The sequence below is a fragment of the Notolabrus celidotus genome, chromosome 1 (genome assembly GCF_009762535.1).
Source record: "Notolabrus celidotus isolate fNotCel1 chromosome 1, fNotCel1.pri, whole genome shotgun sequence".
Taxonomy (NCBI): Eukaryota; Metazoa; Chordata; class Actinopteri; order Labriformes; family Labridae; genus Notolabrus; species Notolabrus celidotus.
In genome coordinates this window covers 24,258,642-24,402,820 of record NC_048272.1, presented here as the reverse complement: position 1 = coordinate 24,402,820, position 144,179 = coordinate 24,258,642, and the positions used below count along the sequence as shown (strand labels likewise).

Genomic DNA, 144,179 nt, shown 5'->3' with positions numbered 1-144,179 from the left:
AAAAGAGAGAGAGAAATGTTGAACAGAAGGAGGGAGCTGTGGTAGTGAAAAATGATAGCCCTGATCCAGGTGATAATGTATAATAAATGCAGGCGAAGTTCCTGCGATAGACTGATTCATTCTTCATCACAAGGGAGGCTGAATACACAGGGGAGCAATCTGAGCCAGTGCATGCTCATTTACTTTTGCTTAACGAAGCAGGGAGAGTACACCACACAACAGCCCAGAGAGGGAGTAAGGGAAAAATTTGCATTATTGTATAAATATAAGAAACTTTAAAGTCTACTTACAAATATTTTAATGAAATAGCTGTCTCAGTTAAACTCTCACCACCTCACAGTCCCTGTTCTATATTTCACTATAACACTCAGGAGTTCCTGTTATTTTTAGATCCTAATATCATAACATGACAAATAAGATACTTTGAAGTAGTTATCACATACAGGGTTAAAAAGAGCAACTTTTTTTAATAATGATATAATTATGTTTAGGCACAGCACAGTGCCCCTTTCCAGACATTCATGATAACACATAATGAGGGTCACCTTATTAGGACCCACCTTTCACTCTGATACTTCACGATGTAGTGTGCTTCTGCATGTTTCTCTGAATATTCCCCCCATCCCCCCTTCATAGGGCATGTATCTAGAAGATCACTTCTTCATGTATTATTAGAAATATTCATCTATATGTAAAGATTTGTGAACTATGTTCAAGTCTGCGTGGTCTTATGAAGGTGGGCATAAGATGCTGTTGTGAGGAAACCCCTTAGCTCTCATATATTGTCGAAAGAGGCAAAGAAACTACAAGTTCTAGTTTTTATTAAGAGTCCTTGATATATTCACCATCATTAAATGAAGAATCTTCCCGACTGTCAATCAGGCTGTCGAACTTCTCCACACTTTCATGATATAATTATTTTTGAATAAGTTACCATAAACATCAACCACAACTATGGTTTGGTTGTTTGTTCTTTAATATGAATCTACAGTTTCACATGTGGTGGTCTTGTGATGAATGTACAGTTTGTGTTGATTTGGCGACCCCTGTCGACAAAGTGATATGTCTTAGGTATGTCTCTTTGCTGATCTTGTCTTGTACATAAAGAAGTATTCATTTCTATCTCATCCTGATTTCCTTGCCAAATGTGATTGAATGAATGATCAATGTGATTAATTCAACGTTAAACTTTGCTGGGGAAAATGTAAATACCAGCTGTTTTAGCAGGGTATAGTTTTGTGTTTTCAAGTGGGGAAGTGGTCACCATTGTAAGTGGATGGATACAATGGATGTCTGTTCTGCCCCTTTAATAAGAAACTGCCAGGAGAACCTGCACACAAGCAATGGCTGCAGAAAGGGCTAAGTCTACCATGTGAGTTACCTTATTTTGATAAATCCCAACCCAAGCACTCATCTTGGTGTAATTGTACGTTCTACTGAGGAATTTTTCAGCACTTCACTTTGCCATCAGAAAGCCTATTTGTTTTTTTTCAGATGTAACACAGATCTGCCTGCAATGCACTAATCAGCAGTTTGAGTCCGCGGGCTTCAAAGAGACAAACACAACCAAACTAAATAATGAGCGATTCTGACAGCGTGGATGACATGCTGTTTACTGTGGTCACCCATGGACACCTTTATGAACCGGAGTTTATAGAGGAAGAATGAGACTCACTGGACCAAAGGAAAAAGAGGAAAAACGTCTATGCTAAATGGAGAGCAGAAAGATACCTGGTGGTGCAGGTGTGTAAACAGTGAGCTCATGCCTATGAACCAACAAAACTACTCGCAGTCACAAGTTGGACTTGGTTACAACAATACCTCTGGACCTTTGGGAATCAGAATATAGCCTTATAGCCTACCAGTGCATCGGAAAACAAGCAAAACTAAATGGAAAAACATCTACAAAGTGTTTGTTTTGTATTTCATAATGACATAACCCATGGTTCACATAATATATTTACCTTATCAAAACACACTGTGTAAGCTGTTGAAGGGGAAGAATGAGCTGAATAACAAACTGTACAGCCATTACTGTGTCCGCTGGGCAATCTTAGGTATCTAGTACTAAAGATGATGCTTAACTGAGTCTAAAAAATGTCAAAACTCAAAATATATCAGTGATTCATGATCGGAACATGTATGTGGCGTGTCCAAGAATAGCATAAAAATGAATGGGCTTCCAAATGGCAAAGTAAAGTGCTGAAAAATGTCCAAATAGAGAATACAATTACACAGAGAAAAGTGCTTTTGTTGAAGTTTCATTAAAATAAGCTAAATTACATGGTAAACCTGGCCCCATGTGCAGTGGTTCTTAGCCTAGCCTCCTTTCCGGTTCTCTGGACGGTTTCTCATTGAAGGGACCAAGCTGGCACGCATGTGGCTAATAAACTTACTATTCACAAGTATCCTATATACCCCCACTTCAAAAAACCCAAAATAACCCTTTAAATCTGGGGTTGGTAGTCTGGGAAAACTAGCATGAATTTGAATGTAGCATGTCTTCAGGACTCTGTCTTTTTTAGGATGTATTGATTGCCATCGGGACATAAAGATCATTTTAACCAGTATGACAAAATGTGTGTCTAAATCTGACAACAACCCCAGCTTTAACTGCCTCATGTGTCACCTGTCTGGCAGCAGCGCTTTGGGGAAAAATTAAGTTACATGGAAATAATCAGTCATCTTGCCGATAGTCTTTTTTTATTTTGTAGGTCATATTGATGCAACTGCATCAGTTTCAGTCTGTTTCATAACCAGTTAAAGGTGACATATCATGCAAAATCGACTTTTTAGTGGTTCTGTACCTGAAATATGTTTCCCTGGCATGTGTAAAAAAAAAACAGAAAATGAAAAAAATCCATTCTGCCCCTGTTCTGATTTCTACACCTTTCTGTAAATGTGTGTGAAACGAGCCGTTTCAGACTTCCGCGTTTTTGTTACGTCACAACAATATCCGGTCTGTCACAGAGGTCAGAGCTCAGAGCTTGTTCAGCCCATAGACTGTATAAAATAATACTGAACCCTTCCTCCGTTTTTCATTCCCTGCACACGTGTGCTTACAAGGAGCTTAGGAGGGAGGCATGCTAGTTGTAGGCTGTCTTAATAAACACAAAGGTCGGTTTTACTCCCCACGTCTGCAGATTTGAAGATCTAGTGGATGATTTTTATTTTTCATGGAAAAGTGCTAGCACTAGTTAGCATAGCCACATAGCTACATGTTAGTAGCTGTGTACCAAGACACACGTCACAGTTAAATTGCAGACGTATGTACTATTTTCACACATCAACGCTATTTTAATTCAAACTATTTACAGACCTGCTCCCACTTTTTGTCTCGCACTCTGCCAAACACACACTAAAGCAAACATATTCAGTACAGGGCTGCAGTGCACAACACTCGTCATCAATCCAACCAGATCTACCAGCTGCTAATTGACAGCCTTAAGTGAATAGCCAGAGGAGGGGTGAATATTTTTAATTACACACCACATCTCCATGGCTACGCAGGCAAGAGGACAGAAGACAAGCCAACAGGTTGAGATAGAGATGAAGAGGAGGAGGAGGAAGGGAGGGGGGAAATCATTGGATGACATTCTCATCAACTTCTTTCCGCTGAAATGATGTTTACCCTTCAGTAAACAATCATCTTCACGCTGCACACACAGACGCATGACAATCACATCGAGCATACGATCATATTGTTCAGGCTGTGTAGTAGCTGCTCTAGATGCATATGGGCCCTGCACCCTTTTCATATGCTACATTACATGCTTTGCTGGCAATAACTACAGCTCTGGTGGTCTATTTACTGCAGGCAGAGGGTTGGGGAGATACAAGAGCATGGTGCATGACTGCTTAATCACAGAAAGTTATGTTTCGGATCATAGAGCATTGTGATGGGATCCGAGGCACACACAGCTGTCTGGCTCTATTTTTTTGTACGACTCTGCTCTCCTTGTAATAATGCCTCAAGATTAGAAGTCAAAAGTTGGCTTTGGATACAAGAGCACCAATCAAGCCAGTTAGTAAGTTCACCCACAGATTCTGATTCATTATTGCCACAACTGAACGTTCAAATTATGTTGAAGTAAAAGTGCAGATTTTTGCAAAGTAAAGGATCAGTCCTGCTGTTTCTTTATCCTCTTTCCTTAGGTAGAGAGGACTATTAAATACTTATTCGAATCTGAAGAAAAGGTGCAGAAAGTGCATAAGGCAGGTTTGCAGTGAACTTCACCCCATATGTGATGAATTTTCAGATTCCTCTTAGCCATAAAATTGAATCTATCAAGTCTCCAGCGCACCCAATGCCCCCTACATTTCTCACTCCGAAACCTCTCCTCCCTTGAGTTTTATCAATTTGCACAATCTGAGTGCTCCTGTTCAGCTGTGAGTTGTGACAGTCGGATTATCTATTGGGGAGATTTAGATAAAGAAAAAAATGAGTCTTGCTTTACCTAAAATGACCCAAGATATTACTAGTTTACTTTCCATTTCTACAAATTCAAAACAAGAGAGGACTACTGAATGCTAAGAAGTGGAGAAAAAGCTCTGCATGAGACTAAAGCTATATGCCCTGCCTTGACAGATGTAGCTCATATCTAGGCAGGCTCCATACACACTAATCCTTCTCTAAGAGTAAAAGGTCCGTACGAAGCAGCCTGCCTTTCACTCACAGCAGGGCCAAGCACATTTTGCCAGGGTTAGCTCTAATTGCAAGGTCCACAGCACTATACTTTTGCAAAACACTTTTCAAAGATGTTTCCTTGCAAGGAAGCTATTGAAAGGTGCATGTTTGAATAGTATGTGCTCTCCACTCTCAGCACTGAAGTAAAACCATTTTGACTTCACACACCTGACATCATCTCTGCTGCCCGAGAGCCGTGAACTCTGGGCTCCGAATGAGCAGGCGAGGAAAGTGCTTTCCAGCTCCGTGTAGAGCTCTGTAGATGACTGTAGGAGCTGGAGCTCACCCCACTGACCTCTAAACAAAGATTTCTGGGTTTTGTGAGAAGCGCAGCAGGAATCTGGGGGGTTTTGCACATTTTTTGTGAAATCATTAATGTTCTCTGTTGAATTAATGATTTGAACATTAGCAAACACAACAGCAGGAAATCCAAATCTTTTATAAAACTTAAAAGGCATATAGAAGATAAGACAGAGTTGTGTTTAACAGTGAGACCCTGTTGTGTTATCATGTCTGTTATTTAAAATCAAATTTGCCTAATTAAATTTCATCTTTTCTGCGTTAGATGATAGTGTATAAACAAATGAGATGCTTCAGTTTAACAAAACATTCTCAGTTTTTGGTGGAAAGTGTTCAAATGTAGATAATAATTGAATTTATCTTCAATGTCAGCATGCACACAAAATTCACTCGTAAATAAACACTATTGACTCAGTGTGATGCACATAGACAGAATCTTTGAAAAAAGGAAAGAATAAGTTAACTTCTTCTTCTCCTTGAAAACAAGTCAAATGCTCTTACATTTTAACAGCTTAATGAGTGATTTGTGATGGATGTTGCATTGGAACTGAAGGATAAAGAGTTGACTAAAAAGAGGGAGGATATACTGTATGTTAGTGAGAGATAATGTATAGTGAATGGGTGGTATTAACACAACAATCCCGACAGAAAAGAAACTGACACAAAATGTTGATTTAAAAATGATTTTATTGATATAGAAAATAGTTTAACTACACAACAAAACAAAAAACAGTCCCCATGATTTCATGGTCAGTAATGCTTCCATGGCAACAGATTTGTATGCAACATTGTCAACAGGCAGAGGTGAAATGTGCTGGATATGAAATGTGTGATCAGGTTGTCCCTGGCTTCACTTTTTATGGTTCACATCACTCAACTTCTGAGGACTGCCCCATGTACATCAAGGCTCCTCAAAAGACTGGACAAACTCATCACTTGAGCAAGGATGAAATTCAAGCCATGCAAGTCCAGGAGTCTTTCCTTACAGAAAGGGGTGCGGAGTGACAAGACTATCTTCACCATCAGAGGGGAAAACATCCCCCTCCTTGCAGACCAGCCCATTCGCAGTCTAGGAAAACAGTACACAGCTAGTCTCTCAGACAAGGGTGTAGGGAAAGCCATCCTCCAGCAGCTGTCAGAAGACCTGGCCAAGATCGATTCCAGCCCTCTACCTGGAAAATTCAAGGTGTGCTGCTACAACTTCACCTTGTATCCAAGGTTAATGTGGCATCTGAAGCTGAGTGAAGTCACCTCATCGGCTGTAAGCAGGATGGATGCAAAAGCCAAATGGCTAGGGCGCCCGTTTTGCTTTTTCTGCAGCAGGCCTGTACAGATGGAACTCTCTCCACCTACCCCTAAAATCCATCACCCTCGGGTATAGGCAGGAGAAGGCTAGGCTTCTAATGGAGCTAAGGGAGTCCGATGTGGCAGTGAGGGAGGCGCATGTCCGAGTGGCTACTGGAAGGAAATGGAAGGCGGAGGAGGAGGTGCAGAAGGCGATGAGCATGCTGCAGCACCGAGAAATGGTGGGCGGTATCCAGACAGGAAGGGGAGGCCTTGGATGGGGCGACCCACCCATCATGTGGTCCAGGGTAGGCAAGAAGGAGAGGAAGGATCTGGCTGTGGCACAGGGTCAGCAGGGGCGCTGGACGACATGGGAAGGTGTTTCGAATCAAATCGTAAAATCAGCTGGGCTGATGTGTGGAAACTGCCACAGACCCGCCTCAGTTTCCTCATCAGAGCAACATATGACACCCTTCCCTCCCCTCGGAACCTCCACCATTGGCTTGGGACAGAACAAACCTATGATCTCTGTGGAACCATCAATGCCTCTCTCAAGCACATTCTGTCAGGCTGCAAAACTGCACTGGTACAAGGTTGTTTCATATGGAGACACGACCAGGTGCTCATGAAGCTGGCTGAAGTGGTGGAGGGAAGAAGAGTTGAGGCTAACAGAGAGAACTCTACTAGGGGCCACCAGAGAGAACTCTACTAGGGGCCACCAGAGAATGACTTTCCTCAACTGCTACCAACAGGACACCGATACCCAAGCTTCTAGCACCAGGGTTGGAGTGGAGGATTGAGGTGGCCCTTGGCAGACTGCTCCACTTTCCAGGAGAAATCTGCAGCATCACCCTTCGACCAGACCTAGTCCTATGGTCCGTGGTAGGAAGATCTGCCCTCCTTGTGGAGCTCACAGTGCCATGGGAGGAGGAGTTGGAGGCTGCCCACGAGAAAAAAAGGGCAAAATATGCAGATTTGGTGGCAGAGTGCAGGGAAGAAGGATGGAGCGTAAGGCTCTACCCAGTGGAGGTGGGGACTAGAGGCTTTGTTGAAGCTTTAACAACACGGCTACTCAAAGACTTGGGGTGTAGGGGAGCTAGGCTGCACAAGGCAACCAGGGAGCTCTCAGAGGAGGCCGAAAAGGCAAGCTTCTAGCTATGGCTGAGAAGAAGGAACAAAATATGGGGGGCAAGCAGCTCCTGAAGAAGGTTAACTGCAGGGAGTGGCAGGTAGACGTCCGTTCACTGCCTGCCACCAGATGTTCTGGGCTAAGGGCGAAACATCTATGAGCGGTGGTCCCCTGCTGATGACCCTGCAGCTAACCAAAACAGGCACTGATGGAGGTGCGGCAGTCAATCAAAGGTATTACACTGTTAACACCTCCTAGCCAAATGCTAACAATAGAATTACCAAAATGAGTATACTAACCTAAACAAAGACTAACAAATTTGACCTTTGTTTTTTAACACAATGGTTTACGCTGTCGATTGTGTTTTACCAAGCGGCAACCTCCGGTCTCCGCTTGAGGCTGGCTGCAGAAACACCATAAAACCACATAGACGTGAATTGGAAAAAGACGATATTTGCAGCATTAATAAACATGTTTACAGCCTGGTTCAAAAAACAACTCGGCTCTACATAGCTAATTTCTCTATTGGCACACACTGTACGGGAGGTGAATTTTTTTCGGTTCAGAGGATATTAAGATTACAAGTTTTTGCCCAAATAAGGACATGACTTGACTCCCTGACGGGCTGTTGGGTTGGGAGGCTCAAACTCCGATTCTTTGCGTCACACTATGCCTGGTTGAGTTCCACATTTCCAATATGGCTGCCGCTGTCGATTGGCTTCAAAACAGCGCTCAGGAACAGATGGGTGACGTCACAGATACTATGTCCGTATTTTATACTCTCTATGGGCCTGATCTACTAAGATCTCAAATAACGAGCGCTATTTTGTGTGTGCAAACTAAAACATTGCATGTACTATTTCTAGGCGTGTTGTGGGTGATCTACTATGATTGCGTGCGCAAATGATAACAAGTGCAAAAGTGGAACGGACCGCCCTTAAATGAGGATTTTGCATGTGCTAAATCGGCTGTCCCCATGGATAGTTTTGGAGAGCAGAGTGGCCATAAACGAAAAATAAGTTTGAAGTTGGAGGTTTTAGCGGAGGACGCACATAAACACATCAGTGAACTCCAGCAGAGACATCTCAGCGTTTTTGGGAGGCCTGTGAAAAGGTGAATGCTGTAAGAAATAAACAGAAGATCTGACCATGAAATAAAAAGAAGATATCTGAAGAAGAAAAAAGAAAAAACTTTCCCTAAATAAAATCTCTAATGTTGGACACATTTAATTAGTTCAAAAGTCTGCCAGTCTTGCTCTAGCAACTTAATTGGGAAGTCAATCGCAGTTTTGAAACAATCAGGGCCAGAAAAGTACGGCGTCATTTTGATGAGGACAGTCGCCTCACTGACGCTTTCGGGTGAACATTTTTAATGCCTGATATCATCATCCAGCAACTGTCCCAAAGATTGACCAGCCTAAATAGAACTGTGAACATGTTTGAGGCAATTCACCCCAACACACTGCTGCAAGCATGAGATGAGGAATTACACCAAGCTTAGTGAGCACTACAGTCGGGACATCGCCCCCAGCTTCCCTGGCCAACTGCTTTCTTTTAGAACCTCTTTGAAGGACCAGATACCAAAGCAAAAGTCTCTGCCAGGGATCTGGCAAAAATGCTCATTGTCAACCACCCAGCAGTGAGGTTTGCGCCCTCCTGTCATACAGCACATCGTGGACAAGTCTGCGGAGCTTAAGGCTCCTTCAAACAGTGGTGAGTAGGCCGAGTACTTCATATTGATTTTTTGTTTATATGTGAAGATGTGGGCCGCTGTGCCAATTTTAGTAAACTTTATAGCTGTTGATACAGTGACCTACTGTGCTCTCATTAGTTGAAAAAGTTAAAGTGGGTGTCAGAATGATGCAGTCGCTATCCGTGGTGCTGAACTGCTTTGAATTTGTGTTGTTTTATTATTTTTTATTACAAGAAAATGCAGTGTTGCAAGGAGTTTCTCCATAGGTGATATGGCATGGCTCCTTTTTGTGACTGCCATTTGTGCGTAACGCTGTGCCAGTTTGCACCTGCCTTTCAAACGTGCTAAATATAGACGCAAAAACACTGCGCGCGCTATCTGCTTCAGGTTTGATAATTCACATTGCGTGTGCTACATGATTATATTTGCATCTCCTCCACCCAGTACTTTGTGCGTTCTGATGATCTACATGTATTCTGCATATTCATGTAGGCAAACACGCTAAATGGATAGCGAGTGCTATTTTGCTCATTTGACAGACGCAATCCTCGGTGCTCCCGGTTAGTACGTCAGCTTTGCGTGCACTATCAAGTTTGCACGTGTTTTTGTACACGCAAACCTTTTAGTAGATCGGGCCCTATGTGTTTTACACATGAAAAAAGTAACAAGTTCAATAGCACCATTATTGGTGTTGGTGAATATATGTTTCTCTTTAAATAGAATCAAGTCATTTCCCCATTTTGAGTCTTGAAACAGGATCTAAACTAGCTAGATTAAAGTCTGATGGCTCTAGCATCATGTTTAATTGGTAGACATGAAACTAGTGAAACAAAGGCCCTCACTATTGCTACTATTACTTGAAGCTGTAATTTGGGAAATGATTAAGATGGATGGCTGGATTTAGTAATAAGATAGAGGAGTTTTTAAATGCTGGGAATAAATGGTAATTTATGCACATTTAAAAAATGCCTCTGACATTTGCATGACCAGAGAGGTTTGAGTACAAAAAGTCAAACAAAAGTCATTTGTTATTATGTACTCGTATCTCATTGCAGTGTTTGCAGGAATAATTGCTCTCCTTTTGTGCATTGGGTGCTGTGTTCCATGTACTCTTAATTTTTTCCCTAACTACACTGACCTTGGAACGTGACTCTCTATCCCAAAATGCTAATAAACCACAGTACTATACACTGCAGTTTGCTTTTAAACTCTAATAAGCAGTCCATAAGTAGTACAACTGTGTTATTTTTTGTCTTCAACTCCTGCACATTGGAGCAGAAGTGAATGTTTAGAGGAGAGTTCAGTTTTGGTTTAAGTGTTGACTCTCTGCTTTATTTCAGTGATGTTTACATTCATATCAAATGAATCACACAGACATAGACGCTCTTTTAGAGATATTCCCTGAAGGGCAAAAAAGACCTATGAGTCCTACACTTTTCATCCAATATTGATGTAAACAACCTCAAACACCTTTAAAGCTGAAAGTCAGTAATGTCACCTTAAAGTCTTTGTTTCTTTTTAATCCAAAATCTTGGACTAAGTCCAAAACAATAAAAACATGTCAGAGTGCTCACACCTACCCTATACCTGCCTTATACTTCCATTATAGAGATCCAGGGCTAGCTGCATACCATCTACTGTTGGAGGTGTATCACAGCAACACAGATCACATTAATTAAGTGCCTTGTTTTGTTAGGGAGCAATGAAAAGGTCCCACATACCAGCAATACACCACAACATCTTTGTTCTTCTCTGCTTGATCTCTCCTCATCTACCTGCATGTTCTTTGTTATTTTTGTTAATCTTTTACTCGCGTCCATGGTAATCAGGAGAAACCCAAAAACTAAAAAAGACATTTTAATGACATCTTTCACCACAGAAACTGACGGTAATGCTAAAAACAAGTCCAAAGAAAGCAGCAAATAAATCTCATTAGAGGGGAGAAATGCTTGTGCGCCTGTAGGCTGAGGATTAGCCAGATGCTGTTATGCAATCCATACTTGTCAGAAAGTACAATCTGACTCGTGTTGCCTGGGATATTGAGATGTGCATTAGCATGGAGGAGATTATCATCATGAAGGATGGCAAGCTGTTTCTCTCCCCCAATTTCTCATTTAGTCACATGGATCTTCTTGATAAATCACAGACGCTGCATAAACAAGAAGTGTGTTGATTTGCTCGACAAAAACTTCTGAATGAAGCTTTTCTCTTCACCTGATAATTGACACTTAAACCAAGAGTGGTGCCAGGGATTTTGGGCCTAGTGAAAAAATGAAAATGATTCAATACTGAATAAAATCAACTGATGTTACAATATTTTGTAACAGTCATAATATTTTGTAAGTCATTAGAATAAATCCTACTGTTTCCCCTCAACACTGTGCCCTGACTTAAACTAACACTCCTTGGGGTCCATGTGCACCCATGTTTGCTATGCTGTTAAACTGCCTGTGAGGAGTTTTTAGCTCAGACAGACAGTATGTCTATATGGTTATTTATGTTGTCTGAAAGCTCTGGCAGAGGGTAGGTGTCAGTTAAAGTGATTAAGTGCACGCTGCCAAAACAGCCTTTACATTTTCATAGCAGAGAGTTTTGATGAACATGAATGTTAAAGTAACGAAATAGGAGCCAGAATCAAGGAATCAGCCTGTAATTAGGATTTGCTAGTTATGCAGACTTCTAAATAAATGCTAATATTGCTATTAAGCTACTATACAAGAAAACAGTCATGCAGGATTGAACATATTTTGGCAAAAAACTGAAGATATTTTTGTTGTGATCATAGCTTTTTTTTTCATTTGTTACAGGTGTTCGATAAGTTTTTACTGGTTTTAGTAAACCTTAACTTTGGAAAGTATCAGGTCTTCTGTACTTTAAATCAACCAAGCATAATACAACTAACTCTGAGAGACTACTGTTTCAGGTAGTAAATACAAATATTATTTTCTACATGGTGCTTTGAACTTTCTCAAATTTCTGCAACCAGAACACAGATAAGTCTATCTTTGGAAACAAGACCATTTTACAGGCGAAGGGCTCATATCTTTGTATTCTGAATTGTTAATCCTAACAAGGTTTACTCTCCTGCCAGGGATCATTTGGTATGAATGTGTTTTAGTGTGTGTGTGTGTGTGTGTGTGTGTGTGTGTGTGTGTGTGTGTGTGTGTGTGTGTGTGTGTGTGTGTGTGTGTTTATTCATACACACTGATAGTGAATATTGGATGTTGGAATGAAATAGTCTGATTGAAAATGCATCTCAAAAGGATTCAACAAAATTTTGTTTTTTGAATATTCCTCAGCCTTACCGAATTATAACCAAAACTATTTCTTCTTTTTGGTGCAATGCTCAACAAAGAGAGGGAATGAAATGGCAACTCAGTTAATACTCCCACAGCATTTTATTCAGGATAAAATATTGGAAGCTAAAATAGCACCCCAGAGATGCAGAAACAAATAGCCTGTAAGGGAAAGTTTTGACTTTTCCCTCTTTCTCTCTTTTCCTCTTTGGTCTCTCTTCCGCTATTTCTTTTCCAACTCTCTAAGTCTCATGAGTCTTCCAGTACCTTCCCTCCGTCATGACTGTACGGCTCACCCTGCATCCATAAACTCTCGCAGCTCTCCTCTCTGTCTTTGGGCATTGTTAGGCGTCGCTTGGTAAACAGTCTGAAAGTGGAAACTTTGGGCTGAACATTTTCTTGGCAGTTGAGCACATAAAGCAACAGCAAAATATCCCTCCTTTTCCCACAGTGGCAGTCTGCGCTGTCTCTTAGCTGACATGTTCAAATCAATAATTCACATCCGATGAGTGCTAGTGTTTCTGTGTGTGTGTATCTCTGTGTGTGTGTATCTCTGTATGTGTGGTTGAGAGTGTGTGTGTGTGTGTGTGTGTGTGTGTGTGTGTGTGTGTGTGTGTGTGTGTGTGTGTGTGTGTGTGTGTGTGTGTGTGTGTCTACATGCTTGGGATGGTTTCAGAGAGCAGTATTGGCAGTCAGAGAGGCCCGGGTGCACTGCGTGTCTGACAGATCGACATGTAGGTTTATCAGGCAGATCCTTGGTCTGATATCATTTTCACAGGCAATTAAAGTCAGCAGCAAGTGCTGGATTTCAGCTAATACAGACTTACATAGTCTATACAAGGTTAATTGACAGAAATAGAAAAAAAACACAAAACTGTTAGCTTATCACAGGAGAATGTCTGTGTTTTTCTGCAGGAGGATGATGGTTTGTATGTTTTTATGTGTGTGCGTTTGTCTTAAGTGTGCGACAAGGCCACAGACATTAATATTCTCATGCACAAGCAGGTTTGCCACTGGCACTTTTATCTCAGCAGAAAAACAAAATGAACACTACAATCCGTTTCCAAAATGGCCTCGGCACGGTGCAGCGGATAATCATATAATTTGCAGATTTAATTGGAAATATAAATCCCAATGCACACACCATTACAGGCAGCTTTGATATACACCTAGCCGATTGATGCATGATGACACCTCGCAAATGTGGAGGGTCACCCGTGTCACTTTTAAATATCACGGCACCCTGGGAACACTGATTGGAGCGCCAACAACACATTTAAACCGCCGTCCTCGCATATTGCAGAGCGAAATTACCTCTTCAACTGTCTCTTTCTGCCACAGATTAGATTGGCTATATTTTTTCCTGTGGTCATTTACTCCATTTGGCAGAGCATGTTGTTGTTTTTTGCATTAAATTTCACTAATACAGCTTGTGTGCTGTATTCCAACATTTCAGGTTTGTATTTGTTTATTTATATATTTACTATTATTTTATGGGCTGTGTGATAGCACTGTTATATCATTATGATATTTCATCTGGCACTGGGGGAGCCTGTACGGTGGTCCACCTGATGAAAAGGCTGCAGGCTGCCCTGTACATCTCCATACAGTATTGCAGCAGAGTGTAATGCTTTATCAATAAACCACTGGAGCATTCACTGTTTTCATAATGGAGTCGTGAAAGCGCGCTCTGGCTCCTAATTACTGAGGCAAACAGAGCTTGGCAGCAATTCAGAGGAAAAAGTGGAGGAGAAAAGGGGGTGGGAGGAAGAGAAGGGGAAGGACACAAGAAGAAAAGGCTTTAAAAGAACACAGTTTGCCGGTTCATCCCTAACCCAGAGCTAATTATATCTGCTGAAGCAGGAGGAAGGTCTTGTTATGCCCAGTAGACCCACCTCAGAGCTGGTACAAAGATCCCTATCATTGCCGTATGTCTGCAGGTCTGATTAGACAAGTTCAGCTCACATCTGCCCTCTAAACTTTCACTTCTTAACTTTGGTAACTTATATATGAACTTAAAGAACCTGAGTTTAGAAATGGTGTAGTCATTTATGTTTCTGTAACCATCCTAGAGTGACCCTTTTTCATCTACAGAGGCTGTGGCTCCTGTTTTATTGTTCCCACTATTTTTGCATCACCATTTTTTTGTATTTTCATCCATGATTGAAATTTTGTGAGGCTATATGTTGCACCTATGAACCGATAAGGCCTCCATCATTTGTTGGGTAACTTTTGCTGTATTTCATTGTTTTTCTAGAAAGCATCATGTATTGTTATAGACTTGATGATAGTATTAGATGCAAAGTTAAGTAGCCAAAGTTAATAAAATCCATACTAAGGGGAGCATCACCATCAGTACGAAACCATTTGGTATTTATATATTTAAGTTACAAGATTAATGTAAATGAAATAATGGCACCAGAGGAAAAGTCAGGATAACCAAAGTCATTCGGATTCACCCTCTGGAGAACATGAATGGCTGGGACTCATGTGATCCATCAAGTAGTTTTAGGCTGGACCAAAGTGGTGGACCAACCAAACAACCAAAAGAAACCATGAGACAGCTATTTCAACGATGTGCTCCCAACATGACCCAAAAATATGATTTCTTATTTGTATTTTTATAATTTTTCACAGTCTTTATGTATTTCTTTCCCACATTGTGTTCCTCAACAATACCCTGACACCCAAAGCTTTTAGCTACATTTCCTGTGCCAGCAGACAGCATCACTGTCACATCGGAGGAAAGAAACAACAGGGCTTTGTATGCATTATTGTTAGCCTGTTTGACATTCAGCTTGGTCAAAGGAAGTTTTTTTTTTTTTTTTTTTTACTAGAAGCTGTGGCAATTTTGAGCTGCAGAAAAAATGATGTGGATGCCTGCGTCTGTTCTGTATTGAGCCTGACAGCAGAGTGGGACAGGTCTTAACCCAGGGCCAGTGGCCAGCTTTAATGACTATTGACAACAACCTGAGCCTCTTTGACTTTCAACCTAATTCACTCCTGGAAAGAGGGAACCACTGCCTTAAGACTGCCAGCAATAAATGTAGTGAAGAAAAACAAAGCTTTGATAAAACAGTCAGGCTTCAACTTGCACAAAAATCAGTTTGAAAATAGCTATCAGTCTGCAGTATGCCTGCTTAATGCATGCAGTGTCTCCCCATGCCAAGCTTCTTTCCTCTTAAATTTTCCTTTAATTATTCATGCATATGAAATTGCCTGGTTAGAGGTCACTCTCTCGCTATCACTTTGACCAAGCCAGTTTTATGGAGGATTTGATGGTAGTTTCAAAAAGAGTTGCAGTTGATCGCAAGTGACTTTTTTGGGAACGTTTTGACTTCAGGAACACATCTGTTAAAGTCCCCTGCACTCAGGTGAATATGGACATTGTGTTAAAAGCATATATTGATCTGAGAGGTGCTAATGACAGCACTTTACAGAATAACAACAATAAAAACTTCTGCCACTTTAAACTAAGCTGTTTCACCACCTGACTGCACAATAACCTCTGATAGAAAATAAAAGTTGTTTTCGTCATTAACAAAAACAACTATTTGCATAGGCCCTTTCAAAGTTAAGTTTTGGAAGCTTGAGTCACAGTAAACCAAACTAACCATAAGGCACATTAATGAAACAATTACCATATTGCCCTGAATGAGACATTTTTGTGACTTTGAACTACATGTGAAAAAGTGGGATTGTCTCATATTCAGGGTTGAATAATTGAATGCCAATATTTGTTACAACAGTGGACAGTGCCGCTTGAAGCCGGTGTTCTCTGAATGACTGAAGCCAGCCGCCACTCACAACTACACTGCCAGAGGGATGGAAGATGGAGAGACATGGCGGACCAGAGAAAAGAAGCACAGAAGTAAGACAAACTCACTGACGACTGAGGTGGGGTTGGGCTGCCTTTTTATAAAGACAAGTATTGTATAATGTGTTATGTTTGAAGATGGAGAGCAACAACAGATAAGTAATCGTGAGTATGTTATGAAAAAATTTAACAAAATGTCTATTTCCAGACCTGTCATCTATTCAATAGACTGCAGGTTCTTTACATTTCAATATTGATACCATGTGCTTCATTTACACATGGGATCACCCCATTTCATTTTCCGACCTCCTCAAACGCCACTTCCCATCTCGCCACCTCAGATCATCAGATGCCAACCTCCTGTCCCCTATCACCAAGTCCAAGCACCGCACCTTGGGGGACAGAGCCTTTGCCATCGCTGCCTCCACTCTCTGGAACTCTCTCCCTCCAAACATCCTCAACTCTGACTCACTTAAATCCAAAAAACCACCTCAAGACCTACTTGTTCCAAAAAGCATACAACACTTGACCTCTCCCCCTGCCCCACCTCTGTCCCTGTTTTGTTTCATGTATATGTTTTTTTTTTATTAAATTTTTTTAGTTTTACCTTATGTTAAGCGACTTTGAGTACTTAGAAAAGCGCTATATAAATTCTATAAATTATTATTATTATTATTATTATTATAGTGTTCTTAAAAGAAAAGGTGAGGCATCACAGTAGTAAAACATGGCCACTGGCCCAACTTTTTAAAAATGTGTTGCTGGCATCAAATTGAAAATTGAAATCATAAAACGATTAAATTAAAGTTTCAAATTTTCTATCATATACCGGATATAAATGCTTCGTAACCCATCAAAGTATGTTTCTTTTTCTATGTTACAAAGCATCCCAGCTTTTGGGGAATTTGGTTTGTACATAAAATGATACAGAAAATAAGAGGATGGATAAAGATAACGACTTATCCTAACACCTAGTGGTGTTGAGGGGTCGTCACAGGCTAAACAGTAGACACCCACCTCTGTCACAGAAGAACAGTACAAAAGGGGAAAGGGCAAAAAGTATAAAGAAATAACGACAGAAGAAGAAATTCATGGGAAGAAGAGGCTATAAATCACAACACCAACACATAATGGAGATCTGAGGTTCTCCTAATTACGCATAGACAACTGCCAGGTGCATTTTGTGTAATAATAACAAAAGGAACTGAGAAAGATACAGGTGCATATTTGACCCTGTTAGTTATGCAAAATGAAAGTGTAAACCAAGTTTTGTCTTCTTTCTTCCTGTTTACCAGCTTCTGTCTCAAAATCTACATCCTTCTAACAACAGCTTCTCCACAGTTTTCAAAGCCCAGTTGATTTGCAAGTTCTGCACAGGAAAAAAGCATGGAGCGAGAGAGATGAGTAGATGTAGAAATCGGAGGGGAATGCACAGCATAGAGGCTGGCACAATGGATAATTAGACAGCAAGGGGAGACTGACAGAATAAGAGACAGACAGAGACCAGCTGATTCACAGAAAGCAGCAGCAGCACCCAGCAGCCATCCCATGATAAACATCTGAGGACCCTTTTTTCCAGACAGATGAGATCAGAGTTTTGACTCCTCCGTTGAAAAGGGGAGAGGGGGGGGCTTTACGAGGGGCATAATTAAAGTCGCCTCAGACCGAGCACAAAGTTTTCCTTAGTCTTTCAGAGAGAGCGACAATTCTCTGAAGTTCATCCCTTTAGGCCAAACACTCAGAACACGGCCATGTTAAAGTCACCTCCTTTTATCGTAATGATCATAACCCATAGCTAATGGAGCACCAAACGTCGGCCAAAATGATTCAAAAAGAGGCCTGAATATATTCAATTATAATGATAGAGTTAGCAACAGCGTCGCTGAGGCAGTGGTGACTTTCGGAGCCCTAATTATGCTGCGGTCATCAAGATCATTATTTTTCACAGGCGTCTCTGGAGATGGAAAGCACGACATAATGAGGATCAAATGCACACATACAGCATGCATAGTTTCATGATCCATTTACATACAGTAGCCTACTAAAGGCACTTTTGAAGGCAAATAGTAGACTTGACATGCAGGCTGCAGAGGCAAAAGAGTGTGTTTGAACTAAATTGGGTTTTTTTAAAATGGTGTATCTCGTTTCTTAGCTTTCACTATAACCATCTTTCCCAAGAAGCAAAGGAGAGGGGAGAAAATGTTAAAATTAGTTCCATTTTCATATTTTAGTCGAAATTACAACAATATGGATTTGGGGAAAGCAGGAAATGAAAGGCCTTTTCATGCCAAGAAAAAAAACATGGGCATGAAGAAACCAGCACAGAAAGGAAATAAATGCATAATGAATTCTCTATTTCTACCTACAGCACAAGGCTGATGAAATTGTAACAGGCATGATTATTACAATTATTCAGGAGTCTAGACTCCTGTAGCAATATCTGATAATTTTGCGTATCATCTTTTGTAGAGATACAAACTTGTGCTGGAAATAAAAAGCAGTGAGAGAAAAGTTGATGGTATTATAGGTTTCAATCAGGAACTGTATGTTTAATCTAATATCTGTTTGATCAGGGAGTCTCTATTCTCAGCTCATGTGTTTATTAGAAATCACAGGGTGTCTGCGTATTTTCTTCAAGGGCCAACACATCTGCGGCCTGATGGAGGATGACACTTCTCCATTTTTTAATTGCCATAGATCCTGTTGCCTGGGGGGCAGTGTGGAGACGCAAATATTCTCTAATGAGTATTAATCTAATCACCATCTGATACAAACAAGGCCTCCATAATGATGTCAGACCCACCGCCGTCAACGCTGACATTTAGGACGAGGGCATTTGCATTTCCCAAAATAAAAATCCTTACAAATTGGGGGACATTTCTTGAGGCAAGTAGGGAGGTGATGATAGCTTTGAAAATTACCTCACTGTTTCTTTGTGTAAGAAAGTTTCAGACCTCAAGTGTCCAAGCAGCTTGTCGTCTTCTTGATTATGTCATTGTGTTTCCTTGGGAACTGAATGTTCCTGGAGCTGCTGGTCATATATTTAGACTCATGACTACAGTGTAGCAACTGAAGAAAGTACATTCCCTCCAGAACACCTGTGTAAATGTTGATGAAAGTTTGTGATAAGGAGAAATTGTGAGTGTTTGAAAAGATATTGGCATGGAGGTGGAAGATTATACGATTACTTATCTGTTTTTGTCGTACACAGTAACAATGACACTCTAATGCCATGGGAAATATAGCTGCTTGTGTGCTCACCTTAACAAAGAAAACAGAGAAAAGTGCACCCTTGTCTGTCTTGTTTACCTCGCTAGATTGAGAGGGTTACCTCCAAGGGCAAGGGGGACATGAATAATGTCTGCCACCTGCACCTGTTTCCTCTGGATGCTGCGGCTTTAATTACCTCAATTAGCATTTGGGAGATTGTTTGTAAGGATCTGTATCTACAGTGATGGAGCATACGCTCGGAGGGGATGCTAACTCATTGGAAAACACAGACAAATTGTCTTCCACCATAACCTTCTGCAGTAGTTGTGACTCTGAGCATACTTAGAATGAGTTTTCGTGCCTCAGTGTAAGATGGAGAGACGGTGATAATGAGTTGACACGTGATCAAATAAGACGCCCTGCTGCTTTACACCTTAGTCTGTCAGATGGACGATGCCGGCGCGATGACAAAGTAAGGACAGAGCGGTAATCTCTGATCTGCAGAACAACAAAACAGCATAATTTGTAGATAGAAGATGACACAAATGTGAACTAATGGAATTCTCCCTCTGTCCTCCTCCCTGTGAGAGTTTATTAGAAGTCTACAGAGGAAGCAGTGCAGGTTTCAGCTTTCTTTTGTTGAACCTCCCCCATCCAAAGTATACCGCACCATGGTTTTGTTCCTGCTTTACCCAGTGATCTGTATCGTGTGATTTGTCCCCTTTCATTTCCATAATGGCTTTCTGAGCTCCCTCATGGAAACATATGGAGACCCCTTCTCACTGTATAGGATTTGTCCTGCACTAATGGAGCCGGGATTGGATTCTGGCACTTATGTGTGCCTAGATGATTCCTCCTTTTTAGTGCTGTTCTCCTCCACCTCATACATTATACATAGGGTTAAAGCAGTATTGCTTTGCAGGAGATCTCATTTATTAACATGGAAGTCTCACGGGGATCAGAAATCTCAGCATCAAAGTTCTCCTCGGAGCTGCTCTCATCATCTTCTGGAAGCACTTGGGATTTCTACCAACAGGTGTGACTGGAATTTTTTATCGCCATTTGATCACTGTTGTTTTAAATTAATTGTAAAGCTGTCTTTCCCTAAAAGAATACAGCATTTGGTCAAATGTTTCAGTGTCTAAAATGAAATTTGTACAACTTTTGCTTAGATGGAACTTTTGAAATTAACTCTACTGTGTCAAGATTATTGAAAGAGGTATGGCAGAATGACATTATTGGCTGGATGGGACAAAGCCATGACCACAAATTCCATGTTACCAACGCTAATTACTCTTAGGTACCTAATTTCAAACAAAATTAAAATTAATAATATACTACGGTGGTGGAATTGTCAATTGATACAATAAAAAAGTCCAAAAACAAAAATGATTTGATGCTGTGTATAATCTCTAGAGTCCAAAAATGAAGAATACAATTAAAAAAATGTTGGAATAAAACAGTTAGCCACACCAATGCACTGGTTGACATGTTGTTTCAGTATGATGAAAACTGTAGTTTACTTTGACTCTATCTCACAGCTGATAGTAACCCTCTACAAATGCACTGCTCACCTCTGTTTCGGTAACTTTGGCTTTATTCAGTTTCAAGTAAGGGCTGGCAAATATGTACACCCACATGTGCGTTTGCATGATGTCTTGCTAAGCAACAGGTCCTGCCAGGGTGCCCAAAGCGGTGCTACTGATCACGTTTTTTGCTTTCAAAGAGTTCACATTAAAAAGTAAACAAGAGTAGAGCAACCTAATCAATATTTTAAAAAACCTTTAGGGAGAAGACAAGGACAAAGTCAAAGTTCAAGCGGCATCTGTCCAGGATCACCCAGAAAAGTAAGGGGAATTATAAAGTTAGCCTTGGACTGTCGACTTAAGTTGCTAACATTACTGTTAGCTTGCTGTCATCAATATTCTGATGAATAAGGGGTTGAATGCAACAGAGCCGGGAATCCCTGAATCTGTCAATCATTAACTATCTGTGTTACATTTTTTAATAAAATTTCTTAAGACCTCAAAGTGTGGTGACTTGAAAACAACAGCAGTGTAATGCAGACATAAGGTTAAAAACAGAGAATGCTAAGATAACTAGCAACAAAAAAGCCAAGAGAAAATGTTTGGCACAGTGTCAATTTTTGTACGTCTTTCACAGTCAGTGTTTTGATTCTGCTTTTATTTTGTGCTGTTTAAGAACTAAGGGGTAAATGGACTGTATTATCTATATATATCACTTTCTCTAATCTTCTGACCACTCAAAGCACTTTCATATTAGATGTCACATTCGCCCATTCACACCACAGTCATACACTGATGACAGAGGCTGCTTTGTAAAGTGCCCATCTGTATTAATTAATCCCATTCACACACCATTTGCATAGTTTTGGGGTTCAGTATCCTGCCCAAAGACACTTTGGCATGTGGCCAGCTGGACCTGGCATCAAACCTTAACCTTCTTATCTAAAGACGACTGACTCTACTGCTGGTCCACAGTGGTTATTTTAGCTACATTAGTGGGAAACCTTAGTGCAGCACTGTTGCCCTGGTAAAGAATTACTAAAAGTTGCTTAGTCAATTTTCCCAGCTTTGAAAAAAGTTTGAGCAGGCCTGTTAAAGCCTTCCACCGCATAAGATTTAACTTGTAATTAGAGGAAGACTCTGCCTCAAATTGAATATTTAACTGAAGCAGAAAATCCCTGACTTCACCCCAGCGTCCTGCGAGAAATGGCCTCCATCTTGTCTATATTTTCACTAACTTGTGTCCAACAGGAGGAGGTCTTATAAAACATCTCCTGCCCTCGGTCCGACCTGAACTCAAGGTAGTATGAGCCCAGAGCAATTATCTCTCCCCCTCTCTCTCTCTCTCTCTCTCTCTCTCTCTCTCTCTCTCTCTCTCTGTATCTATACCTCCCTCACTCACTCGCTCTATCCCCAAGAGGGAGGCACATCTCCATAAGTTATTTCATTATCTCACTCTCTCTGCTTCCTTCCTCTATGCTTTGTTTTTCTATCTCCCTGTGTGTATTGCTTCCTTTGGGAGGTCAAACAGAAGGGTATGGGGATTATCTACTAAATAGAGGGCATTTCAGAAATGATTTTGCATATTTGTTTGATATTTTAATCTTCACTGCCACACGTCTATGACATTTATAGACTATTTACTAAATGAGTTTGTTTTTAGTCATTGCTCTTTAATCTATGCTGCTGAATACTGTACCCTTGATTTTCTTCTTTGTTGCTTTTATTTATGCCTCAATTTAGACTATCATCACGAGCCAGAGGATGAAACTTTCTGGTTCAGAGTTGAATTCAAGGTTGAAGAAGAGGTTAATGTCTGCTAAAACAATAAGTGAGCATCAGCAGTCATCAGTCAAACAGCTACAAGTATGAAATGGCCAGTAACTTGTATATTAAATCTTCATAAGGCTGCAGATATTTTGCATTTTTGTTTTTTACAGCAAAGTAATCTTTTTAATGGGAGATGGTTTGATGATTTAAGTGTCATTAGGATACTAAGAGTATAAATTGAGTGGAACTGTTGAGTGTTTGGAGCTAGAAAATCTTGCTTTGATTGTCTTATAATGTAGCGTGGGTTGTGTTGTAATTAGCAGCACTTTGCATTTTCAGGTAGACAAAACTCGTCTCTTGCTACAGCCATAAATTGAGCATTGTTTACCTTGGTAAACATAAGTTTCAGAGGTATCCTCCTAATTTTTTTTCATGCATTTAGATCTCATTGTGAGGCAGCAAGTAAGCATCAATCTAGAGACCGATGACCACATGAGGCGGCACGCCACCCTCCGTTGGTGTTTTTAAGCATGTGTCAGAGTGTGTGTGCATACGGTATGACTGCGAGGGTCTGAAAGTGTGTGTTCCCGCATGTCTCCGTTCTCTCCCAGTCTGACTCTGTAGTGCTTTGATTTGAGCGCGGTGATCCAGCTAAGACTCGGAGCAAATACACGGATTAGGCCGCAGCGGTGCAGATAACACTCTGATCAAAGTGGCCCTGCTGCTCTGACAGGCACAGGGAGGAAAATATGTTAAAGGAAGAGGCACTACACACACACACACACACACACACACACACACACACACACACACACACATAAATACACAGGCTGAGTCACACACTTTTTATCTCTTCTAACAGACAGACAGATAGACAGAGGGAGATTGTCCCGCTTTATTTTCCTATTTTCCAACGGCTGTGCTGTCGATGGCTTGGCGGAAAATTTACTCCAATCAGTCCCAGCAGGGTCCCTCCCCAGGGTGCCTGGGCCCAATAAGAAACACTCTTCCTTCTTAATGGAGCAAACTCACTCATTCTGCTTCCTTTTCTTTCCTATTGTCTTTATTTAACACCCATGTCTTGCTACGCTGCTATTCTAACAAACAGAAATAACAACAGACAGTGAAGAATCTCAGCTAATACTTATCAGTTTGTACGCCATAGTTATGGTCAAAAGGGGTCGCACATTAAACAAAGTGTCACTTTCCTTCTATGTGACATAGTCCGCCCACACAGGTGTTTTTTCTTCTGTTGCCTTGCTGAACCTCTTCCCATGAGTGTGTGGGCGAGGACAAATTGTTCTTGACAAAAAGTGGGGACATCTTGCACGATTATGGACCTTTTCCACAGCAGACATTTTGACCTTTGGTTGTAGGAAAAGCACAGGTGTTATAACAGTAACAATGTCTCTGTGATATTCAGTTGCAGTATAGCAAGCTATAGAGTGTGAAAGTGTGATAGTCCAAAACATAAGACTGGAATTCAGTCATCATTAACTTTAGTTTTTTCTACTTTGATGGGAAAAATTATCAAAAAAAAGGCTTGGTGTTCTTGTTAGCGTAAACTTTGATGATGTCATATCCAGACCAGCATACAGAGGCCCTAATCAGGGGGGGATTGAAAACACCTGTGAGGGGAGTGCATGACCACAACCACACATTGTTTATTGACCTCAAATTATCGATTATTTACCTTAAAGACATTAATGGGGCGTTCACACCAAATGCAAATAAAATCATTCGAGCAAATGAATTACATATAAGTCAATGTAAAGACTCGAATAGACACAAGTTCTGGTCTGGCGGTGGTCGGGTCGTGTGATATTTGCAATTATTTGCGTGAATGACACAATTTCATTCGCAGAATGAAGCAAATCATACAGGCGAATAATTCACAAGAGTTATGTTTAATGCCAGGTGTTGGCAATACTGCTCTTGTTATAAAAGAAAACGTGAAAAATGAAATGTTCAAAAAAAAAAATAATAAATCACAAGAGTTCAAAAATCTAAACTCCAGCGAATCTATTGGTCCGCGATAGCCAATCAGCATGCAGATCCTCCAGGACGTAACATGTGACATATGGACCAGCTGAGGCTCATTCATCTGTAATAGATCTGACACTTTGATTATGTCTCTGTGAGGCTTCTCCGAACTTTGTGAAACTATACCTACTTTTTATGGGATGAGGAATAAACAGGAGTTCACTTTGAGGAAAGTGAGTGTGGAGGTCGGATCTTCTGGTAAGTTGTGAAAAACATTGTGTGTCACTTGATTCCAGCTATCGGTTTGGTTGAACTAGGAAGTTAGTTCTCCCCCCTTTAGCATAACCAGGTTGCCCAGTCTATGTACTGGAGCTCAACCTTGTTTGATAACAACAGACAGGTGTAGCGTGGAAACCCTGCCCTTATTCTCAGTTTTACTGTCATAGTGAAACAGTACCAGTCACCGTAGTTACTCCAGGAAGAGTCTTGCAGCAGTCCAGGAGATGAGGTGAGGAGTCAAAGGGTTGAAGTGTTCTTTCTCGGTCTGCAGCAGCTCATTACTTATCCATGAAAGACTGTTAACCACACTGAAATGGAATCAGATCTATTCACAACAATGGTTTTAATTAGATCTGAGTGTGTGTTTGTGTGTTTGTGTGTGTGGGTGTACATTACAGTGTGTGTTTGCGTGTGTACAGAGCTTGTCAGCAGACAACAACAACCTTGAAACCCGGGAATCCCATGTGAAACGTGATGGTGCACTCCTTGTGTTTATCACCTAAGACTAATTGATTAATGTGTTTCACCGCTGATGTCATCTAGAAAACAAATGGCCTTCCTTACACACACATCCACGCAAACACACACACCAGCACTCACACACATGGCTGAACTTTATGTAATTAACGTCTGGATGGACCATGTTTTTCAGATGCGCCAGTGCTGATGTGGAAAATAAGCAGGGATTAATGCAGGCCTGTGTTAATTCCACAGGCTGCTCCAACAGAAGAGGCTGACCCGATACAGACAGTGAATCCTATGTAGTTAATAGGGTAATTAATACTTAATTCTTCTTAACACTGTACCATTTTCTACGGCAGCGTGACGTTACACCTTGTGCCCAGCAAGGTGTCCAGGGATTTTGGTACAAATCTCCTCTTAACATCCAATTAAAAAACTCATCAACACTCCTTAATACTGTATTCATGCTGTTGCTGTGTTGTTTGTTTGAGTGCTAAAGCAATTAATTTATTATTTGTAAGATTAAAAAACCTACTACACCTCTTTGTCATTCATTTCAAGCAGGGAAAGTGTCTGAAAACGTAGTTTGAGATGAATTAATGCCTGGAAGTGTTTCACATTAATACCATCACATATCATATTTCATTGCGAGATGTCCAGTCAGTCTGATCTTTGATCAACGCTGAGTGTGACATGTCAAGGGCCCGCATGAGGAAAAAGGAGCTAAAAGTGTCCCTGTTGACCAAGTATGGATCAGAGGGATGAATGACAAAGGAAAGGAAGAGTGTGAGGGAGGGAAGGTGTAAGAGAGAGAGAGGAAGCGTGGTGTGATTTCCTGTGCGACAGAGCCACATAGCAGACATGTGAGGAATAGCAGGTGAAGCAGGCTGTTCAGGGAGCTTTAAAGAAGCTGATGTTTTTGTTCCTGGCACATCACTTGATCCAGAGTGTTCCCCTTGAAAAGACATTTTCGTGAAAACTGTTTCGTCTTCACCTCCTTGCTTAAGGTAATATATCTAGAGATCAGCAGGCCTACAGAGCACCAGATAAATGTTTTTTATAACAGTCAGGGAGTTTAATGATTACACGCAAGACTGACACAGCATGCTGGGAGTCCTTTGAGACTCTGCTAGGACCAGTACGGTATACTTCAGACTGTAGCTGGTGCTGATACTAAATGCTAAATTATGAATCAGCACTAAAAATGAACAAACTTCTCATCAATGGACTAAAAGCCACTGGGAAGAGAAATACATAATTTCACAATTGTTCCTAAAAGAGGCAGTGGGGCTTCTGGGTAACAAATCAAGCCTTCAGTAATTCTTCAAATCCCGTTTGATTTAAACAGCTAGGAGCTCTCTTGATGACTGTCCTTTTGGCTGTCTTTTCAGTTCCCTAAATGTAGTGCAAACTGAATGTTCTCGCTCATATTAACACTCATACACAGTTCTAAGAGCATCTATTTAAAAGTATTCATGAATATTTTATGGTGTATTGTTCTTTTGTTTCTAATCCCCACAGGTGAATGATTAAATATTCATCTCTGCATAGTAATGGCATCATGTAAACCTCAAAGACATGTTTTGGGATGACGTAAATATGCAACTGTACCTTTTATACATTTTAGATCCAGAATTATTTATTTGACAGTCCGAAGGCAATTTAAAACAGTTGATGTAGGATGTTATTAAACTGAATCATTCAGTAAGTTCCACTTTCTTCTTCTGTTTATTTGTATTTGGAAGCCAGGGGGAATTTATGAGTTGTAATCAATCAAAAGAGAAAGAAACCACAATGAATTAGAAAAGTAACCATATTTTTCACAAACACTGATTGAAAAGTTCTTATCAGATAACTTAAATTCATCCCTCAAACTTATGGGCAAGCTACAACTTGATGTTACAGTTAAGTCTGTATACAAAAAGTTCTTTTCTTCGGGCTTCCATGCCTTTATTTAGAGTAAAGTGGACAGTGGATAGAGCAGTACACAAGGAAAGAGAATAGGGAGTGACATGCAGGGAAGGGACCGTACAGAGGTACAGAAGTACAGAGGTACATAGGACTTAGCCACTAAGTTAAACCAACGTCCCATGCACAAACATATCTGTTGATGATCACTCAGAATGGAACACTGGAAAACTGTGGCCAGTAGAACATATTTGAACGTGCAAAGCATATGACTGAAAAGTAGACTAAGGTTTTTGTGCATCTTATTTTTCAATAGCCTTTAAGGATGTCAGGCAACTCATTCCCTCAATAGAAGTTTACATTCCGACTAACCAAAGGTTGAGAAGGTAAGAAAACACTCAGAAGACAGTCCAAATTAAGCACAATTAATTTCACTCAAGTAAACATTGGATCTTAGAGTTTGCAGGTATCAATGTCAGATTGGTTTGCCAAGTGTGGCTAATGCTAGCAGTGCTTGCAACACCAGCCCTCAGTCCTCTTTGCAGGTTCACGTCTACCTACTGTGCTGGTTATGCATTTATCTGTTACATGCCAGTTTAACCAGACACAGCCTTAATACGACTTCATCTTCATTTTGTTGACCGGCATTCCAGGCCCCCAATGAGAAAGAAAATAAATCATTAATTTTGCATCAGTAGCTAACCGCAAACATCCCTAATAGCCTTGCAGCTTGTAGTAGTACTGGTATTGGGACAGAAGGTAACTCATGTAGAGTTTAAGGACCTCTGAATATCTATTACTCTCCAGATTTTGTTACACAATTGTAGCTTTAAACGGAAATATTCTTGTGGTTCTTGAATGCCCAAGTAGGCAGTATCCAGATAATCATCCACATATTCCTCGATATGCGTGTGTGGAGAAATGGAAGAGGAAATAGTAAAGTTCCAGTGTAAACGGGGCGGCTGTGGCTCAGTGATAGGGTTGATCGACTCTCAACAGGAAGGTTGGCGGTTTAATCTCAGCTACCGCATTCACATGCCAAAGTGTCCTTGGGCAAGACACTGAACCCTAAATTGCTCCTGGTGGTCAGCGGTGTGTGAATGTGTATGAATGAGATTAGTTGATAATGATGGTCCTTTACTATAGTGTCATCTGCCATCAATGTGTGAATGCGTGAATGTGGCAAGTAGTGTAAAGGGGTTTTGAAAGACTAGAAAAGTGCTATAAAAGTACACGTCCATCTACCATTTACCAAACAATGGTTGCAGCTGGCACTATACATGCTAGTGGTTTAGCTTACCATTAGTAGGATAGCTTGGAACCCCCAGCCTTGCTGATCATCAGTTTGACAAATTGTGCCTCGAAATATCAATCAATCAATCAATCTTTATTTGTATAGCGCCAAATCACAACAAACGTTATCTCAAGATGATTTTACAAACATAGGAGGTCTAGACCACTCTATGTCAAATTATGAACAGAGACCCAACTTCAAGACATGGTAAGACTCAGTCCAACCCACACCTTAATCCATCATGAGCATTGCACATCGCAGTATTTAGCTAGTTACAGTGGCGAGGAAAAACTTCTTTTTAACAGGCAGAAACCTCAGGCAGAACCAGACTCATGTTAGACAGCCATCACGCCTCAACTGAGTTGGGTCTTGTATATGCAACATCTTTCAAACCAGTTTTAAATTAACAGTGGACAAAACAATTATATACATTGTGTTGATCATGGCTGCCACAGCTCAGAGACACATCAATCCAAGGGCCCGAGCTACTAAAGGTTTGCGTGTATAAAAACACGTGCAAACTTGATAGCGCACGCAAAGCAGATGTACTAACCGGCTGCACCGAGGATTGCGCCTTTCAAATGAGCAAAATAGCACTCGCTATCCATTTAGCGTGTTTGCCTTCATGAACATGCCGAATACATGCAGATCATCAGGGGGCGCAAAATACTGGGAGGAGGAGATGCAAATGTAATCATTTAGCACACGCAATGTGATTTATCAAACCTGAAGCAGATAGCGAGCGCTGTATTTGCGTCTATATTTAGCACGTTTGAAAGGCAGGTGCAAAATGGCACAGCGTTACGCACACATGGCTGCGGTCACTGTAAAGCTCATCATAACATCGCTTTACAACATGCCCGCAACAGCGGGGCTTACAAGCATTACTACATTTATTTGTCAATCAAACCAAGAGAACAAACAATTAATAATAATAATAATAAAACAACACAAATTCAAAGCAGTTCAGCACCAGGGATAGCGACCGCATCATTCCTCTTTAACTGTTTCAACTAATGAGAGCACAGAGGCCACTGTATCAACAGATATAAAGTTTAGTAAAATTGGCACAGCAGCCCACATGCTCACATACAAACAAAATATCAACATGAAGTACTCGGCCTACTCACCTCTGTTTGAAGGAGCCTTAAGCTCCGTGGACTTGTCCACAATGCGCAGTATGCCCATTTTCTTTGATCTGTCATTCTCAATAGATAACATGACATGTCCACTCAGTCTTTCCTGTCCCATCGTGCTCATCAAGGGGTTTTTAATTATTTTTAACTTGGAGAATGAGCGGTCACTAAACCGCCAGGCAGCTTGGTGTAACTCCTCGTCTCGTGCTTGCAGCAGTGTGTTGGGGTGAATTGCCTCAAACATGTTCACAGTTACATTTAAGCTGGTGAATCTTTGGGACAGTTGCTGGATGATGATATCAGGCATTGAAAACGTTCACCCGAAAGTTGCTCTCTGGGACAGTGAGGCGACTGTCTTCATCCAAGTGACACCTAATTTTTCTGGCCCTGGTTGTTTCAAACTGCGATTGACTTCCCAGTTAATAGAGCAAGAGTGGCAGACTTAGCCTCATAAAATTGCTCTCTAAACTCCATCAAAACACTGATTGCGTTTTGGAGTAGAGTAGATGCGTTTATTTCATCGGCAGATCTTCTGTTTTTTCTCACAGCATTCACCTTTTCACAGATGGCCTCACAAATCGCGTTTCTAACGCTGAGATGTCTCTGATGGAATTCACCGATGTGTTTATTTCCCTCCTCCATAAAGACCTCCAACTCCATGGCTTCAAACTGCATTTATCGCTTAAGGCCACTCTGTTCTCTCAAACTCTCCATGGAGACAGACGGTAGCACACGCAAAATACTCATTAAAGGGCGGTCCGCACCACTTTTGCACTTGTTATCATTTGCGCACGCAGTCATGGTAGATCACCCGCAAAACACCCAGAAATAGTACGTGCAAAATTATTATTTGCACACGCAAATTAGCGCTCGTTATTTGGGACTTTAGTAGATCAGGCCCCAAGTGTTCTAAATAGAGCTGGTTTAACTTTGTATGGCGTTGTTGTGACTTTCAGCTGTAAATGAGAGCCATACGCCAAACATGTCTAATCTCCTTCAAGAGAATATTGCCAGAATGATCCTTTTTGGATTAAAACTTGCAAGCTGATGAAACCCAGATTGATCAAAACAGGAATGTAGAGCACATTTATTATCTGACTCTTCAAAATCAAAATGGGCTAACGCTTTGAAGAAACATCCAAGTTGCTAAAGCTCATTCTAAAAGTCCACTGAGACATCTCCAGCCTACGCTGACATGCATCTGATATTTAATTGAAAAGTGCTGATAGGTCAGTGTGGTCAACAGAGTGGCCGTACTACTTGCCGACAGCTCGGCACACTGGGTATCTTTCTAACAAGAGCATTTTCTACCATTAAATTTGACATGTCCAGGGAAAAGCCTATGAGACAAGTGTGACCACTCTCAATTGTGTGCCTCCTCTAAATGTGATGACTACACACAACGATGCGGCACAATAGTAAGTGGCATAGCTGGGTCCGAATAATCAGCTGAATGAATGCATTTTTCAGAATCCATTATTCGGATGTGGCGATGCGCGCACAACAAACGTACCCCACAACAAACGGAGGCATCTGGAGGAGAGGAAAAAAAAGTTCCTTTCACTGAGCTGGCATGATAAGAGCGTCTGTATTTCCACTCCCTTTATCACTTCCCGTCCCAGACAATGGATTGAATTTCAAAAGCCAATAAACAAGGGAGATGTCCATTCTGCATGGCAGTTATCACAAGCCAGCGTCCCACTCTCATTTGCTCACCCCCCTCCCTCTTTTCCTTCCCCTTTTCTCTGAAATGAGTAGGAAAAGAGAGATGAAAATTAAAAGTGGGGAGGGAGAGTTGGGAGAGAAGAAAGGGAGCAGAGGAGATGAGACGCCTTCATGCTCCGGCTCTCCTTTCATGGGGCTGATAAAGGAAAGCATCAAGGCCAGGAGTGGATGTGGGTTTTTTTTTCTGTTAACTGAATGAGGCTTTTGAGGGTGATAGTGAGGAGCCGCTCCCCTGAGAGATGTTTGGAGGAACGGGGAGTGGTGAGCCAACATAATAAATATTCTTATCTGTTATTGTCATTGTAATGGGACAGGGCAGAGGGAGGGAGGATGCGACAGCGGATAGCTCTGTTGGTGCCAGGGGACCTGACTGTGTTGACATGCAGAGGAGAGAAAATCAAAGGAGAGACCGAAAGTGGGAGCGGGAGGATACAGTGAGAAAGATTTTAAGCCAGAGGGAGTTTGTGTGTAATTATTGATGGCTCGTCCTGGTGGGAAAAGAGGACATAAACAAAAAAAGGTGACAATGAGGCTTTTCTCCTGCAGCCGATTGCTTTACTGTATCACTCACTGCCAGGTGTTCTCAACAGGGGAACGCAAAGTGTAGAGAAGTTCTGAGGCATATCATAAATGGGCAATTATGTCAGCTTTGTTATAACATCACTTTGATTTAGGAAACTTAAGCTGTATGACTGTGAACGCCTAAGAGCACTGTCACACCTGCACCATTAAAGCAAACTCAGTTCATTGCTACAAACAGCAGAATCATTTCAGAAGGGCATTTTTTAAGTTGAAGCGAACTTGGTGAACTCTGACACACAAGTTCTTCCCTATTACTTATTTGAAACTACCTATATAGCGCTAACCCTTGCGGAAAAGGAGTCCTACAGTAAAAGTGGAGGAAATTGAATAAGCTGTAGCAGAATCTGGAGGATTAGATCTCGCTAAACTGGATTAAATATTCTACAAAAGTGATACACTGTGGTTTGCATTCAGTCATGAGACAGAGATGATCAGTACAAGTGCTATTCCTTGGATAATGAACAGGTAGGCAACCAAACATCCTCATCACCTGTAATCCAAGATCCTTGAAATTACATCATTATAAATAGTACTTCATTGTTCTCCCACTTTAACATAAAAAAAAAACAATAGAGTGGGGGTAAGAGGCTGGGGTTGGGGTTTATAGGATTATAACGCCTCCAGTCTATCAAATGAATGCAATGAAATTTACTTTATGATCTTGACTTTTAGATTTGGTATTCAGATAAATGCTGCACTGCTACACCAGTGTTTTCTGAAACCATTGGAGGTAGGCGATAGCTTCGGAGTGCTAGTCTATGTTATATTGTATTTCTTTATGGACAAGACTGCGACAGGAAGGCATATGACTGGTCACAACATGCCAGCCCGACGATGCCTCTTAAACCTCATTCTTTCACTCTGTTGACTGACCTGCAGTCAGTTGCTACCTTTTTAGCAAGCATCATTAACTTATTCAAATTATTTCCAGTCACAGGTCTGTGACGATATGCGCACTCCAAATTGTGCTCTCCTGACTCTTGTGATGTGGTTGCCTAATGACATCAGTCTGATTAGCTGTACCTGTATGCTTAGCTCATAGGTGGAAGCTCATACTTAAAGTGCTTTGGTGATATTTTGATTTAGTTTGGCACAAAGTGAACATTACTTTATATTTTTCAACTGAACCATCTGAGGGTCTTTAAAGTGAAGTGTGCCATTCGAAATACAGTGGTGTCATTATTTTCCATCATGGCGGTAGAAGGAAGTCGGAAGGTGCTGTGGCAACTTAACTACGGTGTGCCTAGAGACAACAAAGAACATAATTTTAAGTAAATATATATGGGTCAAAATTGACCAGTAACACCATAGATGTAACTACAGTAAATAATATTAAAATGAAAAATAAATAAAACTAATTTATTTCAGAGATGTGTTCTAATTCCCCTCATTAATAGTCAGGTAACACAACAACCTTTTATTTATTTATATGATTCTCTTGAGGTTCAGTTTACCATTTTTTTTAATTTGAAATCGAGGGGTATACTGAAAAACAAAAGGCCCAGAGGCCCACACCAAAAATATTAAAACCAATATTTTCATGGATAAGGAAGCCTAACAAGGTAACCAAGAGATGAGAAACAAATTGGATGATAGTAAATTGTTTTTCGTGTATTTTACAGCTGATTTAAGACACGGCTCGTTAACACAAGATATGGTAACAGAAAGCTAACACAAGAAGAAGGTTAAAAAACGTACAGGTTAACTTCATTCACTGACAGCCCTGTTAAAAATGTTTGAACAGATACATCTAAGAAAGTGATTTTTGCCCAAAGTTGGCTATTGAGAATGATAGTACTAAAATGTAAACAGGGAATTTTAAGCTAGCATACAGAGCAAGTTAGCTAATCTTTATATTTAGACTGGAGAGAGAGACAAACCACTATCAAAAGTATCCTAGCTAGCACAAGAAAACAATTGACGTTAGCTGTTTACACCTGTATCTAGCCTTTTGGAAAGAATTACATGTATTAAACCAAATTTAATTTTTAAGCTCAATATCTCCTTGGTCTTGGACATACATAGCCAATTTTTCAGATCCTTTTTCAGAATGATGGGCCCTAAATAATGAGATAATTCACTTTCAGTGAGTCAATATTTGAAATAAATGGTCTACATTTTTTAACTTCAAAATTAACTTCACCAATCATCCGAGAAGTTTTACTCTAAAGAGCGGTAAGTAAGTAGAAGGTGAGTCTGGAGTCTTACCTGTAGAGCACTCATCCACATACAGACCTTGACAAATGCAGCCCAATTTCTCGTCCCTGTCAAAGACCCCGCTGATGGACCCCTAATGGAGAGTCGTTTTCTACACATCTCCTCCCATTCATATATTATCAGCCAATATATTGATTCATCACACGTACACAGCATGCTCTCTGTCCTGCTGTTAAATGGTCTGCTGTGGACACTTAATGTGAGTTATCATGCTGAGGGTCCACCTATAGGCTCCACAGACTATGATCTCCAATACCCAGTGGACAATTACAGTGTTCAGTGCGCAACAATGTATTTTCAGCTAAATTGACTTGCTATAACATATCACTTTGGCCAAGGGACTTATACATACATTATCTTAACAAGTTCTTGATGTATGTGATGTATATTCCATTTCAAGCATGCCCTAACTCTCCTCTTTATAGACAAAACGTCACAGGAAGGTTTTAAAACATGAAAAAGCCTGTGTTCTGCAGGCCTCACAGCCCAATACACTGACACGTCAAAGCTCCTCTCTGGGACTGCCTCTGCTTCTTTCATTTTCCGTAAAGAGGAGGAGAGCAAGAAGAAAAAATCATTATATAGAGAGTGTGAGTTTGTGTGTGTATGTGTGTGTGTTATGAGGTAGAGAACAGGAGTGTAGTCGCTTCTCTTTGTATGTTTGGATCTTCTTTCATGCCTACATGCTGCTTTAAAAATTGTATTACAAAAATCCTCCCACGTTATTGATTTTGTGGTAAGGCCTCACAAAGAATAAACACAAAGCTGTGCACAAACACACAAGCAAACATGGACATATTGTGTTCCCTATCTTATTGTGATTTCCGTGTATATTAGGCAAGCTGGCTGCCAGGCTGCATGCTCAGTCTGATCAATTATTTAAGCTACCTTGAGCTCTCTGGGTTTTCTCGGGATTTATTAGGTCCAGCTGCTCGAAGTTTGGCACTATGAAAAACATGATGCATGGCAAGAGAGACAAATACCACAGAGACTCATCGGCCATGTGCCACTGGATGCGAAGCAGGAATGCGAGTATCAAATCTTAGAAGCTGCGGATGTCTTCGCCTCTGTGCTGGGGTACAGTTTGGCAATATGAGCACCTACTTCTGGTTTGTTTGACAGAAAAAAATGATGTGATAACAAACTGCACTCTGATGCTTTTAAACAGAAATAATGGTATGGGAAAATTACAGTGTGTGCATGTGTATAACCACTGTAGTATTTAGCATCTGTGTGTGTGTGTGCGTGTCTACTCCATGCACAGCCTGCAGCAGTAATAAATGGGGCCTGGGGATAGCAGAGAGGATGGGAGGTGGCAGATCATAAATAATCATTTATCCCACCGTTTCCCCTGCCTCGCTGCCTGACAGACCACTGGGTGAAGGCGGGGAGCAGCAAGCAGTGCGAGCCGAGACACAGCTGCATCGGCCCGAACGCACATGTGGCCTCAATGCTCAGGGGCAGATTTTCTTCACAGCGGGTCTATCTCACTGATACCCCAGTGAAATAAGCAAAGAATAGAAACTATAAGATGATACGAGATGAGTTGTGATCTGGGAGTAGAGAAAGAAACAGAGAGGCAAAGGCAGTGCAGAGAAACCTTCTGATGAGAAAACTAGGAAGAGAGAGCGGTATGAAGTAATGAAAAGGTAAATGAAAATCAAAACCTGGCTTCTATTGTTATGTGTGTTATTTATCTTAAAATCAATAGCCACCTTAGCCATTAACTTTTAATGTGTACTTCCAATCTGAGCCTGAAATTAAACAGTGCTGGAGGAAATCAGCAGCACCTAATGGCAGAGCCCTGGGGGGAAATTCACTCATAAACACAGGTTTGCCACTCCTGCAGAGGGGGAGTATTGGCTGGTGAGTGGCAAAAATTGGTTTTGAACACAAGGGTGATAAACTGAAGATCTATGATGCACTTAAGACCATTGTCAAAAAGCTTAGTGCTATTAGTCAAGCAACATGAAGCGTTCACAATCATTCACAGTGGTGTAGCCTATTCAAGTGCAATGGCTTGTGTATCACAGCAGCATGGTGCTGATGAAAGGAGATGGAGAAAGAGAGACATTGTGCTCTGAGTATCCACAAGTCCCAGTGCACCGAACTTTGTCATTTACATTTGATGTGAATGAAAGTGAATTGTTGAGGAATGTTTTTAAGCTTGTACATAACTAGTTTAACACCAAGGGTTTTTTAATGCAGTTTAAAGCAGGAGGATCAAGGATAGATTATCCTGTCTTTGTTTCCTTTTTAAAGGGATGTTTCTGTTTTTTGAAGTGGGGTTGTATGAGGTAGGTTAAAAAGGAGAGTTTATGCATATTTTAGATGGCAGTCAGCACACCTCCTGTTTGCAGAGGCCAACCAGAATATTAACTTGAATAAAGTTAAGGTATGCATGGCTGTGGACGGGTATCGGATAGTACTCCAGCTCCACCTAAAAAACCTAAAAACTCCCAGTGGTAACCTCCAGCTGGGAAAATGATGGTCAACCAGTCTTACTTTACAGACTTACACCTGCTCCTTTCTAGGTGTAAAAGTTACACCCAGAGGGCTGAAGTCTAAATGGTGCACAGGACTTCACCTTAGATCGGTCATAACTTTCAGCGCTAAGTCCGATGCAGCTCTACCTATTTGCGAATTTCTGATTTGGCCAAATGTTAGCTGGTTTCAGAATTTCCCAAAAAGTGACCACCATCTTTGAACTTCCTAATACTTCATCAGAAACCAATGGTTGACGTCACTAAAATTTTGTCCATGTTTAATACAGTCTGTGGTTTTTCCACCGGCTTCTCCAATCAAGGGTCGCACAGACAACCATCTGCTGCAGGAAAGAAACTCAAAATTGATAAGTACCTTTACAAGCCCACTTCAAAAAACCATTACTCAGCTTCAGTCCGTCTTTGTCTTTGTCTATAAGTCTGTCTTCCCTAACGAATACAAACTACCATGACTGTGCTCAACACTCAAAGAGAAACATTAATCAGCGCTCCAATACCTTGGCCTTCTCCAGCCGAGCAAAGTAAATCAGGAAGAAGTTGGACAGAGAGAAAAGAGGAAACGGCTTTGATTTAATTTATGGACTCCGCTTTCATGTCGCCACACGCCTGACTAAGTGTCAAAGTGGCATTTATGATGTATGAAATTAAATTACGGAGGAACACCACCACACACAAAGCACAACACACCTGCAATGTTTTCTCACCTCAGCGGCTTTACTGAAAAAGCCCTTCATTTCTCTGAGTGTAATAAGTCTTTCTCCATTTATCTCTTTTTGCCCATTTCCTCACTGTCTGAGGAACAGAAGGAGAAAGCAAATTAAACCTTTATTAGTCTCGTAATCAAACAGCAGCCCTTCATTTGATATAGATCAACATTAGCTTCTGATTTTTTCTGAGAGTGGTATAAATTTGTCTGGCATCAAAACTTGAGAGACATCAAATTGATGTGCTGAAATGATGCAAAAGTTCTCCTTATGCTCCACAGCTGTCTAATAAAAAGTCTGAAGGTAATCCACAGCCCCAGCACTTCTATACTTTATCCGCATTTTATATCATTATTCAACTTAACCTTCAAAACAATGTAAAATCTACCCATCACTACCTTATGTGTTGTAATTTCAGACTTAAGGAAAAATATGTTTATTTGGATTTACTCTACAATAATGGTTAGAAAGGGAGTAGACTAGAATCTCTACAAAAAATAATGATGAGACGCTGAATGGATCCCAGCTGAGAAATTCTCTTTATGCTCTCTCCTTCCAGGTGGTTCAGAGCAGAGGGTCAGCTACAGTTCAGTGACACTAAAGCTGCTTAATACCCAGCAGGTTGTTCATTTGTTTTGTTACCCTGTAAATATACAGAAAGCTCAGTCTGAAAAGCAGAGGTAGAAAGTTTAGTCTGTCTCCTAACTGTTACCTTTAAACTGATGCTCATTTGTGAACTGTTAGCTAGCAGGTAGCAACAAAACAAAATTGTCCTAACAGTGATCGGATGGGTTGCCATGAAATTTTAGTCAGACATTCATGGTTCTCAGGGGAATGAACTATGCTGTTTCAAGTAGTTATACTCTTTTTATTTGTTTTTTACTGTATTCAGGTCAATCTTTCCGCTTGTCCAATACTCTGGTTTGTGGACAATTACTTGGAACATCCACATTCCTCTCTGCACAATCTACAAAACAATCCACTACAACAATATGTTTTCTAGGAGTGACACCCGACTTCTCAAGATGGAGCCAGAAGTTTGGATTACAGACCTTTTAACAGTTAACATTGTTGACTGTACCTTTAAGAACTACTGTGTTGATAGGTTAAAAGAGGAGCAACGTGACTAGATGGCGCTGTTGTTTCTGTCCTTTAAAGGTCAGATAATATGCAAAATCGACTTTTTAATGGTTCTCTACCTGAAATATGTGTCCCCGGCATGTCTACAAACCCCGTGAAAATGAAAAAAATTCATTCTGCCCCTGTTCTGATTTCTCCATCTTTCTGTAAATGTGTGCTGAAACGAGCCGTTTCAGTTTTCCGTGTTTTTTTTATGTCACACCGTGTTCTGGTCTGTAACGGAAGTCAGAGCTCGGAGCTTGTTCAGCCCTCAACTCCGCCTCCGTTTTTCATTCCATGCACACGGGTGTGCTACCAAGCAGCTTAGGAGGGAGGCATGCTAGTTGTAGGCTGTCTTAATAAACACAAAGGTCGGTTTAACTCCCCATGTCTGCAGATGTGAAGCTCTAGTGAATGATTTTTATTTTTCATGGAAAAGTGCTAGCGCTAGTTAGCATAGCCACATAGCCGCATGTTCGTAGCTGTGTACCAAGACACACGTCAACCTACTGACAAATAAAACAACAAGAAACACAAAATCTGTGACCAATCGTTCAGAAAGGTCCTGCTGCAGGCGCCTCTCCTTCAGGATTAGATTCTGGATCAAGTTCAGAGGGTTGAAGTAACGCGGGTCTGTGAGCAGCCGTGTATATTCAGCCAATATGTAAACATTAGACCAACGTGCTGGAGAGCCGTAGGCACATCCACTTCCTGAGGGGGCGTGGTCAGAGAGCTCATTCTCATTTAAAGGCACAGACACAGAAAACAGCCTGTTCTGAGCAGGGCTGAAAAAGAGGGGTTTACAGGCATGCCAAAATCTGATTTCAAAGTGTGTTTTTTTAGCAATAAACTTTAAAGACATGTTTTGGGGACCTCTTAGACCAATATATTTTGATGAAAAAGAGCATAATATGTCACCTTTAAGTCAGTTTGAGTGGCGCTCTCCATGTCGATTTCTACTTGCATCCAAGCTCCTATTTCTTTTGCCTCCCAACTCAACATAGACGTTAAGTTTTGTGTGACTCCTGTTTGTTCATGTATGATAACATAGTAGCCATACAAACGTGATTTGTAAGGTTGATGTGTAGTTGATAATAAACAAGCATTATGAGCATTATGGTAACCCCATACATGTGTGATGGTCCAGTTTTAGCTAACTTTACTGTCTATATCGCTCTCAAAAACAACATCTACCAAGAAATACAGACCCAAAATGTTACAACTTTTAGGTCAAGCTTTCCTTTTCCGTATGTTAATATTGTTTACAGTCCAACTATAGCAACTGAGAAGCAAAAATTGGGTTGTTGGTTAGAAACACAGTTAAGAAAAGTTTGTTTAGTTAGCACTTGCATTCAGTATTCAGACATACTGTTCCAATTGGTTAATTATCAATCCATGGATAACCATGCAGCAGGGCTTTTTAAAGCATAGACAGATGGGAGAAAGCACCAATATTACACCCAGTACAAAGAACACACCTTGGCACACAGGCCAAGTATCCATTTTCCAACCCACTCAGTCGTCATTTTCATCCCAGTGCCCACATTGTGTAAATAGCAAATGAGCTTTCACCTACAATAGCACCTATGGGTGTCTTGGTCTTAAATTAAAGTGTGGTCAGGCACACAGGTTACAGTAAAGAAAACAGCCATGGATTCCAGCAGCAAACTAAAAGTAAACAAATGTTTGCAGCCTACTTTCATTTGGTATTAACTTTCCTTTTCCAACGTGTCTGGGGATTTGGATTAATTAAGTCAAGAATGTGCGTAACCGACACACTTTGATTAAACAACATATTCAGTTGTCTGTGAGTGTTGTGCATTTTTGAGCCATGTTTTAGGAGGAAAAATAACATGAGCTGAAGCCATGTCTATGGGGAAACAACAGAAATACGTGGTATCAGTAGAAGTGCCCCTTCCTGCAGGTGCACTGGGCTTTTAAAGGGAGCGAGCTGCCATTCTGGATGGTCTTATTCCAGTCTGATATGCCCATGATACACATGTGTATAATCAAGAGACTTAATCCAACTTCTTCTTCTTCTTCTTTGCACAAGCGCCTCACTGATAAAAATCCATTCTGCCCCTGTTCTGATTTCTACACATTTCTGTAAATGTGTGCTGAAACGAGCCGTTTCAGATTTCTGTGTTTTTGTTACGTCACAACAATATCCGGTCTGTCACAGAGGTCAGAGCTCAGAGCTTGTTCAGCCCATAGACTGTATAAAATACAACTCAACCCCTCCTCCGCTTTTCATTCCCTGCACACATGTGTGCTAATAAGGAGCTTAGGAGGGAGGCATGCTAGTTGTAGGCTGTCTTAATAAACACAAAGGTCGGTTTTACTCCCCACGTCTGCAGATTTGAAGATCTAGTGGATGATTTTTATTTTTCATGGAAAAGTGCTAGCGCTAGTTAGCATAGCCACATAGCTACATGTTGTAGCTCTAGCTGTGTACCAAGACACACGTCGACATACTGACAAATAAAACAACAAGAAACACAAAATCTGTGACCAATCGTTCAGAAAGATCCTGCTGCAGGCGCCTCTCCGTCAGGATCAGATTCTGGATCAGATTCAGAGGGTTGAAGTAACGCGGGTCTGTGAGCAGCCGTGTCTATGAAGCCAATATGTAAACATTAGATCAATGTGCTGGAGAGCCGAGGGCACGTCCACTTCCTGAGGTGGCGTGGTCAGAGGGAAAAAAGACTGTTCTGAGGAGGGCTGAAGAAGAGGGCTTTTCAGGCATGTGCTTTTTTGAGCATAAACTTTAAAGACATGTTTTGGGGACCTCTTAGACCAATATATTTTGATGAAAAAGAGTGATATGTCACCTTTAACACAAAATCTGAGACAGAGATTACTCTCAGATCTATTTCTCTGCTATAGCTTTAGTGGAGCAGCTTTGTATTGACCATTAATCTAATTTCAATTCACAGCATGTAAGAAGTTTATCTTCACTTTACAACATTCTATATGTGTTCACAGCATGTGGGGAATAAATTTATAAGGGTTATGCTCATGATCACATCAGTACTAGCATCACTTAATTACATCAATGAAATTTTTCATGCTACCTGGGTTGCAGAGTTGGCGATCATTAAACCACATGCTGTTACACTGGACTCTCTTAGTTGCAGTTATTTCCACCCTCCTGCTCACCTCTAATTTGCTCCTACTTCTGCATATATCCTACCTAATACTTTTCTATTACTTTATCAGACTCAAGCAGCAAGAAAAATGGTTGCAGTATGCATCTTCCACAACAACAAAATATCTGGCCCATCTTCCTTGTTTATGTTGGCCTTAAACACTTTGATGCTCAGCCAGTCGTAATTATATCTCCCAAAGTCACAAGTTTACGAGGGGCCCATGAACGCACGACCTGCCTTTCATATGCTGAGCTGACAGTGACAGACTACTTCTGCTCGACATAAATTTGGATGAAAGAGTCACCCACAAATGAACACATGCTGCCTCCACTCACCTGTGGGAAATAACAGAATTACAAGTTATTGGGTAAATATGGGGACAATCTGGATTTATACCAGCTTGGAAAAAGATTTATTATGAACATTATACATTTGTTGACATCTATCTGAGTTGGCTGCAGTGAACAAGATTCCCAAGGCTATTTTTTACTTGCTCCAAAGCTGCCTGCTTTGGTGTAAGTATTAAATGTGTTACCTCTTTTATTAGATATAAGATTGTAGGAAGTATCCTGGAACTCTGTTGTTTGAAGATCTTCATTTCAAGATCATGATCTCGGCCAAAGCCTTACCAAACCAATCTGCAACAGCCTAAATTATTTTTATTAGGAAAAACTTGGGTCAAATCCATAGATGCAACTACATAAGCACATTCAAAAATCCGATACAAATGCAACGGCTGAAACACACTGGTATGCAAAATCATGCTGCAAAAAGCAAAAACAACAACATAAACATCAAATGTGATGCAAATCCAAAATCATGCTCAAAAGTTAAGTGCTGCAAATGGAGACATAACAACGGCGCTACAGACCTCATGGTGCACTCAGTGGAACAGTTTATGTGAACAGTTTCACAGTGATGTGAACTGTTCTTTTATCCAGGCATAGTGTAGAACAGGGAGAAACGTAAGACTTACAGTTGCTGCAGGGCTAATTGAACTCCATAGCTAACATACACTCTGTATTCAGAGCCTGATTCCAGATAAAGTCAGCTAACAGTACTGCTAGTAGCAGAGCTAACTGAGAGTTTTAGCTAATTTAGGCTAAACTTATAAGAGGTAACTTGAGCAGACCTAGCTTATACATCATAAACAATATCTCGATAACAGTTGTGTGGTTTTCTATTTATGTTCTGTTTCTGCACATTAGTCAGTTAGACTCAGCCCTTCATGACGTGTCTTGACTTATGTAGTCTAATCGCTCCTTTCTGTCAATAATGAAATGTTCAACTTTTTCAAGGCACTCCTACAGGCCTAGAGTACTTCCATTGTCATGTCTCAATTTGCAGCAGTTTTCTTTTGCATGTGTTCTCTGCGTTTGTGGGTTCCTGGATTTGCCTCATTTATGTGTTTGCATTACATTCATTTCCATTCACACCATGTTTCTACCATTGCATTACTTTCAGACTTTGCATGTGTTTCTCACTTTACAGCAAGTTTCTCTTAAAGCTGCTGTTGGTAGGAATGGTGTAAAAACTTAACTTTTTTTCTGCTGGGTTTGGTGAAAAGGTCATAATACCCATCGGTACTCATCGGTAAGTGAAGTAATTTGAGACTATAGCGAATCTCTCTCTGACTTTGTATCAAGGAATGTTCTTATTCCCTTGGTTCCCGTTATGACGGACCAATCATAGCTAATCTCCAATTCTCCGTCCTGATTGGTTGAGGGGCAGCTCCTCCTACGTCCTCCGATTGGTTATGAGTCCAGCACTATCATGACTGTGCACGCCGATCTGTGTGGGGGGGCTAAGAGGAAATCTGGTTGAGAGGGATAGTGTTGACATTCGAAGTCACTCTCTCTGAACAGAGGTTTACTCCGTGACTACCAACAGCAGCTTTAACATAGATCCTTTGGATTGTTGTAGATTGGTTAGCCTTTTCAGCCAACGTCTTGATCAAATTTTAAATTCACAATAGTCTCAGAGAACTGGATTTTGACATCAGAATTGTTTGTGTTTGCACAGTGTTGTCCAGACTGTATGACTACAGAAACCATCTGAAGTCATATAAGAAGATTTAGCTTTAATTAATGTCTCAGACATCTTCATGCATTTGCAGCTAACAATCCATAGTAGCACCAGAAGTCATTTATAGCCAACTGCTGGCTAATCCTGAGTCGCTGAAAAGTTGGCCATCACTACTAAAGGTATATATCATTGTCAGAGGAAGGCTGATGGATTCTTTAATTATGGCGTGACATTTATATCATAAAGGGTAAGCATGATAAAACATGCTCACGAGCAGATTGTATCACAGCACACTTGCAGATCTTAAGTTCTCGTGTCTAAATTCAACAAAGGAGAAGCATACAACCATTAGGTATACAGGCAGCGGAGAGCAAAAATGAAACAGGGCATAGAGGTGGGGAATGGCACTGCATGTATTCAACTAGAAAACAAGAGCACAATGCTGCCCCTGCGCAGAGAGTTTCTTCCTGTGAGAGATCAACAAGGCATATGAGTTCAGAATTTGCTCTGCTCTCAAAGTTCAGTTCCTCTTTTGTAAATCAACCCACTTTTGAGAATTTGGAGATGGAAACCAAGTGAAGCACTAATAATAATAATAATACATTTTATTTTGGGCGCCTTTCAAATCACCCGAGGTCACCTTACAGATAATAAAAACAGTCATTATTAAAACATCATAAAAACAAACAAACAAACAAACAAATGGAAAGAGTCATAATTTAAAACTAAAAACTAGGGAAGTGCAGAGAGTCCAGTTAGAGGGAGTAAGCCAGTTTGAAAAGGTGAGTTTTGAGTTGGGATTTGAATGATGTTGTGGAGTCCGACTGTCTTATATGTGGGGGGAGGGAGTTCCAGAGTCTGGGTGCTGAGCAGCTGAAGGCTCGGGCACCCATGGTACTGAGGCGTGACGGTGGGATGGTTAATAGTCCAGCAGAGGTTGAGCAGAGCGAGCAGGAGGGAGTGTATTCATGAAGGAGGTCGCGGAGGTAAGTGGGGGCCAGGTTGTGAAGAGCATTGTAGGTGAGAAGAAGGTTTTTGTAGTGGATGTGGTGTTGGACAGGGAGCCAGTGAAGTTGGATGAGAACAGGAGTGATGTGGTCAGATGATTTGGTGCGGGTGATGATCCGGGCGTCCGAGTTCTGAATGATTTGCAGTCTGTTGATGAGTTTGGTGGGGAGTCCGGTGAGGAGGGCGTTGCAATAATCAATACGGGAAGAGACGAATGAGTGAACCAGGATTTCCGTGCTGGATTGGGACAGTGATGGGCGGAGTCTGGAGATGTTGCGGAGGTGGAAGAATGCAGTTCGGGTGAGGTGCAAATGAGAGGGTGCTGTCCAGAATGATGCCGAGGCTATTGACTTGGGGTGAGAAGGGTACAGGGAATCCGTCGATGATGATGGGTGGGGCTGGGATGTGTTGGGCTTTGGTGAGGGTGGATTTGGAGCCGATGAGCAGGGCCTCGGTTTTATTCCCATTGAGTTTTAGGAAGTTCCTGCTCATCCAGCTCCAGATGTCTGCAAGGCAGGTGATGAGGGAGTTGGGAGGAATGGCAGCAGTGGGTTTGGAGGAGATGTAGACCTGAGTGTCATCAGCGTAGCAGTGAAAATGGACCCCATGGTGACGGAGGAGTGTGCCCAGGGGGAGGAGGTAAATGAAGAAAAGGAGTGGACCCAAAACTGACCCTTGGGGGACACCCAGTGAAACACCCGAACACCCAGACTTGTGGTTCCTTAACTGCACGAATTGTTGGCGGTCAGTGAAGTATGATGTGAACCAGGAATGTGCAGCACCAGTGATCCCAATGCCAGCCAGGCGGTCCAGGAGCAGTGGGTGGGAGATGGTATCGAATGCTGCGCTGAGGTCGAGGAGGATGAGAATGGTGAGTAGTCCGGAGTCAGCTGCACGGAGGAGGTCGTTGGTGATTTTTACCAGGGCTGTTTCGGTGCTGTGTTGTGGACGGAAACCAGATTGGAAGGGTTCAAGGAGGTTGTTTGTGTCGAGGTGGGACTGTAGTTGAGCGGCAACCACCCTTTCAAGTGTTTTGGAGATGAAGGGGAGGTTGGAGATGGGCCGGTAGAGGTTCAGGTCAGCTGGGTCAGCACCGGGTTTTTTCAGGATGGGTGTGATAGCAGCCAGTTTGAGAGTGGGGGGTACAGTACCAGTGGTGAGGGAGGAGTTAATTATGTTGGTGATCATGGGAAAGATAGACGGTAGACAGGCTTTGACGAGGGAGGTGGGAAGAGGATCAAGCTGACAGGTGGTGGTTTTGGCTTTATGGATGAGTTCAGAGATGGTGTGTTCTGATGCTGGGGTGAAGTCGGAGAGGGAGCTGATGAGAGGTTGGTCAGTGGTGGTCATCCAGGGTGGATCGTTTGAGGAGGTGGAAGATGAGGCCAGTTGCTGGTGAATGGTGTTGATTTTAGAGCTGAAGAAGTCCAGGAAGGCAGTGCACTGATCGGTGGAAATGTCTGGAGGGAGGGTTTTAGGAGGCTGAAGTAGGTGGCTGACTGTTGAGAAGAGGACTATGTTGTTACCTGTACCAGTGTTGATGAGGTTGGAGTAGTATGAGGATTTGGCAGTGGTGAGGGCGTTCTTGTAGAGATATAGATGATCCATGTACATTTGGCTGTGTACAGTGAGTCCGGTCTTTTTGTACAGTCGCTCCAGTCGACGGCCAGTGGCTTTGAGCTGGCGGAGGTCAGGGGTGAACCAGGGGGCAGTGTGAGTGAATGAGACTGAGCGGGTTTTCAGAGGAGCCAGGGAGGTGAGGGAAGATGAGAGACAGAGAGACAAGCCGGGGGAGGGCTGGGGTAGGAGCTGATCAGGGTGGAGAGGTCTGTGGTGTTGCTATGTTTGATGCTTCTGAAGGAGATGGACCGTTGTTCTTTGGCTTTGTGTAGTTGGGTGTGAATGTCAAAAAGTACAGTTTTGTGGTCAGAAATGGGGAAATCAGTGAAATTAAGGTTAGTGGGACTGATGTCAGTGCAGCAGATTAAGTCCAGTACGTGACCTTTGTTATGGGTTGGTAGGTTGACGTTTTGTGTGATACCGAGACAGCCCAGGAGTGATGTGAAGTCGTTAGCAAAGATACTGGATGGGTTGTCAATGTGGATGTTGTAGTCGCCGAGGAGGATAACAGTGGGGGACATTGCACATACAGGTGTTAGGAGTGATGAGAATTCATTGAGGAAGACAGCAGAGGGTTTTGGTGGTCTGTAGATGGTAACAATGACCCTCTCATGATTGGTCATCTCATCTTCAACTACTTGACCAAACCCAAATGACCTGTGAACCTTGATACACAGCTGTGGTTACAATAAGCGCAGGGTTGGGAGTACCAGTAACAATGGTGGCAACCTCCACTGTGAGGCTAAATCACAAAATGCCATCAAGTAGACACTGCATTTTCACTTTTAATTTATATTTGACTGATTCCCGACATTTTTACATACAAATTTTTAACACATATACACAAATATGTATTATAACATATGAAGCATTTTAATCATTCAACTGTTATGCTGTCAAACAGTCACTCATTTTACAATTAATACTGATTTGTTCTGTAAAAATGGGAGATGAACTAGAGAGTGACATAAAGTTGACAGCTCAATGTATCAGCTCTGGAGAACAGACAAAAGCAGGTAGTATTAAGTAGGACACAAAAAAATATTGTAAACCCGAAGACCTTTTCAATAAATAAGGCCAATAAATATTATAATTTGAAAAAATGTGGCACAAATGAAGGGCATGTCAAATTATAACCACAATTTCTCTTCAAAGAATAACCCTTATGTAATGACATAAGTAGCTCCTTTTAATGCTCATTTTAAAATACTTTACATATCCTTTAAAAAACAGCTCAGGTCTGTATTAAAACTGAGCTCTGTGTGTCATCAAAGAGAATTATTAACGGAAAAATGCAAACACTAGTACCTGTTGTACTACTGTTGTACCTGTGTACCTGTTGCACACAGGTACAACATTCCAAAGTGACCAAAGTCAGCCAATGTTCCAAGACATTTTCTAAAGGTATTTCAGAAACTCTGTCATTATTTGTGATCCACCCACATTGACAATCTGCAAAATGCTCACTGCTATCTATAATCTCTTCATAGAACTTCATAAAATACTAACTCAAAAGTTAATTTCTTCTTATGTTTGTCAAAGCTCATTTCTTCAACCCAAAGCTTTCAAAACCTCACCAACTCCACTTTATCTGAAGATGCATGGTTTGCTTGGACCCATCCTGCTGTCTGTTCTGTAAAATCCTGTGCTCTATCAAAAAGAGAGAGAACGCAGTTATGTGAGTAGAGAATGTGACAAAATGACACTTTGCTTTTTGCCTGAATACCCCATAGAAATCTCAGTGTTTGTTTTTACCTTTTTTAACATTGCCTTCCTCTGCAACCTTTTAAAAACGTAGGTTTTTTTGACCACAGAGTGCTAATTTATTATTGAAGCATCATCTTGCCTATTCTAAATTAAAGGTGAGACTTAGAATCATAAAGGGCTATCATATCTAGAGGGATGGTACATTCTTTTCTGTCACTGCTATAAACTCCCATAATATTGGTCACTTGTTGCCATTTTTAGCATTTTTTTAGATTCAAGGACCATCTTTTAATAAGCTTAAGAAAAAAAATGAAAACTATCAATGGAGAACTTGTGCCCCAAACATTGCAAGAGTAAACCTAATCTTAAAGACATAATGGTGGAAGAAATGGGGAAATGAAACAAAGGAGGAAACAACAAAGAGAGACAAGTTCAACTTATTTTTTTAAAAATGCCATTAAAAAACTGCCCACAGTAATGTCATCCAACTTCTGCTTCTTTAGTCTGAACACTAGTGGCACCTCATGGCACAAGAGAGCTTTCACAGTCCTCATCTAGTGTGCAAACAATTTGCTATTGCCCAAATAAGAAGGGTAAAAAAAATAAACATACTTCAAGTACAACAGAGACAATGATGTGTTACGATTTCCTAATCAAACAAATGTCAACATTTTTATAGTCTTATCATCCAAGCTCAATATTTACCATTATCATGACACACCACCACCTTGCAAATTTGGCATATTTGTCTAAAAAAAATAGCACAATAAGATGGAATGTGAGCCATTGAACATGGTGAATCATTGGGGGTATCTAGTGCAGTGTAAGGGGTACACTGTAAATAAACAAAATTAATACAAAATACAGATAAACAAAAATATAATTGAATGTTGATATCTTTAAAGCACACAGATAAATAAATAAGACCAGTAATCTAGCCTCAAATCAACCTGACAGTGACATGACATGAAGCAAGTCCACACATAAAAATAGACATGCACATACAGAGATATGTATCTGCTATCTCTACACACACATACATTACCTTTGAATGTAATGGCATTTTTGATGTGGACTTCCAGGTGCAGCTGATGCCTGGATGGGATAGCAGGTTTGAATTAAGGCTGAAGGGGAAGTGATACAGCCTGCAGCTTGTTGTGCAGCATTTGACTGCAGGCTTTGAATCATACTAAAAGATCGAATGATGCATCTACCAAACAGTATAACTGTTACAAAAACTGTGGTCATTAAACTTCGGATCAAACAAGATACATCCATAAAGCACAAGTCTCTGCATGCTGTTTAAGTATGAAAACAGCTCAGTGAACATTTTCACCTTCTGAACAGTCTGAACAATAGATGGATTCAATTTATGTTTTAAACATTCAATCTACTCTTGGAGGACAAATCACAAACCTGACCATCAAAGTCAACATCTTAAAGAACTTACTGGCATATGTTCTTCCAAAAACTCTCCAGAAAGACATCTAATAAGACCAACTATACCTACATGTACAAAAAGAAGCACATCATGAAACTTTAGCGGCTCCTTAGCGTTATACCAAACAACTCCTTCACCTGTAACACACACATAACATTCAGTCCTTTGTTCATTCAAAATAGAGAATTAAAAGCAGTAAATGGTAACCCAATGCACATTACATACATTCAGACTTTATTTGCTGCTTTGGTTGAAGAAAAATAGTCCTCACTGTTGGTGTTAGCTTCAGTACTTCAAACTCCAGGCTAACGATAGCTGTCAATAAAGGTTTGGAGGTCATATGGGTGTGGAAAGATGACCAAAATCTGCCACTAAGTTGTCACAAGTAGGTTGATTCATACAAGCAAAACTCAGCTTCAAGAGCAGAGCAATGCCAGTGTGAGCACATATGCCTTGTTGAGCTATCACAGGCAAACGCTCTCTCTGCACAGGGGCTGCTTTGTGCTCTTGCTTCCTAGTTGAATACACCCAGTTTCATTTCTGCTCTCAGCTGCTTGTTTATATATCGGTTGTTGAATTTTGGACTTATTATCTGCACGTGTGAAGTTATTAAATCTGCTCCTGAGCATGTTTTTTCACACTTGTCCTTCATGGCAGAAAGCTAATGCCATAGAAATCCCCAGATGTATGGTTTCTGCTCATATATTAGTTATGAGCAGAAACCTCTTTTGAAATGTGTTGCTTTAGAACAAAATTCAGTCTATAAGAGGATTTATTGTTTCTATTGTTTCAGATTTTTACAGTGCATTTGTTAAACACTATTATTAAATCTTAAAGAAAATAGTTCTTCAAACCAAAGTCATCGTATTATATGACACAGTGACTTCATTATTTTTTTTTCCAGGACCGTAACTTTTTCTATCTGAACTGTTAGAAGTTACTGAACTTTTACCTACAGTTTGACCTAGCGTGTGAGATTTTATGCGGTACTTAGCTGTGACCAGAGGCGTTAATCTTTGGCTAAAATTCAGCCTGAACCTTCCAGCCTGAATAATGAGGCTTCGTCTAATCCCCCCACCTGCTAATGCTTCCCCTCGTTTCCTCTGCGCCCGGACTCTTCCCACTGCAGCTCACTGTCTTTAATCTTGTGTCTGCTCCTTCTCACAGGCAGTGGCCACCTTTTTTTTTACAGGGCTGGAAATCTGCTGAGTAACTTCAGCCCCCCACCCCCCCCATCTCACCTCCCTCCTCCACTTCCTCCTCACCACCCCCCACATACACACACCCCCACTGGGCACCTGCGGAAAGTGATGGGAGGAAGAAGGGAGGAGAAGGTGAAGGGGGGTTGCTGCTGCTGACGTTACGCGGCTCACAGGACTTGCCCGTAAATGAACTCATTTTTCATCCTGCCGCTCGCCCTCCTCTCCCTCCCGTTAATGACTGGCACTTTCCTCATACGGAGCGCTGGCCCTCTGAAGAGCCTGGCTGGTGACAGAGCACCATTCATCTCCTCATGACGGTGGACGGTGGAGGGGGGTGGGGGGGGAGGGGGTGGAGGTAGGGTTGGCAGACGGACACGTGGACAGATGCTGGGGAAAGAAAGAGACAGAGACAGGTTGCAAGCAAAGCTGGATTAAGGAACACTTCTAACAGTGGGAGCAGGTAAGAGATAAAAGAATATGGCGAAAGAGGAACCAGAACAGATGGGACAAGCACATGTTTCTCCTTGTTCTGATGTGCCAAACTGCTCAAAAGCCACATGAACCAACAAGGAAACCACCAATCAGCAAGTTTTAATATTGATTTTTTTCCTACTTTCTTTCCATCGAAATGCTACTCATTCAGCCTTAAGCCAAAAATGAAAGCTTTGATATCGCAGCTCTAAAGCACATTAAGAATGTTCTTAGAAAAATCACCTGAAGTACCAAGGTGAGTGTTTATAGAGAAACCAGCTAGCTTGTTCGAAATGAATATGCATCTGGAACCAGGTTCTAAACTTTTCTTAGTAATGTCAGCTATTAAGAGCTGAGAAGGTCATTGATTAGTTCAGAGTGGCTGCCATTTATTTATAACTAAAACAAAATAATGAAACACTAGGTCAACAAAATGTGGAGCTTTTTAAGGGTTCTTAACCAAAGAAACTCAAACACACAATCTCTTAGAAGAGGGCAAACGTGCCTGAAATAAAAGTGATCATCTTCAGCTTTCACAGATCATTTTAAACACCCAAAATGATCACATTTAAATTACATGACTTGAGAAGGTTGTGGGTGTATAAAAAAATTCAGTATACTGAATATAGGTCAAATTCATTGGCAGCTCAATAAAACCTCAGCCTACTTTTTTTTTACTTAGTAGCTGAATGTTTTTTTCTTCAACTGGATTAAACAGATGTAACAGTCACTCGGGGATTATCATTTTTCTTCACCACTATCTTGTGGATCATTACAGTCTAAAGTCCTGTCAGATTTATTTTCTGTTTTCGTGACTTACCTTGTTATGTGTGATCGCTCATCTCGATTAAACAATGCACCGCAAATGTACTGTACTGAGGGCCCGATCTACTAAAGGTTTGCGTGTATAAAAACAGGTGCAAACTTGATAGCGCACGCAAAGCTGACGTACTAACCGGGAGCACCGAGGATTGCGTCTTTCAAATGAGCAAAATAGCACTCGCAAATCATTTAGCGTGTTTGCCTTCATGAATATGCAGAATACATGTAGATCATCAGAACGCGCAAAATACTGGGAGGAGGAGATGCAAATGTAATCATTTAGCACACGCAATGTGATCTATCAAACCTGAAGCAGATTGTGCGCGGTATTTTTGCGTCTATATTTAGCACGTTTGAAAGGCAGGTGCAAGCTGGCACAGCGTTACGCACACATGGCTGCGGTCACTGTAACGCTCATCATAACATCGCTTTACAACATGCCCACAAGAGCGGGGCTTACAAGCATTACTACATTTTTTAGTCAATCAAACCAAGAGAACAAAATAATAATGATAATAATAATAATAATAATAATAATAAAACAACACAAATTCAAAGCAGTTCAGCACCACGGATAGCGACTGCATCATTCTGACACCCTCTTTAACTGTTTAATATAATGAGAGCACAGTAGGTCACTGTATCAACAGATATAAAGTTTAGTAAAATTGGCACAGCGGCCCACATGTTCACATACAAACAAAAAATCAATATGAAGTATTTGGTCTACTCACCACTGTTTGGACGAGCCTTAAGCTCCACGGACTTGTCCACGATGCACTGTATGTCCATTTTATTTGATCTGTCATTCTCAATAGATAACATGACATGTCCACTCTGTCCCATCGTGCTCATCAAGGGGTTTTTAGTTAGTTTTAACTTGGAGAATGAGCGCTCACTGAGCTGCGCCAGGCAGCTCTGCGTAACTCCTCATCTCGTGCTTGCAGCAGTGTGTTGGGGTGAATTGACTCAAACATGTTCCCAGTTCCATTTAAGCTGGTGAATCTTTGGGACAGTTGCTGGATGATGATATCAGGCATTAAAAACGTTCACTCGAAAGTTGCTCCCTGGGACAGTGAGGCAACTGTCTTTATCCAAGTGACGCCTAACTTTTCTAGAGCAAGAGTGGCAGACTAAGCCTCATCAAATCGCTCTCTAAACTCCATCAAAACACTGATTGCGTTTTGGAGAAGAGTAGATGGGTTTATTTCATCGGCAGATCTTCTGTTTTTTCTCACAGCATTCACCTATTTTGCAAAATCCTCGTAAAATAGGGCGGTCTGCACCACTTTTGCACTCGTTATCATTTGCGCACGTAGCCTTAGTAGATCACCCGCAACACGCCCAGAATAGCACATGCAAAATTATTATTTGCACACGCAAATTAGCGCTCGTTATTTGGGATCTTAGTAGATCAGGCCCTGAGTGTGCCAGTACTGTCTTCAAAAAATCCCTAATTGTTTTTGAGTAGCAGCTGTGGCGGAGGTAGTAGGTATAACAGGTTACCTAGCTACCTAATGTCAACATTAGCTGATTTAATTTGCCAACATCATGTGTGTCCGAAGTGTTGTGTGTTCTTTTTAGGCCTGATCGTTGAGTCATTGTGTAGTAATGCTAATGAACTAACGGTGGCAATGCTACATTTGCGTAGGCCTGTTGAAGGTTATATTTAGGCCTACCAGGTACACATCTTAATTAATTTGCTAATATGGTAATACATGCTAATTAAAATGAAAGGTTAGCCCAGTCCAGGATGATGTCAGTAGGTGTGCTGGTATTTCAGCTTAAAGTTTATTTTGCCCTGATTGGGATGTTAGATTATAATTCTTATGATACAACAAATGTCTGTAAAATGTTGTGCCAATGATACAGGATTTCACTGTATGAACTGAACACATTTCATAAAATTTGTTTGATTATAGAACATTTTGTGTTTAGTTAGGACAGTTTATATCACCTTTTCTCTTAGTCTTCTCTATTTAACATACTAAGGATGTTCTAGGTGAAGCAATAAAACCAATGTCCAATGCACATTCCAACTTTGGATTTAGTCAACCTTTTTTTTTTTTTTTTTTTGACACTTAGTTCATTCTATAACCAGCATTGTTTTATTCCATTCAAACAAGGTTCCATTAAACAGTCCAAAGTAAAGCATAAAACAGTTCAAGTGAGGATAAATTCAAGCTTCACTCCAACATGGTCACAAACTGTTCCAAATCACACACCTGTTTGCTATCACCTGGAGCCGGGCTTTATGCAAACTCACAATCAAGGCTCCAGCCGGTGTTTATGTCAGAATAACAGGCTTATTCAAATCACAGTGTAATACAGCATCTTAAGCAAAGATGGAATAAAAAACTAATAAAACCCACATTTTGTCTCCAACAACAGTTATAAGCAAGACAGAGGTTAAAAGTTTAATTAGCATATAATTGAAACATGATAAACCCCAATTGAGCTGATTTTATGCTCTAATTCTGCTTTGGAGGCAGATCATGGAAGATTCCAAGAGAAATATTGGCTACATACATACACATACAGAATATAAATTGTAAAAACTGGCAAAGAGCTGGAGCTTCATATATTTATAAGGTTACTGGAGAAGAATTTGAGCAGTTAGTCTCACATAAGCCTCTAGTCTACATCTCAAATATCATATTACCATAAGCACTTGGAAGATGTCTGCCTTTGGTAGACTAGAAAATCATCCCCAGCTCTTGATTAAGAGCACTGTGCAGATCAAATACACCCTCTCATTACCTATAATTAAATAAAGTATAAATATGCATGAGTCAGTGATGAGCATCTCCATCTCTCCAACGCTTTCAGGGCTCGACCTTTTGCTCTTTGGCAGACTCTGGAATACTGGCAGGTGTTTTCCAAAATAGAACTCTTATTAAAAATTCAAGCATGCGGTGGAGAAAAACACGCCCCACTGTTCAACACAAATCTAATTGTGCTGCCTGTTTCCTCTACTATCGTATTACCTGTTGGTGGGATGACGGATCGCTGAGCCCAAACAATGTTATTAGGATGGGACGCATGTGACTCAGATCTCGGGTTCGGTTTTGCAAGTAAACAACATTATTGTTATACTGGAGGAGAAGGTGATTAATTATGATTATACAATTATAATTATAAAAGTGGCAAAGCTATTCTAATGCTTCAAACAACTTGTTGTGTCTGGGATTTGTAATCATAAGTTTTATAAAAAATAAAAAAAGAATAAGGTTTTCAGAAATATGCTACTTTTTTTTAGCAAGTCTACAGTTCACCAGTTTAAAACAAATAATATTAACAATTCAGGCCTTTTTTTTTCTTCAAATGAACCGTAATAAAAGTGACAGATGGATACGTAGCTTAGGAACCAAGAAAGGTTTCTGTTTAAATAGATCAACCATCAATTATGGGCAAAGAAAAGGATATGTGATCAAACAACTTGGGGGGCTTTGGAGATGTGACATATTGAACCTTTTATCAAAATGGATTTAACAGCTGAAACACTGATAGACGACAGAGAGACAGCCAAAAAAATACTCTATACATGACTTAGTAATATCAAAACTTAGATTCACATGATCCTCTGTGACATGAATGTCTCTATGTATTTTTGCGTGTGCACATGCTGTGAAAAGCAGTTTATTTTTGTTTTTTTCGCCTGCTGAGAGTGGCAGATGGAGTCAGGCTCAAAGTGACACAGCTATAAAGCAACACCTGGTGGAGATGGGCTGGTCACTGCTACATCTGTGGCCATCAGGACTGGCTGCCGTGTGTGTGTGTGTGTGTGTGTGTGTGTGTGTGTGTGTGTGTGTGTGTGTGTGTGTGTGTGTGTGTGTGTGTGTGTGTGTGTGTGTGTGTGTGTGTGTGTGTGTGTGTGTGTGTGTGTGTGTGTTTCCTATGGCCAGCAGAAGTGTTGGCACACTGTGGACAGTGCAGATGACGGTGCCAACCTGAATTCTCTGTAAGATGCGCCAAAAAAGCAGGAAATCACATACGCTTGAAGATGCGAAGGAAGAAAAAAAGATTGAGGCAGCTGTGGAAATATTTGCTGTCTGCAAGTGCCAGATCAGACTGGGTTTTCAAAGCACCTTTATTAAAATCTTGTTAGAATGGCTCAGTATACTTTTGATTTTAGATGTGACAACACCAAGATATCTTAATTTTTGCCATGACTTTCCAGCTTTTGCTTTAATGTGATAAAAAGAAGAAATGTCTTGTTTGCCGTCTCTGCTGCATTTCTTTATGTGATCTTTGGTTGAAACAGAAACAGACTCTTTAAATAGGTGATGGAGACAGACACATCAGGCTTTCCATCAAGGTGGAAATGTTTTTATGTTTCATCATCCAGCAACTGTTAAATAACAGATTTCATATAACAGCTTTGGGGAAATTGTCAAATGTTGATGTGCAAAAAGTGACAATATGATAGTTAAATAAGACAGAAGTGCAATGAAGGGCTCTGCACCTTGTACATTGGTACGTAAGATGTATGGTGTAACAACGTCAAAATATTGATGATTACTGGCATAAAGAACATATTAACAGGAAACAAATATGAAACGTTGAATGATAATTGCTTGTCTACTTTATCACAATGCATATATGAAAAAACACAGGCAGTCCCTCACTCGATTTTTCATGTTTAGCACGCAACTGCTGCTGAAAAGAGAGCTCTGTGGACTGGTGCTGACCTCAACAAGAGTAAAGAGTATTTGGTGTTGGGTGCACACATTAAAGGCCATGGTAGAGGGCACACTAGCATGACATGGGAATGGACTGGGAGTAAAGATAACTGAGAATTACCAAAAAAAAAACGTTCACAGGAAATACACATTTATACTGGTATGAAGCTCAGCTAGCTGTAAAGGCTATGTTTGTTTGTGAAGTTTCAGTACATAGCCATAGCCATGCTTTTTAATTAGATTCCTGCTACTGTTAGTTACCTTTTAGGATATTTACCTCTGAATATAGTGTGCTCTTTTGTGCTGTGGGTTACTGCCAGTGTGGAATAAACCAAATTTAGTTGTATCTTGCTAATGCTAACACAAACAGCTAGCAAGAGAAGCATAAACTGGGATTTGTGTTAGATTGTTCTTTCTATTACTGGTCAGAGCTAAGACAATCCTGCTGGGCCAAACATTCCCAATAAAAAAAATAACCTTACACAAACATTTCAAGTAGAAAAGGATCTTTTGACGTACTGTGCATTTTTTATAAAGTGACCTATATTAAGATTGTAAGCTAGCAAGAATGTTGTGTGTTGCATGTCACACTGCAAGAAACTGGATCTGAAAACACTGAGAATTTTTTTTTTTTTTTTGAAATGCTTATTTACTTTTGTGCATTGCCTTTACACTGCTTAGCAGTACCTGCATCCAAATGGCCTTGAAGCACTTTGTTACTCGTGCTGATCTTGTTTCCTCTTGTCTAGATCTTTGCTTGTGTTGTTCTTGTTCTCGTATGAGCGTCACTTTGGATAAAAGCATCTGCTAAATGACATTGTAACATTGTAACATTGTAACAACCGACAAAGAATTTATTAGAGCAGACTAATTTATTGAGTGAGTTTTTTATGCCTATTCTGACTCACCGGTTTCATCTTGTCTGACACGTTAGTTAGACTGAGTTGGTGTGTTTCTAAATTATGTCTGGTAATTCAGTCATTAAACAGTGAGCAATCCTCTTTGGCATTTGGATATATGAAGTTAGTAACATGAACTTTACTCACTTTTTTCTGTAAAAAAAAAAATCTAAGATACTTGCCAAGAACACATTAAAACCTTTGACACACGCATGTGCATCAACACATAACCTATAGATTGAATTTTCTCGAGCACTTCGACATCTCCTGCTCCATCACCAGCAGAGTGTTTCCCTACCTGTTTCTACCCACCTTGCTCCACAATCAGCCAGTCAAAACCTTTTCTGTCCCAGCAGCCCACAGCCCAGCCAGTCAGAAGTCATTACACCCGCTATTAACTCCTGCTCAGCTTCATTAGGCATGCAAATTGAGGAGGGACAAAGACTTGAAAAACTTTGGTCTGTGTGACACCCCTCTCTACTACTACTCCTCCTCCTCCTTCTCCTCTCTTTCTTTCCTTCTCTTTCTCCCTGCTGCTTAACTCTTACCTGTGTTCAATTAGGCCTGGATCTGCTCTGAACAGTTTGATTTGAGAACTTAAGTCATGCTATGAAGCACAGAGACTCTAGTTAGAAAAACACGACTGCCACTGTATAAATCATAACTGTACTGATGAAAATGCATTCATTTCATCTATAAGATGGTGCAGGCTTGAAAACAAGCATGAATCCAGGAATTAATGATACATAGACTTGTCATAATTCTAAGTGCAGATGGTTTCTCTTTTCCCACTATGACCTCCATCCCCCTTTAGTAACCCTCTCTTTGTCCCTGCTGTCTAAACCCACCAACATCAGAGGCGAGGCCAACACGGGTCAGGGCCAATCCTTTGCTCTGACGGAGCATAAATGTATTACCAGCGGCCTGAACTACCAAGGGATAACACGGTGTGTCGCACAATGCCACTGTGCATCACACAACAGGTTCAAACAGGTGGAAAATGTATTCAGAGGAGGGGAACAAGATCAGCCTGTTTCATTTTGCGCAAGAAACACACCTTTGTTGTAATCTAGATCTAGCTGTTTGCTGTACCGTACAAGACCAAGATCAAATTAAATTCTGATGTAATCGGAATAGATTAGAGATAGTTCATAATACATGGAGGTGTAGGCTATATGTAAGGCTGTTGTCGGTTAGATTTAAAGCATAATTTTTTTAAGAGATTTAAATGTGGGTATTTTTATACATTAATACCATGTAAATACTGCAATCTTACTAAATAACAATGACTACATTCACTTTGTCATCTGATCTGGAGCATTAAGAGATAGCACTGTTCAGCAGTCATCTCTGCTTTGAGGCTGTTGAGCAGATATTCTGTAGTAAACAGTGCCTTCCGCTGATTCATACAAGAACTGCAGTGACATGTCTACCATTTGGAACTCAACAAACTCCTGAAGAAACTCTGATTTAAACATGCTTTGCTTTCTTTTTCTCCATTTTTGTGTATTTTTTAACTCATAATTAGCCAAAGTTTGATTTACATCCTATAGATTCCAAGTATCAAGCTCAATAACATTAATTGGTACATGACTTTGGGACCTTCATCCAACCAGTTGCTCAGTGATGAAGCATGTCTCAGTGAAAATCTTGCCTGTGCTAAATAGTGCCGTGATGCGTACGGCCCGGAGGCCAAGGGCCAGCCGGAGGACAGGTGGTGAGCTAATCATGTGGAAAATGAGTGGCTGGAAGGCAACTGAAGGGGTAGGGATGGGAGCTGATGAGGGGTGACCACCTTGTACTCACAGGTCCATGCCCAACTGGGAACAAACCAGCGCTGTGGTCCTCAGGTCCGTCTGCCAGTTAGCCCCCTTTCCCCACTGACTCTCCCACAACTCTATTTTTCCATTCAATGTTTCACACACAAGCTCCTGAAGACCAACCTGTTGCTCACCATCCTTTTCTTATCCCCATTAAACAAATCCACAGGACAATAGCTCATTAAGTCATTATACTGAAATAAAGAGGACAAATGGTCTTTAAGCCAACCAGTTTCGTCAATGTAATAATACAGTATTCTCACTTTGATCATTATGTAAAACAAATCAACAAGTCATTATACAAACCCACACAGAACAATGACAAACTGATGGCCATTGATACTTAACCCTCACAATGTAGCTAATTGCTGTTGAGCTATTTTTGATTAGAGCTTTGTCACTGTCTAATAGAGAAGACTTGTGCTAAAAGCAAGTGTTTAGCTAAACAAAAGCCACTATCAGATTAGTAGCTTTTATCAACTGATTCCTAATATTTGCTAATATTAACCACCACAACCCACAGGCCTTTCCAATTAGGGTTATAGGAGTAGTAAAGCCAATAAATTACTTAAACTGATGAGCATTGCGATTTTTTAAAATAGAAACACATACAATATAATTATTTAACTTGTTTTACTGCAAGGAGTAAAATTATTTATGTTTTAAGGAGAGATAATTCCAGTAAAAATACCATTTTAACTTGTTATAAAACAGATCACAGCTATCATTAAAGGGATAATTCAGGTTTTCTCAGGAGGCTTTCTATGGAGTATGACTCAATAGTTTTTGTACTACATGTGGTTATTAACAGACAGCCCTTCAATAAAAAGCTTAATATGATCCACATAAAGAGCCACTTCCTGACCATCAGGAAGAGTTTGGACATAGTTATATCCTGTCAATACCTGTCATCACATGCGTTGATTTATTTTTTTCTAATAGATAATAACAAACACACGCATGAACAGAATGTACAAACAATGACTCTCAATAATGTCAAAGATGAGTGTTTGTTCTTGTCAGTGGGAATTAACACCACACCTACGGTAGTGGGGTGTTTTTGTGAACTTGAACAAAGAAGCTCAAATCAGTGTCCCTCTCTTACATCAGTTAATCAAATTTTTTTTCATATTGTGTCAATTCATCACAAATGTTATCTCAACTGGCAATTATCTCAACAGTGGCAAGGACAAATTTCTGTTTAACTGGCAGAAACCTCGAGCAAAACCAGACCCATGTTCAACAGCCACCTGAGAGTGTGTTGTGCTTGGAGAGTGGGCTAGAGGGAAATGCAAGAGATATATGTGTAGAGACAAACAAATGAAACAACAACAGATAATACAGACGTATGGTTACAGTGCAAAATATAATGGTAAAAGTTGTGAAGTATTAGTATTATTATTCAAACCAGTATTAAAACCAGCAGAATAATGAGAATCAACTTTCACTCATCATGAAAACAGTTGAAGTCAACAGTTTTATTGTTACCAATGAAAACCATAATTATGATTATGGGAGAGGATTGACAATGTCACTTATTACCCGGTTTTCTTACTGATCTTCTGGTTGTGTAAGAAGCTTGATTCTGATTGGTCAAAACCTCTTGACAGCAGTCATTAGCATTCACTAACATGAGCAACGCCATAGGTGAACTGATCACACGTCTTGTCAAATCAATCCGCGGAAAAGAGTTCCGGCACATTTAGCCTCTGCTTGCTGACACCACAGGCCGTGAGATGAGGGGAAACCGCTAGCTTCAGTTAGCGTCATATTAGTAAATAATGTGGCTAAAACGTTAGCTTCCGTTAGCATGCTTAATCGGCAGACTACGGACTTTCACATCATGGATCCTGTCCAGCAATATTAGCAATGACAGCAGAGCAGGTGAGAGCCACTTAACGTTACGGGTCTCTACAAAGAAACTTAAAACATGAGCAGTGGTGATGATAGCAGCAGGGTTCAAAGTTGTGACATTTGTTTATTGTTAAAGGTGTGAACCGCAGAGCTCAGAGAAGAAGGAGAGCTGAATGAGGACAGTTTCATGTTAAATCGACCACAACAGGCAGATAAGAATCCATCGCCATGGAACACTTATTGCAGGCAAATCACTGGGACTATTTTTTAAAAACTGTGTACATAAATCACTTTAAATCAATAAAATAATCTTTAATCAATGTTTTGTGACAACTTCAGGGTGGTCAAGACCCAGACGCGAACAACCTGCTAACCATACATTATCCCTTTCTTATGGCAGTTGGTGTCGCAGCTCTAAGATTATGAATAAAAATAAATTATGATAATAAATGTAAGACTGATATTAATAGTTTCAGCAGCTGTAGTCCAGCAGGTCCTCAGCAGCAGACCATCTGAGGAACCTACAAGACAAGGAAGCTCAACAACTCCCAGGATGTAAAATAGTCAGCTGTGTTGATGGGACATGGAGATTTAAGGTTAGATACATGTTTATATGACCTGAATGCATATATATTTAAAAAAAGACAGAGAGGAAGACAGGGGCGCCATGTGCCAGATCCCCAAGAAGTCTAAGCTTATAGTGACATGACTAGCAGTTAGTCCAAGCCTGAACCAGCCCTGATTTTAAGTCGATCGAAAGGGAAAGTTTTAAGCCTTCTCTTTTAAGTGGAAAGAGTGTCTGGCCGCCAGATCCTGTCTGGTAGATGATTCCAAAGGAGAGGGGCCTGATAACTCAAGGCTGTACCTCCCATACTACCTTTAGAGACTTTAGGTACCAGTGTAGTGTTCTAGAGGGGTAATAGGGCTCTATGAGCTCTTTAAGATATGATGCTGCCTGACTGTTAAGAGGAAAGAAAATATTTGAAATTCTGTACGTTATTTTTTGGGGAGCCAGTGCAGATAAGCTTATATTGGAGATATATGAGCCCTCCCCCTAACTCTAGTAAGTGCTGCAACATTTTGGACCAGCTGAAGGGACTTAAGAATAAAACTTTAATACCAAGTATGAACAGTAAATGTGTTTCCAATATTAATTATGAAAATACTTTGAATGACTGAACAGGAGCATTAAACCAAAGGATGAATCTTGAGTAAAGGAAAGACATGCCAGACATTGGTTTTCAAAAACACATCAACAGGGTGACTGATGACATCAATCTTACTACCCAAAGTATGTCAGACAACAAATAGGCTTTCTCAGACTGCATGTGTTTTCACCCTCTTATGGGAGTAATCTTGTTTTTGAGAACAAGTACAGGTTTCTTCTGTTTGACTTCAATATTCACTTGATAAATTAGATGCAACTTAAACCTTAGACCAGCAGAAATGGAGACTGACTAACAACTCTTACAGAGCTCCCATGAGAGCAAACAATGATCAATTAAACCCAACAACTTTTATATGACAGAGTAAAGGAAATATATTTTAATGCATGGGACATCTTTGGATAAAACCTCAAATGTTTAACTGTCTTTGGTCCCTGCATGCTAAATCTCTGGATGAATTCTGATATGTTCAAACAATATTTTGGTATGACCACTGAGGACTGGTGATTATATTGATTTCTTGAGTGGAAAGCAATTTGGTAAATCAGGGCTTCATGGGTAGATTTAAAATCAAGTACAACAGCTTATCTCTTCTGTGGCTACAGGTAATTATGTTAACAATTTAGCAGCAAATGGAAGAAGAAATGGCATCAGTGTTTTTGTTCAAAACACAGGAGAGAGACTGCATTTTTTCATGGTCTTCACATTTATTCCACTCTTTTCAAAATCAATATCTTGCTAAATGACACAGGTATTACAGGATCAATACTTTTGGTATTGATCTGTTCTACACAGCCTGCAGGCTCACATAAGCTATGAGTACACTTCCTGTCCATCTTGATATGGCAAGAGCCAAAGTAAACAAATAACTCAAGAAAAAGAACTTCTGAAATGAAACTTGGATTAGCACTCATATATTTTTCCTTGGATAGTCATTGCTCAGATGCAAGACAAAGTTAATGGACAAGATACATGAATGTTATAATGACTGTACATTCAACAGGTGCTGGCAATGTTTGAATATTAGTAATTAATAGCAACAATGAGTGTGCATACTAATTTATATGCACAGCTTACATGGATAGTTTTAAGGACCAGCACCATTATGTATGTTTTTTTCTTTCACCTGTGATTTTCCGGCTTTACCAAGTCAAACTGTCTAACATGCCAAATCATTAACTGTATATTAAAACGGATAACATGCCTCCTCATTGTGAAATATGAGGCCAAAATATCACAGATGAGCACTGAAATATTACTCTGGGGGAGCAAAGGCATGGGCTGAAGTGATCTGGCTGGTGGAGCAGCAGGAATAATGTCACACTCCTTCTGCTAACAATAAGAGACACATTTAACTTCACAATTATTGCTCAAAGATCCCTCAGCAGAACTGACTCTTGTGAGGATTTGAAACATAAATTAATGATTATGGAAAGTTCAGTGTTCTTGTGTTAGTCTTTGTTAGATTTTCTCTCATTGTTCCTCCTCTACTCTACAGTAGTGATCTAGGAAAGAACATTGCAGGAGCCTCATTTGTCAACAGAGCTGTCAATTAATGATATATAATTTAATAATTGTTTCGACATCAAACATTTAATAAAACTTAACTTCAAAATGAACATTTTTACTAAACTAACTATAATGAGAGAAAACATGTTTCGGAAAATGTCTTTGACCTGCATTTTAATTCTTTGGTTTGACCATTGACTGTATAAAATATGGACGTAGTATCCGTGACATCACCCACCTGTTTCTGAAGAGCTGTTTTTAGGCCAGTCGGTGACGGCAGCCATATTGCTGCTGTCGAGCCAGTGTGGCGTAAAGAAGCGGGCTTTGAGCCTCCTAGCCAACAGCAACAGTGTTCCCGGCTGCCAATCAAGGCAGCTGTGCCTCTCATTGGAAGACTCGTAATCTCAATATCTTTGCAATTGTCACGTTAGAAAAAAATTCACCCCCCTCAAAGTGAGTGCCGATTGAGAAATGAGCTATCCAGACTACACTCGTCTTTGGTAGCAGGCTGTATACATGTTTATTTCTGCTGTAAAGATCTGCTTTTTCCCATTCATGTGTATGTGACTTCCAGTACTTCTGGAGTCAGCCTCAAGTGGATTCTCGATGAACTGCAGTTTTTAGCACTTCCGCATTGGACTCATATTTTTAGACCGGAGGTTGCCGCTTGGATTTGACCCATGTTCTATCTGTTATAATATAGGAGGCCGGCTGTAAGACCAGTCACCAAGGGGAGCTCTAAAAGTTTTGGCTTCACTTGGGGTAGCTACAGTATGTGCTGACATGAGTTTCTTCTTTAGTCTACTTTACACATCTGGCATAAATGAGCTAATTTAGCTTTTAATCTGGGTATGTTCCAGGTGACTAAATAAATGTACTTCAGTCCAGTATTCACTCCTTTAGCGCAGTTTTGCTCTCCACCAACTAGCAACTGAGGAAAATATCCAGTCCCTTGGATAAATGCTCCGTTAAGTTGCTATATGTGTCACTGGTAAGCTAGCTGCTATGATTTTCTGCAAGATCAGTGGTATCGACTAGGTATAAATACTTTTACCAGGGAATTTGTATGTTTTTAAAAACAGACCTGTCAGTCCCAGAAATGAGGCTGTGAGATCGATGACAGTGATCAGCAAAGGAAAGTCAAGTGACATGATTCCATCTAGCTAGCTTGAATGCGAAAGCTCCAAAGTGCTAAAAGGAGCTGCAGAGTCAAGTGTTGGGCTTTTTTTCATTTCAGTTTTCCATGGCTAGCTTGCACATGTAGTGTGGTTGTTTTGTCATTACACACATTTTCAAAGTAGCAGTAAACACTGCATTGCATATCATTCACCTCAGTAGCAGCGATGCTTCATATCACAAAAGATATGATGCTGGATTAGCCGTACACTTTGCAGGTTTTGGAAATATTGATAAGCAACTGAATGGACAGAACCTGTGTGAACTGATATAATATCTTATTGCTTTTCCTGCAAAATTGTAAGATAATGAATACTCTTATAATGATTTGGGGGATTTCTTAAATGTTTTATCAGCCTTTTATTGAAAATAAAAAAGGGATGGCCAGACAAACTCAGATAAAATACCCAGAAATACATTTTCTGAAGTTCTCTTTAGAACTCTCCTAAATGTCAACAGTGCAGAATATATTGCAGAACAGTGAAAGGTTTTTTTGAAGAAGCAGTGACAGAGAGCCGGGGGTGTTTTGAGCCATAAAAGGCAGAAAACCTGCATCGAGCAGAGGGCCACAACAATGTGGGTCTCCTGGGTTACCACTTCTTTGAGAAAATAAGAAGGGCTGCGGGGCAGGAAAAACAGGTCAATATCACAGTGTTTTTCAGGAAGGAATATTGCTGTATGTGTGTTTGAATAACATCCTGAGGGGAATTATTGATCAACACTACAGCATGAAAGAAAAAGGGTCCCTCAATGGCTTCAAATTGTTCCTAAATTGCTGTCAAATGAATGCCACTCAAATTAAGTTAGTGGCATTTGGAGAGAGGGAGCCTGCGGTGAAATCAAGTGTGTTGCATTTGCAATATTTAGGTATTAGTTTTAATGTGCATGGGGCAAGTATTCAGACTATTAATATATTCAAACAATGTATCTCTGTTAACCCAGTAGTATTTATTTCACTACTCCTACAAACACAAAGTAAAGTCCTTATTCCTTAACTGGGTCATATGATTAACATGTTGGTGAGGAAACATGGTTATATATTGTTGGTTTCTTTTTATCAAAGTGACTAATTTTGTCACCAACGATGTGATCGATGACAGCAGTTTTATCTCATCTGCTCAACCCAGAAAAAACGAAAGCTATTCCATTCTGGTGTGATGACATGAATTGCAATTTAGAAGTAGCTTTGCCCCCCCTACTCCAGAAGGCAGAGGGAAATTAAATCGTGTAACTCAGGGGTTCTTTTTCCACTGCAGAAACCCAAATTAGAAATTTAGTCTCTCATCCTAGGATACAGACTCATTAATATTTATTGGTACTTTTACTTTGTAGGACGACACTAAAAGTAGATCCGTGACCCACTTCAGGGTCTGAGCCATAGTTTAAGAATACATATTATGCTCCATTTCAGATGCAAGAAAATATCCTGGTATTAAAAAGGAGAAGTAAAAAAAAAATCTCAATGACATTAAATCCCTTTTAGTGGGCACGAGGAGCAGAATATGAAAGTCGGAGGAGAGATTGAAGTATGGAGGAAGAGACTGATACACAGAAAGAGAAGATGTGTTATCATACTTGCCAGAAGGGGAATCATCTCCCCTGTCCCTCTCCATATGTTACTAAGGTGATGTTCCATGACATCCATCCTGACTCAGACACCTGCCAGCCAGCACTGCTAGCACTGTTCCCCCTGCACGTCCATCTGGACCAATACTTGCAGTGGCAGCTGGAAAACAGGACAGGAAAACAAGGTAAAAATAAAAACAGCTTAATGTGAAAGTGAAATAAAGAAAAGTCAGTGCTGGTTAGGTCATTTCCTTTTAACAGGTCAACAACATTGTTGAAGCTTTCACATCAGGAGGTTTGTGGTTATCAAGCATGTAGGGTGTTCTTTTAAAAAAAAAAGGTTTAATGGCGTATTCATTCATCCCAGCTTCAATAGAGTGTTTGGCTGTTCTCTAAGCAGCTCCCTGTCTGTTAAAGATAGATCAGCAGGCAAGACAAGGAGAGAAATAACCGAGGAAACAGAGCAAGAAAGAGAAAAGCCGTTTTGTCCCTGTCGCCCTATTAATTTGAGGAGAACTAGGAAATGCCAGCAGGATTAAATGTGTTACTCCCACGCCTACACCCTCCACCCTCCACCCCCCCAACCTCAGCCTTTTATTCTTTCTCTCTCCGAGTTCAAATTAAAGGATGGGGTGGGGGGGCGGGGGCAAAGAGGATGCCTGGGAAAAAAAGGGAAGAAAGGTGTTAATTGCTTGCCAATCGATAATTCTATAATTACTTTGTGACAAATGACTGGCTTGCGGTGCTAGGGTAGGTTCAGAGGGAGGGTGGGGATGGTGGAGTGGGGGGGGGGTCAGTGGGTGGGGATGTTAAAAGGGATTGGCCATGATCAGGAACGGAAATATTTGCTTTTGTGCCTACAAGCCTGGCTGCCCCGGGGATTTGTGACAGGGAATTTATGTCAGGTTTAAACGTGGAGCCGAGCTTCCCTGGGGGGTGTGGACAACACAGGGGGGGGGGAGGAGTGCTGCACACATGCACATTGTAATGATCATATTACACAAAGTAATTTTTATTTCAGAAAACTTTCATGATATTTTTCCCCAGGTTGAACAAAATCTCTTCACTCTGCATTATAGGACACAATAGCCACAGAGAGTGAGAAAGCGTATCAAAGCTCGGCTGGCAGATTATCATTTTTGCACCATTAAATTGTCAGAGCGATTCAAGAGAAAAGCGCGCTGTAAAAGGAAACCTGGAGCGAACGGTTTGAATTTGGTCAAAGACTCTGAGTCTACCCCTGCCTGTCACAGTTCACTATCTTCCAATCACAGTTTCATTATGCCAGCTGAGCATGAAGTGATGGGAGTCTCTCTTCTCGCCGTAGGGGGAGCTTTAGGCGGACAGCAGGTGGGCTATCTGGAGACCTACACAGGTCAGGCCGCCATGACACCTGGCGCCCCCTAGCTGCTACTGCTGGGCGGGGGAGGGTCAAAAGGGCCAACGGGAGATTGATGGCCCACCTTCACTCATGTCAAATCACCTGTCAGCACGCCCCTGGCACTGAATCCATTTTGTTCCGAGCCACCATTAACCTTGGACCAGTTGGATTCATTCCCCCTCTCTGTGGACCGAGACCCCCTAACCTTTGTCTACTACAGCTGCCAAACTAGTTACTGGGCTCAACTTTTATCGTGTTCGCAATGGCTGACTTTTAGACAGTAAACAAGGAAGTAGAAGGTGCTTACTAAAAACCAGACATGTGATATTTGGGAAAGAAAAGACGATGTACAGCTTCATGTGTTTCTCCCTCTATGCTTCTAAACTGAAAGACTCACTGACTGTGGATATCAAAATTGGCAAGCATGACTTTTGAATTTGTCTTTTATTCAGTAGTAGTTTTTTAGCCTTTGTCTGTGTTGTTCCTTGTGAGTGTATTATCATCTATTTATTTTACTTACTCTGCAAAAATCAAGTCTTGCAAGTTTACTTTAATCAGGAAAGACAAGTTAATGAAATAAAGATAATATTTATTTTAAAAGATCAGGTGATATTGAATAATCGTCAGAGTCTCTTTGGGTCTTCAACTCTACAGGGAGATAGGGTGATCGAAGGGTGTCTGCCCTCATCACTGGTCGTGGAGGTGTTGGCCGATAAAGACATCTGAGGCTGATAACATAAAAGAGCTGATCAAAACTGCATAGACTGGGCGCTGATGGGGAGATGGTTGATGAAGTCATCTCGGACTAATGAAGTCAAGACTGCAAAGACTGGGAATTGATGGCGAGATTGTTGAAGATGTCCTCTATGGCTGATAAAGCTGCAAAATCTGGGCGGTGATGGGAAGCTTGAGGGTCGCATGTAACAAATCATATTCAAAATGGGCAGCAGTAAAATGATAGGCTAACAATGAGGGTGTGTTGTGGTGCTATTGGATAGATATGACCAGGTGATGAAAACAGCTGATGGCTACAGGAAATAGGAGTGAGCATGCGTGGAGGACTGAGCCCAATGGATGAAGTGAAATGTGAATGAAATCTCGCTAGAGCTTCATTTGGGTTCTTCCTCGTAATAAATCTTTAATTAGACTTAATATAAGCCACATTCATATGACCAGTCAAGACATGAATTTGATTTTGAGATATTAAAAGCAAAAATGAAGTTGAATTTGCTTGTAATGAGTGAAAATATCTGTCAAAGCAGTCAGCAACATTTTTTTTAACGTATAAATAGAATTCCTTTTAAAAATGTTGTACATTTTGCTCACTACATTGGCAAATAATTGAACTCATTATAAACAATTCAGGTCTTATCTGATTCTTGTTATTTCTTGATATAAGATATTCCTCTCCCCCTGTCACGTTAATGTGGCTCACATCAGGGGCGATTCTAGGATTGGATGTTTAGGGATGCTGAGCCGAGCAAGATAAATGTAATTGTTTTGTACATTTGAACCTAATTTCATTCCCACATTTGTGAAAGAAAAGTACAACACTTTTTGGGAAAGTCTGTGAGTAAACCATCAAATCTGATAAAGGTTATTTAAAGGCTGAGCCACAGCAAAAGATACATGGATTGGAATCATAAAGAAACATATGGTAACCCTAATTTCTGGAGAAAGACAACTAATTTTGATTCAGCATCTCCTCAACAAATACATACATAAACAGTATGTATGTTTCTGGAGTAAACCAGCCCCCTATAGTGAGTACCAAAAATACCAAAAATTGACATTGGAGTTGTTTTTTGTACTTTCATTTGAAATGCAATGCACAACATGTAAAACGCGGTGGAGCTGCTGTATTTTTGTTGTTGAAATATTAAATTTCAACCAACTACTGTATGGTTTTGAAACTTTTCTAGCTTGTTAAAAAGGACATACAGCAAAAAATAATAATAATCTCTCAAATTTTAGGGGTTCTGGGATTCAATTTAGAGGTGCTTCAGCAGCCCCAAAGATGGGCTAGAAACACCTATGGCTCACATTAAGCCTAATAGGATATTTTTGATGAGAAATAACCCAAAGATAAACATGTTTGAGATTTTTGCAGTGTAATGTTTCAAGAATTTTCCCTCATTGGTTTCCAACATTTATTTTTTCATCTTTGCAATTTGTGTCAGTTTTTGTTTCTATGTGAACAAAGTAGGGGTTTGTTTTATGAAAGCTGCTTTTAAATAAAGTTAAGTTCCATTTGGTCTTTATTGATTCAAAAAGCCGACTGGATTTGTCATAAAGGAATCTGCCTCAAGGCTGCTTATACCCCCGAATCTTCCATCGCACACTTTTGTTTGCATAAATGTCATTGTTACATCCTGTTGTGCACCATGGTACCATGCAGAATCAGATATTATATGTATGATCCATCTATATATGAAGCATGGTTATGAGCAGATGTTTGATCATTTCACAGGCCTATAAAAAGGCGATTGGGCTGCCAGTGGCCGCTGTAATATTGATTGATGGTGGGCAGGTGGGGGCCACAGTGCTGCCCTCAGACAGACTCTGTTTATTTATACAGTCTGCCGTCTGCCCACCTTACCCACAGCAGGGCTGCATTCACTGAATTTACAGTCGTCAGGAGAGAAAAGATATGCTAATGACGCTGCGTAGCCCTAAGGAGGAACAAAACATTTCCAATCCAAACTTTCCACACATGTATCAGACATATCAGACCGGATCTCCTGCACGTGCACCCCCAATATGCTGGCACCTCAGCTCTACACAGTAGCGATCTATAATTTTCTACTTCTTCCCTTGGGGCATACATAAATTGGATCCAATAATGAGAGGCAGTAATGATTGTCTTTGCATATTTGCACTTGATTTTCAGTTATATATTGCCGATATTATTGTTCTGAATGGTGTGCGTTGTGGTATTAAATTGGACTTCCTTGTAAAAAAAAAAAAAAAGGGGGAGAGACTTTATTGACTTTATTGAACATGCAAAGGAAGTTGTGTTTTCAGGCAATGTTTCATGGCGCCAGACCTTCCTCCAGACTTACTGAAAATAGGAATCTGTGTGACCACTGCAGATAAATCTGTATCATCTTTAAGGTGCCTCTTTAACTTCTAGTTCTGGCTTTGATCAGCTACTAAAATTCACTGTAAAATCGAGCCAATGCAGAAATAAGTGTATATTCCAAAGACACACACAGAGACAGAACAAATGAGAGCGGGGAGATCGTCCTCTCCACACCATTAAGGATGCTGAATAGTGAAGTCCTTGTTCCATTCCAAGTTCTCCAGGCTTTGAAGGAGTCAGTGGTTGGATGTGCGCTGCCTCGCAGAGCGTGTCGTCTGTTCCACTGAGCACACAGTAGCTCAGGGATCAAGCCTGTGTCCCTGACAGGAATGTGTGCCACTGAGTGTTGGCCTGTCCGCCGAACGGAGCTGCAAGCCTCAGATCAGTGGCATTGGCTGGCCTACGGGTTGTTCTTTATGGCTGTGCCGCTGAGTGGCTGGCTCTGCGCTGCGCACACGGCAGCCCTCCAGATGGATGCTGGGACAGCGGAGGCCACGGGGCTGAAAATCCCATCAAGCGGCAGTTCCAGGCCCTTGCACTGAGAAGATGAAGCGCACCGGCACGCCAGGGGACACGGGCCAAACCCTCCTGCACCTCCATCACAACCCCCAACCCCAATCCCTTCATGCTCCCCTTTCCTTCACGTTCATCCCTCTCTTCCCCCTTTTTTCCTCCTTCTTACAGGAGAAGGCTGCAGCCCAACCAGCCAGAATATGAAGTGTGGCCCTCGGGGTCTGTGGCCCTCGCTTGTTAAATAAAGGAGCTGACTGGTTGATTGATAGACCCTCAGCAGTCCCCGCACCTCACATGTTCCCCGTTTCGCTGCCTTATATACGAATCCTTTGTTGGCCAGACCTGCGTTAGCGCTTGTTAAACGCACTGTTTGATGGATGGCACCAATTTTCCTCCAAAACCCAGATGAGCCACCTAAGCACCTTTCCCCCTCCCCTAGTTTGTCCCCAGATAAACCCCCAGAGCACAAGGGGACAGGAGTGCTCTAAAACGGTATCAATCAAACAACCTTGTGCATGGCTGCAACAGCAACGCAATGTTTCAATTATGCATCTGCTGCTCAGCCTCAGCGCCTGACATTTTGTTCAACCTCTTAACCCCAGAAACGCTCCAAGGAAGTTACCTTCCTGTTGTCCTCAACAAGCCTTTAATTTCTGTATTTGGCTGTAATTTAAAAGCTGTTGCTAATTTCCAAAACTTGAGACTACATGCACTCCCTCAAGATTCAGGAGGGCTTTCTGTGTCTGCACCAAGATAGCGGTTGTAGTTGGGCACAAAGTCTAGAGTTAAAACCCATGAACCTCTTTAATGTGACTATAACACTTTTAAGAATTATAATAAACAACTGGCTACGTATTTGGTCTACAAAATACAGGAAATCATTGAAAAAGAATCCATTAAATGTTTCTGACGGCTCAAGGGGATCATCATATTGACTTTTTTCTATTGGTTTCTTTGTTTCGTAGCAGTCTGAAACCCAAATTTGTTCAGTTTAGAAAAAAGGAAGCCACAAATCTTCATTCTGAGTTTCCAGAACATGAGATTCATTCACCTGTTTGCTCAAAAAATGTGTCACTTGTTACAATATCTTCTGTCTTTTAAGAAGTAAAGGTTTAAAATTGTTCACATAAGTAGACTTTTAAGGCACAGAAAATGTAACGCTTTATGATGCTGTCTAGTTATAAAGACACATGTTCCTACCAGCCAGCACTGCCTATCTATGTCCCTGTAATGCCAGAGGCGTGCTCTGAAACCCTTAAAGGCTGCAGAGGAGTGCGAGTCTGATGCAGTGCAGCGAACCGACAGGTGAAAAAGATAAACAGATGCGAGAGCGGTCTCTGGGGTGTTGGGTTCATTTGTTACCTAGCGAGGACAGACATTTTCCTGTCAGACAAGCCGTGGCAGCGCCAGATGCGAGGTCATTCTAGTTACGGAGTGAAAATCTTGGGTTAAGGACAAAGATTTTCCCTTCACACACGGGACGGCCATGAGGGTTTTTTTTATTTCCCCTGTGGTCTTCTACAATAAACACTCAGTCCACACTTAGCTCCAAAAAGCCAGAAAGACTTTTTTTCTTTAATAAAGCTGAAGCTTATTCATCATTGTTTAGGTGAATAGCTGTGACAACTATCATGAAGATGGATCCAGTAGCTTTAATGCTCATCTAAAGTGGTAGTAGATCATAATTGACATAATGTTAGCTTCACATCTTTTGCACTGTAAGTTACAGTAACAAACATTACAAAACTGCACTTAAAGTAGCTTTTTGGACCCTTTTTGATCATGATTATTATTAAGTAATGTCAGATATTAAAAACAGCTACGGATATTTTTAAAAGTTATGATCATTTCAGAAATTGCAAAGTAGTGCATTATATTGACTTTATTTAAGTTCTAAGCAAACACTGTTTATGTGGTTGTTGTTTGAGCCCCACTTCTCCCCCTCTCTCTCTGTAATATATATGCCTTTCTATGGAGGACAGGCAGCAGACAGGCTCATAGAAGGAGGATATGGGCAGGTACTTGAGACACACTGGCTCCTAACCAGAACAACTGGCGTCTCTCCTCTGCAGATGGACACACAGGTGGGCTCACAGGTGGAGAAGGAAGAGGAGGGGGTGCTCTGCCAGTTTTGTGTCCTGCTTCCTTTGTGTGTGCAGGAGCTATGTGTAGGTGTATGTGTGTACGTGTGTGTGGTGTACACACTTAACATCTGGACCATGGTCCACAGTTGTGTCAAATGGAGATTTTGGCAATGTAGCTACACTGCACCCTTGTGGACATCTGCAGCACAACATGGCCAAAACAACCAGAGGTTTCATGTCTTTGTTTGGTTTTCAGCATTTGTTTGAATTTTCAGTCAGCTGTTTCACTTAAAATAAATACATACATCTTTTAACCTTTGATTTTCAACATTTTTAACTTTCATTCGGCTGTCGTGTTCTGCTAAGAATGAACATTTTCTCCTTGATTTAAATAAAATAGTTTGACAAAATATGATCAGTAAAGCATCTTTAGACACCGAACTAGGCCCCTTTTGTCTTAGAATAAATTGGTCCCTTTTATTTTTTATGTATTTTTTCCCACCCTCCTCCCACCACAAAGAAATGTCCCTTTAAAGTCTTACATAAATGATTTGTCCAGTCTATGAGTAGACGGGCAGAGCCAAACAATATGATTGCAGAAAGCAAACTGGCAAATAACATTGATCCGTGCAACACAGAGACAGCTAATCAATGAATGTATGTCCTCCCCGCACAGGCTGCAAGTCCAGATCAATTCTGAAGAAAGATGAGGCATTGGCAAATAAAGTGAAGCAGTTCTGAAGCGCTGTTGTGAAATGGAATAAATTCCCCAAACATATGAAAGATCGACTGTGGCTGTAAGAAGTGGCTCAGTCAGGCTGCTTGCACTCACAAACAACAATCATGCTTAATGCTGTAATTCTGATTGTAATATTTTTGCTATTATCTCATACTGTTGTAAGTGTATTTGTTTTCTTCTTGCTGTCTGGTCTTACACTCTGATATCACATGCTCTCTGGCCTCACATCATGAACCAGCAGATGATTTATTGATCTGAACACAGCCTCCAAATAACCTGCACAATCATTTCATCACCTTGTCATTATTGCCCTGTGATGAGTCTGGCAGCAAAAGTTAGAAAAAGTCCCTCAAGGGTGTCTCTTTCAATATTGAATTGATAGGCACATTAGTTTTCTTGTTTTGCAGACTCATACCAGTTTACAAGTTGTTAGTGGCTCAGTGGTTGCACAGTCAGCGTTCTGGCCAAAGTTTCATGTGTGTCTTTTCTTCTTGTATGTTTTTTTTAACTATGTGCAAAGTTGGGCAAACATTCCTGGAGGATTATAATCTTTTATAAGAGTACAATAAAAATGTGCTAAAAAAACAGAGATTGTTTTTTTTCCGTGCAAATGAAACAGAAATAAGTTGCTCACAAGCAGATTAAAGTCAAACTTCATTTTATTTTACACAATTATACAAAATCAAATCAAATATCAAATCCACTTCTGCTGAAATTAGTTCCAAAACTTCTGTCACACACAAACATAGCCAATGTTCAGTTGCAAGAACACATATCAAGGCACATCAAAAGAGCATAAAGCAAGGAAACATTCAGTCCAAAATATGATATGGCCTCTTGGTCATGTCATAAAGAAAGCTAGCCAGAGACAGTAATAGCCTTAGAGGCTGACCTGGCCCAGATGCTGAGTGAGAACTGTTATAAATAGAAAGTGTTGTTGTGATGAAAGTGTGTCAAGAGGCACAAATAAAAAGCCCCAAGGTCAACAAGGAAAGTGCCACAAGTGAAAGGACGCACAGACGTGTTAAAATGTAAGGGTCAAAAAGTCAGAAGCCTTTCTTGATCACTGAAGCACTGATTGCTGCCTTTTACTGTCAATAATCAGTATGACAAGATGCAGTCAGCTGCTACACAATGGAATATTCTCCTTTGGGTTACTTGTGGTACATCTTCTTGACCATGTGATTGTCCTTAAATAGTTAACACATCCAATATAGGGTTAAAATAACAGGAGGCAATATATAAGAAAACGTTTTTAACAATAACACATCACATGACAGTAACTGTTAGAATATGGCAGGTATCACTGTATTTACAAAATATTTAAATTAACAAAACACAACATTATAAATAAAATGACATTACATTTGCTGATTAAATGCTGCTAAATGTATCTGTAGGCTTCCACACTGCATACCAAGAAGGTAAAAAATCAACCAAAGCATTGTCACTGAGGTTATTGTCTTTCAAAAGAACATACATCCTAAACTCTCTTTCCAAAATGTGGCAGTAAATGTATTATGGTTCATCATACAAGTGGCTGTTTACCTGCATTTAGAGTCAGCAAAGCACAATATTGACAATAACCATCCATCCATCCAACCCACTACAGCCAGAAAAAAAGCTGTTACCTGAGGAAGGGCATAAAATATTTATTGCCTTATAAAAAGGCATCTTCTTCTAGGCTTAGAGCAGTTACACGACACTCTGTTACACAAATGAGAGCGCATGCCGTTTGTAATGATTAAACTTCAGGCATTCATCCTGATAAGTGAAGCATAAAACGCGACCTCCTGAAAAGTATCTCACAGCAGAAGAGAAAAGAGGAGTCATTAGTGTCAATGGAAAGAGGGATTTTTCAGTCAAACCGAGAATTATTTATGAATACAGAGGATTTCATGTCGCCTACTATCTGCTTAATGACAATAATGACACCTCTTCAGTTGTCCTCTCCGTTATATGATACCAGTTTGGTTTCAATTAAACTAAAAAAAGGGCAAAAACATTCAAAAATACAACAACTTTATGGCAAAAAAAGGCAACTATTGCATACTTAACTCAGTTTGCATTTTCCCTTTTTGACAAATGTTTTATAAATGTAATTGCACAATCTTTAAAGCACATTGTGTTGCTTTAGAAGCACTGTGAGGCACATTGCTCTTGTAAAAACAAAAAGTTGATTTCATAATCATTAAAACACACCCTTTGTCACTTAAATATATGCTGGGTTTTGCTTCTACAGCCAGTAGCTTATGGTGGCCAACGTCAGCTATTGTAAGAAAACCTTAAACAGATATTGCTGTGTAACTGTTGTGATGAGTCAGTTGGTTGACTTAGTGACTCTGTTCTATCTCTGCTACCGTAATATCATGTGTTGCCACTTATTATATACCCATAATTGTTACTTATGGCTGCTATGGGTATCAGTCATCAAGAGTTACACACTCATATTTCAAAGGACACTACTTGACTATCTTTAAAAACTGGGATTCACAGAATTAGAAGCTGTCAGCTAAAATACAGATAAAAGTTAAGATTATTTGAGGCATTTTTCACTGAAGCAGTTTCACATTATTCTTTCCTATACAACTTTCTCATATAATATTCCTTGCATTGTGCATAAAAAGCGTAATTTGTGAAGCTTGTCTTACAAGCAAATGAGAGCAAAAGCTGCTTTCTTTACATTCCTTTCCTGCTACACCCAAACAAAGTAAGCTATTTCATCCAGATCTACAGGATAGTCTGTGAGGTGCAGAGGCTCCTTGATATCAAATCTCTCTCCCTTGTAGCTCCTCCAGCGGCCGGCAGGGAGGTAGATGTCACGCTCTTGCTTTCCCGGCTCTAAAACTGGGGCTACCATGAGGTCATCCCCAATCAGAAACTGTGAGTCGATTTTATAGGCTGTCTCGTCACCTGTAGCAATCCACCACAGGGGACGTATGATTGGGTCCCCGGTGTCCAGCACCTCGCCCGCCAGCTCCAGGACCCGTGGTGCCACAATGCTCTCATGGAGGGCTGTGTATTTGTGAGCAATTTCAACCACCTCATTGTCGTATTCCCAAGGGGGAATAGAAAACTGCATGGAGGGCATGAAGGCTGACAGCTCAAGCCAGCGGATATAGAGTTCTCGATCGGGCAGCACACGATTTCCATCTGTGCGGTTAAGATAAGCATTCCCTCCAATCATGTCTGGTAAAATGAACTGATAGCCGAGGATGCTGATGGTGAGCACTGTGGGGATAAGAGATTTGAGACCGAGCTCGTAGCCCCACACAGAGTCTCTGTCGATTGGTCTGAAGAAGCAGGATATGTTTTGGGACTGGTAGCCACTGCGAAGCTCAGCTCGGTCATTGTAAGGGATTGCCATTTCTGTGTAACGTCTTGTGAAAAAACTGGGGTCCCTGATTGGTGTTCTGGTACTAAATTTCCATGGCAGGTAGTTGGTTTCCCCTGCATCAAATTTAAAAGACGACACACCATACCTGGAGCGCAGAGAACGTAGCTGAGAGGAAAACCAATCACGGGCTTCTGGGTTTGTGAAGTCCAAAATGCCACCAATGCCATTCCACCAGCGCACCAAGGCCGGCAGTCGGCCTGTTGGCTCTCGAACAAACAGACCACGTTCTACACAAACATGGAAGTTGTCAGAGTCATAGTTAACAAAAGGGTGAATCCAGAGTGAGACCAGAAACCCATCTGACTTCAGCTTTTGGAACATGGCTGAGGCATTTGGGAACTTTGTTGTGTCAAACTCAAACTCTCCATAGCGGGGAGTGTAGCGGTCATCCAGTTCTAAGTGGCTACAGTTAAAGTTATACTTTCGTATACTGGCGGCATAATTCAAGAGTTTGTCTTGGTTGATGTCAGTCTTATGTAGCGCCCAGGTCGACCAGATAGGATGGCGAAACATGGCTTTGGCAGGTACCTTGTTTGGCTTGTTGAAGTACCTGCGGACCATGTATTTGTGTATGGATGTCACATCCAAGCCCACGCACACTCTGTAGCTAAGTTCAGCACATGGTATCTCTCCTGGGTTTGGTTTGAAGGGACTGTCGTTGTATCTCGCCTGGAAAGACATAGTCTTCTCTGTGTCATTCCAGCCCAGGTGGAAGGGCACAGAGTTATTAATCTTGATGGCAGTAGCATTGGATGACAACCAATAACTCTCCAAAATACCACCAAACTCGTTGCGGTTTGAGTAGATGTCACTTGTAACAAAGGGTTTGGGAGCTTGTTGGCCTGAGATAGAAATAGGCCAGTGCTGAATTGCTGACACTGCACCACCATACCAGTGTGCAAACTTGTATGTCATGGCATGCTCAACTGGAATGTCAGGAACCAGCTCCTCCCAACGAACTCGGTAGCACTGTACTGTATCCTTAGGTCGCACTGTCTCTATAAAGAAGTTCAGTTTTCTATCAGTGGTGCGTCCACAGCTCAACATCTCCCCTTCTTTGGAGCATGAATCCAAATCCAATGTTCCCGACCTACAAAGAAATACATGTATTTTTATTTAAAAGTAATCTTTCTCATTACACATAACAAGTTGCTATTGCTGAATAGATTAAATTACTTTCCATTAACATTTATTCATGGATGTTGATTAAATATGTAACACCATGAAGAAATACCAACCTGAAATCCATTCTGAAAACAATGGACCCTCCTTGGTTGCGGATAATGTAGCCATCTTTATTCAGATCCAGCAGCTGAGTCTTAAGCAGCTCAGCCTTGCGGAGAGAGGCTATGTAATAACACCATGCTGTCACGGCTGCAATCACCAGCACCAGGCCGATTACGCCAGCTCCGACCAAGGGTCGAGTGTCCTTGCTGTGTTTCTGCTTGGGGATAACATCTGTAATTGTGCCTCCCGCTCCTCCTGGTACAACTTGGTACATGACTTGTGCTGTTCAGTAGGAAAATCAGAGAGTTGCTGTTTTAAAGATCAGAGAAATGTTTTCCGGGGAGTCTGGTTTGTTGCACTCTGGCCCTCTGTCCTGTCTGTTTGCATGCCTGTCACAAGAGAGAGATAACAGACTTTGAAATGTCATTTTCAAGGTCTTCAGGCATTTGTGCTGCCTTCTAAATAAAGGCTGCCTTTTGCTGGAGCAGTTTACATTACATTTTCTTCATATTGCCTACTAGTTCTGATTAGTCATGAAATATCAAATTTGATATCTCTTAACCATCAGAATCATCCACAAATACACACTCAGTCAGATCAGCAGGTGAGATACCAGTGTGTTTCTCGGTCTATCTTTCCTTGTCAGTTCAAAGCCTCCTTTACATTTCAGCGTTGTCTTACATGCTCTGCATTGCTGCACAGAGTGATTTCACAGCACTTAGAGGTATTATGCTGTCAGGATGTAAACTTTAAAGATGTGTCTGAGATTTAACAAAACAAATCTACTGCCAATTACCCACAAGAGGATAAAGTGGATGTTCCCAGCGGTAATTCTAACATATGAGTTCGATTGAAAGAAGACTCATTTGTATGGACGGAAGTAAAGGAGCAGAAAAGGGGATTTGGGCCTTAGAGCTCTGCCAATGCCGGGAAGGAGAGTGAAGAATACTAAACTTTGTGCTCCGTCGAGCCAGACACACCAAACTGAAGTACAACCTGGTTCACTCTAGCTTAAAAAGAAACATTTTTGACAACACTGGTAATAAATCAACAAAAACAGGCACGCTGTTTTCTTTTGAACCGACAACCTATCTGTCCCCAAGAGCAAATAGACAGCAGAAACCTTCAGAGGTAATGAACTGGTTGATGTTAGTTAATCTGGTGTTAGCTCATCAGAACAGATTAGATTAAAGAGCACAGACAACCGAGTGGAGTCCAGTCCTCTCCAGATTCCCTGTTTGCTGACTAGTGCTAACTGCAATTGACCCTCATGGTCTGCCATGGCAGCAAGGGTCGATAGTAAAAAATGCTTGCAATTAATTAGCAATCTAATTGACTAATTCTGTGTTCAACCAGCCTTAATATAGATTTCCCCCAACAACAGGAGTGATAACATAAACCTGTCATTAATTAACCAAGAACTAACTGTTGGTTCCTCAGAGATCCACTTAGGCTGCTGGACCCTGGAAAGGAAATTGACCCTGAGAGTCAGGAGAACATTTACTGTTCATAAAGCCTGTTGTATATCTTATTATGGGAAGTTTCAGGACTTATCAAACCTCATCTATGGTAGTGTCAAACATCAGTTTAGTATCAATCCATTTATTGATGTGTTTAATATTTTCTCATCATATACATTTTGTTTATAACATTTCAAAATCTCCCCTGTAACTGAATCTAAAAAAGTTAAAGGTGTTAAAATGGGTTATATCTTTCAACCAACAGTACAATATTTAAATTGAGAAAACCATTAATTAAAGACTGCAACTTAGAATTTAAAAGACAACAATTTATGTCATGGAAATTTACAATCATTAAATGATTCTGTTAATTTTCAATGTATCTTCTGATACGCAACATCAATCAGGGGTCAAAGTTATTGAGTTTGCCATACACTTTTCTGACCCAAAAAGCATTATATCCTCAAATTAGCTGAAACCAGAGGGTGATTATCATTTATGCTTAAAATATGACTTTACCAATGGAAAAATAATTGTTTAATTGTTCTATTTGTTTTTCTAATTCTCTTTTGAATTTATTGCTGCAGCTGTCCAGCAAATATTCACAATCACCTGGAAATATTTGTCTGTCTCGTTCAAGATACGAAGGAGAAAGAATATAGCAAAACTTTCACCTAAACATATTTGCCTGTTTAACAGAGAGCAAACACTCAGAAACAGGAAAACAAACTGGGATATTTCTTGTTTGTAGTGTGAGCGGATGGGTTCATAAGTGCCATTTCAGCCCGATTCACTATCTTTTCTGACACGTGGAGAAAATAAACAGAGAAGTGCTGATACAGTCAGAAGTTTGAGAAATGTTCCATACTTTGGTACAACTCTGCGCGCGCATGCATGGAGCGAGCACGCACTCGCGCGTTGATTGTGCTTTTACTCGAATCTTCTGACTGAAGTTATTGAGTCAAAGTTATTAAGCCATGAAACCTGGAAATGATACACGTATTAGTTTGAAGCTGTTATCAGCTGTGACTGTCTTCTCTATGTTTGTGGCTAATTCTGCAGGCGACTCTCTGAGAGCTGAAGTTTCTTCTTGGGTACACATGGAAATTAAAGCATGGAAATACACGATGTGTTAGTTTTTTATCATATAGAAAGGTATTAACTCTTTGCCTAATCACATACAACTTTACACATAGGCTGCAATTGTGTCCAGTGTGTAGAAAGTCGCTGTTGTGCGCCGTGGGTGATGCAAGAAAGTTAAGGGTGGAAAATAACAAAGAATGCGTGAATAGAGAAAAGAGTGCAATATCATCGTCTGTGCATGTCCTGATTCATTTTCGCAACTTCATGAGATAAAGTTTTTGCTTACCGTATAGCGGCACCCCCTTCAGTAACTCCAGCCACTACTTGTTTGCTAGAGTTTATAGGACACCACCGAGAGGAGGCATGAAGGCATCTTGTTACGTATTTGCCTGTGCCACGCCCATCGCAGCTTGGGAAATGTAGTCTAGTCAGTGGGAACAGCACTCTTTTATTTCAGTTCTGAATCCACCAAAAAACTTCAAATAACACTGAGGTTGTACATTGAGAGGCAAATAAACCAAAAACATTTTTTTTCTAAAGTAAGAAAAAGGCAAGTCACAAAGATGAAACATGTTTAATTCTACCAGGACTCTGGTTCTAAATTTTGCTGCTAAGTATGATGACATTATAAGAACTGCTGGTAGGCCTATATTTAGTCCATTGCATGATATCCCGGGAAGTACCCACATGTGGTACAGTGGTGCAACAATAATAACAGTAATAAGTCTTTATTACCCCTGAGTAAGGTTTCATATTGTTTTCTGTACTATTCTTAAGACATATGATGCAATTGGACATTCTTATTTCAAATGTAGAGTATTATCTCTATAATATGAAGATAAAATTTTAATGTCATAGACAGATACACATTAGGGCCACAGAGCCTTCTCGGATGTTATCCCCACAAGCCCCCTCTGGCAAGATCTTTGCTGCTGATATAGTACTGGATTGTAAAACTGTCCACGCTGTATGTAGTAAGATAATGGCATGGAGAGTGCAGCCAATTATTCATCCTTACACCTTTTCTCACTGGGTTAATTAGCAGAGAATTAAACAATAGTGAAGTTAACAATCCCTCATTTTGATAGGGAACCCCCTGAGCCCATTGAAGGACCTCTGCAGGTCCCCTGTCCCCACTTTGGAAGCCAGAGCTCAGATAATGGTCCTAACGAAGGCACTCAGACACAAATTCTGGGTGTATGATGTAGTGTCCCGCTTGGTAGGGCTTCACCACATGGAAGCAGCTGTAGCATCCACTGTAGAGAGACCATCAGAGGAAAAATTAGACCTACTTCTTTATAGCACAGTATGAAATCTTTTCACAAAGACTTTTTTTATCACACAGTTTATTATGCACCTATAATCCAGGCTGCTACTGGAACTAGACCTCCGGTATTGTGTCTGCAGAATGAGGTGCCGAGGTGCCAGAGGGTAGCCAGTTAGGGGTCTTGTTCGAGGCTGAGTACTTCCATTTTTACTGTCAAAACAGAGAGGGAGTTATAGCTTTAGAAATGTTCAGCCCAAATGTTGCAGTAATATCATAATGCTATGTTTCATATATACATGGTGACTCAAATTGTAATCATCTGTAAAGACAACTGAAAAAAATCAGGGACATCTGGTATCCATTAACATAAGACAACATATGAGAACTCAATAGCCTCTTGTAGACTAAAGAACAGTAGACAGCTGACATTGGCAAGCAACACCAGAGATCTATATTCTTAGTTAACATTTAGCCCGAAATTTACACCTTTCCTATCATCTTGGTTATTAGGGGAGACCGGGGACAAACATGCCACACTTAATTGCTACAATAAGAAACAAACTAGAGTGCTTATACACTTACCCTGCACTTATAGGAATCACTTTCTTACTTCTTTGAAGTGGCAGGATCACTCTACCATGGCGAACATTTTCAATAAAATACAGATTTTTAGGTCTGAAACATTTATTTTGGTAAAAAAAATTTCCAGTGTACAGAATTATTGCCATGACTGCCAATTAAATCGGGGGGGGGGGGATTGTAACATTTTTACAGTTAAAACAACATCATTATTTCTTTCAAGTAATTTTTTGTATTTCAAAATATTCTAGGTATTGTAAAACATTTTTAGAAAATGTACAAAATCTTACATTTTTAATAAATAAATGTAATTTTTTTTCAAAGTGTAATCAGTATTCTCTCCAAATGATCTCATTGTGTTGGTCAGTTGTAGGCTAGACGCAAATAAGCATGTTGCTTGTCACCACTTAATACAAGCCTGTTGGCTTTTTTTAAACTGTCTGGACTGTGAAAATTATGTTATTATGTATAATGACTGGATAAAAATACTACTACCACCACAACTGCTTCATTTTGTAATTTTATTAAAGTTTGGTTAGAGATTCTTCTTGGGTAATCAGCTGACCAATCTATTCAAGTATAACATACTTTTGTCGCATTTAAAATAACATCTAGTCACTCTTAGAATAATTGCCTAGCTGTCAACAAAAAAATACATAATTTTGCTTATAATCACCACAAGATACCTTAAAATCAAGAATTATTTGAATCAGATTAAATACAAATTATTGAGTAACATTACTGGGTTCTACCCTATTTCCCCTTTGTACGGGCAATAACAACATTTTGACTTCTATTGAACTGAAGGAGAGCATTCTCCTTTTACATTAGAATATAGCAATAGCTTTTGTATTAAGTGCAAATATATATGTTTCTTATATTAATAGATGACAACTTTCTTTTTAGTATTCAGTGAGTTATGGAGGAAAGTCTGAAAAATGTTGCCTCTGGTCTCCCCTACTTAACAGGCTAAATCACAAACTGTTCAGTCACTAATGAAAGTGTAAGCTAATATATGCTGTTAGAATTAAGTTTATTTGGTTATTTGACATGCAATATAATAATAGTATTTTCCAGATTTTACTTGTCATTATTCTTTCAGATAAAATGGGAAATGGTGAAATGTTGACAATGTCATCAGACATAAGAAGATTTCAAAAGGTTTATCTCTTCTCAAGTGAATGTAGATCTGTTAAGATATATTTCTATCTAAAAAGATATCTTTAGACTATAGATAAAATGTTATATATACCTTGCCGGGTTCTTCAAAGTTGCATTTAGCTGAAATGCAGATCCAGCATGTGGCTCAGTCGACTGAAGTTTCTGTGCTCCATCAGCAGAGGGCAGAACTGGCACTGAGGATGGGGGCATGTGGTTTGGTTTGTGGTTTGTTTTCACAGTGTTAGAATAGCTGTCAGGACAAGTTGTTACTTGACTTTGGAATGATAAATGCCTGACAGGGGGGAATAGAGGACGTCCAGTGTCTGCAGGGGTCGAGGGGTGTGGTGGTGTGCGGTGGGACTTGTAGTTGGGCTGAAGACTCCGTGGAAACAGAAAGTCCTGGTAAGAACGGACACATAGGTAAAAGTAGAAGAAAAGGGGTAAAAATCAAGGGAAACTGTAAAGCACACAGTTCTAATTAAGTGTTGGATCTCTTCTTTTTTTTTTCTTACACCTTGTCACAAATTAGTAATTCAGTGTTTTCTGAATGAAAAAAAGGCATACGCTTAAGAATAAAGTTTGTATTTATTTTAAATAGTGATCCTCTTTTTAATATATTTATTGTTCCTCTATTAAAATGATAGACTAGAAAATAAAAAAAATAAAAAAATTGTGCTAATGAAATTAGCAGATGTCATCCAGTCATTGTGTTTGTTCCCTCTACAGTAGATTGAATGTACTCTACTCTTAGCTCTGTTTACTCAATGGCAGGAGAAATAAATAGGCATGGTGGGGAAGTCCTGAATAATAGATGGGACACAGCTTTCACCAAGCACAGGCAAATGTAAACAACAAGCTCCCAATTAGAGTAAGACACCTTGGTCTCACTCGATGCAGAACAATAAAGAGAGTGCCAATAATAAGTGACCCAATTAGTCTTGTTTGACCTTAAACGCACCACAAGTAAATGTTAGGTTATTATTATTACTTTGTCTGCTTTTCAGAACAATTTTTCAAGTGAGGAGGCTAATGATTTGCTTTCATTTAAATTCCCACCAGCAGTAAACATGTTAAATTATTTCCTCAAACGTTCCTTGCAAAATTAAACCACTAACATGTAGATAAGTGGAAAAAATGTGGGAAAACAATCTGCTCAATTAAAAAAAAACACAATGCACAAGAATAACTTGCTACTTTGTCCTATAACCTTAAATAAAGTTCATGTGGGCGTGTCTCTTACCGGCCGCGGCTGGGGGTTGTTCCTGCGGTGGGCAGAGGTGGGTCGAGGTGGTTCTCTTTTGGTTTTGCCTGGAGACCCAAACTGCTCCTTGTACATAGTGAGGTAGAGCTGCGGAGCCATGTTCACCTGTTGTCTTTCTTATTTCCACTGCTTTGCATCTGACCACCTGAAAGTTATGAGCATCCCTCCTCTCCCCTTTCACCTGCTGGCTCCTCCCTCTAATCGCAGACTCTTTTTCTGCCTGCAAAATTGCACCTGGACATGTTTGTGTTTTTTCTTCTAAATATGATGGGTTGTGTATAGCACTATTTTCCTGCTTTATATTACTCTTATTACGTTGTATCATACATTTTCTCTTGCATGAGCATGACTTACTATTAATCGCTGTCACATCTATGACAACGGACAAAAAAATCATGTATTTTATTGTGTAACCTGTAGATATTGTGTTGAATCTAACATGTTAGAAGTCCCATGTCATGTTAGAGCCTCATTGCTGAACCAGAACAACTCTTTGTGCTACCTGAGCACTTGACTACTAATCCCACTAAGCCCTGAGCCCCCCTGCAGAGACACACATACCTGGGGTCACTGTCCATGACCTACTTCCCTCCCCGTGGGCCTTCTTCACAAACCAGCTAGCACTGATCTTAAACAGACACTCACTCAGCCCCTCAGCTGTTTGGAAGCTTTACGGTTAAAACAGAATCAGGCTTATCAGATGTGCAGAAGTGGATCAAACCAGGGGAGTGATGAGATTTCTGAGAATCTCCCACCAGCACCAGCTCCAGCACCCAGGGTCACCTCTATTCACTGTCAGCACGTCACACGAGCATCAATAATTCACCGAGCGCTGCAGGGTGCCTTTGTGTCTCCGCTGCTCTCGCTGACTTATCTGTGACAGGAACTGGCTGTTCATCTCACTGTAGTGCTGGGGTCGTGTTTGACAGCCATGTTAAGCTCAGTCAAATCCATGTCAACAGATGCAGAGCAGAGGAATCAAAATAATGATGTGGCAGTGACAGGAATGCCCTTCATGGGGGCTCAAATCTCTAGTTTGTATTAACATTTTTGGCACGCATTGATGCACACATATCCAGAACACCTTTCTTTATTCAGTGTTTTTATGTTACATCTCTTTGAAATAACAAAACTGAGAGAGTTCAATTAATAAATTGTTTACATCACAGTGAATGTATGTATGTAGTGTAAGATGTACAAAAGAAAAAATAGACTCATTCTCTTTGCATTGCTTTTTAGTCTTGGCTGTGAAGCAGAGGTCCAACAAGCACAACGCAGACTTCAAATCCCCTTGTCACAGACACCCGGCATTCACGGTCTTATTTACTGCTGCTTGGACTTCACTGCTGCTTTGAGCTTTGTGTAGAGAAACCCAAAGTTCTACAAAAGAGATCAGACAGGTACAATTAGAAAAAAACAGGACTTGCAAAATGTTGTCCAGTGCTTTCAAAGTATAAGACAACATATAAATCTGCTTTTCTGTTTGCATCTGAAAAGCTTCTTTTTTTTTTTAACAAACCTGAATGGCATAATAAACAATCCCCAAGTAGGCAGCAATACAGCCGCCAAGGAAGAGATCAAAAGCTGCAGGTTTAACTCTGGAGGGAAAAAAGTGACTCAGTTTCCAGGTGTTTTATTTCAGTCAAAACATGCATGAAAAGAATGTGCATGTGCATAGTTACCTGTACATCACTATTGGTTGGTTCATTTGATCATAAAAGGTAATGTCAGGATCCCTGTTTGAAGAAAAATAGTATGTTAGCACTGTGATACTTATTTCTTCTTTCATCAGCCTTAAAAAAGCCTTAAAAATTGACCTTTTCTCTTCTACTGCTTTAAGTTACCTCTTGTCCTGTCTGAAGGTGTGTCTGTGAACTTGCTGCAGGTATTGTTTGAATTCGTGCTCCAGTGAGTTAACAAGCACCATGTGAGCGGGCTCCCTGTCCAACAGCTGGGTGGCTCGAGGGACAGATGTCAGGACAGACATCAGGTGGGACATACGGGCATCGTGGAAGTCCTGCAACATAAATTCAAATATGACATCACAAACAGGATAGTGTAGAAAAAAGTTAAAAGTTTTCAAGCCCCCAAAGGACCAATTTGGAATTCACAGAAATTAATCAACATAAAACTATAAATAATATATTCAAGTTGAACCTTTATATTCCAAATATATTCAAATTAGAGTTTTTTTCAAATGCACCTTATCTTTAAATAAATCAAATGAACAAGATAAGAATAGTACCCACACCCAGGCCTCTGAAAATACTCTGCAGTACCTACAAATAGCCACCAGAGGTCAGCAATTGTCCCTACAGAGTGACCTCAACAAGCAGGAACTTACCATCTGGCCTTTGAAAAGCTGAATATCTTTTGGCGAACCCTTGAGGGAGATGATAATAAAGATTAATCACACATTAGACTGCAGATAAATAAAGGATTTGTTCATTCTGTTTTGGTGCATGTAATCACCTTGTCAGAGAGATTGTACATATAACGCGCCAGTGCTTCTGCTATGATGATGCCATTGCGTTTAAGTTTCCTGAGGTCCACTTGTGACCTGTAAGAGGGCACAAAGACAGCTGAGATGTGTCTCTTTACACTGTATTTGAATGCTTTCCCATAGTAAAGAGGGAATATAAGCAGTGAGTGTATAGAACCTACGTGGTGTCCAGTACAGAGCCTCTGAGCTCAGATTTGGGGTCTTCCAGGTGTGACAGAGTGAAGCTCGGTATCCTGCGTAGACTGTAGCGCTCATGCTCCCAGGCTACTGTGGACTCTATAAGATTGATCTTCTTGTGGACCATTCCTACCTTCACCCACTGAAATCTGGACAACACCACCTAAAAGAGGGATCACAAATCTAGAAGCAAAGAAACCTAGACATGTCTGCCTTGTGATCTGTTCCCAGCAGTAAAGTGTGTTACCTCCTCCAGCTGTTGGATGAAAGCATGCATGGGAGTGTCGGGTTTAGGAGGGCGGGACACATGCATGTACAGTTCATCACTGTTGGCCAGTGTGTCCAAACACAGAACAAACGCCACATTGTCATGGAGCAGGCTGGACTCTGGAGAGAGGGGGAAATGTTAAAGTAAATCACACAGGTTTTGGTCATGTTCAGATGTGTAAGCACTTCAGCATTACTTTCCACATATTGAAAAATAAGCCATGCACTTGATCTCACCAGCATGGTCCAGATTTTCTTCAATCCATCTCTTAGTGCCAAGGAAATTATATTTTCCTCCTCCAGTTAAAGAGAACATTAAATGATATCTGAAAGAGCGAAATTAATTGTCACATTCAAACATTTTATGGATAACAGCCCAAATATTGTGTGCTTTTTTTCCTGAAGAACACAACACAGATTCACAGATCAGGATACATTCAAGAAGATATATTTCCTTAGTGTATTAACTTCAGCCAAATGCTTTATTTGTCCCAGTGGAAAAATTCAGTCTAGTATTTACTTTAGCATCTGATTATTATTCCCATGAGTGTTTTAAACTCACGGTGGTCTGGTGCTGGAACTGCTGTAAAGCTTCTGAAAGAGACGCACCAACTCCAGCAGGATGGTGACCCCACTGCCATTGGAGTCGGCTCCATACGACAACCACTATGATGAGCACAGAAGCACACACTGTTTGTATGCATGAACATAGTGTTATAATGCAAGTGCTGTAATCTATAAAAACATAGGGGGGACTGAATAAACAACACAACAGGATTGCAAACTGTTATAGACACGTCATAATGAAGTGTTTATGACTGACTCACTGGTGCCAGCCCAAAGGAGTCATAGTGGGCAGTGATGACGATAGTGGGCGGATCCTCACCCGCTCCTGGAAGAACTCCCTGAAATAAACATCAGCAGTTATACAAAGCAGAACTAAGGAAAAGCCAAATCAAAATGATGTCATTAGAAGTCTTTTGCTTCTCTTTTCTAAAGAAAGAGTCTTTATTCTGACCTCAAGTGTGATTATGGCGTTGTCATTGAAAGCCTTTATAGCGACGTTGTTGCTCACTAAGATCTGAAAGGCTGTGGCTGTGACCATACTACGCAGGACTGACAAGAAAAATAAAGCACACAAACTTTAAAACATATTCTCCAACAAACACATGTATAATGTGAGTATAAATCAATGAATCCTATCACTCCTCTCACCTCTGATGAACACAGATGAGGTCCGTGTGGCTGCAGCCTGCTTGACCTCCTCGTACATGTAAAGCAGCTGTTCATCCTCAGGTGCCACATACACAGGCATGAGGGTCTCCTTCAGGAGGACTGCACTCTCGCTCATCATGAAGGACTAAGAGCAGGAAACACAAAGCACTGAATGAATTCTGTCTGTAAGTGCAAACAGCTACTGGTATCAAACTCTGTGGAGAGATAGAACTGATTCACAAGGTAGGAATCATTGAAGGAGAACAGGAAGTACATTAGAAAGCCCATAGGAGCGCGTATATCAGATACATTATGAGATAGTGTATACTGTGTAGTGACAGATGGATCAGACAATGCATTTTAGTTTAGTCATTGTATGCTTAAAGTGTGTCCTTAAATATAAATATGTTTCTGGACAACTTGTTACCTGTATGGTGTCATGAGGGATGTTGGAGATATTTTTCTGCAGAAGGACCAGAATGGCGGCAGCATTTTGTCTCTGAGCCTCCAAGAACTTTTCTGTAGTGAAGTCCATGACCTTCATGATGACACAGCGGCGGGTCAGCACTGGCTCGTCTGCTGAGCGTGCCTCCGCCACCACGATGGCTCCACGGCAACCTCAGCAGAAAAGGAGACAAGGGGGAAAATTAGTACAAGTTTCCCCCTTTATCTGACAATTATAGAAATGTCACACTCAAATGTAAAAGTATAGACCTTTTATTGTTTAAAATAAGCTTTTTAAACTTTGTCATACTGTATCCCCCCTCCTGTTGGTGAAGCAATGGTGGCCTTCAAGGACAAAAAGCTTGCTTTCATGCAAGATAGATATGATCCTTCAGGTTGACAAGTTTTTACCATCCAAAGCGTCTATCAATACTAACTAAGTGTTTCCTCTTGCAGAATTAGTTCATTAACCTGGACCTCAAAGAAGCAAGTAATTAACAAGAGTTGAAAGATAACTGTTGTGAAAAAAAATAGACCATTAGGCCCATATAACAGTTTTTCTCTATTGTTTACTCACAAATACTGGTACTTGATACACAGTGATCACAGCATGTAACCCATGCACCAACCCCCTGAACAAATTCTGCTAAACTACAAGCACAATTCCTGCTTTACACTCAAATTGCAGTTCTAAAACACACTTTTTTCAAAACACTACACACAATTCTCTGCATTTGGCACAATTTTCATTAAGAAAATCTCTTGCTTTCACAAGGAACACCCTGTCATTCAAAATCTAAAGTGAATTGCCATACTGTGCACACTGACTCATCACATGGACAAACACCTGTCACACAGTTTTACAATTATCAATCAGAGCTTTATTTCCCCCGCTGCATGGCCAGGGAAAACATTGCTTGTTATGTGGATGAGGTGCTGTGGCCTGACCGGAACAGAAGAGAGGATACAGCATAGTTTTTTTTAATTATTTTTACTGTAACTGTATACAGTAAATTATTCTGTTGCTTTTTATGTAGACCAATGTATGTGCAACTTTGTGTTGGTTGGGATGTACACTGTGTACATTGGTTTTTTTGGGACAAATAAAATATATTTGTTACCATGTATTTGTGTGTTTTGTGTAAAAACAATATTCTAAAACATTTTACAAATCACTTATGTATGTACTGTCTGTAGTAAGTGTAACACTGAACAAAAAAAGGCCTAAGTCATTATGATGAATGGAGAAGAAGTGTTCCATTCATCATAGTGTTTTACATTGAGCACATCTGTGTTCAACTGGCTCTTATAAATGTCTATTCATATAGTGGTTTGTGTGTGTCATTTGAAAACAAAATACTATTTTGAGAAGAAATAACATTGTTTTGAATGTAAAGTTTCATTTTGCAGGAGAACTGAGGGGTTTTGCCCATTGTGTGTGTGATTTTTGATTTGTGTGTAGAGTTCTGAGAGTCTGAGGAATGCTTTCAGAAAATGTTTGTAAACAATCGAGAAAAACTGAAAAGGAGTAGAATAGGAGTATTTGCTTGAGTAAATACATCACGCTTACAGTACATCCCATCACTGCAGGTGAGGTGTTTCTCTCTGAACTCACCATGCTTCTGTTGTGCCAAGTCGTACTGTTGCATCCTGTAAGCTGTGAACTCGTAGGAGGACACAGCGGGAAGAGCCGAGCCATGCAGACACTGAATGCAGAGCAGCAGCAGAACAGCGGCTACACACAGGTCCCTCTGCGACATGCTGTCACGTCCTGACCTGGGATCTGTTACAGTCCCAATCTAGAAATAAACACCTGTGTTACAGTAAGAGAGTTAATTATTATGAATTAATGTTGCATTGGTATTTTCAGTCCACAGACATCCTTCAAATATTAAGATCATCCTTATTGCCATGTGCTACCATTTGTAAAGTAACCTTGAAGACCAAACGGAGGCAGTTTGATATAATATCTCTTACAAGGAAGTAAACTATGTCTTCCTAGCATAGACTTAGCATAGTAATGAGACGTTCCTTACCTGTGTCCCAGAACTCCACCGTCCTCTCACCACGTCTTCCTCAACTTACAGCGTGGAAACAAACTAGTTCCTGGGACTCCAGGCGACTCCTGAAGGTAAGCCACCATTCACCATCTGCTCCCAAGGGATCAACCTAAGGCTAATCACAAACACCCAACCCCCCACCCTCATTATCCCTCTATCTATTTATTTGTCCATCCCTCCTCCTCATCCTCTGTCTTGGCTGCAGTGATACTCTCCTTCACTTTAGCAGGTAAGTACACATCACCAGCATAGAGGAACTGTTTCATACAGCTGCTGTTTGTTCCATGTCCTGCAGGGACAGTGGTTTGAAGCAGGCTGAGGAGCTGGCACAGCACACTGAGACTTCAGTAAAATGTGTTGAAATATAAAAATAAAAAAAAACGAAGCACCCCACTTCTGATATCTAGTATTTATTTTTCCGATATGTTGCACTATACACAGAACTTTAACACTGTTAAAATCTAAATGGAACCAGTTCACAATCATCATAATAAGCACCTGACAAAACAAAAAAAGCGTAAGTCTGTGTATTAAGTATTTCCCTTTCTTTAAAAAATAAATTAAACATACAACTGCAAATAAATAGCTTCTGTTACAATGCATTACTTTCAATTCCCTGTGTGCAAAGACATTGGCCAAAAGTAGTGCACTCAATAGAAGACAACTGCAACAAGTAGCTCTGTTAGCAGGATGGTAAACCCAAATCAGCACCAAAGTCCACCACACATTTAGTCCCTCTGAGTTAATGTTAACTATACACACAGCTACTGGTCCAACACACATCAGCGAGTAGCCGCATTGGAGACACATTACCTGACCACTTTGTTATTTTCCCTACTGGATGAAATTCATTTTTATCTACACACATGTCACCGCTTTCAGAAGTCTTTTTTCCAAGCTTGCTTATTTCTGTAACTACAACGCTAAAGAAACATTGAGGCTGTATTAGGAATATTAAGGAGATACCCTTGTACAAGTTATCAAACAGAGTTAAGTTTTCTCATTTGTAGTATTTAGTTCAGTTTACTTTGCACCTAGAGTTCTTTCATTTAATTTCGGATGTGTCCATTCAGTAAATGACATGAAAAGGGTTGTTTTAGTGTTCTTGTACCATAACGTCCAAGCTGTGAATGTGCTAAAGAAAATCCGTAGACATCAGTGAGGAAAGGTTAACACAGTGTCCAACAAATACTGCAGAATGCCTTCAAAGATAGTGAGAGTCTTCTACAGTATCAGATGAAACTTCACATCCTGGTATCAAGTCCCCCTATACATGACTCAACAGGATGTTCGCAATGTAACCACCAGAGAATAACTTACACCAGAGTGTTAAGTGCACACATATTCAAGAACTGCAGTCACATTTCCAGCTAGTTTTTCACAAGGAAGTGAATCTGGTGTAGTGTTGGTCAGGCTGTGCAGAATGAGGAGGTTGTTCACTTTGACACTGTTGCTGTGTTTTGGGGGGGGATTTTCTAAGGTGATTTGTTGCATTGAACATTTAAATGCAAGTAACTTCTGACATTTTCTAGATATCAGGTGATGTCTGGAGAGCTCTGGAGATGAAGTGATGTAAACATGACAAATAAACAGTAGCAACTACTCCATTCTGCACAGCATGGAGAACATCCATTGGCATAGCGCATTGACATTACACAGCTGTGTCCGGTGCTACATTTACAGTTCTTGTCCCCAAATTAAAAAAAGCAAATGTACAACAATACAAAACAAACAAACAGTGACATCACAACTTAAAAAGGAGAGTTTCCTTGATACGCAGACTTTCTTTTAAAAATAACACAACAAAAAATACAATAAAATAAATCCCATTTCATTTCCATCCAGGCAATATGGAATCACTCTTTTAACATTCCTCAAAATCCTCATACAGTTATGTCCAAATATGTGAACAAAACTGCACAACTTTCAATACTTTTTTGAAGTTACCTATTCAGTCTTTTGTAACCACATTTTCAGTGGTGACTGTGTTTTGGGACCTCTCTCACATCCAGTCTTGTCGGGGCTAACATGGACTAAAACAAAGGAGTTACACACCAACCCTTGGAGCTGTTCAGCCATCAGTTCTGATAACTGTTCCTCTATATCTACAGGTATTACAGCCGGTAAACTTAAATATGTCTCAGTTTTTGACAGCACGCTTCATACAATGTGTCATCGGCACAAGGATGTGTTCAGGTCTAACTAAAAAACAGTAAATTCTCTGCACAGGCTGCTCATACAGACAGGCAACATGCAGAACTATTGGTGTTTCAGTTTCTTTGAACTGAGTATAAAACAATTAAGCAGTACAACCTTTTGTGTAACAGACAAACTTTACAAAAAAAGAACTCTGGAATTGTTATCTTGGTGTAAGTAAGCATCAGTGTTTTCATCAGCAGCTTGATATTTTAGCACTACTCTTCCAGACATGTAGACACACACACACACGCACACTCAATATTTTCATGTTTGACACGTTTACACAGGAGAACGAAGCAGACTGGCTGAAAGGAAATCGGAAGAGAAAAAAAATGGCCACTTCAGATCTCCCATTCTCTTCACATCCATCAGTGGATTCCATGGACGACGCACTGTCACAATTTCAGGTGTTTGTTGAGTCTCTGTTGTTCCATTTTGTTTCTGTTCTCCCACGACTGTGCACAATCCTTAAAAGGTCCTCGAAAACCAAAATATGTACAAGCATGAGATGGAAGTCAAACGAAAACAGGAGCAAAAGAAACATGTTTTCCTTCGAGGTAATGTTTCAGCCATCAGCCGAGTCATCGCCCATCCAATCATGCAGGAGTAATATGCACAGATCCAACCATAGGAGGAACGTGCACAGATACTGTACATATTGACTCTTTCTTTTTCTTATCTTAGCATTTAATAACCCTTGTTTTCCCTTTGTGCCATAGCCCAACGACAGTTTTTTTCTCTGTGCTGCTGCTCTGGTCAGTAGTTATCCTCAGTGCAGGTGGCTGAAGGGAGATTTTACTTTGAAATGCAGGGACTGGTGCTACTGGATTTGACAGGCTGTGGAGGGAGCAGCCTGGCAGCACATGCAGGTGGGGTTGACCGCTTTGGGGGGGATCAGGTCCAGGTCTTCATCGTCTGGGATCTCGTCCAGCCGGTACCCGTCCTTCAGGAGCTGGATGTTCAGGTCCTGGTTGATCTGCTGCGGGAGGAAGAGAGACGGAAACAGTATGATTAAAGCTTCAGGACATGATTGATGAAACATTAAGTTGGGATTGATTTTGTTAGATAAAGAAGACATTATGCTGATTCTTAAAATATATTGGATAATAGATGTTCAAAGAAAGGTGAGCAAAATGAATTTAATTTGGTCTAAACAGAAAAAAGCAATAGAAAGAACAGTTAGGTGGAGATGAGTACAGAAAAAGGAAAAACACAAAAACCTCTACTCTAGGAGGAAGAAATGAACGAGAGTTTGGATGAGAATTATGGGAAACGGAGTACAAATCACAGTGACTATTAAGGCTCAGAGAAGTCCCAGTCTATTTTTATTTAATGGGTGCAAATATACCTGGTGTGGGTGGTGTGACAATGGAACTGGGTGATCGGGTGTTGATGTTGTGGATTCACCAAATGACGCAGTGAAACAGTATAATGTGTTTATAGATACCTGGTCCCTCAGACATCTCACCTCGGCTGAGGAGTATCCTGATGAGGAGTATCTGGACATGTCGAAATCATCATCACTGAAAGACAGGAGACGTCAGCAGTTAGACGTGAGCAAGTCAACAAACAGCAGTGTTATATTTTAAAATGAGCTGGATGTTTAAAGAGGTCATATAGGAGAAAGTTTATGTATTTTAAAAAGGTTTAAATCAAAGCAGCAGAAGTTGAAATACTTGTGCATCTCAAAAAGATACAAACACGAGAAAAATGTTTTCCATTAGTTATGTAAGAAAGAAAAAATATATGATATTTTAGCTTCATTATATGTAAACTGAATGTTTTGAGCACTTTTCTATTCTAATATGAGTTTTTCTATTTTATTTTAAATAAATATGGAATACAGCTTAAAATATATAATATTTAATTTCCAGTCACCTATCTAATTTTGAGTTATTATGAGAAATATGAACTTTTTTTGGATATATAATTTTTTGAGATACACTAGTAGTCTGACTATCAGTTCAACTATGTATTTAAAAAAGAAAAAAGAAAAACGAAGCTGGATGAAGGTTCCTACATTATACATATTTACCATTCTGCAACTCTTTAAGGTTGATCTTTACGTCTTGCATTCATATACTGTTGAAAGATTTGCAAAAGCCCACACCCAGAGGAGCCAGTTTAGCTCAAAGGTTATATTGCACGCCCCATGCACTGTGGCTACAGTCCTTTCAACGCTCACACCCTCAGCCTTTTACGCCCACCCAAACCCCTTGAGGTATCATATCCAAGAAATTATACAATCAGTTTTCAAAACCAATGGTATTCATCTTGAACTATGTTAAAACATACATCACAGGGAACTGTTGGCCTAATGGTTTGAGCAATACAGAAGCTATATCCTCATCGCTGGTTCAACTCCCAGCCTCAAACATCTGCTGCATGTCATCCCCTTTTCTCTACTCCAAACATTTCCTGTCTCTCTTCAGCTGTCCTTTGCAATCAAGGCGAAAGAGGCCCAAAAATATAACTTTGGAAAAAAACATATTTCACAGGTTGACTCTGGGATTGAAACTATGTGAATTCATATATTGTGAGTTAAGAAATCATGTGTGTCTAAGTGTCTAAGAATCATATGTAAAACTAAAGGACAATCACAAAAAACAGATGCCATATAACTCTCTGTGTTTTGGTGGACTGCAGTAAGATTCTCTGTGTGTCTGCGTGAGAGAGGATGGACTTGACCGAGAAGTGACCTGAGGAACAGGTACATGCAGAGGGGAGGGGGGTGGTAGGTAGAATTCTTTTGCTGACTCAGCATTTCTTCAAACATATCCAGAGTTTCCAGAGGGTGTGGTCTTGTTTACCAGACAAAAATATCCAAAATGTATGATTGGTTTGAAATGCTTAATGATATGGTTTGAAGTGATCCTCCAACCAAAACATCTAGAGTAACAGTTATACTACAAAATCCACTGTCAAGACGATATCCTTCAGTCCACTCCAGAGCTGACTCGTGTTTTATTCAAATGGGTCTGCTGACTTTGCTTGTTTGAAGAGAACAAACCTTTTCTGCATGTGACCTTAAAAGTTTTAAGAAATTTTGATTATTTTTCCTGACTCCAACATTTTCTCTTTGAGGTGTTTTGACAAAGATACTGATATATCAGCTATCGTCAATATTTCTTGCTTAAAGAGTGTGGTGTGGTGAACACTTCACTGATTTCATTTCATAAAGACAATCTTATACCATCTTTCAATTGTTATGGAAATTATATTTAATATTAATGCAGAACAGAGAGGCACGTCGTCAAGTTCAAAAACACAAAGGGTCCTAACAACCTTGTTTGTACATCATTTCATTCAAGGATCAGCATTATCATGGAAATGCAGCAAGCTAATAACCTTCTACCCAAATGAGTAATCTCTCTTTCAGACACTGTACGCATACAAAACAGAGTGATTGTGCAGAGGCCGTGTGTGTGACTCTAAACTGTGGACAATCAACAAACGTATGTCCTGTGTGTCTGTGAGTCAGAGGGCTGGACAGAGAGTGTGTATGATGCAATACGTGGTGATATAAGCCTGGTTGGCTTCCAGAGTGCCCATTTGACATGATATGGTTTTCCTCATGTAGCAGCAAACGGAGGGCACAAAGAGTGGGACTCATCTGTGTCGAATACAGACCTGATGGTCCAGAGGCCCTCCCTCTGAGCCGCTTTTCCCCGTCCAAATCCTCACCCCGCTACGCTCTAATCCTGCGCCCAGGGAGAGGCTTTTTTAGGATCCCCTTCTGTTAAGAACTCTCTCAAGTTGCTTTATGTTTTAATGTCCCATCATAACACAGTGTGCTACAAAACTGCAGCATAGTCACTTTTGCCTCCTAGGTCAGCCGTAAAGTTTGTTTTTCTGCCTGCCTGTGTCTTTTGTAAGAGTTGCAGGACTTAATGCAGAGAATCACAATTATGTTCATACCTGTCAGTGTCAAGTGCTACCAGGGGCTTTTCATCTGGGCTCTGGTCGAGAGAAGAGTATCCTTTGTTTGGCACCACCAACCTAGAGATAGGCAAAGAAAAACAGCACTCAACACTGAAATTAAAAGCATTTTGACTGAAAAAACAACAAAAATACTTCAAAACATTTCAAATCATGCAAGGAGTGTCATGTTTAAGTGCTTCACACGAAAATTTAATTTTTCCTGAGTAGGGCGCTCCTCTTACAGGCCTCAATGACCCAAAAATTGGGGTTAATCTTTTGCCTTCAGACTGCAAGCATTTCCAGATTATCTTTCCCCCTCTGAGACTCGGGGTCCAGACCAGGCGGTCGCCTCTCTTATATTTCCACTAATCCAGCAGGGGGTGGGATTAGACAGATGAGCCAGTTGTCAATACTGAGGCTTGCACTGGGTTTATGCTTAGTGCTTTAACTCTTTTATCATCATCCACAGTAAAAAAAAAATCATTTTCTCTAAGAGGCTTTGTTTTATGTTTTATGGTGAAATTAGGAAGTCAGGATGCATATAGTAAGAGAGTGTGAAGACCTTGTGTCTTTCATTCAGCTCAGTTTGCATTGAAAGTGGAGCAGAGGATACAAAAACATACTGCATGAGATTCTGACACACTCCAAGTGTTAAATTTGTGGTGGATTTGGTCCATAAAACAGACCAAAATAAAAACATTGGTAGCCGTTATTACCTTGTCCTGGCATTCTTCTTGGGCTGTTGATTGACAGGACTTCCCACAGTGCCATTCTTCACTGATCCTTTCCTAGCAAGGTCCCTCTGTTTCTCTGAGCAACCACAGGAAGTGATGTCATCATCAGTGAATGGACAAAATAAATCCATGACCATATATAGTAAATGTAGATGTTTGTGTTTCTTGAAAATGTGAGCAAATACCATAAACACAAAAACAAGCTTTAGGGTATCTCAGAGCTAAGAAAGTAAACGCTTGTTAACACACCAGTGAATGGATAAAGACTTATATATATATTGTTCTTAGTTCTTAATAGTTGGGCTGGTTTGCAATTTCCGAGAAAGAAAGTCGTGGTGAAAACTCACAACTTAGATGTTTTCTGTCGATATTCAAGACACAACATTTTTCTGAAAGCCATTTCCTCTTAAGACTAAACAAAGACGACAAGGTTTGAGTTTCATAAAAACACATGACAGTGCTGCATCGTTTCAATAACAGAGGCAGCCCAGAAATGTAGTGACACCTCCAGCTGCAGAGATAGATTGCAATGCTGGCTGAGGAATATTACTCCATTGACATTAAAGTATATGACTCAGGAGATGAATGAATGTTGAACAGAAAGATGGTGCTCATTCTGAGTTTATACAGTGCACACTTATTGCAGATGCGTTAATACAGTCCCTGAGATATGTCTATTATTTAAGACTTCTTACTGTTAAATATTAATAATAGAGTAATAACAGGGTAATAACAGAGTAATAACTGGGTAATAACAGAGTAATAAAGTAATAACAGCTGATGTGATTATTAATTTGCGGTCTGATGTTGTTGATACCTATTTGGACTTGCAGAGGTGAGGGCTTATAGTTCATGGCCACAGTCTCTCCCTTGGCGTCAGGGTCGGCCTCTGATGTGGAGGATGCTGCTGGGTCCTGGAACAAGAAAGGCACAATAAAGAGCATGTTAGCCATCTTGTTAGTTACAACTGGAGGTGTAGATTGTAAGGATCATCACTCTATGACACTGCTTCTGTAGACAACAAAATTGCTGATACCCTGAGGACTGCTATGACAAGATTCAGTTTAAGTCAAGGGGTCATGTAAGATGGTATCATAGAACTATTTCATCCAGTAAGTGGCATTTATATGAACTCACAAACATTTCAAAATCAGGTTTTGATGTTTTGTAACTGAAAACACCAGTCAGAGGATATGTTTGGCTAATTGTTATGATGACAACGGGGATCAATATTTCACACTTTGTAGTGATGATATTTAACACTTCAGATTTTAATCAATAAATGGATCGATATAAATGATTGTTGTGCACATACAAACATCAAACATGTGATAATCTTCTTCATGTAAAGGTACAATGACATAAGTCTCAGGTATAGATTGTAGTAGCTTATATATCAATATCCTTTCATAATCCCGTTGTGTCCCAGCTACAGTGTTTGCTAACTCAGTACTTCAGAAGGATTAAACTTGGACTGAAGCTGTAGTAGTTCCACCTCCTTGTTCTGCTTGGCACCTGAAACTGAACACAGTCTCAAAGGCACAATCTACTGAACACCCAGAGCTACACACTAATTCATCTCCAAGCTAGCACAGCGCTGAAAATCTGCTCTTTTTTAAGGACCTGCTTGTGTTCAATACTCTAGCGAGACTTCCCAAGCCTATGTGCTACTATAGCTGCCAGCATCAATGGGCTCGAGTGTTCTGCCTATGTCGCAGGCTCTGTCTCTTTTATGTGCGAGCAGTGATGGCATGGGGAGGAGGCCGTGGGAGAACAGAGGGGGTTGCTGTTGGAGCCTCTCGGTTTGAGAGAGAGGGGAGCTGGGCTGCATTTGGCCTGCACTGCTGACAGAGCTCCACATTATGTTGATCCTACAGGCCTCCCCTTGTTGCACTCCAAGGGACTCCACGGGCCACATGGGCAAAGACTACCAGGCTTTTTGGCTTCCAATAACTCTGTATTCTCTCCAGAGAAATGGCTGCTGCATTTAAAGGACCCCCCAAAATCACTCAATACCTACAGATAAATCTGAGAACTTTAAAGTCAAAATCACATTCATGCAGACCACTAAGTATGAGTGCATTTTTTAAATCTGAATACAAAGTTTTGATATCTATAAAAGATACATAATAGGCTTACACATGTGTATAATTCAAATCTTAGAAAAAAAACTAATAAACAAACCAAAGTGTCTTTGAAGAGCGCACAATGGGATTACCAAATAAAAAAGTCCAGACACAGATATGTCTGAATATTTTATCCAGACCTTTTCACCGCTTTACTTTGAAATGCTACAAACAATTTAGGCCAATTTCATGGAACCAACAGAGCTAATCCAATCTCATGGGGCCATATGAAAAATTCATGGGTATTCAGCAGAGACAGCGAGATGCTTAGTTTGCATATCGATTTTCATGTAGGGCATTTGAAAACAAGCTGCCGACAAAACTATCTGCTAAAACAGCAACTCTAAGCACAACATGTTGGTGTTCTCAATGTGAAAAAAAGTAAACCTCGATCATTTCTCTCCAAGAAGAAATAACAATAAATGATAGGCTGATGGGTCCAGTACAGCCGGATACACCTTCATTGAATACAATGTCCTCATCCTCATCTGGTGATGAAGCATTGTTCACTTAGCTGGAATAATTACCCAGAGCTGCAACAGTGAATACATTATGCACTCTAGTGCTGTAGGAGCAGTGAAAGCACAGCACACAGAGGAGGTATCCCCTCTGAAACCAGCACAAACATGAGCTGCTCTTCTCTTCTGTGACAGGCCCCTTCCCTCGGATCATTAGGCTTACCCACAGATTTCTTTTTTTTTTCTTTATTCTTGTTTTTCGCATTTCCCTTCAACCACAGAAAGATACCGAGACGATGTAGGGTCATATTGTCTGTCAGATAAATCCCTTTGAAAATTTTCAGCAGCACTGGCAGTGAATAATGAAAGGGATTCAGTATTAAGCTGTCTGTGACAGGATACACTTCTTGAACATAGACAGCACAGTTGCTGGTAGCAAGTGGCGGGAAGCCCCAAATAAACAAGTTGAAACTCCTCTCAAAATAAAACAGCCACAATATATCAGTCACAAGTTTGGTGCAGAGTTCCAAAACCTAGAAACTAAAAATAAGTCCTCCATAGGCCTGCACCATGTGAGAAAAGTATGGGATGTAGGTTACATGTATTATATAAGATATTAAGTGCAATACAAAAACATTGAAGAGTTCTTAGCTAGGAGTCACAGTTTCTATTTCTATCTGCTGTTCTTTGTCTGTTTTTCAAATATGTCCCGCTAAATCAAAAATAAATTCAACAAGCTATATTTCCACCACTAAAGCAGCCCCAATTAACCTCAGGTGATAGCTACATTTAGCTTCATCTGGCTGCATCAACATTGTGTGAACCAAGCGGAAACCTCCAGTCTCAAACCATGAAGCCCATGCGGAAGTGTTATAAACTGCAATTCATCGAGAATCCACTTGAGGCTGGCTGCTGCGTTTTTTCTAACGCGATGGTTCAGAAGATATTAAGATTACGAGTTTTTGCCCAAATAAGGACATGACTGACTTGACTTCCAGTCGGGAACACATAGCTGTTGGCTAGGAGGCTCAAACTCCGCCCCTTTACGTCACACTCTGCCTGGTTGAGATCTGCATTTCCAATATGGCTGCTGCCGTCGATTGACCTCAAAACAGCACTCAGGAACAGATGGGTGACGTCACGGATACTACGTCTATATTCTATGCTGTGAACGCATGGCCATTACACCCAGCCAGACTCCATCCAAAAAGACAAATGTGCACACCCTGAGAGATACTTGTTTACATTGCATTTTTTTTATTCACTGTGATAAATAATTTTCTTTTCTATACATATTCTTGTTGAAATTCTTGTACTGTACACCGTTTGTTTGCTGCTGTAACTCCATGAATTTCCCCGCTGGGGGATGAATAAAGGAGTATCTTATCTTATAAATCTGGCATTTTGCAATGTTCGTATTGAGACTACTGCAATAGAGACAAAAATGCTATTTACTGTGCGGACCTGACCCTTATTTGTATCCTTTTCCTTACTCCTGCTGTATTTTGCTGAACAGACACTTATAACAGTAAGCTAAAGTTTGCCAAAGTCAACCTGACCATAAAGCCACACATTAAAAGCTCATAATTCCCTGTATAATCATACGAGTGTGTGCTGACAGACACTAACAAACATTAAGAACTCACCTATGACATGTTGATTTGGATGTATCAACATAAAACATGGCCAAACATCACCAGTGTGGCCCTGACCTTCAATATGAATTCACAAACACCCTCAAGCGCTCACTCATGCTCACACACACACACACTAAAACACAAATTGTTTAGACACGAAATGACCTCTTGGTTTCATCAGCCCGTGCTCCTGTTCGGGACTCCTTTACTACCTCTGATGATGAAGAGCCACAAGGTTGCTGACAGAGCACAGACACTGTGCGATTGGTAGGATTATACATCATGGCCTCCTGCTAGCCAATAGTAGCAGAGACTGATACATCAGGTTACCATTAAAACAGTTGCATCCTGTTATTATAGCATTGGAAAACGAGTTGTATTGCAATCTCTATTTGATGCAAGTAAATGTGTCGTAATTAGATTCAGCATACAGTGATCCCTCTATATTGTTACTGTGCTTAAAAACAGGCTGGGTAGTAAAAGGTTTGTCTTATTCCATAAAGTAATTTCAACTAGGGTTTTTTTTTTTTTTTTTACGACATTTGCAATATAAAGTTTAAAACATGTAAAAGATAATGTACAATAGCTCAGTCATTCAAATCTCTAAAAATCCCACATGAAGCGGCTTTTTTGTGAAATCCATTCTCAACAATGAGGCAGGTGCCATGTGCATTCATGCGGTTTAGGAATCACAATGACGCTATTAGCATTAAAATGCACAGCCATGTGTGCCACAGCAACTGTGATTCTGACACAATCGGGTGTGGAATAAATCCTGAATGAGGGACCGGGACTAAAAAAATATACGAAGTGACATTAATGAGGCTGTATCACTCTGGCATGACGATAATAACATGAGAGCATGAATAAGCTAGGCAGCTTTAAGAGTTTAAGGACAAACAAAAACTACAGACTCATTACACGGTTGCCAAAAGCAGAATGTCTCTGATTTGGAATTCAATTTTTACAGAAATCTCGGTGGCTGAAAGATGAAACAGATTGATCAAATCTTCATAAGGTGAGGCATGCTGCTACTGCATAAAAAGGAGGCTTTTCTGGGACTTCTGTGATTTTTCATGAAGTTTAGCCTAAGGGGTATTAGGGTTGAGGAAACTCAGCACTTTAATGATCAGTAGAAGCCTCTGCCTAAACCCCTGAGGCAAACACTTTAAAAAAGAGGAGGAACAGCTGTTTGAGACTGTTTTGTATGATGTGTGGAGATCACGGCCTGCAAATCAAAATTATGCATGATAAAACAAGATAGTAGTGGTGGGCGTATCGATTCTGTGGTATCGATATATCGATTAACTTAGGGTAACTTACTCCAAAGTTTTGTACCGACAAATTCAGAGACATCATGATCACAGTGTCATTTTAACAGTAGTCATGGTGAAGAGGCTGCTTTAAGCTTTCCACTCAGAGAATTTAAATAAAGGATGTTAATTATTTATTATTTATGTGTTTTGCTAAATTTATGTCATTGTTTTAAAAAAGGCCACCAAAGGCTTTGCATATCAAAGTTGTCAAATGAACAGTATTTGTCATGGGAGTTGTCTTTCAAGCATTGCATTTTATTATTATTTTTAAAGCTGCTGTGAGGAACTTTTGATTTATATCAATTTTGGCACCTCATTGTGGACAAAGTGATACCTCTTATCTCTTGTTCTGTACATGCAAAAGTATTGTTTTCAACAAAAACCTCACCCTACTGTCTTTTAACAGCCAGATTTATCACTCAATGTGATTATTTGCCATGAAAACAGCTGAAAAAGGGAGTTTCTAAAGCCAAATGTCAATCGTGTGGTCTGACACCTACCCCCTCTATGAGTGGTTTAAGGCATTACAAATGACAACAGAGAAGGTATGAGTGTTGTTGTTTATGGTTTTGTTTGCTTTTGAAGGTCATACAGAGGCATCAGTGTTGGTTTCAGTCTGTCTCTCAGCTGGTGAAAAACTCCTCATAGTGCCTTTAAATCACTGAAAGTATTGGGTATTGAATAAATTGCCAAAAAAGTATTCGGTATTGTATCGAATCATAAAAGTGTGATATCGCCCAGCACTACAAGATAGATTATCAGCTTAGAATGAAATAAGGGAATAAGAGCAGTGGATCAGATAATGACTGGCTTCTGTAAGAGTACAACTTGTTTGGCTGGCAGGTCTGAGATTGCGATAAATCATTGAACGTGAGGCTATCTCTTCTTAACGTGGGCCTGCACAGGATGGCCATCATTAAGGTTGCAGCCTGCCGTGACATTTCGGACTCCCGTTAACGCAATCACAGCCGTCCTGACCCAAATAACACGTCACCCAATGACGGAATGTGAATACAGTGGGCCGTGTCAGCTAATGATGTAAACAAGCGCATACTGACGTGTTTTAAGAAAAAAAATTGGATCTAAATCAACTGCGTAGTCTATTTACTATGCTACAATAACCCAAAGCATTATTTATATTCTATCATCATAAGTACTTTATGTTGCCAGTCTATAGAGAACGACACACCGTTTTCCGCTATCCTTTCATCTGTAGAAAATCAATCTACACCCATCCCACAGATCCAGTTTGTGCAATAGCAGTAGATTGCTATCAGTTAGCACTCAGGTGCAGATCATGTGACACAGCTGTCACGATAAACCCTCACAAACAACACAAAAATGTTGAACTCTAAAGGAATATGTCCAAAAGATTTGTTTTTGTCTCTCCTCTCTTACCAAAGGCTGCGTCTCTCCGTTGACTGGAGGTACTTGGAACCGGTCGATTTCTTCCATCATTTTGGCAAAGCGTTACAGAAACGATACAACAGTGTAAAACCAACTACGACTTATGTCTGACTTTACGTGTTTATGATGCTAGGGTGTCGGAGTCTGTCGTTGTTCAGCATGATAGCAGTTCGTTTTCCTCCATCCTGACAGAGGTGACTCGACAGCAAAACAGCAGTACCGCCCCACTTCCGGGTATGTTGAATATTGATGAGACGTCTGACCAATCACAGAGGATATCATATTGAAATGCGTAGTGAAGGGAATTCATTTATGGAAATATGTAATTGGAATATTTGTACATTTCTATACGTGTATAAATGTTAAATTTAAAAATTGTTTTTTTTACTAAGCCCATATATACACTACCAGTCAAAAGTTTGGACTACGGAAGAGGATTAGGGCAAGTGGGAAAAAAACAAATAAGGTAAAATGTGCTTTTATCATTCTGAGAAAAAAGTCAGAATTCTGAGCTTAAAGTCAGAATTCTGACTTTTTTTCTCAGATTAATAATAAATAAATACAAATTGACCTCAACATTTTTTTTTTTTTTCCAGTGGCCCTAATCCTCTTCCGTATTGGACACACCTTCTCATTCAATGGTTTTTATTTATTTTAACTATTTCCGACATTGTAGATTAATACTGAAGACATCAAAACTGTGACATAACATGGCTTTGCCATAATATGTATTACAACAGTAGTCTAATAGGGCCATTGTGTAACAACCCTACCTCTGAACAACACAACTGATGGTCTCAAACACATTTAGAAGGCAAGTTACTCTACAAATGAACTCTTGACAAGGCTCATGTTAATTAGAAACCATTCCAGGAGACCTCTTCATGAAGCAGACTGAGAGAATATCAAGAGTGTGCAAAGCTGGCATGAAGGAAAAAAGGGGGCTACTTTACAGAATCTAAAATATAAAAAATATTCTGGTTTGTTGAACACTTTTTTGATGATTAAATAATTCCATATATGTTCTTCATAGTTTTGATGTCTTTAGTATTAATCTACAGTGTTTCAAATAATTATAATATATGCAAAATAAATGCAAACCCTTGAATGAGAAGGTGTTTCCAAACTTTTGACTGGTTGTGTATTTGTGTAATTATTTATTTAATTTCATAATAGGGGCTACTATCAGGCAAAATAGCAACCCATTGCATTCAATATAACTAAAGTATAGGCCTAGATAGAAAGCCATTAAATAAATTAAGGAAAAACCGAAACATACCATTTGTTAACAAGGTTTGTCATATTTAGCTACTATTCTCTTGACTAAAACACATTGGTCATTTCTTCGCGACATTGCTATAGGTCAGCCCCTATCAAATGTTAAAATCGATGACTGGGACCACAGCCAGCCCGTGGCATAGGTAGTATAGGCAAAAGCTAGGGGCACCAGCCATCCACAGCCACTTGTACTCTAAATGAGCGAGGAAGAAAATTTGAAGATAATAGGAAAAACAAGATTAATTTAGCGAACAAAATTTGGGGTTAAATTGCGGAGTGATGCCAGTATACATTTAAAAGCTTGTGATTCATCTATGGTTTTGAAAAAAAAAAAAGGTTTCCAAAGAAGTTTTTGAAGGTTATAAGTGTTCATGATTTACTTGTTTTTGTTTTGTTTTTGTAGTTTTCTTTACACTTTGGAAGCTGTTAGCTTATTTGGATCGAAAATGTATGCTAGGCTAATAAGCATTTTGCTTCTGGCTTTTCAGTCATCCCATAATACATGACTGTTGCTTTGTTGAAAGTGTCTGTACTGTGAAAATGATGGTGTTATACAATGACTGAATAAATTCTACTACTACTTCATTATGCATTTTGAAATTTTATTATTTTTTTCTGCTAAATATCAGTGTTGTTACCATTTAATGAATTTTCTTTTAAAAAAAGAAAACATAAAGCAGTATGTCAGTTGTCTTTAAGTGTATATGTGATGTGATTGTTGGTGGAGTTGGTTACACTACAATGGGCACTAGTTGAAATCTTGCCTAAGGCACTGAGTCGACTATAGGGCTGGCTTTGACTGGAGCATGTGAAAACTCAATCAATGTTGTCCAGTGCTGATGCCTTTAATTCAGGACTCCAACATATTGTCTGATTGACTGTGCTCCGTGAAGTATCTTGACTTTATTTGAATCTTTTTCCTCATCAGTGATGACTACGGTGGCCCTGAAGGACAAAACAAAATTACAAAAGATTAAACACTTTTACAAAGTGGGAGACAAATTTACATTTTGGAAAACATTTTTACATTTTACCAAACAGAATTACATCAGCAAAACACTTTTACCAAGGCCAAAACAAATTTACATTTAGAAAAAAAATTACCAAAGATGAAACACTTTTACCTTTTCTGAAACAAATTAACATTTTATCTTTACGGAAAGGGAATGTACCAAATACCAGAAGTGACCCGGGAGTGATCGAGTGAGGGGTCATTTAGTTTGTTTTGATGGAGAGAAACCAAACGGAGATGGACATGGTTTACATATTAGGAAATCCTTGGACCTCAGAGTGAGGTGTCAGACCTCAGATGAAAAAGCATCATGTCTCTGTTAAAGCTCCGTCATATCTCTGCAAAACCTTCATCATGTGTCAGAATTCAGATGAAACAGCCTCAGACCACATAGCCTCGGTCTAAACGGAGTCAGACTAAAAGGAGTCAAACTTAATGGTAAAAGTGTTCCGTCGTTTGTAAAATTGTCTCCAACTTTGTAAAAGTGTTTCATCTTTGGTAAATTTGTTTCATTAAATGTAAATTAGTTTTGGCCTTGGTAAAAGTGTTTTGCTGATGTAATTTTGTTTTATAAAATGTAAAAAAAATAATCCAAAATGTAAATTAGTCTCCCACTTTGTAAAAGTGTTTCATTTTTTGTAAATTTGTTTTGTCCTTCAGAGCCACCGTAGCCAGTTGTTGTCTTGGCAACCTATACACAACCGTATGCTGCAGCAGGAGATTCCCCTTCCTCTTTTAGGTCTTTTAAAGTTTGTTATCATCTTCTTCAGTCGTTATAGGCCCACTGTATTTAAAAAGAATAAATAGCTGTCCTCGAGGTCAAATAATTGAACCGGACTATTTCCGCAATGCCTGTGCACAACAACAACGTACGAAAGGTAGTTCATCTTATTTTACTTAGCATGTTAACTAGCTTAAACTAATCACTTTGACCCGGAACTGTAACGAATGGTGAATTCAAGAAGCGCTTACTTAAGATACAATTGCGGTTTTTTTTTCTTTTAGCCACTGTTGCACAAAACTATTTAGTTGATTTGCATTTGTTTTATCACAGGCCTCAACTGTTCAGAAAGTAACTTTACCTGGTGCGAAGACAACCAAAGCTGCAAGTAAGAAAAAGGTGAGTACACTGGTTACATCCGAACGAGAACACATCTGTAAATGATTAAGTTCTGCATGTTTGTTTTTGGCTTCAGTAGGAAGGAGAGACCCGTGTGGTGTTGAAAAAGAATGTGATTTCAATTCAACAAACATAAATCTTTTTGTTTGTATATTTTAGGATGAGGACGAGGGCGTGGATGCTCATGATGGATGGGATGACTGGACCCATGGGAAAGCACTTATTAAGCCTCCAGATCAAGTGGAGCTCACTGAGGCTGTAAGCAGATGGGGATCCTCATTTCTCAAGATTAAGAGCTGTGCATGGGTTGTGTTAAGGGAATTGGCTCAGACTTTTCTTCTGTTGTTCAACTGTATTTTCACAAAGAATAGTTTACTGTCATAGTTTTTGCAGTTGCCGCCTCTGAAATTAGACAACCAATTCTTTGTTTTTTTATAATGATATCTTTAGGAGCTGAAAGAGGAAGTCACAAGGGTTCTGACTGCAAACAACCCTCATGCCCCCCAAAATATTGTCCGCTACAGCTTTAAGGTGAGAAAGTTATAGCCAGGCTTGTACCTTCACATCACTCACTCTAATTCATAAAATGAGTATTCTTAACCAATGCATAGTTGCAAAGTTTGTCTGATGCCATACAAGTAGTTGAGTCATCAAGTTTGTTTACCCTCTGCCCTTATATCAAAACTAAAAGTTATCTCAGCTCTTATTCCTCACATTATGCTCCTCGTGGTCCCCAGGAGCGTTCCTTCAAGCCTACCAGTGTTGTGGATCAAATGTCTGTCCACTTTGTTTTGGAGGGTAGCCTCCTGCATCAAGACTCTGATGAAGCCCGGAGACTTCGGGCTAGAGAAGATCTCACTGAGGGTAATTATTCAAACATGCTGCATCAATATTGTGTTCCATGGTCTTCGTTGCATGTTTCAAACTAATAAATCATTCTGCACACTGTGTTCCACAGGCAGTGTTTTCTTCTTAGGTGTATTACATACTTGGGGCCACAAGGTGTCACTTTTAACACATGCCTTTAAAACCATGACAGCTTCAGAGTTCACCATAGAAAACATAATTTTCTACACAGCCGAATAATGCCTTATTGTTTCTGCTTTGTCCAGGAACAGTGACAGCCGACACAGGGACAGAACCTGATGAGGAGAAACCAGAAACCCCGGTAAATTATGGTTTGTTGAAATAAATCAGTGCACTGATTTTTGTTGAAAGACAGATTAAATTATCAACAAGGCATGACCAGGTCCTGTTGATTTATAGGTTCTGACTTTAGCTGAAGCTCTTTCTCATGTTCCCCTTTACAGGCAACACCTGTGGAAGATGGAGGGGAGGTTGAGGAAGCTGAAGAAGAGGACAGGCCTGACAGTGCTGCCTCCAAAACTGACAAGAAGGATCTAAAAGTTACAAACCAGTTTAATTTTAGTGAAAGGGCGTCCCAGACCCTAAATAACCCTCTGAGGGTAAGAAGGAGAAGGATAAACAGTCACCTGCCAAAGAAGCATCTTATATTTTATGACGATACACATCCTTCATGGATAAGTAGAAATTTCAAATATTTGAAGAAGAAAAGTAAAAGTATTGAATGGTGTGATTATTGATGTGTGTAGATAGAGTAAAAGATTCAGTCTTGTTCCTCAAGAGTTTTACTGGAGTCGTTTAATTTGCCCACAGCAAAGAAGCTGCCAGACCGAACCCCCTCCACGTAACACCTTCTCTGCCACCGCTAACCAGGTACCGCTTTCCCTTACTCTCTTTCAATGACAGTGAATCTATGCACTCAAAAGGGCCAGCAGCAATATTTCTATTCCCTTTGCAGTGGGAGATCTATGATGCCTACGCGGAGGAGCTGCAGAAACAAGAGAAAAATAAAGAGAAGCAGAAAGCCGTGCAATCAAAGAAGGATGTTGAGAAAAGCAAGAAAAAGATGATGCAGATGGAAACCCAGGTAAACTGAGAGCACACTAACTGTCCTGTCTTATTTTTGAATTGGTTGATTTTTGCAAGTGAAAAAGTCACTTTTGTTCTGAACGAACAATCACTGGTCAGACGTATTGCAGGCCTGCAGAAGCCAAAAAACAGTATTTGTTTTTCTCCAGGGATTAGAGAGAATTTCTACGATCTGACAAAAAAAATGTCAAAAATTAGATGTCAAACTTAGCCTCAGTATGTGGTTAATTTTGAATTTATGGCAGTGTTTCCATAAAAGATGCTTTCCTATTTATGTTATAGAATGACGACGTCAACAAAGTAGGAAAGTCGTCCAAAATCTTTGAACGGATGGTCAATCAGAACATATTTGATGACATAGCTCAAGGTATGTTCTTGTGAAAGTGGTAACACAAATATAGATTCAGATCTTAGAAAACATACTGTCTGTTTTCTCCCCTTTTTTCCCTCCTCAAATTTGTATGCCCTTTTAGATTTCAAATACTTTGAAGACGCATCTGATGAGCACAGGGGCCAGGAGGGTACCCTTCTCCGTCTGTGGGATTTCTTTTATGACAAAGCCAAAAAATTGTCGGTCACTGCCCTCTGCTGGTAAGTTTGTTCAACAACTCAGCCAACGTTTCCCCAGACTAGAACAATCTTTACAATTGTTCTGGGAAAAATCTATTGAGGTGACTACCACATTATCATGTGTTTTTAATTGACGACATCATTACCCCAGAGTTTGTATTTCAAAGCTCTGCTGATTGATGCACTTGTTCTCAACAGGAATCAGAAATATCAGGACCTTTTTGCCGTAGGAATGGGATCATGTGAGTACATGGAAAAGGGATTCATCAAGAAGATTCTTTTTTGCGATATATCGGAGACAGTTTCCTCCCACTTTATGTAATCAGACTTTTAATTGTTAGTTTCTATGAGGCGTTTTCTGTAATTGACGTCCATTTTCTGCCACTCTCCTCTACTCTTCTCCCAACCAGACAATTTCACTAATCAGGGGCACGGCATGCTTGTCTTCTACTCATTGAAGAACTCTGCCTTCCCAGAGTACATCTACTCCACTGATTCTGGCGTCATGTGCCTAGACATCAATGAGCAGCATTCCTCCCTGGTGGCAGCAGGCTTCTATGATGGCTCTGTGGCTGTCTATAACATAAAAGAGGAGGGGAGGGAGCCTGTTTATAAGAGCACAGCTAAGACTGGCAAGCACACAGACCCTGTGTGGCAGGTGAGAGCAAGGGGAAAGGTGAAGGTGATGAGAGTTCAGAGTGTGCGTCTCGTGAAATTCACTACCTTATTGAACTTGTACTTGTTTCCCTTTTTAAGTTGATGTGACACTTTTGCCATTTTGAAAGCTATCACAAACCAATTTGTTGAAAGTTGAAATGAACCAGTTAACATAGGCATACAAAGATGTTGAGTTACAGTCTTCAGTAAAAAGAAATGTGTCACATTATTGTGTCTTCTTTAGATATCATTTGGCCTTTTTGTCCAATGTTACATTCTTCTCTTCTTCTATTTAAAGCTTTATGTATTGATGTCTTTGTGCAGGTGCGCTGGCAGAGTGATGACATGGACAATAACCACAACTTCTATTCTGTGTCATCCGATGGCCGGGTTGTGTCCTGGACACTCATCAAGGTATTGATTTTAGCTGTTATTTTCTCTCTGTTGTGGTAGTAGAGATAATTTTTCTTAATTTACTCTTATCTTAAAAGTGCTTATTATGTAATGCAACTTTGAAGATGCAGTTTGCAAGTTTTTTTCTTTACAAAGTACTAATTTATATCTCCATCCAAATTTGCAATTGCTTACAGATTTGTTGATGTTTACCTGTGTTTATATCTATAAACTGTATCTGTATGTATCAATGACTTCAACTTGGTGTGTTTGCATGCTTGCAGAATGAGCTGGTTTTCACAGACATTATCACACTGTCACTGAATGGTGCTATCTCTGAGGGGCCTGAGGATACACCGCAAGCAAGCACTGGTAATGCCTCTTTTACCCAGCATGTCGTTTGTAGTAGAATAGACTAGACTAAATTTATAAAATATCAATTATGTATGCATAGTACTTCCCTTTAATCATGATCTGGTATCAGCTCAGATTTGCCCCAGTCTCTTAACTGTCACATTACAAGTGTAAATAAAGAACTCGATGCTTCTTGTCCGCAGCCTGTGGAACATCTTTTGACTTCCATAAACAGATCGACTATCTCTTCCTAGTTGGCACAGAAGAGGGGAAAATACACAAGGTATGTGAAGGGATTCTAACACGTACAGGGTCACTTCTAAACTTTCATTAGGCATGTAGGTCACGTGACTCAGGCAGTCAGATGGACAGTGATACTTTGGTACATTAGCATCAAGAGACTACAGCTAATACTTTTTACTGACAATATGATACTATCATCATGTATTAATGATAAACAACACATCACAGGACAATTGTTTATAGCAATACATGACAATACTATATGCTTGTAACTGTTAAAATATTAACTTTACAATGGAAAAATTAATGTGGAAAAACACAAATTAGTATCACTCACTGTTTTTATTAACCTTTTTCTTGATCTAAATGTTTTAACAGCTATGTAAAAATCTGTTCAAAACAGAGCCAGTGCTGACTAATACTAATTGTTTTGCAGAGTTTGGTGGTTGAAACGACTTTATCCGTAACATCTATTGTTGTTTTTTCTTCAATGCTTTACCTAAGTTACATTAGGACCCACTTTGAGCTCTACACTGTCTCCCATGGTCTGCTCTCTAAAACAGAAGCCTTTTTTTTGGTTTTCTTCTGGGGCATTCACAGATACCCTGCTGGGCTTGATAGAGTGTGTGTTAAGGAATGTGCATATGCACTTCTGCTTGTCCATGTGGCCTGTTTGGAGAGCCTCGGGCTTGACATTAAGGGTTTAATGAGTCTCGTTAAGCAGAGGCTTTCTCTGTCCACATCAGGCAGCTGGTAGTTTTTGGCTGCCCTCCCATCTTCTCTGTGCTTTTGTTTTTTTGCACCATGAGTGGAAAGGCACTTATAAATCCTCATTTGTTTGCAGTTACCATGCCCCATTCTATTAGTTTAATAACGTTTAAGTTTTCGGACAGCTCATTGTCTATTGCACACATCATCTGAGTGGCTTTTTTTTTACAGCTTGATGCATGTTTGTCTCTTGTGATCATGAGTGAGATAATGGAAGTCAATGTTACTTTCCTCCAGTCAAGTATGTAAGACCATAAATACACAAGTATAAGCACACATTTACACACCATATGTCATATCTAGCAGGCAATGAGTTAAATTAGGTTAGCAGGGTTGGACGCTACAATTTTTTAAAGTATGTCAAGTCAACTGTATTTATATAGCACGTTTAAAACAACCAATGTTGGCCAGAGTACTTTACAAGTTAAAAATACAAAAAGACAACAGTAAACAACACAACATATAAAATATTGAAGTGTGGGCCACCAAGTCCCTAAATTTGTGGCAAGAGATGACTATAGGTGTTGCAAATTTAAACTACAAAAATGGCAGTTTGAAACAATGACACTGAACATTTATTTTATTTTGTGTTCATTTAAATACAAAAAAAAAGTTTTTTTAAACACATTCTAATTGTCTCTCTTTCAATCCAATCAGTTCATGAGTTGTATTATTACTGTACAACAAGGGATTCCTATTGTAAATGGGGCCATCAATCTACAGCTCATTTTAACCCCTTGCGGGGTTGCATTATTTTTGCATTGTCTTCTCATACTATGAACTATCAAAGACTTATGGTTGTTGTGTGCCTAGTAATGTAATCAAAGGTGAGAGGAGACAAGCAGCAGACTGATTTTTCCACTCCCTGTTGTGGTGCACTTTGGTACGTGCTGCCTGTTCATCAAACAATCACTTGTGTGAAATCACCTTATTCAGGGTCAGACACACTGAAGTGTTCTGTCTGTCACTTGAAGGTTCAGAGCCACTGAAGTCCCAGGAGAAGACAGATTAATAATCTTCACCTAGCTGCAGGTCAACAATCAAACTGTCAGTGCTTTGAAGTGCAACAGCTGTCCCCATGAGCTATTTAGATGTTTTATCCTAGGTGGTCCAATTAACTCATCCCGTCAATCTATTTTTGCAGTGTTTTTGTGCCTCTTAAACCTTCTTCTGTCAATTGTAGGCAAACAGAGGAAACTTATAGGACAATTCAACACTGAACACCAGAGGATTACTTTGCCCTTTTGGGGATAAAACTTCCAGCCAAATTGGTTTCATTGTTGTGTCTTTAATCAGCAACAGCCAAGCAAATCCTCTCCATCTGCTTTAGATGTAAAGCTAGAATAGTTACAAATTCAGCTCACGCTGTGTCTTTTCTATTTCATATTTGTCTGTTTACTAGTCATGAAGACTTCTGCACAGCTTATTAAAAAGTGTGATATTGTTGGAGGACAGAACATGGTGATGTCTAGTTGACCTCATTTTTCTCTGACCAACAATCATAATCATTTGGATTTTGGTAAATGACTGATAAAGCTAAGTAGGGACAGTGATGTCTATACTTTAATACTTCATTTTTGCACTTGGTAGGCTTGGTGTTATCTCCTTCAGTAAGGAAAAGTTTGCAACTTGAGAGAAAAAGAGTATAATAAAGTATTTATTGCATTTATAAAGCATGTAGAGCTGTTCTTGCATCCTTTGCAGACATATGAACCCTTCTCCAATACAGTCACAGGTCACCAGCCGTGTTTGGTCACAGTGTATTTAATTCAAAATCATTTTTAAAAATGTGCCAAATCAAGACTTTGTCTTTTTTCTTAGTGCGCCAAGACTTACTCAAGCCAGTTCTTGGAGACCTACGTTGCCCACAGCATGACAGTAGACGCTGTAAAGTGGAACCACTTCCATCCAAAGGTTTTCATCTCCTGCAGTTCTGACTCAACCATCAAAATCTGGGACCATACCATCAAGTAAGACAACTGACTAGAATTAAAGGGTCTTTTATTTTACATGCAGCAAATGGTGATTTAACTCTACATATGGTTTATTTGATCACACACAATCAATTTTATGTTTTTAGAAGAAGTTTGTCATCTACAGTATTCAGTTCTGTTTTCATTTTTCATCAGATGTCATTTTAAGTCCTATGTCATTTTCCAGCTCTAACTTATTTTCACTTTATAAATCAAGATGCAGGAACAACATATTCCTGACAACATCATGTCATACATATCGGAACATTTTGTAGCATTAAGATAGCATGTTAAATGTTATTATTGAGGTGCCATTTCCAACACACTGTGGGCTAAACTGGGCAACTGAAGAAGCACACCTGGAGGTGTTGGTTGGATGGGAAGCTGTTGAGGAATCGTGTACTTGTTGCTGCAGTAGTCACTCAAACAGGTTGATGGTTGTGCATTTGAAGAAGAGGGTGACACCTCTGTGGAAAAAACTGAACATGCAGTGTTTAAGAGTGTCAATGAAGTGCTACAGTGTTGGGTGAAAAGGAGGAGGTTATGGCTCTTTATTTGTTGGAGTGGGTACAGAATGGCAACTGAAGTTTAACTAGATTTATGTTTTCATCAGAAGAACCACTGCTTTAGGTCTGTGTTCAAGTGTATGTACGTTAAATGAAAGACTCATCTCTCATAATATTCAATTTAGTCTTTAGGCATTTTTACCTTCTTGTAATCATTATGGACTCAACATAACTTTTCTAACCGACAGTGCCTCCCACTTCTTGTCAGCAAAGGCAGTTTGACTGAGTAATGATAGTAATCATACGCTCATTATGAGACACAGGGTTTTCAAGAATGATCAATTATATCCCCTACATACAAGACATGATGTCTCCCGGGGAGATTCTTGACCAGAAAACTTTCACAAACTTTACCACACTGTGAGACGTTTAGTGAAAGGTTTACACTAAAAACAGCTGCTTTTATGTGATGATAATATAAGGGCTAAACTGCCACAATTTTCAACAGTCCTCAATGAGTGGGAAAGCTTGTAGTGATGGAAGGGAGTTTCATTAGGTCAACTGATCACAAAAAAAGATTAGAGTGATAGATTTTCACCTCAGCCTGGTGAAACAGTCAGACATCATTTGTGAATCCTAAAAGCTCTGACTGGATTTATAAGATGTGCAGTGTCAGTCTGCTGTAGAACACTCCTGTGGAAGACTCTGGGCCAGATTTATCCCCTTTTGAGCCTGATTTTCTGACATTATCAATCGGACATGGCAGCATGGAAGCGCAGTTTTTCTGTCCTTTGAGGCACATCCTGCAGAAATCAAACGGGAAGATGTTTGGTGTGATTGAATGTGTGTACTGGTTTGTTTCCCAAGTTCATGCATGCTTATGGAGGACAATTTTGCACAAAAAAAACTAAATAAGTTGATTGATTGATTGATTGATTGATTGATTGATTGATTGATTGATTGATTGATTGATTGATTGATTGATTGATTGATTGATTCTTTGAATGACCACACAGCCAAGCTGGTGGAATTTGTTATACATAAAGCTGCAGGTTCCAACATTACATTTAACAGTAGACATAGAAACATAATTATACATGTAGACGTATCATTTCAAAATACAAAAATACAAGGCTAATGCCTAATCCTCTGTGTTTAGAGTTCAGAGTTAATAAAGTTGATTGCAAGGGGAATAAAGCTTATTTTAAAACGGGTTGTTTTGGAGGCAATTGTCCTGTAGCGCCTCCCAGAGGGCAGTAGCTGGAAGGCATAGTGTGCAGGGTGAGTGGGATCAGAGATGATCTTACGAGCTCTGCGCAGTGACCGTTTGCGGTGGAGTGATTCAAGGGATGGTAGGGGTGAGCCAGTAATTTTGGATGCCCTGTTCATGATGTGCTGCAGTTTCTTCCAGGAGAGTGTGTCGAGAGTGCCAAACCAGACTGTAATGGATGAAGTGAGGACGCTTTCGACGATGGCTGTGTAGAAGTGGTGCAGGAGATGAAACCCAACTCTGAACTTCTTGAGCTGTCGGAGATGGAAGAGTCTTTGCTTGGCTTTTTTAAGAATGTGGTCTGTGTTTATTTTCCATATTGCTGATATGAATTCCAAGGAGTTTGAATGTTTCAGTGATGGAGATAGATTCATCTTTAATGAACACAGGAGTTTTGGGGGATGGCTGGGGTCTTTTGTTTTTGATGTGTTGAGTAGGAGATCATGGTCTGTGCACCAGGTCACTGCTTGGTTGATCTGTGCACAGTATTCGGATTCTTGGTTGTTTGTGATGAGTCTCATGATTGTTGAGTCGTCCGCATACTTGCACAGTTTCACAGAGCTGCGGTGGGATGTGAGCTGGTTTGTGTAACGGGAGAATAGCCAGGGTGATAGAACACAGCCTTGGGGTGTGCCTGTACTGAGGAACAGAGGGGAGGATGTGGTATTGTTAATCCTCACCTTCTGTTGCCTATTCCAGAGAAAGCTGTGAATCCAGTGACAGATGTGTGGTTCAAGTTAGTGATTGGGGTGAGAATTCCCCTTGATGCAGTATAAAGAGGATACTACAATATAACAAATTTCCTCTTATTTGGGGCGGCAGTAGCTCAGTCCATAGGGACTTGGCTTGGGAACCGAAGAGTCGCCGGTTGGAGTCCCAGTATGGACGAAGTTTGGCAAGTGGACTGGTGGCTGGAGAGGTGCTGGTTCACTTGCCTGGGCACTGCTGAGGTGCCCTTGAACAAGGCATTGAATCCCCAACTGCTCGGGGTGTGCTGGTTGATGGCAGCATCCTCACTCTGACATCTCTCCCTAAGCATGTTCACTGCATGTGTGTGCATTTGTATGTATATACCAAAAAACTGTATGTGTAGCATGTCAAAAATAGCCTGAGTGAAAAAATTGAATTTCCCCCCTGGGGATCAATAAAGTACCTTTCTTTCTTTCTTTCATAAAGTACCTTTCTATCCTCTTGTTCACACCTGCACACACATTCACACACACTCAATCCTTACTATTTGGAGAAGGCCTGTGAGTGCCTGGTTTGAGTTTTTTAGAAATATTTCATTCTTTCATCTTGCTTCCCGTGGGGTTTCCCCAAGTTAATATTATGAGGAAACAGTGAGCCTTCTGTTTCATCCTCCCTCCACCCTCCATCATCACTGCCAGGCTGATGATGAGGCAGAACAGATGGACAGATTGTAACTGATTACTTTTGATGACAGTCTATAGATAGTTAACTTATTAGAAGAAATCAGATATGTGTCATTGCCTGGACCACAGCAGTAGTGCACCATTCTACAGTATATGTACAGCCGTAATGGAGATAGATTTACAGACAGTCAAACTGATGATCTCTGACTCTAAATAGAACTCAAACTGATTAAACAGTTTGTTCAAAAGTTACAGATTCCCTGTCTGACCTCCGATGTTTGTATTTTGTTTTCAGCACTCCGATGTTCACCTTTGACCTAAATGCAGCTGTTGGGGATGTTGCCTGGTCTCCGTACTCCTCTACTGTATTTGCTGCTGTCACAACAGATGGAAGGGTAAGTGTCCCCTAAAAAGAAAATAGTAATCTGTGTGAGAGCAGGAGTTATGCAGGCCATCCGATTGGACTATATTTGTTTAGGCCTTGTTCACCTGATGAAGATGCACTATGCCCCATTTTTCCCACTTGGCTTTGAAGAAAGAAAACATTATGTGAAGCTACATCAAACTAAAATATTGATAGATATTTAATAATGAATGTTATTTTCATGGCTTTATAGATTGACTTTGGCACACCTTCAACCCTGAGACCAAAACAGTTGGGACACTTGTAATATGTTGATGAAAACATAATTTTAAGGTTTACAAGTAATTTAAAGTAACCCTATATTTAACTGAAAATATTGCAAAATAATGTATCAAATGTTGAAACTGAAACATTTTATTGCTTTATGAATGAATATATGCTGACTTTAGATTTAAAGCCAACAACCCTTTTCAAAAAAGTTGTGACAGTGATAATAAAACTCTCCACTAAAGCTTTACCCAAAATTGTGTAATACTAAAATAAAACAACAGTGTACTGGCTGAGTCTCTCAGGGAATGGGGTTCATTTCTGTAAGAGACTGCATGAGCAAACATTTCAATAATTGAACAGTGATAATCCTTGGGATAAAACTGAAAATAGAAGGGAAAGGGACATGGCTGAAAACCAATACTGGATGACCGTGATCACCAGGCCCTCAGGTTCAAGGTTCAAGGTTCAAGGTTACTTTATTCGTACCCCTTAGTAGATTTTATTTGCAGTGAGTCAGCCTCCTTTTTACATCCAACCAACAAAAAGCACAGGACAATACATGACAAACAAAGTGACAAAGTGCTAAGTGCTAAAAAGGTAACAAAAGGGTAAAGGTTGCACTGCAGAATTTGGAGTGGAAATCACTCCATGGGCACAGAATCTCAGTTGATCCACAAATGCTTTCAAAAGCTGTACCATATAAAAAGGTTACCATATATAAACATGATCTTAAAATGCTGGTAACTTTTCTGAGCCAGAGCTCATTTAAGATGGACTGAGGTGAATAGGTAAACTGCCATTTCGTCTGACAAATCAAAATCTGACATTCTTTTTGGTAATCATGGATGCTGCATCTAATCTAAAGAGGAGAGGGACCAACCAGGTTGTTGTGAGTGCACAGTTCAAAAGCTAGCATCTGTGATAGTATAGGGAGGGATGCATACAGTATGTGCCCATGACATAGGTAGTTTACTCATCTGACAAGGCACAATCAATCGGTCAGTCAATCAATCTTTCTTTATATAGCACTAATTCACAACAAATGTTATCTCAAGACAATTTATCAAAAGAGCAGGTCTAGACCATACTTTTTTTGTATTTTTTACAAAGACCCAACATCAAGACAAGAACAGATTCATATTATAGAGGTTTTAAAGCAGCACTTGCTGCCATCTAGGCAGTGCATTGTCCAGTTTCAACATTTGAAATGTTGTCTTTGCACTGTTTTTAATTTAATATATGGTTTAAATAATTTGCAGCCCATCCAATTATGTCTTTATCAACATTCTACACAGCGTCTCAACTTTTTTACAATTGGGATGATATGTAAACCTACACATTATTTTTCAGAAGGCTATGGTTATCACCCCCACACATCTGTTGCACACCTGAGATAACATGAGCCTAACTCTTACCTGACAGATCACGTAACATTGCCAGGGTTCCCACGCGTCCTGGAAAACCTGGAAAACAGTTGACCAGTTTTCCAGAACTGGAAAACACCTGGAAAATGGGAGAAAAAGTAAAATGTCCTGGAAAATCACATATAGTCCTGGAAAATGATTCCAACATGGCTGCGTCTGACCTGACCCTATTAACAAAACACATCCCCATTCATTGAAAGTTGAGTGCACGCTGTGCTGGAAAAGACAGCGACACTGCACAACTTTTTTCACATCTTTTCTCCTTCACTTCATAATCATGCATTCACAGAAAACAGGAGTATATTGTTTATGTTTTATGGTACATTTGGCTCAATTACCGTACTCTAGCTCAGTTGTTCTCAAAGTGGGGTCCTGGGACCCCTGGGGCTCTGCGAACCATAGCGTGGGGGTCCGTGAAATAATTTGAATACATTTCTAGTAAATCATAAAATTGTGCTGTCATTACAAAACAGCATATACACCATTGTTATGATACCATTTAGTGGCTTGAAGGGATATGTGAGTCTTGTTACTGTTAATTTTCTGAAAGCGTTTAAGATCAGTTACTTGAAAAGTATAAATGATGTCATGTTGAGTCCACAAGGAATGAAATGACCCTCTGTTTTAAAGTATACAAGTGGTATTTACTTGATTCAAATTGAAGTGTTATCTGTTTATCACTATGGTACAGGTCTGAAGTATTTACATTGATACGTTTTACAATACAAATAGTTCCAAGGGTAACTAAGAGTGCAAATGGTTGTAAGCATGTGCTTTAGTGATGGGAAGTTCGGCTCTTTTCAGAGAGCCGGCTCTTTTGACTCTCAAACGGCTCTTAATGTAGGATCTTTTGTAGCCGTATATTTTACCTTAATTTTGCAAAAACTAATGGTTTGTGTTGAAAACCCTTTTACGTACTGTGTCTTTATGAGAAGCCTTATAATTGCCCAATTTTGTGCATTTCTTCTGTTACAAAATCATTCTCACCCTGATCCTAGGGTTATGATTAGGGTTAGGGATAGGGTTAAGATTTGGATTAGGTTTAAGGTTATGATTAGGGTTTAGGGGTTGTGATTAGGAATAGGGTTACGGTTAGGGTAAGGATTAGGGTTAGGGTTGGGGTTAGGATTAGTGTTAGGGTTAGGATTAGGGTTAGGATTAGGGTTTAGGGGTTGTGATTAGGAATAGGGTTACGGTTAGGGTAAGGATTAGGGTTAGGGTTAGGGTTAGGATTAGTGTTAGGGTTAGGATTAGGGTTAGGATTAGGGTTAGGGTTAGGGTTAGGATTACGATTAGGGTTAGGATTAGGGTTAGGATTAGGGTTAGGGTTAGGATTAGGGTTAGGATTACGATTAGGGTTAGGATTAGGGTTAGGATTACGATTAGGGTTAGGATTAGGGTTAGGGTTAGGGTTAGGGTTAGGATTAGGGTTAGGATTAGGGTTAGGGTTAGGATTACGATTAGGGTTAGGATTAGAGTTAGGATTAGGGTTAGGGTTAGGATTAGGGTTAGGGTTAGGATTAGGGTTAGGGTTAGGGTTAGGATTAGGATTAGGGTTAGGGTTAGGGTTGGGGTTAGGGTTAGGATTAGGGTTAGGGTTAGCATTAGGGTTAGGGTTAGGATTAGGGTTAGGATTAGGGTTAGGATTAGGGTTAGGATTAGGGTTAGTGTTAGGGTTAGGGTTAGGATTGGGATTAGGGTTAGGGTTAGGGTTAGGATTTGGATTAGGTTTAAGGTTATGATTAGGGTTTTAGGGGTTGTGATTAGGAATAGGGTTACGGTTAGGGTAAGGATTAGGGTTAGGGTTAGGGTTAGGATTAGTGTTAGGGTTAGGATTAGGGTAAGGGTTAGGGTTAGGGTTAGGATTAGGGTTAGGGTTAGGGTTAGGGTTAGGATTAGGGTTAGGATTAGAGTTAGGATTAGGGTTAGGATTAGGGTTAGGATTAGGGTTAGGGTTAGCATTAGGGTTAGGGTTAGGGTTAGGATTAGGGTTAGGGTTAGGATTAGGGTAAGGACTAGGATTAGGGTTAGGGTTAAGATTAGGGTTAGGATTAGGATTCGGGTCAGGGTTAGGGCTAGGTTTAGGATTAGGGTTAGGGTTAGGATTAGGGTTAGGATTAGGTTAGGGTTAGGGTTAGGGTTAGGATTAGGGTTAGGGTTAGGATTAGGGTTAGGATTAGGGTTAGGGTTAGGGTTAGGGTTAGGATTAGGGTTAGGATTAGGGTTAGGATTAGGGTTAGGGTTAGGGTTAGGGTTAGGATTAGGATTAGGGTTAGGATTAGGATTAGGATTAGGATTAGGGTTAGGGTTAGGGTTAGGATTAGGGTTAGGGTTAAGATTAGGGTTAGGACTAGAATTAGGGTTAGGGTTAGGATTATGGTTAGGGTTAGGATTGGAGTTAGGTTTAGAACCAGAACTTAATTTAAGCAGACAGAACCAGAACCAAACTCAACCAAAACCGAACCAGAACCGAACCAGAACCGAACCAGAACCGAACCAGAACCCTACCAGAACTGAACCAGAACTGAACCAGACCCGAACCAGAACCGACCCAGAACCATACCAGAACCATACCAGAGCTGAACCAGTACCGAACCGGAACCGAACCAGAACCGAACCAACCCAGAACCATACCAGAACCGAACCAGAACCGAACCAGACTTGAACCAGAACCGAACCAGAACCGAACCAGAACCGTTCCAGAACCGAACCAGAACCGAACCAGAACCGTACCAGAACTAAACCAGAACCGAACCAGAACCATACCAGAAACGAACCAGAACCGAACCAGAACCGTACCAGAACCGAACCAGAACCGGACCAGAACTGAACCAGAATTGAACCAGAACTGAACAAGAACCCTTCCAGAACTGAACCAGAACTGAACCAGAACTGAACCAGACCCGAACCAGAACCGAACCAGAACCATACCAGAACTGAGCCAGTACCGAACCGGAACTGAACCAGCATGGCCGCCATGCTGACCAATCAAAACAAAGTTCTGCTGTGAGCAGAGCTGGGGCTGAGCACTGAGAGAGCTAAGCAGGGAAAGGAAAAAACTGGGAGCCAGCTCTCTCTTGATGCGAGCCGGCTCTTCTGATTCACTATAAAGCATCGACTCTCAGAGCCGCAGCTTTTGATCATGACACATCACTAATGTGCTTAATCTGTGTTACAATTATGAGGGGTCCATGGACTATATTCTCACCTGTAAGGGGTCTCTGGCTCCAAAAGTTGGAGAACCCCTGCTCTAGCTAGTAGCAGTGCAAACTCCTGATAGTGAAAACAAAGGGAACAAAAAGAGCGACACAGCTGCACAGAAACTCCACGTTGTAGACATCGCTGATCATAATAGACATCGCCATGCAGGAAGACAGTTTACATTTTTTTTAAATCTCTGAGAGATCTTCAAATACAGAGTGCGTCTTTACACCGGTGAGATTTTTTCAGAGTTTATGGTAACTCAAATAAAAAAAAGTGACATTTGCTTTGTTTTATATGGACCACTTAGCAGGATGAATATCATGATTAAGCAGGTATATTTTGAGTCTGAGTTGAGTTGAGAAACATTTGTGGCCATTTTTGTCATTCAGATCTATTTAGGTAATTATTGCACTGATCCTCTGATCATTATTATTATTTAACTTTTGTTTTTCTCTTAGCTCATGTTATATTTTTTGAGAAAAGAGAAAGCTGAGATGAGAGTTGCCCATCATTGTTACTTGGTTGCACTAATAAAGTGAAGTGCTGTACATCTGTGGTTGCATTATTCTATTATCAATTTGCCATAATTTTTAAGTATGTAAGAGATGATTTCAATGGTAGCCATAGACTACATGTCTTTCAATGTAGACTTCCACTGAGAGGAACATATTAGACTATTTAGGAACTAAATTAGGAACTAAATTTAGACGGTCATACCAGCTTGATCATCAATGAAAATGTCCTGGAAATGTCCTAGAAAATGATACCTAGAGTGGGAACCCAGATTGCAAATAGCTGCACCACCACTTCACTATTGTTCTTATGATATAGTTATAGGCTAATATGACTGAACCAATAAGGCACAGCTAACAGCCTCAGGCATTTAAGTTTGCTCAAAAATGCTTTCTTCTAACAAAGGTGACTGGCTTCGCGGCCTGCCAGTGGTTATTGATTGCAGCCAAAAGTAATTACAGAGGACGCCACGTTGCTTATCTTCACATATTTTCTTAGTATGGCTGCAAGCTGTCCCCATCTGTTTCTTGAGGCACCAGACTGTGCCACTCTATAAAAGTCTAGAGTGTTATGTCTGACACATTTCCTGTCCAATGTGCCAAGGGAAGAAGAGTGAGAGTGACAAAGAGGAAATGAGAGCTGAGCAATTTGAGGGACACCTTATGTGATATTGTGTGTGTGTGTGTGTGTGTGTGTGTGTGTGTGTGTGTGTGTGTGTGTGTGTGTGTGTGTGTGTGTGTGTGTGTGTGTGTGTGTGTGTGTGTGTGTGCATTCTGTCCTCTCTAAAAGCATCATTCAGTCATCACAGACACAAACTTATTGTAGTATACCCTGTATTATATCTTGCACAAGAGATCCACTGACTGTCTGGGTCTATACCTATACCATACAAATGTAGTCAATAGCTCATTCAAAGGACAATGTTTTTATTTGCATTACATCACCGTGCAATTATTTTCTCAAATAATCTATGATTTTAAAGTATATTAAATAGTTGCTTGTAATCCCCCTCTTGAAATGAACTGGAACATGTCTTACAAACTGCATGTCGCTGATCCTTCTTTTTACGTTTGACCATGAAAGACATCAATTTGTCAAACAGGTGACTTTTTCAGCTAAAAAAAACTCATCTTCTCGGAATCAACTGCTAGATGAACTAAATAGTTATCATGTATGAAATGCAACAAATATGCGACGAGGTAAAGATAAACATCGGCTACTTACATTTGTGCATGGCACATCATTTGTTGGTGTGCTCATGTCTGTCAATAGATGAGATAAGATAATGTGGAAATACAGTGTTACAGCAGCAGTGCAAACAATACAAAAAAAGAGCATATATAAATAGTATTATTCAATTAAAGTATTAGTAATTAAAAAGTAAATATGTGTAAAGAACTAATATAAGTAAATTTACAGTTTATTTACAGAGCCAATGATACAAATAAGACGTGCACAGACGAGTGACATTGGTAAAGACAACGTAGAGAACTAAGATGGGTATAGGGCCAATATTGGCCGATGCCAATGTTTGACAGATACATAAGTGCATCCCTACTTTGCTCAACCAATGGTCAGTCTGTCAGATTCCAAACAAATTCCCTACATTGAAACAGATGCCTGTTTTAAAGTTAATATGTTGATAAGTAATGAGTGGTAATGCATATGGCTGATGTTAAAACTAAGAATAAAAAACTCACTAATTTAACTCTTAACACCTTGCACCTAAAAGAATTCTAATTAAATGACTTTGCTGGAAAGCATCCTACCTCCCAGCCCTTAAGGTAATTTAGTCTCTGAAACTGGATCAAAACAGTTTTCAGCAGCCATTAAAAAACTCATTAAAAGCTCATCAGACAGCATACATTGCCCATGCACAAAATTAGCTTCCTTCTACGCAGCAAAAGGGGCAAGAATATTAAATTGGTGTTTATTAAGGTCAGTGTGCACTGTCCATGTTAGGACAGTGCACACTGGCTCAGTATACTGAGCCAAAAAACTGAACCAGCTCTCCAGTCAGACTTTAAGGATATGAGTAAATTTCAGTTTTCTATTATAAAAAGTTTTATATTGTAGAAAATATGACCCTTAATGTAACAGGCCTGGTTTCTGGATCCTCTAAACAACTGTACTAAATTCAAGCCATTACAGACTTATCTTTTATTTGTTTATGTTTGCTGTCAAATTTTGATGAATGGCAGAACATTGTCATAATTCTCACATTCTCTGATGCAGTGCATGATGTTCATCGCTCTAATCTTCCTGAAGATAACACGTTCTTTGCAGAATATTTGTTGTTTCTCGATGACGAGCATCTCATGAGCTTCAGTGACTCAGCATGAGTTCTGCGCTCCCTGACGTGCATTCACTGTTGCACTGTTGATGGCAATCCGCCGTTGCTGCTGCCACATTGCAAAATGTCAGAGTCACAGTGGCATACCTGTTCTTTTCTGCATGTGTCCTTGTGCCTGTATATGTGTTCATAGAATAATGACTAATAATAGCAGTTTAATATGGAAGAATGTCATCGTGCAAACAAATAACTCTTATTTTCTGTCCTTGCCTCTTGTCTGAGCTGACTCTTGAGAAAATAAAGTGTCAGGATGAAATAATGAGAGGTCCAGGCTTATTCCCCAGCGATTAGTCTCTAAATCCATATTTGCTGTCTGTGCAGCTTCTCTCAGCCTTCTGCTAATGGACTGCCGCATCTTTCAGTTAGTATAACTGCACCAGCTCAGGCTATAATTTTAGATACACATATCAGCCTGAAGCAATTAAACCAGATGAAAATGAATTAAAAAGCAATATGCTGTACTGTGTAAGTTTGATGATTTATCAGCCATCGTGTCAACACAGTGAATTTCTCTTCTTCTTCTAAGCTCTTGCTTAAATTACAAACAGAGTGTCATATTACATTAGCTTCTAAACATCAAAAAGCAGAAAAGACTGCAATTAATGAGTGTTGTGATGAGGGTTACAGAAAGTCATACACCGGGAGAATATGATGATTGGTTGTAAGTGATGAATGAGGTGCTGGTACACACAGACAGTGTCAGCCCTTGCTGCCTGGGCTCAGTCATCATCATTCTGGTAAAAGGAGTGGGCTGAGCTTTGAAGTGGGCTCATTTGTGGTCGACACATTTTCTAAATGCACTTAGTTTGAAGGAAGAATGTCTGTGATCTGGTTCGTTCTGGATAATGATGCCTCTGATTCTGTATGAGAGCTGTAAGCACACAGAGACACACATTCATGTGCACACACTGATGGGAGTGTGCCTTCCCTGAATCATTGGAAAACACCGTTCCTTGCACCAGATGGTCAGGCTTGCATCCCTGCTGAGGCTTGGGCTCCATCACTCCCCTTTTAACATAACAGTCAACACAACAAGATATGAAAAAGCAGCCTCTAACAACACATTTACTTCATCACTCAGGAAATCAAAATTGTGCATCCACCAGCCTAAATATGGTCATCAACAAGATAGGTTCTCTCTTTTTAAACCCCTTAGTCAATAATAATGATGCCAAGCTTCTGATTTGTCAGTTCAAAAAAGATGGTCAGGACTGTAAAAATCAAACATAGAAACTATCAATTAAGTCTTTTTAACTCTCACCTTTTTTACAGGTTCATGTTTTCGACCTCAGCATCAACAAATATGAGTCCATCTGTGTGCAGCAAGTGGTGGCCAGAAAGACCAAGCTGACTCACATCGAGTTTAATCCCATCTATCCTATCATCATCGTGGGCGATGACCGAGGCTGTGTCACCAGTCTCAAACTCTCCCCTAACCTCCGCAAGAAACCCAAGGTGAGAGTCTTGTCCATTTGCCAGAGTCTTTTAGTCTGCCTCTAAGTGGTAAGAGTAGAAAACTGCCTTTCCAAATTGCAGTAGTTTCACCACTCCGTGTTTTCCTCTCAAGCTGATTTGTCTCCATAATTAGGCTTTACAAATAGTGCTTGTCCACATTACAAATGAGGTACCGAATTTCTAACCACTCTCAGCGCTGTTTACACTGTACTTGAAGGGTCTATCGTGTTCTCTCAACTTATGCACATCTTATCTGTAAATAATTTGGATGCATGACTGCCCTCTTGCATTATTCATCACTGCCACTTGTTCCACGTCAGTTGAAGCAGATCAGATGATTCATTCTTCACAGAGTCCTGACCTCGAGATAATGTCACCAAGTAACAATGCTGCGGCCGGCTTTCTACCCCCTCTACGGAGCAGCTCATTATCAACAACATTAATCTCCTGTGTTTCTTTTTGTCTAGCTCATGTAGGCCAGATAACAAGTAGCCTTACAGAAGTCAAGAGTTCCTTCTAATTGAATAAGCACGTTTAAGACGGATAACTAGCAAACACGAGATAACTGAAAATCAAGGAAAGGTACAAAGGTCCAATAGGTAGAATATTCCCTGTTATTCATGCTGTCAAACTTGTATATGATATGTTGGGGAAAATATTCTTGAAATACATTTCATCCTCAAAGAAAAGTACAGGGAATCAAAATTCAACTTCAGACCATTCACAATTGATGAGTCACTGAAGACTCTGTTGCCACTCATGACACTGGTTAATGAGCTGTGGAGCACTCACAGCAGCCCTACTAAACACTGGAGAAAACCAAATGGCACACTGAGTCACAACACTTTAATCAGGGCCCATTTAGTATCAGCTCTGCAGCCTCTCTAGTTTCCCTCTGTGTGGTTCATGTAAAATAGAATAAATCCTAATTACTAGATTCGTATGAATTTATGCATGTATTTATGTATTTATTCATTTATAACATACCGTGGTGCAAGAATGAAACCGTTGCAACCAGGGGCAACAAACATGATCAACTGTGCTGCGTGCCCACACGTAAACATGGTGTGTGTGCACAGCATAGCAACAGATACACACATCCTGTGCGACCTCATTAGCGACCTCAGACTGGAGCCCTTAAGCATACAATTTGGAAATAATTGCACAGTTCAGCACCACTGACAACGCTCAGAGTATTTTGGAACCCATGGTGGCAAATAAGCATGAGGCACAAACACCTACAGCAAATATTATCAGTGATATGTCTTATAAAATTGTAACAGCGGCCCACTTGCAGTAGCACAAATGGTATTTTGGCTTATTGAAATATCCAAAACATTGGCACTGTAGCCCAGCACTTCATATTGTAACAATACAAGAGTGTTGTTCTCATCTTTATAAAGTGCTTTCAAAAAGGCATTCGAGGCAGGCCAACTTCTTGACTTCTCTTGTGCCCTGTGGCTCTACTAATATTGTTGTATTGATTGTTTGGAGCTTCCAAAATAAGAAATTCCAACAGTGTCAACTTGCTTAGGTATTTTATGAAATGCTCCAAGCTCTTTTTATCGTGCCAAAGTGAGCAGTTACTATCCAAGTACGCCTGAGGGCTACATTGACACATGATGTGATGTCAGGTGTGTGCTGTTACCCTGTACACAAACAACATGGAGGATATGTGTAGGCACATATGCCCATATCCCATGTTGCTCACCTGTGGCACACTTTAAATGTTTTAGGAATCTGGATGGTGACAAACAACCAGTGGTGGACAGTAACAAAGTAAATTTACTTGAGTACAGTAATTAAAGATGGTGTTAGTTAGTCAGATTTAGATACACTTTTTGTTATACTGGTTAAAATTATCTCTATGTCCCGATGGCAATCAATGCATAATGTGTTCTGAAAAAAGAGCAGAAAAAAAAGCTGCTATCTACAGCCGGAGTAAACCTGGGAAAACACCAACCAATCCCTGCCATCAGAAGCCAAATTATGAAACCAATCAAATCCCGTCCTGCCGTTCTGCCCGCCTCCTGCGCATACATTCCATGTTTGTTTGTGTTTTTAACTTTTACTATGATAATGTTTTGGTGTTTTCTTACCACTGAGTGAGACATGAGTTGACGTAGTGTAAAACACAAAGGATGTGCTGAGGACCGATTTTGAATCAGTCACAATCATATGGTTGCGAATCAGCAGCGCTCGTGCATGTGAGCGGGGCGTCGTTTTGGACAGAGTCCTGAGGAAATGCTACACATACATTCATACTAGTTTTCCGTGACTACCAACCCTAGCTTTAAGTACATTTTTTAAGTATCTGTACTTTACTTGAGTATTATTTTTTGGGGATACTTATTACTTTTACTCCACTACATTCAGAAGACAATTATTGTACTTTTTACTCCACTACATTTCTATCAATGCTCAAGACAGTAAAATGTGTTTGTGTAGTTCTGTTTGTCTCAGTGGTTTAGTCATACCTGTATATCGTGCGTCTCCACAGTTGAACGTGGAGCAAACACAGAGCAAATTTCACTCAGATCAGGCAGTTCAGTTAGAGGTGGTAATGATGGCTATAATTCTCCACCTGAGCTCCCATGGCCATATCTTCAGCCCGTGTTAGAGGTTTTTGAAATGAAGAATGATTCGTATCATTTGAAATGTTCTCCCTGTTTCCCACTCTGCCCAAACATACAAACATTCACTGTCCAACCTGAGAAAGTGTGTTGAGCTACGTAACATTTGTTTCATTCAAGATGAACATTTCAAACTAAGTTGTGTCATAACTTGGTTGCTGTTTTTATTCCATGGTATAATTTTGAGAGATTTCAAGTTATGGTTTCTAGATAAACATAATGTAACAGAATGTACTCTTGTGTATTCTTGACTGCCATCATGCTTTGTGAAAATACAAATTTTTGAGAGATTGTAAAAAGTACTTTGAATACTCAAGTATTTTTAAAAGCAAGTACTCCAGTACTTTAACTCAAGTAATAATTCGACAAAACAACTTGTATTGGAGTAATATTTTACCAGGAGTATCTATACTTTGACTTAAGTAATGAAGCTGTGTACTTTGTCCACCACTACAATCAACACACATTGTATATAAATTGCCTGAAAGTGCACATAATGGTGAACCTCAGAGACACACTCCAAATGCTCTGAGTTTCTAGATGAAAATTAATTTAATTCCAGCCCTGTTTGTGTTCAACACAACACACTGCCCAGTTCAAATGTTTGCAGCATGAATGTGTTCATCTCATCTGTTCTCTTTTCATTGGCCTCAGTCTCTGTTGCCCACTTGAAACAAGAGGCGGTTGCAATATAAAAACAGCATTATGCAATATTTTGTGAGGATCTATTAATCACTACAGTCACCCAGAATACAACAACTGTCATAAATGTTGCTTTGGTATTGATGATGGTTGTCAAAAAAGAACATAAACAAAATCAGAGGACATAAAATACAAGCTTCCTGTCTGTGTGCAGTACACTTATGGACAAGATAAGACCAGACAGAGGTTTTGATAATATAAACCGGTAAGAAAAACAGACTGTTAGAATATATGTCGGTACACATGTTGACATTTTGAGCTATAATGAATTTTTTTTAAAGATAGAAAAAAACAACTTTTTGCATGGTATTTCTATCTCATCTCTTCCACAGAGGAAGCTTTATTGGGCCATTCATCATGGTAGAGATATTATGTTGCATCGAGATTTGATGCTCATACGCTTGGGGAACGCAGCTGTCTGTCTGGATCAGCTCCCTCGCTGTCAGCTCTCTCAACCTCAAAATAGCTACACAGAAATGAAAATAAACACTTATATGTATATTTATTTATATATATATGATATAAAAGCTTCAAAGGAGGAGGTATGAGAGAGCACTCATTTGTTCAACTGTGCTGAGGGCTGAGTCACTGGTTGTCACCTTGTTCATTTCCATAATACATTTTTTTTTTAATGTAGGTTTGTAGGATTTAAAATAAAAACTTCCATTAAATTTATTATTCAATACAGAATGGAATGAAATTATCTCTCAGAAACACATTTTTTAAGATAACATTTTATTCATTTTATTCATATTGTGCATGCTGCAGTAGAATGACTTCATGAGAAACCCAAATGTAATGAGCCAATGCTCATAATGCCACTTTAAATCTGTGCTTTCCCTGCTCTTTCATACACGTCTGCTGTGAAAAAACAGTTTTAAGGACACAATAAACTGATGCATCCCCAAAGAGGGGTCTGTATTTTTAACATTAACTGCTCCCTTTACATCTCTTATCCTTATTTTCTGAATCACCTGGTGAAAACAGGACAGAAAACTGTACTCTCTGCTTACATGCTGTCTTTTATAGTTAAGTTTTTTCAATGTTCGTGCTGCATTTTAATAGGTTTTGTCTACCTTGCTTCAGCTTAAGTATATATCTTGTCTCTATCAGTAACCATTAACCTCTATGTGTCATGAGTACCCTGACTCATACAAACACATGAATAGAACGTATCATTGGGTTCCTGCATGAAATTCAACTCTTTGTTGATACAGTAGATCTAGTAAGTTATACAGTAAAGTTATTCAAAACTTTTAACAGTAGTATTAATAGAAGTTCAGTCGTACATGCTGTAATGCATGTGGCCTCTTTATTTCCTCACAGTAAAACATGTTATTTTCTCATTAAATGGTCCAAAGAAATTGGGACTATTTTGAATGATGAAATTGTATCCAACTTAAAATTCAGTTTAAAGGGATAGTTCGTTTTGTTTAAAGTGGGGCTGTAGGAGGTATTGACCATAGTAAGTGTATTACACACAAGGGGATTGTGGTCAGCATAGCACCTATGTTGAGAAACAGGGCGGAGAGTTGGCATGAAAGCTAGGCTATCAACATCTGCAGACAGGAACATTTAACCATGTAATGTAGCTCATTTAAAAACAAACATTAATGTAGGTGTAAGTGTGTGCTACATTTAGACATTTTTCAGCACTATGACAACACATACATGTTCCTTCACCTGCAGTACACTGATCAGCTAATCTGGTCTATGATATATGAGTCAACTTCAATTTTGCCCAGTGCTCTGATTTGTTGGGATTTTGATTGTAGTGCTTCTCAGTTCGTAGTCCATACTCTGGCTAACTCAGTAATGGCTTTAGAGTGTGTTGTTTTTGCTCAATCCTCCCCTTCAACAGCTAACACAGTGTAATTTGATAAAGTAAACATATTGTGTGTAACATTTATGTTCAATATTGTAGCCGACATGGTCCCTTTACAAATAAACTACACAAACAGATAGATGTGAGCCACTAAAAGTAGACCAGAAGAGATTAATGACAGCTGTCAGTTTTGGTTTCTGGGTCCTTTGATTCAGAAAGGTCCTGAAATGCTGTGGTTACAAAGTCCCACTCGTGACAGCAGTAGCTCTCTGGGTTCATGAGCATGAGCTAACAGTTAATAAGTCTGCACCACTAGAGGACTTGGGATTTCACCTGTGCTCCAGTTTGCACAGAAGTTAAGTACTTTGGTATCTTCTGCTCACAGTAAACAGTATGACTTTGGAAACCCACTGACCCAAGCAGCTGATCAGTACACTGCAGGTGGAACTTGTATTTAGAGCATGTGTTAATAAAATAGAAACAAATAGGCTTACTGAATGCAAAGTAAAGCACTTAAAATGTTACAAATAGACTCACACTATCCAAATGTTTTGGTCTGACGTTGAAAAATAGCTGAATTATGTGGTAGAGCTGATCCCGTCTGCAGCAGTTGATAGTCTAGCTTCCAAGTTGGTTGTCTGCCTGTTTTCTTAACGAAAGGGCCAGCCTGATCAGAATCCTCTGTGGGTAACACTTTTACAGACAAGTACCTCACAAAACCCTACTTAAGGGGTGGAAAAGTATCTCTTTGAGAAAAGCCACTAGTAATGCTAAGTAAGCTAACAGACCAGTGTTCCAATATAAACAGAACAAAAGAACAAAAAACCTTTTTAAAGTGCTGTGACTTTTCTGTTTTAAAATATATTATTTGAGCAGAAGCTTCATGTAACCAAAGCAGATTTTAAAGTATGGTGGAAAGAAATAATTGAATGAGAGGGATATCACCCCACTGCTAATATTTAACTTGCATTTCCATACGTCAGCTAATTTTTGACTCTCTGTCTCTGTGTTTCTGTGTGTCTATGTCTGTGTGTAGACCAAGAAGGGTCAGGATCTGCCTAAAGGTCCGGAAATGGAAATAGCCAAGATGGAGAAGCTTCTCAGTCTGCTGAGGGAACCGGAGCAGAGCCCTGTTTAAAACAGCCACCATGTCTCCTCCTTAGACTCAGCAATCCGGTACAATGTTTCATTTTCCTTCATAAAAAAAAACTTGTTTGGCCCAGTGTGTGCAGCAATAAAAACTGTCAGCATAACAAGACAACAATTTGTATATGTTTATTATAAACATTTCCTCTGATCCCTCTAAAGCGGTTAATAAATTTTCATATTCAATTAATAATGCATTCATTTTTACTGCATTGGTTGATACATATTAAACATTAGAATTCCATGGACTTGACCGATTCTTCTGCAGGGATCTATTAATCTTTTTCTGAATGTATTGTACAAGTTGACTAAGCTAAAAAGTGAGGGGGGAGAGTTACTGCAGGTGAACTGGGACATAAATAAGCCTAATAAATGGAGCTTTTATGGACCATGTCCAGGCGACTTATCTTGGCTGGCACGCGCCGTCCTGGGCATCTGTCCAGGGATGAGCTGAAAGCCTTTTAATATCCCATCTACAGGGAGAATTTTGCTTTGAGTCACAGCGGCGTCCATCTTTATTTAGCTTTATTTTACATTCCTCTGTCTTAATGAACTTGGCCTTGAGTAAAAGCACCACCCAGAGCTTCGATGCTCTGTTGGAATCAAATACCACCACAGCATTCAGGCCTCTCTTTCTTTCTCTCTTGGTATCAGAGAGCTCCTCTGCTCTCTGCATCTTCCAGTGGACACATGCAGCACTACCCTAAGTGTGATTCATTACTTCATCTCTGCAAGTGTAGTTAGAGAGGGCTGCAACAATCACCTCATTTTTATAGCCAATGCATTACAAACGATTTTTAGGGTATAATGGGAATACACTTGTGACAGTTAGCTCAGTAACAGGGAGAGTACTGCAGAGTTGGTCAAAGAACTGTTTGTTCCACTGTTTTGATTTGTTTTGTGTGTGTTGCATTTTTGCAGAGTGTTGTTGCTGCATGTATCACATTTGGGTTGGATTGAGAAGTGGTCTTGGGGTTAGAGCAAAACAAAGGCCACAGTATCAGTGCAACAACTGTGGTATAATTACCACCACGCATAAAGAAACTTTTATGTATCTGTAATATGTGATATCTAATCATCTGCAGGGGCTTCTTTGACCATCCACAGTCTCTGTTGTTGTTTACATCTACTTCAGTCGATCAGCCATTTTAAAGAATGAGTTTCAAAGCTTTATAATTTCAAGCTTTCTCTTCAAACATGTTGCATCACTGCTTTGCATCCTGGTCTACTGAGACTATTATTGGATAAAGACTTGTGTTATTTGACACATGAATGAAACATTACAATACTTTTGCCAGCACTATATTTTCTTTAACCCTCCTGCTATGGTGTGGGTCAAATTTACCCTTTTTAAAGTCTATTTTTGGCAATATGCCTTCCAAACCAGCTAAATGCAATATAGAAATCTGGGCAGCATGTGACAGAAGAGGTGCCGTGTTAATTTATCAACATAACTTCTTAAAAAAATAATTCAAAATGATAAATAAAATAAACAAAAATCAATGTCCTGTAAAACTATTGTATTTATATTTAGGGCTTTCCAATGTACAATAAAAAAAGTTTTAACATGAATTTTAATGAAAAAAAAGTGAGTTATCCTCATTGAACCATGATCTGTGAGAATTAAAGAACACCAATGGACTAAATGTTGATTTAAATGGTTAGTAAAGGAGTTAAAAATTAGATTAAAAAAAACGTGTATTGGGACTTTTGGGGGGTTTTGACACTTTTAGATAATTGAATATGCCCCGGGTCAAATTGACCCAGGAACATTATTGCTGTTCCAGAGAAACGAACATAACAGGAGGGTTAAAGTCACAATGTTTTCTGCAGAATAACTGTATGATTACAGCTTCTGTTAATTCTAGAGCTCAAATATTGAAACAATCTAATGTAAATCTGCAGTGTCTCTTTGCTCTCAGGGAACTCCTCTCAATATTCATTGAATGAGAGCCTTGGTAGTGGTGTTCTGGGGTAGGATGTTGCAGTGCACATAGTTGTCAGTGTATTTTGGTGCTACCACTGAGGTACCCCAAAATAGAGCATTTTGAAATGCACATTTTTTCATAACCCTTTCTTACTTAGCTATCCAGAGTTACAGACAAAACAGCATCAAGCCTGTAACGTATCATAAAGTTTAATATACACATCATAAATATTTTTTTTACTCCACATCATGCCTTGTTGAGTCTAAAGTTGCAGCACAAATATACAAGTTAAATGCTTGAGTATTGATTGTTTGTGTTTTTATTGTGTCTATTCGGGACCCTCAGAGTTGAATATGATAAACCCCACTGCATGTGAGCGTCCTGTGAATCAGAGCAGAGTGAGTGGGCCATCACCCGACGGCCACAAGCAGATGTCAGCATGAGGGTCGTGTTGAAGAGGACACAAATCTGAACTAAGCCTCTCTAGTCCTTATGTAACACACTCAGAAAGAGCTGTGCCTCACAGACTTTTGGTGTGTTTATGAGGGACAACGACACACACACCCCGCACAGGCTCAAGTCCTTGTTTTCAGCATTAGACTGGTTTTCTCTTTTTTCAGGTGAGAGTTTGAAATTAGAGGATATTTTTAGAAACCTCCAACAACAGACCAGCCGCTTTTTGTGTGCTGAACAATGTTTATTCTGCATTCTCCATCCGTGTGTCCTTGTTCTTTTTCTCTTATACTTTGTCAAGCCAAGGACTAGATATGACAGGTGATGGCTGCTTAAAAATAGTTCCATCCTTGCTATTTTTACGAGCCGCTGCCATTTCTGCAATCAGATGAGCAACTGACTTGAGAAAGGATTAAGGACGGGTCTGATTATTGCTTGCAGTCAGTCCCCTGTGCTCCATCAGTCCCCTGTGGAGGAGTGCGTCGAGTTGCTACATTTGACTCATCCTTCTGCAGTCAGGAGGTTAACAGGTACTTGTGCTCGTTCATGCGCTGAGCTCCTGCTTCACTGGGAGCCAGCACCGGCTGCCTCTCTGGGCTGGAGGGGACCCTGCAAGCTCGAAAGAGGATCAAACAGAGGAGAAGGAGGAGGATGGCAACAAATGTGTTGCATGCAATGGCCACCATGGCAGCTGTGGACAGCCCTGTCATGTTTTTTTCAGGCTCCATAAAGAGACTGGACGGCAGCATCTAATGCCGGTCAACTTCAAGTTTCATGACTTCCTGTATTTTCTATGAAGGAATCAGCAAGATTTAACTGTGGAAGCTTGAATCGAAAGGCTTTAGATCACTCATGTCAACAGATAGCCCTACTTAACTGTATTACCACCATATAGTAAAAGTTGTAGGGATTGTGCAGTGAAAAATCCAACAGGTATTGTGACAATAAAATATGAGAACTCTTCTGCATTGTGCATATTGTGTTTTGCTGAATATTCAAATTAGACAGCAGCAGGGCAGTCTGTCTGCACCTCTCACTGCACAGATGAATGTTTACTCCTCAAGGCTTTGTTTTTCTTTTCCGCTCTCCTTTGTACAGATGAGTCTTGCGGTATTTTCAGGTGATGTTGATTTCATTATAGTCAGCACAAACAAGCACCTGCCTACGATTCCAGTAAACACTTATCAGTATCTGTAAGAGAGGAACAAAGAGAACAATTAAACAGAGCATAAGATGAGACAGAGGAACAACTTTATGCCAAGTTAGTGTTTATAACACAATGATGGCTGCACCGTTCATCCTTCACTTTCACATTGTTTTATTTAGGGGGAGTTTGTGGTTGGAATAAAGACTTGTACAGCTTGTGGTTTTGGCGCTTTCATTTATTCTGAATTTTTGGTATATACACTAGAGATCAAAATTAGAGAACAATTAATTTTTTCTGAAATAAATTAATCTTCCCTGGCCAACAGTTGACAGATTTTTTGTTGTGGCTATACCATGCTACTAGAACAATTTTTAACAAAATAACTACGGCATTTCAACAACAAAAAAATTATTTTGCAGAAATCACAGTGATCAAAATTAGAGAACAACAATGACTGTAGCATGGAAAAAGATGATAACTAAATTTTCTGAGGGTTACAACAGTCAATAAGAAGTAGGCAGTGTACAGGCCTTGGCTTTGAATGACTTCAGCACATCTGTGGCCACAGGACATCACTAGTGTCTCACACTGCTCTGATGTGATTTTGGTCAGTGGGTTTCTTGGCCATAACTTTGTTGCCAAGGACTTTCCAGAGGTTCTCTATTGGGTTTAGATCAGGACTCTGGGCAGGCCATTTCATTATTTCAATGTTTTCAGTTTCAAGGAACTGCTTTACCTATTTTGCTGTGTGACAGGGAGCATTGTCCTGAAGGGACACTGCCGGCTCATTGGGTGATGAACGCAGGGGAGGAACCATACGTTGTTGAAGAAGTTCTGGTAAACATTTGCATTCACTCTGCCATGTAGCTGTATAAGAGGCCCAACTCCTGCTGCAGAAAACATGCCCCAAACCATGACACTTCCTCCTCCACCTTTCACTGACTTCTTTACACACTTTGGGTTCAGTCTTTCCCCAGTTTGTTGACGAACATAATGTTTCCCATCGGACCCAAATAAATTAAACTTGCTTTCATCACTAAAGTGAACTTTGGACCAGTTCTCCTCTGTCCACACAACATGCTCCTCAGCAAAGGTTAGTCTAGCATTTTTTATTTTTTCTGCTAATGAGAGGTTTGGTCACTGCAGAGTGGGCTTTCAGTCCAAATACTCTTAAACGTCGAGACACTGTATGACGAGACAGATCCACCCTGTTCAGCACTGAACTGGCGAGCAATTCCAGCTGCAGTGTTGAAACAATTGCCCATTGAGATCCTCCGCATTATCCTGTCCTCCCTTGCATTAGTCTTTTGTGGACAACCAGCCTTCTAGGTGGACTTGAATGATTTTGTGACGTTGTGCAATATTCTTGAAATCCCAGATTTGGAATGACCAACTTGTCTTGCTATGGCTGATAGGGTCATCCCTTTGGCCTTCATCTGGACAACCTACTGCCGGAGGGTTTCAGACACTTTAGAACGGCTCACCATCTTGCAGAGTCAGTGAAACTGGAATCTAGGCTGCCAGTTAAATAGGGGTTGTCAGATAATCAAGGAAATTAGCACCAAGTGTCAGATTAACACCAATAACTGGGAGGTATCTGAAAGTGTTCTCTAATTTTGATCAGTGTTCTTTTTCTAATATCTCACTTAAGTTTTTTATACTGTGCTTCAGAAAACTCTTAAAATGTGTTTAAAATATTGCTTTTTTACTCCAGCTTGGATAATTTCAAATATGACTATGTAGTGACCTTGAAATTTAGGAAATTGTAGATTGTTCTCTAATTTTGATCTCCAGTGTATGTCCAAGAAATGCACTAAGACAGGTCATCACAAGCTAATATCATGGTCACTTTGTGCTGCCCTCTTGGTTTAATAGCTTCTCTTTTCATATTAGTCAAGTAATCCCACTGCCTAAGTTTAGTTGTGTCAAATTCACTTTAGTATTGGCCACAGGCAAACTCTTGTCCCGTTGCTAAGATTAATATGACCACTCCTGTTATAGAGGATTTTTTGCTAGCTAGACAGAAGCTTTTCATCCCAGTAGATTGACTTCATATTCATCTAAAGCAATCATCTCCACCGTGTTTACCTTTGTTAAATTTAACACATCCACCGTAAGCCGGAGTAAGAAAAAAACAACACCCGTCATCATAGTCTGTTTTTCACACTTATAACACTGCCTGTCAAACACAAGAATGTGGTTCCTTCCAAAAGATGCTGATCTGAACTCTCAACTCAATTAACCACAACTGTCAGCACACAATGCCATTACAGCGATATCAATGTCAGCGATTGTCACTCGCCCACAACCAATTCCTCAGACGTGATAAGGAATGAAAATGGATTCCTCTAAATCCCATCTTGTTTTCAGCTGCACCACTGATGCACTGAAAGCTTTTATCAATGCCCACGCTTGGCATGCCTTTTGTCCCGCATGTACTATCCCACTCTACCATGCAGGTCTACATACTTGATGCGTTCATCTATCTTCATAACACTTCAAATTAACATCTGCAGTGCATACGGCCAATATGCTAATCATAACACACAGTATTAGGAACCAGATTGAAAATTCACTCCCATTATTTTCCCATTTGATAAATTAGCATACTCATACATTTACATCAGAATAACACTCTCAGTGTTAATAGTAAACAGTGACCCAGAACCACAGTGAGTGAATAGTGTTTACAGAGAGAGTGGTTAATAAGTTCTATCTTTTTTTAATTTACAAAAACATTTATAACACTCACTGAGTTTAAGTATTTGTGACCTGATTCAGGGGCTTGTATTAATTTTGGGAACCTGGTCAGACAAAAAATACAGAAAACAATATGACCATCTTGCTTTGATAAGATGATGAATTTGTGCCATAGAGACTAGCTAAACACTCAATCGTCCTCAATTTCAACTAGCTTACAATCACCATTTATGCCATAAAAATGTCAAATGCAGAGATCTCTTCACATTAGTGACATTTTTAATCATATTCTTTAAAATTAATTGCAGTGGGCATTTCATTTGGAATTATTGACCATGTCGGTCAAGGTTTCAGTTTGAATTTTGCTTTTAACAAGCCAAGACAAAATAAAGCTGCGGGAGAGCAGAGTGAAGGATTTACTCTTTGAAATATGCAGTTAATTTTTTATTACCTTTGACGTACTTGACTACCAAAACAATCTTCAAAAGCTCAAGATTCTTGGCCTTTTCACACGTTTAAATAATTTTACTTTTATTGATCTAATGTGTGTAGCCAACAACATTGCACATTTGAAGTATTTGCATGTGTGATGCTATTAACCATCATAGTGCACAGTTTGTCATAAAACAAGTGAACTTGCATGTTCTCCAGTATTTTTAAAAGTGTGCTATGAAAAGCATTTTTGCCCTGCTGCTTTACAACAGCATGTTCAAATGATGTCTGTGAATGTGGTTGATTATGCTGTTTTGAAAGATGCCAAAATTGTTTTTGGAGACTGAAAATAGCATGCATGATTGGGATTTAGTACTTCTAAACTGCTTTTAATTTGCCTTTGCCTTGTATTTTTGTATTTCTAACTCTTCATTGTTTCCTACTGGAAGATGGCATATGATTTAGTGCATTATTAACAGTCTGAGGAGTTTAAGATAGTTATAAAACAGTATGAAGTTAATTCTGTACCTCTACATGACCTACAGTTGCTGCTAGAGGGTTATTGTCAGACAATGTAATTAACGACATGCAGACAGTAAACTGAGCAAAGCATGAGTTATGTCAGGCCACAAAGTCAAGCTCAGCCAACAGTGCATCATCTGATCTTAACACCAGCCCATATCACCTGACAGCTCAGCCGATTACTGTCTACGCATGTAATTGGCAAATGTCAAAATGGCCGTTCTATTCAAACTGCTGTTGCTTACGCTTCCTGCTGCCTTTGCAAATCGCTTTGCAACCAACCCAGCTCATGTGGGTCTTAGCTGATGCTCTCCTTGCTTTGGCTGTTCATATGTGCACATGAGAGGGAGGGCAAGTGTGCTCTCCCCACATCAGGCTTTGGCATTCCACTTATGCACATGGAAGGGCACGGAGCTCTCAGAACAGAGCCATTCTGCAAAATATAACTTATTGCAAGCAAATAATCATTCTTTTATGAGTGGTCCCGACTGAAGTACCCTTATTTGCATTTTTCACAGAAAACAGTCACAGTCGTCTGTGATAAGTTTGACAGGACTCATTACTTACTAAACTCGAGGATCGGATCAGCAAAGAGACAAGACTTATGGCTATGTCCACAGGGGTCTCCCACACTTACTCAAGATGAAAGTTCCTCACATATGAGTCATATGAGTCAAAGGGAATATAATAAGAACCATTTAACTGCTCTCTCTAGGTCACACATGGCATGCAACATGTATGTCGGTTCAAACATATTTTAGCAGCATGGTAGTTTCTTGGTATCTTGTCGTCTTGGCCTTCGCTGTTTTCTCACTCTGAAGTTTTTCAGCCTTTTTAAATAAGTGGTAAAAGTATTTGCTTCTTGTGAGAAACACTTCTCTTCTAAACTTGTTAATTGTACTGTCTGATCCTTTTTTGGAGTTTCACTCTGCTGTCACACACAACCCTGCTAGAATACCTTATTTAAAACACTCCACTGTCTGTATGAAAGTGACAGCACAATCATACAGATACTTAATAACTTCTTACCAATAAGCCTGATCTGTTTTATCATATCCCCTGCCTCAGTGAATTTCATATCCCCACGTACTCAATGGTAAAGCCTGCTGCCCACAGAGTGTGACAGGTGGATTTGATCAAATCACACAGTGCTTGATTAAGCTTTGGTGCAGCCGAAAATCCTCTGGTGGAGGTATACC

General features: G+C 40.1%; 5 protein-coding genes and 1 long non-coding RNA gene across 9 annotated transcripts; 2 read left to right on the top strand and 4 right to left on the bottom strand.

Annotated features, from left to right (window-relative positions):
* The first annotated feature begins 9,038 nt into the window (after positions 1 to 9,038).
* Positions 9,039 to 21,403, top strand: LOC117818039. The gene is made up of 3 exons (XR_004632287.1): positions 9,039 to 9,112; positions 16,138 to 16,259; positions 21,204 to 21,403. It is a non-coding gene; the product is annotated as an uncharacterized LOC117818039 (long non-coding RNA).
* Positions 21,404 to 75,181: 53,778 nt separating this feature from the next.
* myorg (myogenesis regulating glycosidase (putative)) lies at positions 75,182 to 82,100 on the bottom strand. Of its 2 annotated transcripts, none has more exons than XM_034698016.1 (3): positions 81,994 to 82,100; positions 79,176 to 79,553; positions 75,182 to 79,027 (listed from the first exon to the last, which is right to left on the bottom strand). In XM_034698016.1, exons 2-3 carry the CDS (start codon positions 79,436 to 79,438, stop codon positions 77,236 to 77,238), a joined length of 2,055 nt encoding a protein of 684 aa, XP_034553907.1. In that variant the 5' UTR covers positions 79,439 to 79,553; positions 81,994 to 82,100; the 3' UTR covers positions 75,182 to 77,235. The 2 variants fall into 2 exon arrangements, with proteins under 2 accessions (XP_034553907.1, XP_034553916.1); XM_034698025.1 differs by having other exon boundaries at positions 79,176 to 79,446; positions 81,994 to 82,050.
* A 167-nt stretch (positions 82,101 to 82,267) lies between these two features.
* LOC117820023 lies at positions 82,268 to 85,063 on the bottom strand. Its single transcript, XM_034693640.1, has 3 exons — positions 84,806 to 85,063; positions 83,065 to 83,184; positions 82,268 to 82,963 (listed from the first exon to the last, which is right to left on the bottom strand). Exons 1-3 carry the CDS (start codon positions 84,922 to 84,924, stop codon positions 82,873 to 82,875), a joined length of 330 nt encoding a protein of 109 aa, XP_034549531.1. The 5' UTR covers positions 84,925 to 85,063; the 3' UTR covers positions 82,268 to 82,872.
* A 1,986-nt stretch (positions 85,064 to 87,049) lies between these two features.
* zgc:109965 (uncharacterized protein LOC619266 homolog) lies at positions 87,050 to 92,341 on the bottom strand. Its single transcript, XM_034690994.1, has 15 exons — positions 92,197 to 92,341; positions 90,565 to 90,755; positions 90,138 to 90,282; positions 89,941 to 90,038; positions 89,750 to 89,827; positions 89,485 to 89,588; positions 89,160 to 89,248; positions 88,903 to 89,042; positions 88,640 to 88,818; positions 88,448 to 88,535; positions 88,320 to 88,358; positions 87,820 to 87,992; positions 87,658 to 87,711; positions 87,495 to 87,573; positions 87,050 to 87,355 (listed from the first exon to the last, which is right to left on the bottom strand). The coding sequence occupies exons 1-15, from the start codon at positions 92,339 to 92,341 to the stop codon at positions 87,299 to 87,301; spliced, it is 1,659 nt and encodes a 552-aa protein (XP_034546885.1). The 3' UTR covers positions 87,050 to 87,298.
* A 694-nt stretch (positions 92,342 to 93,035) lies between these two features.
* On the bottom strand, positions 93,036 to 106,689 carry fam219aa (family with sequence similarity 219 member Aa). 3 transcript variants are annotated; one of them, XM_034683731.1, is made up of 6 exons: positions 106,431 to 106,689; positions 100,313 to 100,409; positions 99,478 to 99,571; positions 98,759 to 98,839; positions 96,288 to 96,363; positions 93,036 to 95,819 (listed from the first exon to the last, which is right to left on the bottom strand). In XM_034683731.1, the coding sequence occupies exons 1-6, from the start codon at positions 106,488 to 106,490 to the stop codon at positions 95,661 to 95,663; spliced, it is 567 nt and encodes a 188-aa protein (XP_034539622.1). In that variant the 5' UTR covers positions 106,491 to 106,689; the 3' UTR covers positions 93,036 to 95,660. The 3 variants fall into 3 exon arrangements, with proteins under 3 accessions (XP_034539622.1, XP_034539631.1, XP_034539639.1); XM_034683740.1 differs by having other exon boundaries at positions 96,309 to 96,363; XM_034683748.1 differs by having other exon boundaries at positions 93,036 to 95,816; positions 96,309 to 96,363.
* A 2,687-nt stretch (positions 106,690 to 109,376) lies between these two features.
* On the top strand, positions 109,377 to 135,910 carry dnai1.2 (dynein, axonemal, intermediate chain 1, paralog 2). The gene is made up of 20 exons (XM_034683720.1): positions 109,377 to 109,607; positions 109,784 to 109,849; positions 110,009 to 110,107; positions 110,300 to 110,380; positions 110,587 to 110,713; positions 110,962 to 111,017; positions 111,160 to 111,315; positions 111,527 to 111,586; positions 111,672 to 111,800; positions 112,085 to 112,169; positions 112,276 to 112,393; positions 112,571 to 112,614; positions 112,783 to 113,030; positions 113,354 to 113,443; positions 113,707 to 113,794; positions 113,980 to 114,059; positions 116,609 to 116,757; positions 120,205 to 120,304; positions 129,310 to 129,492; positions 135,689 to 135,910. The coding sequence occupies exons 1-20, from the start codon at positions 109,578 to 109,580 to the stop codon at positions 135,788 to 135,790; spliced, it is 2,091 nt and encodes a 696-aa protein (XP_034539611.1). The 5' UTR covers positions 109,377 to 109,577; the 3' UTR covers positions 135,791 to 135,910.
* Positions 135,911 to 144,179: the final 8,269 nt, after the last annotated feature.

What these genes read in the sequence shown, in the direction of transcription:
- myorg (XM_034698016.1), bottom strand. Translation starts at nt 79,438, where the DNA reads ATGTACCAAGTTGTACCAGGAGGAGCGGGAGGCACAATTACAGATGTT. An exon ending in GTTTTCAGAATGGATTTCAG is followed by an intron (nt 79,028 to 79,175) that starts GTTGGTATTTCT and finishes ATTTCTTTGTAG; the next exon opens with GTCGGGAACATTGGATTTGG.
- LOC117820023 (XM_034693640.1), bottom strand. Translation starts at nt 84,924, where the DNA reads ATGCCCCCATCCTCAGTGCCAGTTCTGCCCTCTGCTGATGGAGCACAG. An exon ending in ACTTTGAAGAACCCGGCAAG is followed by an intron (nt 83,185 to 84,805) that starts GTATATATAACA and finishes CTGTTTTGACAG; the next exon opens with TAAAAATGGAAGTACTCAGC. An exon ending in AGTAGCAGCCTGGATTATAG is followed by an intron (nt 82,964 to 83,064) that starts GTGCATAATAAA and finishes GTCTCTCTACAG; the next exon opens with TGGATGCTACAGCTGCTTCC.
- zgc:109965 (XM_034690994.1), bottom strand. Translation starts at nt 92,341, where the DNA reads ATGTCGCAGAGGGACCTGTGTGTAGCCGCTGTTCTGCTGCTGCTCTGC. An exon ending in AGAAAATCTGGACCATGCTG is followed by an intron (nt 89,043 to 89,159) that starts GTGAGATCAAGT and finishes CCCTCTCTCCAG; the next exon opens with AGTCCAGCCTGCTCCATGAC. An exon ending in TTGTTTATTATGCCATTCAG is followed by an intron (nt 87,356 to 87,494) that starts GTTTGTTAAAAA and finishes TCTCTTTTGTAG; the next exon opens with AACTTTGGGTTTCTCTACAC.
- fam219aa (XM_034683731.1), bottom strand. Translation starts at nt 106,490, where the DNA reads ATGATGGAAGAAATCGACCGGTTCCAAGTACCTCCAGTCAACGGAGAG. An exon ending in ACGGAGAGACGCAGCCTTTG is followed by an intron (nt 100,410 to 106,430) that starts GTAAGAGAGGAG and finishes TTCTTGTTCCAG; the next exon opens with GACCCAGCAGCATCCTCCAC. An exon ending in AAGAAGAATGCCAGGACAAG is followed by an intron (nt 98,840 to 99,477) that starts GTAATAACGGCT and finishes GCCTATCTCTAG; the next exon opens with GTTGGTGGTGCCAAACAAAG.
- dnai1.2 (XM_034683720.1), top strand. Translation starts at nt 109,578, where the DNA reads ATGCCTGTGCACAACAACAACGTACGAAAG. An exon ending in AAGTGGAGCTCACTGAGGCT is followed by an intron (nt 110,108 to 110,299) that starts GTAAGCAGATGG and finishes TGATATCTTTAG; the next exon opens with GAGCTGAAAGAGGAAGTCAC. An exon ending in CCCTAAATAACCCTCTGAGG is followed by an intron (nt 111,316 to 111,526) that starts GTAAGAAGGAGA and finishes ATTTGCCCACAG; the next exon opens with CAAAGAAGCTGCCAGACCGA.